This window comes from Brassica napus, chromosome A2 (genome assembly GCF_020379485.1).
Source record: "Brassica napus cultivar Da-Ae chromosome A2, Da-Ae, whole genome shotgun sequence".
In the NCBI taxonomy this organism is placed as follows: domain Eukaryota; kingdom Viridiplantae; phylum Streptophyta; class Magnoliopsida; order Brassicales; family Brassicaceae; genus Brassica; species Brassica napus.
The window spans coordinates 29,051,241-29,169,177 of record NC_063435.1 but is presented as its reverse complement, the minus strand read 5'-3'; the positions used below and the strand labels follow the sequence as shown (position 1 = coordinate 29,169,177).

General features: G+C 33.0%; 21 protein-coding genes, 2 long non-coding RNA genes, 3 other non-coding genes and 1 pseudogene across 45 annotated transcripts; 9 read left to right on the top strand and 18 right to left on the bottom strand.

Annotated features, from left to right (window-relative positions):
• Window positions 1-2,840: 2,840 nt before the first annotated feature.
• On the bottom strand, window positions 2,841-4,421 carry LOC106380171 (calmodulin-binding protein 25). Its single transcript, XM_013819979.3, has one exon. The coding sequence runs from the start codon at window positions 4,130-4,132 to the stop codon at window positions 3,155-3,157; it is 978 nt and encodes a 325-aa protein (XP_013675433.1). The 5' UTR covers window positions 4,133-4,421; the 3' UTR covers window positions 2,841-3,154.
• A 4,824-nt stretch (window positions 4,422-9,245) lies between these two features.
• On the top strand, window positions 9,246-10,865 carry LOC106380172 (succinate dehydrogenase [ubiquinone] iron-sulfur subunit 3, mitochondrial). The gene is made up of 5 exons (XM_013819980.3): window positions 9,246-9,513; window positions 9,654-9,769; window positions 9,867-10,105; window positions 10,316-10,525; window positions 10,642-10,865. The coding sequence occupies exons 1-5, from the start codon at window positions 9,345-9,347 to the stop codon at window positions 10,826-10,828; spliced, it is 921 nt and encodes a 306-aa protein (XP_013675434.2). The 5' UTR covers window positions 9,246-9,344; the 3' UTR covers window positions 10,829-10,865.
• Window positions 10,866-11,006: 141 nt separating this feature from the next.
• Window positions 11,007-12,242, bottom strand: LOC106380173 (PLAT domain-containing protein 3). Its single transcript, XM_013819981.3, has 2 exons — window positions 11,878-12,242; window positions 11,007-11,774 (listed from the first exon to the last, which is right to left on the bottom strand). The coding sequence occupies exons 1-2, from the start codon at window positions 11,944-11,946 to the stop codon at window positions 11,340-11,342; spliced, it is 504 nt and encodes a 167-aa protein (XP_013675435.2). The 5' UTR covers window positions 11,947-12,242; the 3' UTR covers window positions 11,007-11,339.
• Window positions 12,243-29,577: 17,335 nt separating this feature from the next.
• LOC106382885 (probable trehalose-phosphate phosphatase J) lies at window positions 29,578-32,569 on the top strand. Its single transcript, XM_013822970.3, has 11 exons — window positions 29,578-30,139; window positions 30,232-30,372; window positions 30,461-30,532; window positions 30,618-30,713; window positions 30,795-30,851; window positions 30,936-31,037; window positions 31,175-31,252; window positions 31,351-31,420; window positions 31,693-31,763; window positions 31,955-32,047; window positions 32,144-32,569. Exons 1-11 carry the CDS (start codon window positions 29,870-29,872, stop codon window positions 32,192-32,194), a joined length of 1,101 nt encoding a protein of 366 aa, XP_013678424.1. The 5' UTR covers window positions 29,578-29,869; the 3' UTR covers window positions 32,195-32,569.
• Window positions 32,570-33,538: 969 nt separating this feature from the next.
• Window positions 33,539-34,600, bottom strand: LOC106380175 (annotated as a pseudogene).
• Window positions 34,601-37,438: 2,838 nt separating this feature from the next.
• Window positions 37,439-40,293, bottom strand: LOC111213138 (type I inositol polyphosphate 5-phosphatase 5-like). The gene is made up of 9 exons (XM_022714807.2): window positions 40,024-40,293; window positions 39,861-39,938; window positions 39,577-39,640; window positions 39,393-39,497; window positions 38,741-39,305; window positions 38,465-38,658; window positions 38,276-38,384; window positions 38,034-38,182; window positions 37,439-37,959 (listed from the first exon to the last, which is right to left on the bottom strand). The coding sequence occupies exons 1-9, from the start codon at window positions 40,076-40,078 to the stop codon at window positions 37,743-37,745; spliced, it is 1,536 nt and encodes a 511-aa protein (XP_022570528.1). The 5' UTR covers window positions 40,079-40,293; the 3' UTR covers window positions 37,439-37,742.
• Window positions 40,294-43,927: 3,634 nt separating this feature from the next.
• On the bottom strand, window positions 43,928-44,812 carry LOC111203300. The gene is made up of 2 exons (XM_022696928.1): window positions 44,321-44,812; window positions 43,928-44,200 (listed from the first exon to the last, which is right to left on the bottom strand). The coding sequence occupies exons 1-2, from the start codon at window positions 44,810-44,812 to the stop codon at window positions 43,928-43,930; spliced, it is 765 nt and encodes a 254-aa protein (XP_022552649.1).
• Window positions 44,813-50,082: 5,270 nt separating this feature from the next.
• LOC125588870 lies at window positions 50,083-54,041 on the top strand. Its single transcript, XR_007325072.1, has 3 exons — window positions 50,083-50,203; window positions 50,328-50,471; window positions 53,710-54,041. It is a non-coding gene; the product is annotated as an uncharacterized LOC125588870 (long non-coding RNA).
• On the bottom strand, window positions 50,111-52,570 carry LOC111213141 (protein MADS AFFECTING FLOWERING 5-like). Its single transcript, XM_022714810.2, has 6 exons — window positions 52,514-52,570; window positions 51,757-51,818; window positions 51,557-51,656; window positions 51,375-51,416; window positions 51,095-51,145; window positions 50,111-50,469 (listed from the first exon to the last, which is right to left on the bottom strand). The coding sequence occupies exons 1-6, from the start codon at window positions 52,568-52,570 to the stop codon at window positions 50,368-50,370; spliced, it is 414 nt and encodes a 137-aa protein (XP_022570531.1). The 3' UTR covers window positions 50,111-50,367.
• A 3,240-nt stretch (window positions 54,042-57,281) lies between the features above and the next one.
• LOC106380177 (annexin D2-like) lies at window positions 57,282-59,143 on the bottom strand. Its single transcript, XM_022714809.2, has 5 exons — window positions 58,986-59,143; window positions 58,640-58,785; window positions 58,191-58,409; window positions 57,909-58,121; window positions 57,282-57,729 (listed from the first exon to the last, which is right to left on the bottom strand). Exons 1-5 carry the CDS (start codon window positions 59,059-59,061, stop codon window positions 57,433-57,435), a joined length of 951 nt encoding a protein of 316 aa, XP_022570530.1. The 5' UTR covers window positions 59,062-59,143; the 3' UTR covers window positions 57,282-57,432.
• Window positions 59,144-59,735: 592 nt separating this feature from the next.
• On the top strand, window positions 59,736-63,471 carry LOC125588865 (probable mitochondrial adenine nucleotide transporter BTL3). The gene has a single exon (XM_048760785.1). The coding sequence runs from the start codon at window positions 62,338-62,340 to the stop codon at window positions 62,788-62,790; it is 453 nt and encodes a 150-aa protein (XP_048616742.1). The 5' UTR covers window positions 59,736-62,337; the 3' UTR covers window positions 62,791-63,471.
• TRNAR-ACG lies at window positions 60,349-60,421 on the bottom strand. Its single transcript has one exon. It is a non-coding gene; the product is annotated as a tRNA-Arg (tRNA).
• LOC106382886 (cyclin-dependent kinase C-2) lies at window positions 63,228-66,119 on the bottom strand. Its single transcript, XM_013822971.3, has 11 exons — window positions 65,924-66,119; window positions 65,681-65,762; window positions 65,512-65,602; window positions 65,391-65,420; window positions 65,205-65,314; window positions 65,044-65,116; window positions 64,845-64,965; window positions 64,534-64,651; window positions 64,295-64,434; window positions 64,091-64,219; window positions 63,228-64,008 (listed from the first exon to the last, which is right to left on the bottom strand). Exons 1-11 carry the CDS (start codon window positions 66,034-66,036, stop codon window positions 63,459-63,461), a joined length of 1,557 nt encoding a protein of 518 aa, XP_013678425.2. The 5' UTR covers window positions 66,037-66,119; the 3' UTR covers window positions 63,228-63,458.
• An 825-nt stretch (window positions 66,120-66,944) lies between these two features.
• On the top strand, window positions 66,945-67,934 carry BNAA02G34470D. Its single transcript, XM_013822972.3, has 2 exons — window positions 66,945-67,513; window positions 67,640-67,934. The coding sequence occupies exons 1-2, from the start codon at window positions 67,196-67,198 to the stop codon at window positions 67,823-67,825; spliced, it is 504 nt and encodes a 167-aa protein (XP_013678426.1). The 5' UTR covers window positions 66,945-67,195; the 3' UTR covers window positions 67,826-67,934.
• Window positions 67,935-68,687: 753 nt separating this feature from the next.
• On the bottom strand, window positions 68,688-69,622 carry LOC106380178 (elicitor peptide 3). The gene has a single exon (XM_013819985.3). The coding sequence runs from the start codon at window positions 69,142-69,144 to the stop codon at window positions 68,857-68,859; it is 288 nt and encodes a 95-aa protein (XP_013675439.1). The 5' UTR covers window positions 69,145-69,622; the 3' UTR covers window positions 68,688-68,856.
• A 1,725-nt stretch (window positions 69,623-71,347) lies between these two features.
• On the bottom strand, window positions 71,348-72,318 carry LOC106380179 (elicitor peptide 1). The gene is made up of 2 exons (XM_013819986.3): window positions 72,056-72,318; window positions 71,348-71,646 (listed from the first exon to the last, which is right to left on the bottom strand). The coding sequence occupies exons 1-2, from the start codon at window positions 72,215-72,217 to the stop codon at window positions 71,467-71,469; spliced, it is 342 nt and encodes a 113-aa protein (XP_013675440.1). The 5' UTR covers window positions 72,218-72,318; the 3' UTR covers window positions 71,348-71,466.
• An 8,445-nt stretch (window positions 72,319-80,763) lies between these two features.
• Window positions 80,764-83,341, top strand: LOC106382889 (flotillin-like protein 3). Its single transcript, XM_013822973.3, has 3 exons — window positions 80,764-81,188; window positions 81,886-82,451; window positions 82,678-83,341. The coding sequence occupies exons 1-3, from the start codon at window positions 80,825-80,827 to the stop codon at window positions 83,155-83,157; spliced, it is 1,410 nt and encodes a 469-aa protein (XP_013678427.1). The 5' UTR covers window positions 80,764-80,824; the 3' UTR covers window positions 83,158-83,341.
• A 1,510-nt stretch (window positions 83,342-84,851) lies between these two features.
• LOC106382890 lies at window positions 84,852-87,282 on the bottom strand. Of its 18 annotated transcripts, none has more exons than XR_007325058.1 (8): window positions 87,126-87,140; window positions 86,916-87,044; window positions 86,644-86,703; window positions 86,443-86,532; window positions 85,909-86,318; window positions 85,592-85,813; window positions 85,300-85,496; window positions 84,852-85,201 (listed from the first exon to the last, which is right to left on the bottom strand). It is a non-coding gene; the product is annotated as an uncharacterized LOC106382890 (long non-coding RNA). The 18 variants fall into 18 exon arrangements; XR_007325048.1 differs by having other exon boundaries at window positions 86,443-86,525; XR_007325055.1 differs by having other exon boundaries at window positions 86,932-87,044.
• A 212-nt stretch (window positions 87,283-87,494) lies between these two features.
• On the bottom strand, window positions 87,495-87,690 carry LOC125589665. Its single transcript, XR_007325839.1, has one exon. It is a non-coding gene; the product is annotated as a U2 spliceosomal RNA (small nuclear RNA).
• A 507-nt stretch (window positions 87,691-88,197) lies between these two features.
• TRNAL-AAG lies at window positions 88,198-88,278 on the bottom strand. The gene has a single exon. It is a non-coding gene; the product is annotated as a tRNA-Leu (tRNA).
• A 192-nt stretch (window positions 88,279-88,470) lies between these two features.
• Window positions 88,471-90,692, bottom strand: BNAA02G34430D. Its single transcript, XM_013822974.3, has 3 exons — window positions 90,207-90,692; window positions 89,712-89,996; window positions 88,471-88,786 (listed from the first exon to the last, which is right to left on the bottom strand). The coding sequence occupies exons 1-3, from the start codon at window positions 90,222-90,224 to the stop codon at window positions 88,739-88,741; spliced, it is 351 nt and encodes a 116-aa protein (XP_013678428.1). The 5' UTR covers window positions 90,225-90,692; the 3' UTR covers window positions 88,471-88,738.
• A 1,062-nt stretch (window positions 90,693-91,754) lies between these two features.
• On the top strand, window positions 91,755-95,009 carry LOC106382893 (ABC transporter F family member 5). The gene is made up of 5 exons (XM_013822975.3): window positions 91,755-92,701; window positions 93,393-93,734; window positions 93,812-94,132; window positions 94,213-94,599; window positions 94,682-95,009. Exons 1-5 carry the CDS (start codon window positions 91,889-91,891, stop codon window positions 94,880-94,882), a joined length of 2,064 nt encoding a protein of 687 aa, XP_013678429.1. The 5' UTR covers window positions 91,755-91,888; the 3' UTR covers window positions 94,883-95,009.
• Window positions 95,010-100,959: 5,950 nt separating this feature from the next.
• Window positions 100,960-102,128, top strand: LOC106380180. The gene is made up of 2 exons (XM_022709535.2): window positions 100,960-101,255; window positions 101,347-102,128. The coding sequence occupies exons 1-2, from the start codon at window positions 101,017-101,019 to the stop codon at window positions 101,552-101,554; spliced, it is 447 nt and encodes a 148-aa protein (XP_022565256.1). The 5' UTR covers window positions 100,960-101,016; the 3' UTR covers window positions 101,555-102,128.
• Window positions 102,129-102,306: 178 nt separating this feature from the next.
• On the bottom strand, window positions 102,307-103,668 carry LOC125588848 (probable WRKY transcription factor 51). 3 transcript variants are annotated; one of them, XM_048760735.1, is made up of 3 exons: window positions 103,379-103,668; window positions 103,151-103,306; window positions 102,307-102,642 (listed from the first exon to the last, which is right to left on the bottom strand). In XM_048760735.1, the coding sequence occupies exons 1-3, from the start codon at window positions 103,603-103,605 to the stop codon at window positions 102,432-102,434; spliced, it is 594 nt and encodes a 197-aa protein (XP_048616692.1). In that variant the 5' UTR covers window positions 103,606-103,668; the 3' UTR covers window positions 102,307-102,431. The 3 variants fall into 3 exon arrangements, with proteins under 3 accessions (XP_048616692.1, XP_048616689.1, XP_048616683.1); XM_048760732.1 differs by having other exon boundaries at window positions 103,151-103,288; window positions 103,379-103,667; XM_048760726.1 differs by having other exon boundaries at window positions 103,151-103,309; window positions 103,379-103,666.
• A 2,566-nt stretch (window positions 103,669-106,234) lies between these two features.
• On the bottom strand, window positions 106,235-109,277 carry LOC106380155 (glucan endo-1,3-beta-glucosidase 8-like). The gene is made up of 4 exons (XM_013819964.3): window positions 108,319-109,277; window positions 107,770-108,226; window positions 107,292-107,494; window positions 106,235-106,805 (listed from the first exon to the last, which is right to left on the bottom strand). The coding sequence occupies exons 1-4, from the start codon at window positions 108,663-108,665 to the stop codon at window positions 106,355-106,357; spliced, it is 1,458 nt and encodes a 485-aa protein (XP_013675418.2). The 5' UTR covers window positions 108,666-109,277; the 3' UTR covers window positions 106,235-106,354.
• Window positions 109,278-112,579: 3,302 nt separating this feature from the next.
• On the top strand, window positions 112,580-113,379 carry LOC106382841 (protein GOLVEN 2). Its single transcript, XM_013822919.3, has 2 exons — window positions 112,580-112,741; window positions 112,910-113,379. Exons 1-2 carry the CDS (start codon window positions 112,666-112,668, stop codon window positions 113,068-113,070), a joined length of 237 nt encoding a protein of 78 aa, XP_013678373.2. The 5' UTR covers window positions 112,580-112,665; the 3' UTR covers window positions 113,071-113,379.
• A 1,501-nt stretch (window positions 113,380-114,880) lies between these two features.
• On the bottom strand, window positions 114,881-117,206 carry LOC125588846 (ethylene-responsive transcription factor ABR1-like). Its single transcript, XM_048760721.1, has 2 exons — window positions 116,621-117,206; window positions 114,881-115,844 (listed from the first exon to the last, which is right to left on the bottom strand). Exons 1-2 carry the CDS (start codon window positions 117,045-117,047, stop codon window positions 115,132-115,134), a joined length of 1,140 nt encoding a protein of 379 aa, XP_048616678.1. The 5' UTR covers window positions 117,048-117,206; the 3' UTR covers window positions 114,881-115,131.
• Between the last annotated feature and the right edge of the window lie 731 nt (window positions 117,207-117,937).

Here is a 117,937-nt window from a genome sequence, read left to right as displayed (position 1 = left end):
ATCCTCTTCGGTACGTCTGAGAGCCAAAGGTAATCTCAAAGCTTTTTAAAAACTTTGAAACTCATTGATGTTGTCCTATCAATTATATAATTTGTTATCTTTAAATATTTTTGTTAGAATTACCTCTTTTCTGACTCAAAGCTTAGAGAAGGAAACCGTAAATCATCTCTGCTGTTACAATGAAACCAATGATAATAATTCTCAGGTAATTTAAATCTCTCTTTTATATTTCATGGCTAATTTTTTTTATTGGGGTTGTGCGTGAAATATTTATTTTTTCTCAATTATATTTTTCTGATGTTTTAAGATTAGTGTTAAATGTGATCGTTTTCTAAACGTTCTAATGTATTCTTTGTTCATATGAACATAGTATAAATATCAATATGTAACATCGAATCTTTCATATTAACCATATACATGTAACATAAATATTATATAGTTGTAAATATAATATCAACTTAATATTAATGTTAATGTCCGCACATGCGTGCGGGCGGTCCACCTAGTATACTATAAGTTTATTAATAAAAAATTATTTACCAATGCTTTGAACAAGTCTAGTAATTAAAGATGGATACAGATCGAATATTCGATTTTTTTTAAGTATTTATCCGAATAATCAATATCCAATTCGATACACTTTGTAGCCATCCAAATATTTGGTGTTTGGATATCCGTAATTTTTTTAACTTTTAACTGGATATAGATTTAATCCATACAAATAAAATTATTATTTTTTAAATCCCAAATAATATAAATAGTCATATTTATTAAAACATATATTTACTTTTAAAATTTCTAATAGCTAATATAAAATATTTAATAAATAAAATATTGTAAAAATATTAAGATATTATACTATATAATATTATATATATATTTTTTTAAATATATGTATATATATATGTATATAACGGATTTCAAATATTTGTTTCTAAAAATATTAGTATATGTGATTTTCTTTATCTTGTATAGATATTGCATATTAGTATATATTTTGTTTCGCAAAATTACAAATATCAAGATTTTTCTGTTCAAATCTAAACAAATAATGAATCGAATAAAAATTTTACAAATATATAGTCCACCTCTAGAGTAGTAATCATCTGATATAGTTGACATCTCCCCTACTTTATGGATATGATGATTGTCCAATTTATACATGAATTCGACACTAACGGCCCCCTTAATTCGTAAACTGCAACCTAACCTCTTGATTTAAAACGTTATTATATGTTCCAAATATTACGTATAGTTGATTACTAGTGGGGATATCATATATGCCTGCGCATATAGAAATATGATAGTGTGATCGATCTAATGCATAAAAAGGTTTTTACCTTTTCAATTTTACGAAATAAGTAGAGAATAGTGGGGCGTAGCTACTGCTAAAAAGGCTTTGTCCCGTCATGCCTATGGAAAACGCATTATACACTTCTTTTTCATCTGAAGATTGCTTTAATTGAAAATGCATTATTCGCTACAACATTTTATGATTTTATATATATGTAGATATATATATGTAGATAATCAAGTTATCAACGTGGAAACATCATTGCAAAACAACAAAACTGCTATAATTGTTTGCCCCCTAAATCTTCTAAAATCCTTAGCCTAATCATTTGGATTTCCATTCTCCAGAAGAAGATATAAAGAAAGATATGGCTTTATTTTCACAAAAATCCATGTTTTATCAATCATTAGATTTCTATGTTATAATTTACAAAACTGATAGATATATCAGAAAGTTTTGTTTTTCCTCTTCTGAGTTGCTTACTTTATTAACATTTTCAAATAGCAATTTATATATATATATATATAGAAAACAGAGATATTTTGAATTAATGAGAATTGAGAACAAAACCATTGATTTACCTCAAGGTACTACAAAAGAATAGAAGATCTTCACTATATCATCAACCAGAGGGATTCTTGTAAGAAAATATAAAAAAACTAACCCTACTTCCCCCCAACGCCATCGTCTAGGCATGACATCCTTCTTTTCACTTTAAAAAGCGCAAATCGATCGATTGTGAGAGTGAATGGTTGTTATATGATCAAGATTAATTATCTTATATTAACTAAACTATTATTCACGATTAAACTCTTTCACCATTTCTTTGAGAAAATAAAGAACGAGCAGAAGCTGACATCATAACTAAATGAACAGTTTTTGATTAGTTTCTGTGTGATTAAAGCAACTTTGCTCACTAACTTTTTCCCCTTTTCTGTTTTGCTTACTAATTTTAAAATGCCCCATAGATGTAAGTGTAACCATCGAAGTTTGGTTTAATGACGACGACTATGATTAAAGAAATTACGGGCATGGTGACGTACTGAATGACGAGTACGATTACTGTCGAATTACAATGACACGACGAGTTAATGTGATTGTATATTTCCTCCAATATGGTTAATACATCTTTGTATTCGGATATGGAACTTTCAAGTTAATAAAAATTATAAATTTGTAAAAATATAGTTTCTTTGGGAAACTGTTACTATTATTGATTAATAGATGAAGGACGTGTTAATTTATGTGAGTTTAAAATAAAAATAAGAGGATAAATTTACGATAAGCGGCGGCTAAAGATTCCCTGGATCTCGCCACCAATCACTCTATCTATAGGTAAATAAACTAATAACCCTAGGTGAAATAAAATAACAACCAATGCAATGTTCTTTTGTTTAGGGTTCATACACAACCCTAGTATCAAGAGAGCTAACATTTTTATAGCATGATATTTGGGTCCCTCGTGACATAAACTGATAAACCTTTCTCTTTGTTGCATCCTTCCCTTAATTAAATAGAATTTTAAAGTATAGAAACCTCGAGCCGATGTTCAAAATCAAATATATTATATAGACCCACTTCTACATATAAACACACCCAATCCAGTACAGTTAATAAACGGAGCAAAACCGATATAACAATAACATTAATAAGAAAGAAATAACATTGTTCCAATATATACAAAGTCATTGTTAATTTAGACCACAGAAACTTTAGAACATAAGAGATTCCAAAATATTTCCATACACTAATTAATGTTCCATTCATCAAATATTTTCGCTGAGATTCTCTATTCCATTTTTTTATATATCTATATAATAATAAAAACGATCATAATGTAATAAAAAGGTTAGGTTGAATCTAATCAGAAGGAGAGATCCATGATAATTCCTTCATACCTTTATTTCTCACCGCTGCTAAATTATTCTCCGATCCAGAAGCAACGGGCGGTGTGTAACCATCGGATCTTTGCACCATGTATTGCTCTTCACCATTGATCGATCTTAGAGGATCATTATCGGTGTCAGAATTCTTGTCCAGTCCATGCATAGTGTTTAGGGTTGGCTGTGCCATCGACGAGGATGAAGAGGCAATAATGTTGTGAAGCCCCCCAAAGTTTGTTCCCACGTCCACGTGGTTATTGAAAAAAGGGTTTGCGATGGTTTGCATGTTCAGGTTAAGGAGATGACCCTGATGATAATATGTAGAAGGAGGAGTTAGGTAACGATGACTGGTTGATGGTGGTGGGGTAATCTTGTGAGGAAAGGGTTTCAAGGGTCGTGAGGATGATGAAGGAGAAGAAGGGCCGAATAGGTCAGATCTTGATCTTGGAAAAGGAGAGGATGATGATGATAATCCAGCGAAAGGATTTGAAGGACTACCAGTGAATTCTTGAACCATGGCTCTGAAGTTTGAAGTGTCGGTGGTCAAAATAGTGGTAGGTGCCCGTCTCGAGACTCGAGATCTCTTCTTAGGAATCCGTGTTGTCACCGCCAGACCGTTTTTCTTGTCGGTAGGTACAGAACTAATGGGACTACTTGTGTCTGTGTTTGAGACTATTCTCAGATCTTGTTGAAGTGGGTTTGTGAAGAAGACTGGTGGTGTAGAGCCATCAGTGGGCTTCATGGTCGTTGTTGACCAGAGTGGATTATCTGTTGACCAACCGGTGTTGAGATAGTTAGCTATGAGAGAGTCAAGCTGTGTTTGACCGGCGGTGGTTGCGTTGTTGTTGTTGAATAAAGCAGAGATTGATTGATCGGCGCGTGAGTCGTACTCTTCTTGTTCTCCTCCACCACCACCGCTTGAAGATTGCATGCTACTACTGTTGCCGGAATCCATGGCAGAGAGAGAGCTAGAGAAAGATAGATGATGGCTTAGCTAGAGAGAGGATGATGATGATGGTTTAGCGAGAGGAATGAGAAATAATGGAGAGGGTTATGATTATTATTTTGGTTGCGAAAAACTTCAAAAAAAGAGGAAGAGAGTGTGAACGGAATTGAAATGGATGGTTGTGTGTGAAAGAAAAACCAATTAAAAGTGGACAGTTTCTTCTCATTTTTTTACTCTTACTTTTAACGCTCTTTACCTTTTGTTCCCCTTTTTTCGTTACTTGAAACTTGAAACTAGGGCTAATACATGTTAGTGTATAAAAATATCAGAGAGTAAGGGTGCTCGAACTATGCGTTTGATCGTTTGCTAGAGTGATTCGGCTTATAATCAAAATATTCTTTTAAAAGATAGCACGTACTTACAACTATTCAAAAATTGATGATGTGAATGACTTAACAGTAATAAAATTTAAGAACATGGAGCTTTTTGTTTACATCAACAGGGATTTTGTTTAAGCATGAATATATAATTATATATACACATACGTATAATTCGTTTCATTATCATTACTTTTCAAGGAGTGCTTCTAATAAGTATTGTTGTTTTCATATGTGAATGGAATAAAAGAAATGGTAGACGGAATTTACCAACATTGACTATTAGCAGTAGTAGATATATATTATATATATGGTAAAAAATTTAAATGATTTTTAAAATATAGTTAACTGATAATAGAGTAAAAGCTCTTGATTTTAGGTAAAGAGTTGTTAGTCTATGAAAAAAGATAAGTTGTTAGTCTATATGAAAATGATACAAGCAATAACCATAGCTCCTTTATACACCTAAAATGATATTTTATTATAAGAAAATTTATCTATATTAAGAGAACTGTATTTAAAAACAGTAGAATTTCAGTGAGAGGCTAGTATGTACGTACATTCAATCGTGTGTTACTATATGTACAAAAATGCGTAATTACATGTGGAATAGTGACATTTGGTAATGATTAATAGAGACATGTACCAGAAGTTGTCAAACAGAGCACAGTCTTTGACCGGGACAATGATCTGTGAGACCAAATTAAATTTAGTAAATGGAACAAAATGTGTGTATCCCTTTCCTGATTTAATCGTATTTATTGTACTTTTCTTCAATCTATGTTTTTTTTTTTTTGACAATTCTTCGATCTATGTTTGATTTGATTTGATTTGTTTTATGGTCTGGACTAACAAGGTGAATCATAGACAAGAGGAAACCATTCGCTTATTGTCATCTAGCCATTGACAAGAACTTGCTATTTCGTCACTTTCTAATACCCAAATAAACCATATAACTTTTTTTAAACTAGTTAAAATTTGATAATTATAGTTTATGGAATATCAATGATATAATAGCATTCTATAATAATTTACCTATTTTTTTATGGTTGGTATTCTTTTCTTAATATAGTAGCATTTTTAGATTGATCGATAGTTTGGTCGGGTAGATAAATTCAGTTCAACCACGAACTACAACTACAGTCACAGTGCAGAAACAGTAAAACTTTTACTCTTTGGTTTCTGAAAATATATCTAAACTTTGTTGTATTCGTAAAAATCGATACTTTTCCATTAACTTGGAACTCAATTAAGTTATGCATATATTAATCAATTTTCTCAAGTATCACGAAAAGCTTCTAAGATCAAATCGAAATAATTTGTATAAATAGAGATTTTGTAAGCTTACAAAGTATTTTTGACCACAAAACTTATTAAAGTATTTACTTTTTAGATTATGCTTTTTCACGGATTTAATTATTTTAGGGATTAGAGGTGGCTGTGTAGTTGTTGAGGTCATTGTCGTTCTATTTCATAGCTGTTGTGTAGTTGCCTAGATTTGCTTCTCCGAAGATCAAATCTTGAAGTGAAATCCCGAGATCTGACATCTTCACGTACTCTTCACTTGTTTGATATATATATATATATATTTTTTAAACAATATTTTCTCTGCATTTTTTTTAATTTGTGCATACATATTAAAAAATATTAATTTTGTACATTTTATAATAAAAAAATAATTATCTATATATCTAATCACATTTAAACCAATATTTTAAAAATTATAAAATTAATAAATTGTGCATTTAAACTCTAAAACGACATTTATTTTAAAACAGAAAAATTTTACTCTACAACAACAACTAAAATAAAACGAAAGAAATGCTAATCTGTTAATTTTCCTAAATACGAATTTATGATAAACTATTATCCATGATTTCTTACTTATTTAAATTTCCATTGAATAATAAATAATAATATAGTATTATCAAAGAAAACAGATTATTTTGATTACAACGATTAGTAGTTTTATTCAGGTGCTTAACATTACTATTTACATTGTGACAAAAAAACATTACTATTTACTTGTTTATTTAGAAAAATAAAACATAATAATTTCATAAATAAACATAATAATTTCATAAATATATTTTAACTTTAATACATATGTTTACTATAATTTTTTACGAACTATTGTTTTATCATATATTTTTACCATAACGATTGACTATAATGAATTATATATTGACTATTGTTCAAGTATTTTCATAACGATTTCAGTATTGCATAATCAATCTTTATTAGATTTCAGAGACTTACATAAATTTTGATCTACAAATCTTATATTTTATAATTCATATTTTATAAAGCATCAATATTTATTTTTGAAATGATATTTAAATTTAAGCCAAAAAAACTTATTAATTTTAGATTACATTTCAATACGGCCATAAATTTTGCATGGAATTTAAAGCTTTCAAATCTTTTGCCTAACTATATATGGACTCATTGGTTGATTATAATTACATTAGTTATATTAGAGTTTGAATGATTTACATTGTTCAGAGTATATATATATATATATATATATATATATATATATATATATATATATATATATATATATATATATAAAACAAACAAGCAAAAAAACAAAACATTATTGGAAGTTTAAAAGAAAGGAGCCAGCCGAGCCAAGTCTCAAAAAAGAAAAGGAGCCTTTGCATTCCTTAAATGTTTAATTAATAAAAATTGAGTGGTTGATTTAATGATCTTCTATAAATTTAACCAGTCAAATCTTATAAGAAAAATATATATACGAAAATAAGTATAAAGTGATATATTTACAAAATATCGGTGAATGTAGGAACATTTTCATATAGATATCGTGATAAATCAGAAAAGGTATTATACTGATTAGACCCTCCCTTTATAAAATCACAATTTAAAAACCCTTAGCATAACCTTACCACTGTTGATATTGACCATTACACATATCTAAAACACCATGTTATTGCTTACTTTTAAGTTTTAACTAAATATTTAAAAAAAAAAATTGATGAACAAAACAAAGAAAAATTGTTTTCAGGGATATTACCCCATGATGTAAGGTGCTCAAATATGACAAGCCTATTGATTTCCGACAAAAAAAAACCATTGATTTACAAAAAATATTCCAAACATTAAATCTACAGGATGCTTAATTTTTGAATATATCCGATGAACAACAAAATAAAATTAAATTAAGAAAAACAAAAAGATCTTCATATAATTTCATTAAAATAAAGCAAACAATTACGATATATCTGATGCTCGTCTAAATAATTTTATTTTAACATTTCTTTTCTATTATCAAATCAATATCATAAAACATTATCACATCAAATTCACACATATATATATATATATATATATGTATTGTTCTACAAAAGGCAATGTTAATGATAAACACATGTAGAGAATCAAAACTCATAATTAACTGATCATAACACTTGGTTTGGTAGTTTATATTAATATTATCATTGTGCCATTATTCATATATTCAAACTATCATAATGCATATCTACATAAATATTTTCATTTCCCTTTTGAAGCGAATGTCTAAGCTGTTACCCACAGTTTAAGCAATAATTATATTTTCAAACAAAAAATATTCCCACCACTTGTAAGAATATTTTTTTTGTCTGTTAGGTTTTGTTGGTTTCCTCACTGGCTTGATTCTTTGACATCCCAATCACTCGCCGAGAATCCACACTTGATATCATAATGTCTAAATTTACAGAATAATAAGTACACTAAGATCATACAATAAACATTTTATTTCTTTTTCTGATATGATTTATTTTGTGCGATTTGTTACTGTTAACTTGTATGATTGTAGCAAAGCGACTAAACAATTCAATTATATTACTTCTTTTTATACATAGACAGGACAAGCCAAAAAGAACCAAGTCTCTCAGATAAAAAAATTTAAAACTTTTTAACCAATACTTTATCTGTCGTTTTCGATTTTTAATGCAAAATTTATTAATTTTATTCTGCAATTTATTTTTTATTGGTTAAAATATGGTTAGATATATATGTAATTGTGTTTTATATAAAAAATATATAAAATTAATTGTTTTACTAATCTGTATGCACAAACCCGAAATGACACAAAACGAAGCGGATTGAGTATAATATTTTGATCAAAATGTATAATCATCGCAAGTTTGCAACAAAGTTCGATTCTGAAAAAAACAGAAAACTTTACTCTCTTTTTTTGGGTCAAAATAGAAAACAGTACTCTGATTCATCCATTCGAAGTTAAATCATATCCTACTATTTTGCTATGTATATAAAATATAAAAGTACATAATCATACAATGACATTCAAACAAGCAGACATTAAACAAGAGTGCTTGGAGTTAAGAAGGGTGCGTGTGATTAATCAAAGGTAGTTATGCTTCAAGACAATGAGACATGCCACGTCGCATCTCTTCCTCTATCTCAGAAAAGTGGACCATTGACTTTTATTACGATACGTTTTGGGAATTACAAATTACAAGATCCAATAATAATCCAATGCAATTGACAAAATTCTTATCGTATGTCAAACAAATAAAGACCTATTTGTCAACGTCCCAAGAAACGGGTTTATCTTCTTTTTTTTGGGTGAATGTAACGGGTTTTATCGTAGAAAGCTTGGGCTTTATATGGGCCTTACAAGTAGATGATGTAATCAAAGATTCACTTCGAACACGTTGTCGCACACGTGCCCTGAGGTACATCCTCAACACTGTCTACGTCTACGTGTAAGTGAAATGAAGAAGGTCTCTTCTCCTCGCCATGCTAGTTTCACTCTCATTCCTTCCAAAAACTAATTAAAAACCCTTCAATAACATCTTTTGATCAAGCGAGCAGAGATGTTACGGTTGCTGCAGCGGAGAATCTGCAGCCAAGCGGCGGAGAAAGTACGTTTGAGCAGCAGTTTAAGTGGCAACGGAGATTTTCCCATCTTAAAAGGTCACAAAGCGGCTCAGGACTTGTCCAAAGATACTCTAAAGTCCCATGAAACAATCAAAGACAAAGAAGGTATGATGAATAAACCGAAACTTTGGTTTTTTTTTTTTTTGAACAATTTAAAAACCGATACTTTTGTAAAAGCAAATTTTAAGGTTTTTATAGACGCAATATTGTTTTATAGAATTATATATAAAATTAATTGATAACAGGCCAACACAAAGTGGCCAAGAAGGAGTTCAAGATTTACAGATGGAACCCTGATAAGCCAAATACTAAACCCTTTCTTCAATCATTTTTCGTTGATGTTTCCACTTGTGGCCCCATGGTAATTTACTACAGTTATTGGTTACTAATTAGTTCCATAGGATTACTTTGAATTTTGGAGGGCTTCGGTTCTTGGATAACGAGGTGTGTTTCGTTAGGTTTTGGACGTCTTACAGAAGATAAAAGCAGAGGAAGATCCGAGTTTGAGTTACCGAAGATCATGCAGAGAAGGGATATGTGGATCTTGCTCGATGAACATTGACGGTACTAATACTGTTGCATGTCTTAAACCTATAAACTCCGACACGTCTAAGCCAACCATAATCACTCCTTTACCACACATGTACGTCATCAAAGATCTAGTCATCGACCTCACTAATTTTTACCAGCAATACAAGTAAGTAAACCTCCCTTCTTTTTATATCTCTTATTGGTTTCTCGCTGCTTCCATATTCTGGCATGTGTTGGTAATATTGGTTATATATTTTGACCTAAATATTGGAAAATAAACCACAAAATGATAGAACTATCCGTGTATTTAAAATGAAACTCTATACACTTCTATCCTCTACGTGACACTTCATGCATGTTATTGTGTTGTGTTTAGATCAGTCGAGCCATGGTTAAAGACGAGGAAGCCGCCTAAAGACGGACGCGAACACCTTCAATCACCAAACGACCGTAAGAAACTAGACGGGTTGTACGAATGCATACTTTGTGCATGTTGTACCACGTCATGTCCTTCTTATTGGTGGAATCCTGAGGAGTTTCCAGGTCCTGCGACTTTACTACAGGCTTACCGCTGGATCAGTGACAGGTTAAATAAAATATTCAATACATTCTATTCAAACTAGAATAGAAAATCGAAGATTAACAGTCATAATTCATATCGATCTCTAACATAGATTTATGTTGTACTTTGGTTTAACGCAGCCGCGATGAGTTTAGAGAAGAGAGGTTACAAGCAATAACAGAGGATGAAAGGAAAGTGTATAGATGCAGAGCAATCAAAAATTGTACGGCCACTTGTCCTAAAGGACTTAACCCAGCTAGTGCCATCTTGAAGATGAAGGCTAAGCATTCGCTCCCAGATCCGGTCAAGAGAATTGAGAGAGCCTAGCCATACCATTACTCGGTCCTGTCCGGTTATTATGTAATAAAAAGCTTTTATATCTGGCTATACGTGTGTTTCTGGACTATTTTCTATTTATATAACTTTATCAGAACACGCTTTGTTTTGTTTTTTTTTTTTGAAAAATGAACACGCTTTGTTACATCGAAGGAAATATAATATATCTACGTGCTTTCCATAAAAAAACATATAAAATGGATTCAATCGGTGAAAAAGACGGACTAATTATTTTCGGACAAATAGTCTTTTGAATTCACCACTTGGAAGAGATGAACAAAATTAGAGTTTAAGACTGATCTACAATCAAGATATGGATGAACATCTTATAAGTTATAATCACTCAATATCAAGCATTGTATATAACATATTTGTTTTCATTCTTTTATTTTTTAAAAGCAGGAAATCTTAATCACACTCGAATTAAATATATGATCACGTCATGTTTCATTGACAACCCCACCAGAATAAATAAATAACACACTCACATCGTGGAAACGACTCATCGATTCTTGACAGAGTCCGAACATTGATTCCTAATGGCCGACAGCTCATATGGCGAAGTATCACGAGCCAACCATTGCTCCACCGTGAATTTCTCCTGAGAACAACTTCTCTTACGACTCTCACTCATCGTCACTTCAACGTAGTTACAATACCAACCGTGGTGATCGCCAGAGCCATCAGAAGTCAAATTCATCGCACAAACCGGACCTGATAAGCAAGAACCTAAGCCGGTGAAAATGTCGAGATTACCCCTCTCATAATAATCGTGGAATGGACCCATTAAACCTCCCCATGACACCAAATCGGATATAACAGCATTTTGCCCGTAACTGTCGTAGAGACGGAGGCTCATGACGGAGTCTGAACCGGCTTTCCAAACCGTACCGGTTCTTATGTAAACCGTGAACACGCACACGTCATCATTGTCCAACTATGTAAATAATATCATTAATCACTCTAATCATAAATGGTAACGTTTGACTTGTAAGTTGTAATATACGATTTGTGTGTTCATTTGCAAGGAAGTGACTTACGGAAAGAGCAATTGCTACGGCGGAGATGAGGAGGAGACAGATGAGGACGGTGGAGCTGCTGCGCAACATCGTCGTCTTGTAGAACTCTTATGTTTATTGGTTGGTAGAGAGCCAAATTGTATTAAATCGAGTGATGTTGAGCACTTAAATTTATTGTAATCGTTTACTTGTTCGCTTAAGAGGGATTGTTAATTTCTGATAATAATAAATTTTCTAGTAATAGTTTATGTGGATATTCCGGTGGTGTCGCTATAATCCGTTGGAAAAAATGAATTATTCTACAAAAAAATTTCCATTAGAACTTTCTTTTAATAGTTGTTGACTGCATGCATCTCATTCATTTCTTAAATCTGATATTTATTAGAATTTGGGTTTTGTTTTCATCTTAACAAAATAAATGAAATAAAAATGGTATGCTTCCTTTTTATTTGTCCACCATAATGTTGATATTTTTTTTTCAAAAAAAAAAGTAATAAACGTAGCATATGCCTTTTGTCAAAGTATATGCTCATTGTGATTTGAACTTACAATATGCTCTTGAGATATTAATTATTTATCAACCGAAAACATTTGTTTAGTTTCCAAATGAGTTTGTTATATAGAAACTCGGAGCATAAAAAATATATTGCTATTATATATCATATATATATTTATATTCCAGCTGAAACAAGTTGGGTGTGTGAACCCACCAAGTTAGACGGCCCAGATTAAATATTCGAATATTTTTAGTCTTTTTCTTTATTAAAAAACTTCAAAGAGGTGATTTGTGAACCGTTGAGCATTCTATCAAATCAGAATCTGATATCGTTTTAAAGACACCCACTTGTAATTCATACTTAATATGCCCTGACCTGAAACTAATGGTTGAATACTTCATAATTTTAATGTACTTACCGGTTCTAACTACTACTCTTTCAGTTTTTCGTACGTACGTATGTTTCTTTGTTAAAAGATTGTCAATTAAGCATGCACACCATTATATTTTTGTTCTGGTCAATGCCATGACATTACAAGTTACATTAGCTTTCGCTGTTTAGAAATGCTCACCATGATACAAAATTGTCACATAATATAGAATTACTTTTGATCGTATAGATGATCGTATTTACATTAATTTATCATGTACATACTACCATCTATCAGAGTTTAAAAGAATACTTATCTAGCCATATATAACGCGCATTCGTTTGTTCTGTTGTTTAAGTGTATGGATTTCATAACAAGAAGCGTCCCCAGACCAAGACAAGCAGAGAAGACTGGTGGATGTGTTAATTTTTATGGGTCGACCTATGTCTTAGCCAAGAAAGACATGTGTGTTTTGTTCTCGTTTTAACATTTGCATACGCGAGTTAAGGAAGATAAATATTACTCCATCTGTTTCATATTAAGTGTTGTTTTAGAGAATTTTGTTCATTACAAAATAAGTGTCGTTTTCGATTTTCAATGCAAAATTTATTAATTTTATGCAAAATTTATTTTTTTATTAGTTGAAATATGGTTAGGTGCATAAGTAATAGTATTTTTTTATAGGAAATATATAAAATTAATTTTTTCTTTAATCCGTGTGCAGAAATCTAAAACGACACTTATAATGAAACAGAGGGAGTAGATGTCTAAATCTTATTGCAAAATCACAGGACACATATTTATATTGAATGGAAACATAAAATGCATGACATAATAGTTATTATCTCTCTTATTAAAACATAATCATTTCCATGGACTTAACCTTTTTTGTAAATTTTTAAATTTAATACTTCTAGTATATAGTCAAACTCACCAAAATCATTAATATCTCAATTCCTTATAAAAACATAAAAACTTCATTAAGGATAATCATGAAAAACAACAATATACTACTAACTATGTTTCCAAACAACAAAATAATTAATCTTGTGTCCAAACAATAGAAAACATCATTTCTTATCTTTTTAATACATTTTATTACTCTTTTTAAAATTATTTAGTAAATCAAATAATTGATTAAAACACTCAAATAATTTATGAAAATTTGAAAATAAATATAACTATTTTATTTACAAAATATATTATTTAATATGATATCAACTAAATTAATGAATTATTTTATTTATATTTTCAAAAATAAAATTTTATTAATTAAAAATAATATTTAATTAAATATTGTATATAAATAAATATTTGATAAAATTAATTACATAAAAAAAGTTTTATAATTTAAATTTTATCTAAAATACATAGCATACAATTAATCAAATTAATTAATCAAATTAATTACAGAGATTTTATTAAAAGATCATAACGAATCGGGTTGAAATAATTATAAAAAATAAAAAATAAAAATATATAGTTATATATTTAATATAAATATATAATAGTATAACTATATAGTTTTCAAACACTAAAATAACAATGTTAAAATATTATTAATTTTATAAATTAAGTAATGTTAAATTTTTTTATCCGTACTCAAAAGCGCGGAGTATAGTCTAGTTTATATTAAACATTAATTTAACATTTGTACCAAAAAATTCTACTAAACCTAAATCTACAATCGAAGTTGATTACTATCATTAACTGTTATTACGCATTTAGATTTTGTGGGTAAATATCTCTTTTCCTGATTTTCTTGGAATATTCAGATCTTTTGAGAATTTTAAATCCAAACACTTTGGCAACCATGCGGATTTTTGGGCGTGGTAATGCTAGATTTTGTAGCTAATTTAAAATAATTTCCACCTATTTGTGATGTATAGGACATATCTTCTCTTCAGGTTCTTAAATGTATAGTTTATTCAATTTTTTTCCAAATTATTAACGCATCATCGATTATGGAATCTACTATGTTTACATGTTACTGCTGAGATAATCAAATTAATATGGTTCCTCAGAGACATGGAAGCTCAGACTTAGAGATTCTCCGTCATGATAATAAGTCCAAAAAAGCATATACTGTAACCTGTTGGGTGTAGAGATAAAATGTTGAAGAAAAAGTATAATTACAGCAAAATTTAGTAATTGATCATAAATTAATTATAAATAAGGATATGTGCGTTATTCTCGAACCCAATCGGATCAGCCGATAGGATTTATCAAAAAAAAAGTAAAGAAATATATTAATAGTTTTGTTGTAATGTGGGGATGTATCAATTTGATTAGTGCGTTGGATTGTTATCTCTTATCATCACAAATTATTATAAGTAACTGGTCGATAAATTATAATCTTCTCCTACCCATCGGGATAAGGATTAACTACGGCGACTCAAATAAGGAACCAATGTTATATATAATAGAGAATATATAATATATATAGTCTAGTAGTAATAAAATTTAAGTTTGTTTTCTTTTCATGGCCGCATGGTAAACTATATAAAGAAATTTAACTATAACATGAAACGAAATGTTTATTTGGCAAACATGACAAATTTCTGAGGTAAATTGATACTAATAATTTATCTCACCAAAATCTACAATCGAATAGGTGGTGGAAATATAATGATTGCAAACACAAAACTTGAACCATAAAAGAAAAGTAAAAAAAAGTCCTAGATGTGTTGGTCTAGTAGAATCGATTAATCATTTTCTTTTTGAATGCCTACCAGCTCTTTAGGTTTGGGTCTTATCTTACTATCCGTCTATTCCGTGTTACTTCCCGAATATATCTATATATCAAAACATGAATTTCCTATTTTGGAAGAGAAAAGAGATGGCTCATTTGAGACTAAAATTCAATACTTTTCCATGGATCTGTTGGTACATTTGAAAGGCGAGGAACGACAAACTGTTCAATGGGAAAGACGTATCCCCCCATTGACACCTTCCAACATGCGTCTCTTGAGGAAGAATGTTGGAAGAAGGCTAACGAAAATGAGGAAGCAAATGAGGATCATGACGATCTGTCCACTACAGAGATTGAGACAACGCCCCTTTGGATATCCTGAATCCCTACTTGTCAAATTAATGCATCATGGATCAATAATGGCAGTGTCAGTGGCTTAGGGTGAAGTCTTAAGGATTAAATAGGATTAGAATACTTCGGATTACGGGCGTGTAACAGGAACCTCTCAGCTTTGCACGCTGAGATAGAAGGGTTACTTTAGGCAGCCTCATGTATGAAAGACAAAGGGATCACTGCAGTACGGTTTGAGACAGACTGCATGGACTTAGTGGATATGATTACAAACCCGATGGATTGGCCAGCTTTCGCGACAGAGATCGAGGTGTTCCAGAGGTTACAGGAAGACTTCGAGGATGTGAGACTACTCATATTCCTCGAAGTCGAAATGGCCGGGCAGACGGATTAGCAAAAGATGCAAGGACCAGAAGTTTTATCTTCTCCCATATAGATCAGATCCGGACAGATGGAGATGCTCTTCGGAGTCGGTTTGTCTGCTCTCCACTTGATATAGCTTAAATGGATAGACGGCAAAAAAAAAAAAAAAGTAAAATCTGAATTTATCTTAAAATCGTAGATAATAGTAGCAAATTGATTCGGCCGATTTTTTTTATTTCATCTGATTACTTTTAGAAAATTTACTAAAAATAAGGGCCTATAGCAAATGATATGAACAAAGAAAAGCAAATCACATAATGACAAAAGAATCCAACTTTTAGAATATTATTTTTCTCTTTAAGAAGTGTATGTGTGGGCCTAAAATAAGTGGCAACTCATTTTCCATCTACATTTTTTTCATAACAATTTTTAATTATAACTCTAGGATAAATTAAAGGCACTACTAAACATTTGTAGATTATAAATTAATAGATATTACTGTTTATTTTGATGGATATGATGGTTTGTCTTCTAGTCCAGTATTCACTAATTACAAAATATCCATTACCCTTTTTCTATTTGAAATAATTAAAATTATATATCATGTTATGGGCCAAGAAGTAACTGAGTCATAAAGACGTAGGGAAGCCGTGGGGATGATAAAGTGGGCTCATATCCACGACCGAAAGTCGTTGAAAGCAACGATACCGTTAGGGTTTGACAGTTGTTTCCGTTTACCTGTCAATTTACTTTTCTTTTTCTTCCTTTTCTTTTATTTTCAACATAAGTATTCAGAATAATGTCTTTCAAAGAAACAAAAAATATATTCAGAATAAATCTGGACACATATATACACAATAAAGGTAAAAACAAAGTTCATCAATCAAAGTATAAAACAATGAAGAATATAATTCCTGGATTTTACCACCCAAAAATAATAGTAAGAATAATTCCCACATCCTTGTTCCACTTGATAGGACTGTTATGGTCCAAGAATATTTGTTATTTTGAATGTATGATGCTGAATTTTTGCTGATTTTTTTTCATTCATACGTTTGTTAGGATTCAATGTTCTTTTATTTTTAAAACAGGGAATCAATGTTCTTTTAAAGTTATTTCTGTACACATTTTTCACTCTTCGATAGTTTGAAGCGAATCATTCTATTAGATAGAATTGAGATTTGTAGACATCAATTGTTTTAATATAACTAGATATTGACCCGCGCGATCGCGCGGGTGTTTGATTTCAATTTGTTTTATAAACGTTGAAATCTTGTTTTATAAAAAGTTATATATTTATAAAAATTAACTATATCTAGTTTTAAAATAATCAAATAATTTAAAGTTAATATTTACAAACCAAAGTACCTTAAAAACAAATTACCAGAATTCTTTTTTTTTCTAAAATTTAAAAATTGTCTGAATTATTCAATTTTTTTCCATAAACTCGAAATGTTCTAAGATTTTATTTGAAAATGTAATTTCTGACTTTTAACCCGAATTAACCAAAGAAACATAATCAAACTGTAAATAATGAGATCCAAAATTATCTTAGATATTAGCCGGTTCCTAACTTTGTTACCCAAACCAAACCGAAAATAGAAAAAAAATCAAATTTTCTCAATAACGCTTATGTGTCTCTCTGATAAATGATCATAAATTTTTATAACTAAAGAACCGAAGAACAAAAGAATAGAAATAAAACCGAAACTGAAGGGTGGTAAATCGTTTACACTATTAAAGGGAACTGATTTGGTTGGTTTTAACTAATGGTTAGTGATTTTCTTAAATACAGTTCGGTTGTTAATGGAAAGGAATATTATTTAGTATAATAGATAGATGCTTCACGGTTAATGCTATGTTTTAAATGATATGTTTTAATTTAATGACATTCTATAAAGGTCCATTTTAAAATATCACACATGAAAGAAGTCATGACTTCTCTTTTAATATAGTAGATATATCAATTATGCAGTTAAAATGCTACTCTATTTTATTTCAAATTGAAGTAACTCTGCAATGTTATTGAGTTTCATCTTTTATTTATTTATTTATTTTTATTTTAGTTTAATTCCTATCACATTTAATAATGAAAATTCAAGACCGACTAAAAATGAAGTTATATACAAATTATTTTATTTTAAAAGTTATTTTATTCTGTTCTGAAGATTAAATAAAGTAAAATTCAAAAAAAAAAATTTGGATCAGATGGACTGTGGTTAAACATGTTCTAATACAGAAGCTAATGGAGAACTACTTTTCATTTGGCTCGGTTCCCATTAGATAAACCAGATAACATATCAAATTTTACATAGCATGAGCCTTTAATTTTCATTAATTTTCAATATATTTTTTGATGAAAATTCAAATTTATTCATTTTTTTTTGGAACTAACATTTACAAGAGAATTATATAATTACTTTTGACTACTTTTCCATGCTAAGTGTAAACAAAAAGAATTTAACTGAAAGCCCCATCTACAATTTTCAATGTTAAGCTCGATTCAGAATAAATAAGCTACGAAGATCTAAAACATGTACTCCCTCCGTTTTTTAATATAAGTCGTTTTAGAGAAACTTTTTTGTTCCAAATTATATGTCGTTTTCGGTTTTTTATGTAACATTTATTAGTAATTAATGTTGTCTGACCAATGATAATATATCTTCTATTTTTCTATTGGTTAAATTGTGGTTAGGTAAATAATTAATGATGTTTTTGTTTCGAAAATATAAGAAATTAATGATTTTCTTAATCTATGTGCATAGCTTCAAAACGACTTATAATAAAAAACGGAGGGAGTATTATTTAGAAACATAAAATGTATATATATAGTCACGAGTTCAACAATAACATATAGCTGAATCATTTGGCTAGATAAAATTTCACATGTTTTCTAATGTGTATATACATATTTATATTCTTCACCATGGTTTTAGCAATCCAATGAATTCAGAAACATTTATGATTATTAATAAAATTTCACAATTTCCTAGAATAACAAGTTTATATTTACTCGCAAAATAAAAGTTCACATTTACATGGGAAAAGAGGACCGAGACGTGTTGGCTCCATAATGCTTCGACAGAAAAAGAAAAGATAGGAAAGCGATGAGAAACAGCACACTAAACCAACGACGTATAATAAGTTTCTTTACATGTAATCACACACTCATTTCTCACTTCATTACAACTCTTTACAGCTCATTTCTTCAACTTTCTTTTCATTCTTCCCAAAAATCATATCAACTTTGACAAAATATGCCAAAAACCTCATGTCAATTGACACACGTTGAATGTGTCCCAACTCCCAACTGATATTGGCCCTCTATTATTTCCACTAATTCCAAGTTTCCCATTCAGCATTTTTATTTAGATATATTTCTAAAAGTTAATTTGTCCCTCATTTACAAGAAAACAAAAAGATAAATTTCTACTAATTGACTCGTAATAACATGTACCATAGTTATTACGTACGGTATTAACTACCCTGGTGATGGTAGAAGACAATTCCTTCATATGACTCATATTAAAATATCTTCACAGAAATAAGAACTTCCATATGACATTTATAAGTTAAGAATGTCAATTCAAATATGCCCATTACAGTTATAATCCATTTTGGTCTCTTGTATAAATGTTCTAGATGTGAACATTTGTTGATTCTTTCATAAGTTCGAAGATTAGATATTCCAGAAATTTTTAGTTATATAGATATGAAAATTATTAGGAAAATTGCTTGTTCTATATATTGGGATCAGTCGGGGAAAGACCCATCATGTCATGTGGACTTGGTGGGTGAACGTACAATGGATGCTGTCTGACATTTCCAATGGAGAATTTTTCTATATGATTCTCAAGATACATATATGTATATACATATATTATTATTTAATTATGAATTTCTTAAAACGAAAAACCTAACCGAAAATTTAAAATAAAATATTTTTGGCTGAGTTTATTGTAGTGTTAGAATATTTATACTTAAATAATAATTTTTATATGTACACGTATATGTATTCTGAGAATTCCCCATTGAGAGTTTTCTTAGTATTATGCTATTAGTTTTTACTTACTTGCTATGGTTTTTCCCTTGTATACTACTACGTAGGATGTCAATTCGGGGTGGCCCGGCTCAGTCTAAATCCTCAAAATCCATAAATATTTGAGTCCGGCCCAGAAATATTTTGGTCTTAAAATTCAAAGTTCAGCCCGGTCTTTATAGGGTTATAAGGCTTTTCGAACTTTTTTGGACTTTTGGAAAAATAATTCGTCATTGCCACTTCCATCGTTTTAATACATGTAATTTTTATTAAAAAAAACAGTTTCATTTTTCTGTTTTAAACAATAAAGTGAGTTTAATTTTTTTTCTTAGCAGATATTTTTACGTTTTCGTATGCTTTAAAAATATATTACAAACAAATCAAATTTAATAAAATTTAAATAATCAAATATAAATTAAACTATATATACGAGAATTTTTTTATGAAAAAAATGGTCAAATGTTTCATACTTTGTATTTTGAAATTAAAAAATAACATGCTGTACATGAAAAGAGAAGGTACATTTACAAAAATTAAAATGTGACACTTGTAATGATCAAACAAGAAAGTCCATTAACAACTAATATATTTCCTTTATTAGAGTTTGGATAAAAATATTAAAATAATATATCAATACTAATAATTGGTTTGATTGCAAAAACGATAATATTTAAGTTAAAATATAAAATTTTGGGTTTTCGGGCCGGTCTTAGCCCAAACGGGCTTAGGCTTTAAATATCCAAAGCCCAAATGGGCTTCGTCTGAAAGGTCCAAATTTTTATAAACTTATAAAATTAAGTCCAAGCCCGGTAATATTTAGGATTGGGCGGGTTCGGGCTGCGGGCTTCAACCCTAATTGACATGTCTACTACTACGGAAAAAATAAAATAAAAGAATCTACCCACCACTAAAGAGAATTAGGGGTGAGCATGATTTTGGAGGTATTAGTGATTCGATCCATTCGTCCTAATAATCAATTATCTGATATGATTTGATATGTAGCCACCCGAATATACGATATCGTAGATATCTGGAAAATTTTAGGTTTCTGACCGGATATCCGATTCGATACGTCAAAATAAATAAATAAAGTAAAAATAATATAAAATAATGATATTTTATTACAAAAAAATAAAAAAAGTTATTTACTTTTTCAAAATTATAATAACTAATTTAATAAATATAGTAAATAAAAACTGTAAAACTTATGTATAATATAATATATATATATATATAATTTATATAGATAATTCTTTAACTATATGAATATATATATATATATTCATATTATGGATCGGATCAGATATCCGTTTCTAAAAATATTAGTATTTGTGATTTACTTTGATTCTTACGGATATTACATATCAGTATTTGTTTTGCTTCGTAGAATTACGGATATCCAGATTTTTCAGTTCAAATCAAAACATATAACAAACTGAATCAAAATTCAAGTCTGTCCTATCTCCGATCCCGTCATATTCGATGACCTGTTTCAAGCTACCCCTCAGCCTCATCAACAGGATACAGTCAGCTCTCACAAGGTTTTGGTGGGACGCCAATCCCGATGAGCGCAAAATGTGTTGGGTTGCGTTTTCAGAACTGGCAAAGTCTAAGGGTGACGGTGGACTGGGACTGCAGGATATTGAGATTTTCAATGTGGCTCTGTTGGCAAAACAGAGTTGGAGAATCGCCACCAATTCAGACTGTCTACTAGCGCGTGTCCTATTGGGAAAATACTGCAGACACCAGCCCTTCTTTAAAGTACCGGCCTCGACGTCTATATCACATGGTTGGAGAAGTATTTTATGTGGACGAGACCTGTTACTAGAAAACACTGGTATAGCAATAGGTAGCGGAAGAGATACATCACTATGGAATGAGCCTTGGTTGTCATCAACCTCCCCCACCCGTCTAATGGGACCAGCGACATCACATTCAAAAGACTGGAAAGTCTCGGAGATCATAGATTCAACGACTGGAGATTGGAACAGAGCTTTGATTGAACAGACCATACCCGACTTCGCCCCGGACATTCTCAACATCAAACCAAGTAAGTTGGGAACGCGGGACGCGCTGGTCTGGCTTCCAACAAAGGATGGCGTGTTCACCACTAAATCTGGTTACTATTCAGGACTAGCTATGAGAACATCTAAGCAACCTCCCTTGTCTCAGCAACATCCCTGCAATTGGAACACTGATATTTGGAGAGGAAACTTCTCGCCAAAGCTAAGAGTGTTTCTTTGGAAAATAGTCAAGGGAGCTCTGCCACTGGGAGAGAATCTAGAAAAGAGAGGCCTTAGATCCAACACAAATTGCATCCACTGTGGACTGCGAGAGACAGCTACTCACCTCTTCCTACATTGCAGTTATGCAAAGAGTGTTTGGGAGTCAGTACCACTGATCAACCCGGAAGCAATTTTTTCGGCCCCACATTTCGAAAAAGCTCTGAAAGACTCTAAAAGCCTCATTAACCTTCCGCCTTCAGGAGTTGCGATACCTCTGTTTCCATGGATTTGCTGGACAATCTGGTTATCAAGAAATCAGCTAATATTTGAAAACAGAAAGTTCACAGCTAAGGAAGCTTGTTTGAAAGCAATCAAGCTAGCAAGAGAGTGGCAGGAAGCGCAGGTACAAGAGCTGGGGCCTTCCTCCGAAACATCTAACTCGCATGGGATCCCCCCACCTCCTACGCTACAGCATAAAGATGGACTCTGTGTGTACACTGATGCAGCATGGAAAGAAGGTTCAAATAAGGCGGGCCTGGGGTGGATATTCACAGATCCTACGGGTAATAATCAAATGTCGGGGAGTAAACTCGAGTTGTTTGTGTCATCTCCACTCATGGCAGAAGGATTGGCAATCAGGGAGGCTTTGTTTCAGGCCAGATCGAGGAACATCTCCACACTTATTGTAAGATCAGACGCTCAGACTTTAGTCAGAGCTATCAACGACAGGAAACCTCTTAAAGAGCTGTTTGGAATCATCTCTGATATTCTTAGCTTGTCTCTTGAGTTCTCTGTAATCTCTTTCGTTTTCATTCCCCGTTCGAACAACAATGCAGCTGATGCCCTTGCCAAAGGTGCCCTGCTTATGTCGTCACTAGTTGAGATGTAATCTCTCTTTTAAATTAATTGAAAGTCGTTCAAAAAAAAATAACAAACTGAATCAAAATTTACGGATATTTTGCCTGGTCCTAGTGAGAGTGCTCGTGTTTAAATAGGGACACGTATTGAAGTAAGACATGTGATGTCGGTTTCGAAGAACGACAGATCCAGACGACTAAGAGCATGATTATCCGGTGAACCCCTTTTTGGGTTTCTAATTTTTTTTTTGTTTTATCTGATTTAAAAAAGAAAAAAATAAAAATCGCACCAATCGCGGACCGTCACGTGTCGGTGAAACCCGTAAACAGTGCACAAAACCCATCTGAAGCGATCCTCAACTCACGTCTTCTGTCACCGTTTTTAAAATATTGGTGGAGCCCACACATACCTTTTTGCCTAAGAAACCGTTTTACATACTGCAATAATGCTGCTCTAACAAGCTTCTGACACGTTATGAACCTTTGAAGCTCGGTTCGGTCCATGGCCGGCGATCTAGCCTGACACTTCAATTGACTACCAGAAAACGTAAGTAACTATAATAATTGAGATATAAATCTACGTATTTTATTCGTTAAGAAAAGGTTGACAAATAAAAAAGATATGAAAGCCAGATGTCATCTTCTGAACATTGTATAAAATTAATACAGAAATACTATAAATTTATACTATAAATTAATACAGAAATTTACACAGGCTGAAATACTACTTTCGAACTATAAAAGTGATAAAAGAAACTGAAAATTAAAGAGTCAACGTACCGGTCAATTTTGTAAAGCTTTATGTAGTTCAACTGATGTTATAAAAAGGCCCAACTTTATTGTATGTTTTAGATAAATTATTTTTTTATCATAAAAACTCTTTTTTTTTTTGTACACTACTAATCATTTTTTGACCAATGTACACTACTAATCATTCCATTCAAACTTAAGTTCTCAAAGGGTTTAGTACAAGAGTTGTAGACAGGAGTGCATGCTTTAGTTCCTGACACGAGATATCCAGCTAAAAGATGCAGTCTCAAAGGCCAATGTAACAAAATTTAAATCTGCAACAATGCATTGAAAAATCTCCGTAGACCATGCATGTATCATGTTACTACTTTCTGTAGAAAAAAAACTTCTTCTAAGGAGGTAATTATTTGAAAATTTTACAATTTTGTTTTAACTCGAAGCAAGCAATTTTCTTGTTGATGAAAACATCACATCATTTTAAGTGAAGGACCATGTTTCACGTCAAGAGAAGACTCGTAAACTTCGTGGATGTGCATGCACGTGTAACTAATTCACAATCAAACTTTTTGAGACATTAGCTATACGATGAATCGTCGCAAAAAGATATAAATTAATAAATCAGAGGTTGTAATGAAAACACCCAACAAAATCTTAATACTTAAACTAATAAGAATCTAAGAAGGTGATCAAAGGCGTTGTTTCAGCCGGAAAACATGGGTTTGCTTACAGTTTATAACTTGAGACAATGTTGGGTGGGTAACAGTCAAAACCTTTAAAGTAAAGAATTATATTTGTAGCTTTTTCATGTTTTATATTTTAATTGCAAGGCCCTAAGATGGAAAAGAAAAGTAATTATGTAAAAACTAACGGTAGTCAGAGAACTAAAAGAATCTGAATCTCTCTAGGATCGCCCGTGAAACTTTATTTCTTAAACCATTACGTCTTCGCTTACGTATCATCATTGGATGACCTAATTATTTGATATGGGAAGTATTTAAAAACAATTAACTATTTCTTCCATTTTTCTAGTTTACACCATTTGAAACCTTGTAAGAAAATGAAGAAGCTTTCTATGAATGTCAAAGAAAAATCTAATTTCAAAATTACTTTTTAAAAAGGAAAACAACATTCTAATTGATTTATGTCATTGTATAAACACCTTATCATATTGGTTAAGGTTTAAAGATTTCTACACCGGAATATGGAGTTCGAATCCGAGATTATATAATTTTTTACAGATTATAATTAAGATATTAGCTTATCGCATATTTACCAAATTTTGCACCAAAAAATATATTTACCAAGTAGTTGATCATCATATGTAATAAAGTTAGAAATTATACGATGATGGAATATGTTATCCACTGTTAAAAAATTGATATATGTAATCAGAATATATATATATATATATATATAAGTATATCGATCACGTTCACATTTGACTTGGGAAAATTTTAGACATGCATAATTAACTAGATGTATACATGAAACTCGAAAGGCAATCGTGAGATAATACGAATAGAGAACAAAGCTTATCGATTTCCGACGTTAGTTTCCGACCGACGACGGTGGGCTCCTTAAGACACGTCGTCGGTCGGGATTCACTCTTAGCCCGGTCTAGTTTAGTGTAATGTTTTGTTTCTGGTCGTTTCCGGCACCGTTAGCTCCTCGGAGCTGCATGTCCGGCTTTTGTTTCAGTATCGCACCTTCCGTTTGGTAGATGACTGCTTTGACTCTGGGGCCGAGCCGTTCCTACTTCGGTGGTGGTCGCCGGCTATCGTATCATCAGGAGTACTCGAGTTGTCTAAAGGTTTTCGTTGTCGTGATGTGTGGTCGGAGGTTGGATGAGATCTCGAATCTATTCGATTGATTCTCTCCAAAGCTTAGGTGTTTATGCGTGACAGAGACTGAATCCTTATGCTTCCAATACAGTCGTTGGAGGTGGTTTCGGTGTTCATGGTTAAGTTCCCGGTTGATTCCGGTGGTCAAGTAATTATTGGTGAAGTTGAAGATAGCTCGTGTTCCGATGTGATTTCGGTAGAAGGTGACTACTGGTTCCAGAGGCGAGTCCAAATCGATGACTCTTTCCGGCGACATGTTCGGGTCGGTGGAGAATTGGGGAAGATGCTCCTGTGCTTGACGCGTGTCCCTCGTTATCTCCTTTTCCTTAATACACGTGATGTTAGCGTGTCTTCTGTAAAGGGGTTGCGTATGGGCTTTTAATGGGTTTGTGTCTGTTTATTTTTGTAAGTCCGTGTGAGCTTTTGTCTGGTGTGTTTTATGGGTCTGTTAGCAGGCTCCCTGTACTATGACCATGTTTAATATAATACCAGTTGGCAAAAAAAAAAGACTTGGGAAAATTTTAACATACGTCGAATCCCAAAACGGGGAAGCACATGGCAAAGCGAATATGATCCTAAAAAATCGAAATATTATTTTTTTATAAACTAATTTGGGTAAAAGAATAAAAATAAAATAACTGATTCGTTAAGGGTGTCCGGTGTCCAATTGTCCATCTAGTATTTTCCCGAGGGCGTGATTGTTCTTGTTCACGTAAAGAATATTATTTGGTCAACACTGTATAAGCAAATATCACGGAATCTCTGTACACATAAATATTCGTTCATTTTGACGGTAGTTTAATATGATACCAATTATATAACCTTACAAAAGAAGAGTTCAAATGCGAATAGCCTAACTGGAAGAGTTCAAATGCGAATAGATGAACAATAAGCTTTTTATTAAAAAGAGTTGGATGACTGACTAGCCATGTTGAAATTTATATCCGAGTTTTGGTAAGCTTTTCCTTTAAAAATTACTTTTTCTTTCCCTTCATTGGTTTTAAAGTTCGGCACTTCGCTAAAAGTTAATCCTGGACGTAAAGATGTTATATATAACACATAACAATATCAATCCTAACAATCTTAAAAAGGTTGGCTTGATTTTCTTTTAGAATGTACTATGATAGTATCCTATATTTTAGTTGGTCAAAATGTCAAACGTTCTGTTTCAGTCTCCAAGAATCTTATTCGTGGTAGTTGTCAACCAAGCAGGAAGTCTATTGGTTTCGTGCCATTGACCAGGTAACCACAAACGTGGTCAAATTAAGACTGAGTTTTCCTTGAACAACACAGATTCCTTGTAAGATTTTGATTCTTGACCCACCATCTAACCTCTCACAAAAAAACTTAAAACTCATTTTGATTATTTTCTTCTGAAAACTAGCTCTTTTTTATTTTAAATGTCCTTTTATACCTCACAGTATTTCTAGATTTTTTAAATATATAGTTTCTTTTTTTTTTTGAAAAAAGGCTTTAAATATATAGTTTCTTTCACTTCAATGTCACGGAGATGGTGAACTTTGATTAAACACATAAGACTGAATATATAAATCTTTTGACTGAGTGCCAAACTCTTTTGTTTTATATCCAATAACATGGATGTAACAAGAGCATATTCCCACGCGATCCACGGTTCCATTTGTTTACTTGCATATAGTAATATACAGAATCCGCAGGATTGACAAATTGTTATTCACACACGCATTGTTTGTTTCTTACAAATCATCCACATAAATACCGTAATATGCAATGCATGAAATTATATACACACGCATATATGTATATAAAACTATAATGTTAATTGTTACATAATGAAATAAAAGGAAAATCTTATATAAACTCTATAGTTCGTTTATTGTAAGAAATTATACCAGGGCGAGATTTTCATAAAATTAATTTTAATATAAATGCAGAAAATGAAAACTTAATTTGCTAATGTAGCACTATTAAATAGTATGATAGTTAATGAATTTATTAATACCAAAATTACGACCCACAGAAAGTATAATAAACAATAAGTATTCTTTATGTTTCATAAAAAGTATCATTTAACACCTTTTCTTGTTATACAAAAAATAATATTTTATAATTTAATGTAATTTATAGTTAACTGAAACTTAATATTAATTATAAATACATTGATCTTATAAATAATTTTATTTCTATCAAATATTATTGATTAAATATGTGTAACTAGTAAAAATATAAATGTATCTTACTCATTTTTTAAATCCGTGTGAAAAATTTTAAAATGATATTTTCGAAAGAGTACACTGTAACTGCAGCTGGTTTTATGGTTAGCTCAAAAAGGGTGCCTTTGGTTTTCAGAGACGAGGGGAGTATACGAGTTGCACTTATGTAATGTTTATATCGACAACATTATTACTAATTTGATAAAGATTTTTATATATTTCCTCCAAATTCAAATTCTTTAGTTTTGTATATTTCGTCCTCGAACATTTTTGTAAAAGAAATTACACACTTGGTTGCATGTCAAGAGTGAGAGTGACACATGTGTTTTCCACTAGAATGACACCATTTTCGTGACACTGTGATATCCTATAATATTGCCCAAAAAGCTTATCACTATAGATAATAGTAGTTGATAAGTACCGAAGCCTAGATGGATCACGAGATCAGAAACGGTCGACAAACATATATACACGTGCAAAAAACAAGAAGCGTTACAAGTCATACAATCAAAATTCAAAATGTTTTGATTACTTCAAATATGAACTAAAAATCCCTCGAAAGGTGACTCATATTTTATAGAAAACTTGTTTAGATTATTAAGTTTTGGTTTGATGCTCACTGAGTCATTGTTGATCGCTATGTACTTCAGACTTAGAATATCAAAATTAATGTTCGAAATTGAAATAGTGAAGTATGTCTAATCGGCGATCCGTCTATTGTGTATACATTTCTTTATAAACTTATGATATTTTTGAATTTTTCATTAACTATTCTACGTCAATTCATGAACAAAAAAATTAGGTCTAAAAGAAAGTTCGAGAGCTATTGGTTTATTGCAATGTATGGTGATTCATCTTATTAATAAAGTATAATTCATAAATAACTGTAATTTATTTTAGTTATCTTACGTGTGCATGGCGTGGCCCATGGCTGTACCCATCGTAAGGAGTCAGACTCATCCTCATATTAATTATACAGTACTGCATTTGATTGTTAATGAAACCGACGAAGTCGTCTAGCTTGGGTTACCGTCAAGAGCTGGACAACGTAATTTATTAATAACTCTACGATACATATTTTAACCTTTTAAAGATTTGAGTAGAGCGAATATACACATACAAAAACACACCTAAGTTTATTGCAAACTTGTTTAATTGATCGTGAAAGCTCTTGATTACTTAACTTAACTACCATATTATGATCGTCGACGTTAGCTTATTAAAACAAATATATACACGACGTTACACGAAAAAGACGAGAGATGAAAACGGTGGTTCCTTTCGGTCCGAGACACGTGGCAATATAGTGTGATACCTTTGCATCTAAGACACGTGGCATTATCATGGGACCAACTTTATTTTTATATACAAAGAGAAGAGTCACCACCACCTCCTTCAGCTGGGCCGGCTTGTAGGTCCCAACTCAGAACTTCGGTCCCATGGCTCCCACTTGTAAATTGTATTAACAGTCTCTCTCTCTCTCTACTCTCGCTCTAAATTTTGGTGCGCTTGAGCATCTATATAAGCCACCTCTTGGACTTGGCATTTCTCCCACACTATCTCTCACTCTTCGAACACTGCAAAGGCCAAATTACAGATTCGAATAACAGTGCAACTTCTTCTTCTCCTTCCTCTGTTCCCAACACCTGTCGTTTCTTTAACTTCTCTCTTGGCCACATTCCTTTTACTAAACCCATTTAAAGATCCATCTTTAATCACTGGTTTTTTCATAAGGGCACGATCTTATCAAGGGGATCAATCACTTTGACTTCACATCCTCTGTTCTCAAAATCCCCTTTTTTCTTACTTCTTCTCTGTTTTATAATTTTTTATAAGATGGTGAGCCAAAACGTCGTCGTATCAGACGCCAATACAGGAATCATAACCGTCTCCAACTCCTCCGTCTTTGCTCCTTCCGCTCAAAAACCACCGACTGTTCCTGGTCACATCTCAATTTCCAAGAAGAAACTACTCAAGAACCTAGAACTCAGTGGCGCTCAAAGTCAGAGACTCAACTCTTGGGTTGACTCCATGAGAGCTTCTTCTCCTACTCATCTCAAATCACTTTCTTCTCTTTCATCAGAAGATGAGCTCAATTCTTGGCTTGTAAGCTTCACTACACACTTTTTCAGAAAAACTCTTGTGTTCTTAGATGATTCTTGAATTTTTATTTTGCTGAACTTTATAATTTCGACCAGAAACGACATCCATCGGCTCTTGACATGTTTGAAAGAATCATCGAAGCTTCAAGAGGAAAACAGATCGTTATGTTTCTTGACTATGACGGTACTCTTTCTCCAATCGTCGCTGATCCAGACAGAGCTTTTATAACCAGCAAGGTTCTTATTAATTTATCCAGACATAGGTTTCATAAACATCTTCATTGTTTTTTCCTTTTATATCTAATCTTTGTTCTGTGTGTCACAGATGAGAAGAACAGTGAAAAAACTGGCCAAGTCCTTTCCAACTTCTATAGTTACTGGTAGATGCATAGACAAGGTACATTTCATTTACTATTTTTGAAAGATTAATATTAATCAACAAATTTTGAGTTAATTAGCTTATAAGCATAATGATTTTGTAGGTGTATAGCTTTGTGAAGCTAGCAGAACTGTATTATGCTGGTAGCCATGGAATGGATATTAAAGGTCCAACAAAAGGTTTCTCCAGATACAATAAGGTATACAGGATTAATAGTATATTATAAAATTACAATCACAGTTTTTCTTTTGTTTATTTTAAATTTTACTTTGTTGCTTAGGATAAACCATCTGTTCTTTATCAACCAGCTGGAGACTTTCTTCCCATGATCGATGAGGTAAATAAAAGTTTGTTTTTCTTTTTGTTCATCTTTAATTCTGTATGTATATGGTTGAGTATTGACTTTGAAATGTTTTTGTAGGTTTTTAAACAATTAGTGGAGAAAACCAAATCAACACCAGGAGCCAAAGTGGAGAACAACAAGTTCTGTCTTTCTGTACACTTCCGTTGCGTCGATGAGAAGGTACATATTTTACTAAGTAATTACAAAGTTTCCTGACTTGTGTATATATATATTTAAAAGGAAATTTCTACTGTAAGTTCTTCCAGTTTTATTTGAAAATATTAAATGCTTACAACTTTCTTTGGAAAAATATTCAGAAATGGAGCGACCTGGCTTTAAAAGTTCGGTCGGTGGTAAAGAACTATCCGACATTGAAACTGTCCCAAGGTCGGAAGGTATGTTGTGGCATCTTGTTTTTGGTGAATTTAAGTAATCTATAAGAAAATTGTAGTAAAACTTATGTAAGGGGAATTTATTTTTGGACTTCAAACAGGTTTTTGAAATCCGACCTATGATTAAATGGGACAAAGGCAAGGCTCTTGAGTTTTTGTTAGAGTCACTTGGTAAGATATTTCTCCTCTTTTAAGCCCTTTCTAATATATATATATTTCTCCTCTTTTATTTTGATTAATTTTACATTCAAAGCACATAAAAAAGTTCTTGAATTTTTTTATACTTTTGTGTTTGTTTGACGTATCTTATTGCAAAAAGGTATTTTATTTAGAAGAAAAAAACCATCAACAATAGTATCTTGAATGTTTATTATTTTAGAATAATACTTTTTTTTTGCTAAAAAGAATACTAAATTAGTTACTTAATACTCTGGCTGTTGCAGGATTTGAGAACTCTAACGATGTATTTCCGATATACATTGGTGACGATCGAACCGATGAAGATGCTTTTAAGGTATACAAATTAAATTAGTATTTTTAATATTTCTATTTCATAATTTTGAACTTACAAGTCATTTGGATATATTAAAACCTATTTTTACTATGTGAAACCTATCCATAAAATCCTATACTGTAGTCTGTACACAAATGATTTCACATTACTAATTGTGCATTATTTACGTTTTAACTTGTGACCTAATTTAGCTGCTTCAAGAGAGAGGACAAGGCTTCGGCATTCTTGTCTCCAAATTTCCCAAAGACACTAATGCATCGTATTCTTTGCAAGATCCACCCGAGGCAAGTACATATACATACATACAAACAAGTTACGCGTATATGTACACACCGTATATTTATACAAGTATAATGATATAATTGTGTGAATATGTACAGGTGATGGATTTCTTGCGACGGTTGGTGGAGTGGAAACAAATTCAACAATGATCATGAAGGGGGCAATGGAGTAATCATAGTAAAAATAATCATCAGCATATAGTATATATTTATAGATGATGTATATCCCTAACCTATAACGGAACATTTTACAAGATATACAAGGGAAAATTCTTAACGTGCCCTTATATATTGGTTGATCTTGTTCATCATAATTCTCCGTAAGAAAAATACGAACAAGAACTTTTGTCAATCAGGGATATATTTTTCTTTCTATTATAGCCTTCTAATTCTAAAGGCATTTTTTACCTTATAAACTAAGGGAAAGTATGGGAATGGGTATTTTGTAAAATCTACATTTTCTGTCCTATATCGCTGTTTTTATCTTCGTCAGTAATCTTGTAAAATGTTCTTTTTCCGGTATCATCTTGCAGAACGTATTATAGTTTATCTGTTCAAAAAAGAATGTTTCATTCTAAATGCTGGAACCATTCTTTAAAAATCATGCATCTAAATATTGACCAATACAAATTTGTAAACCGTAGATAAAAATTCTTAAGTAACATTCATTTTTAATTCCACTAGAAACATACTACTTCTTTTTGGACTAAAACACCAAATTTAAAATACACATAATATAGTTTTATTATCAAAATACGTTTTTAGTATTTAATTTAAAACATGATGAAATTTGCATATATGGTTGCAAAAATAAAATAAATTTTACGAAAACTTTAAAATACAATAAATGAAACAATTCTTTTCTTTTGAAACATCTTAAATAAGAACTAAGAAGGAAGGAGTTAACTAAATTTAATTTATTGCTTAATAGGATGTAGATTGTCGACTAGTGAGATTTAGACACACATCCTGTTAGATTCGGGTCCATTCCTTAATACATCCATGATGGGTCCATTCCTTTTTCCACGACATGAAAACATACAGAGTACTCTTGCTGACAATGATTCAGAAATGACTATTTCTCCAACTTCCAAATCTTCTTGTGAATTAAAGTACATTTTTAACCACAAAATAAGGTTAAAAGTACATTTTTTCCCTTTGTTGCTATGCTTGCACCGCATGAAAACAAACGTTGAGTAGGGACGTGTTCTCTTTATGTCCATATCATTGGCCGCTCAGGCTCCCACCATGCGCATATTTTTCTGTAAATTTCTTACACGTTTCAACATTGGAAATGTCGGTCCACGCTTCGAGATCTTTGATCAGTCTAATCTCAAGCATCAATGACCTCTTAACTTAAAAAGGATCATGAACATACCACATATGTGCATGTATATGCATGTGAAGAGGAATTCCCTAGACAAATTTAATTGTTATGATCGTTGTTGTAATTGCTTTAAGAAACAAGGAACAAACGAGCAATTAGTTAGGAATTTGGTTAATATTTTCATTATTATTGTCCATGATAGCAAATGTCCATACCATTACAAAGATATTGGGTTTTCCAATAAACATGGCCCATTAAAATTCAGACCATTATAAATGAAAACATAAACATAGTTAGGTTCAGTGTTCCTCTGCATCAAGAAGTTCTATTACAAAGCTCAAAACATATAAACTTCTAAAACAATTATAAGCGAATGAGTTTTAAAAGCTTAGACGGACTCAGAGAGTTTATCTATAGCCTCCCAGTCAATCTCCAGAGAAGGATACTTCTGCAAACCTATGCAAAAGCTCTCATTTTCCTTTATCCATTCGCTTGAGAAATTCAATAACGTTATATTCGACTCATGAGAAGAACCAGACTCGTATCCGAATATATCCGGAAATTCACGTTCTTGATCTGGTTTAGGACCGGTACGTATATTGAAAACCAAAGAACCCTTCCTCTGTTTTGGCCGGTTTCTTGAGCTCATGCATGGGAAGATCAGAGCTATTGAAGATGGATGCGATCTTAGCGTTGACAGTAGGAGACAAGGTCTCCTTGTATTCTTTGTTGTTTGGGAAATTGAGACGAGCGTTTTCTCCTCTTATATTACGAGCAGCTTGGTCGTAAGCTAATGCAGCTTCGTCCGCGGTTTCAAACGTACCGAGCCATAACCGGGTTCGGGTTTTAGGCAACCTTATCTCAGCAACCCATTTACCCCAATGCCGTTGTCTTACGCCTCGGTGTAGTTTAACCGGTCTAGTTACGTCGGTTTTCTTCATTAGGGTTGGTTTAGCGTTGAGAAGATGGAGGTTATGGGCACTACCGCCACGACGGCGAGTTTGGTTTTGTCTGAGATGCAACTCTCTTTGAATCTGGAGGATTTGAATGGGAGTGAGCTGGTTTAGCCCAATAGGACCGGTTTGGTTATTGAGAGTTAATTGTTCTTGTTTTGATGAAGATGGAGAAGAAGATGATGATGATGATGATGATGAAGTTACCTTCATGAACGATTCAAGAGCTTGCATGAACTCTTCTGTGTAGCCATTCATGTTCAAAGATACTTCCATTTGTGATTTATTACTAACAAAAAAAAGGAAGAAAATAAACACTTGGGAGAAAAGAGATGAGCTTCTAGAAAAAAGAAGAAGAAGCCCTATGATGAGAAATAAATTGGCTAAATAATATGAAAAAAGGCACAGGAACAAATAATTTTGTTTGCTGTTTCGCTTTGAAATATTCTTGTGTTTGATAGTTTGGCCATATCATTTGGCTTATATATGTGGTGAAGTCAATGACGTTGATGACGTCATGTGTATGTTGTATATAATGTTTCTTAACAACAAATGCGTATATCTAAGAAAATGAATGCATCCAAGTAAAATATTAGTATCAAATAAACGCGTTGACAATTGCCATGTCCACTCAGATTTCGTTATGTTCTCAAGTCAATACCCCCTTCTTTTAATTGAAAAATAAAAAGAATAAACTAATTCATACATGTCTATGGAATTTTACCATGTGTTAAATTCATTGCGTACCGAATCAGTGAAACAATGCATTTGAAGATTTCAATCCCAGAATGAAACTATTTCCCTATAGCCTTATGTGAGCATAGTTGACATATGTACTACTTGATTGAAGTTTTAATATAATCCAATGTCATAACAACAAAAAGGCATGCTTAAAATGTATAGTTCTTCTTCTTTTCAAGAACAAATATCAATAATGATCTGTATATAAACTTTGAAAATAACTGTAATCAACATTTTTGATATTTGATTTTGAGTGTTGTGCATTTGATTTTTTAATTGGGAAAATTAGCAAAGCAGGCTAAAAACCATAAGGAGGATTGGAGGAAGAAGAAGAAGGATTTTACCAAAAAAAAAAAAAACATAAGAAGGAACGAATTGGAGTTGGAACCAATCAGCATTGAGTGTGAAAACAAAGTGGCCCTGCATAGAAAACTCTGTTGGGTCCCATATAGACGTGTTCACACGTTGTCTCCACGTGGACTTGACTTGTAAATTACGCGAAGCACTTTTTTGTTCAAAGCACAATCTAGCGATGGACAAAAAAACTTGAGTTCCAATAACCGAACCAAATCGGATACAAAAAAATAGTATCAAACATGAAGCAAAACTGGTTAAATATCGAAGAAAATTCAAAATATTTACGAACTGAAATATTTTGGATATATGAATATATCCGAAGCAGATTTATATAGCAAAATATATTAATTATTTTTAAATTTAACAACTAAAAAAATATTTAAAATATATAAGATATTTTAAAATTGTTCAAATATTTTAAAATATATACAAACAGTCAAAAATAAATATCTTAAATAGCTAAATAACATTTAAAACACCAAAAACATTTAAAGTATCTATTGATTCTCCATCCAAATATTCAAGTCAAACTAATTTTTAATTATGTTAAGTTTAGATATTTTGGAATACAATATTTAAGTTTATATATTATATATATTTTTTTATATTTTAAGAAACTTAAAGTATATATAAATTTAACCTTTTAAAACATAATTTTAATGGTCTATATGAACTTGAACCAAACCCGAATAAATACCGAATGGAGCTAATATTTAGTCTCATTTTAGCAGAACAAAATTCTACAGATACTGCCTTCTAGATTTTTTTTATTATTATTTAGAAACCGACAAAGATTTCTTTAGTTCGGAGTTTAGACATTTGTATATATTACAACCTATAATAATCGAATTTTAATAATAAGATAAACATAGTATTAGAAAGAAATGAGGCTCAATGTCAAACAATAATAAGAAAGATATGGTCAATGTATTTTTTTTTTGAACGACTATATGGTCAATGTATATAAACATAACTTTAGATAGAATATTTGGATTCTTTATCAGCTTTTTGTTTGCTTCAGGAAAAGCCTGGAACTTTAGGTTGCTTCTTGTGAATCTTCTTTACTTTTATTTTCACGCTTTCAGAGGATAATTTTAATACTATCAAAGCAATCAATTTTTCTTAGTAGCCAACAACCACCACAGAAAGTAAAATGTTACTAGCATTTTTCTTGTTTTTTTTTATGAACAACCATTATATTATAGATAGTGCATAACTCGATCACATTTTAATTAAGCCATGGGAAAATTTAGAGATGTACATAGATTATATGTGATTGGGTTATACCTATGTCGATGTTGTATCATCACATAGGTTTTTGTTTGTTTGCTTAAAAGTATCATCACTTAGGTTTAACGAATACGCATATCTGAGTTCTACGGGCAAAATGAAAAAAATCATAAAATCAAAAGAACTAGATGAAATCGCTAATTAGTTGACTACATGCCATCTTTTTCATTTCTTTAAATAGTTGACTTTGCATGTCAGAGCAGAATATCCACTATTCTTAATGAATTCATTGCTAATCTATTAATAGACATGATTAGGTAGCTAATCAATATTTATCATGATTCTATCATAATTGAATGGACCTCTATAAATTATTAGCACTAGTGGACTCGCACCGATGGCATGCTACCTCTTATCTTTACTTAGAATTCCAACAATAGTTGAATGACACTTTCAGTCACCTAATTATTAAGGTTTATCAAGGGGCATTTGAAGTAAAAAAAAGATGAGAAACCATATGGAAACATGCTCAAGAGAGATGAGACATACACCACAGAGACAAATATGGTAACAAATCATAAAGAACAGACACAAATTGCTAGGAGAAAGAAATGAGAAACCATATGGAAACATGCTCAAGAGAGATGAGACATACACCACAGAGACAAATATGGTAACAAATCATAAAGAACAGACACAAATTGCTAGGAGGAGCAAGTTTTTTTTTTGGGGGGGGGGGGGGGGGGGGGGGGGGGGTGGTAAAATGTGAAGATTTGGAAAAAAATTTCATAGCATAGATGCAATATTCAGATGAATGATGATATAAGTTATAATACATACATGCCTTGCTTCAAATATAGAGAAGAGCGTTACATAGCCTTCCACAGTTTAAACCAGTAATTTACAAACAATACCTAAGTGTTGTTGTAACACTTATATGGGACATGGGTTGTGAAGACAGATATACTTATGTCTCAAGAATACATTGTATTAAAAGTAGAGTTAACATTGTTGTTTTTTTTTTTTTTGTTAATCCAAATCTATATACAATCTAGAAACAATACCTCTTTCAAAAAGAATTGTAACAATCTTAGTCGTAAAAACTATGCCTTTGTGGAATGCAATCTTCAATCAATCTTGCAGCCGCACTAGAATAACCTTTCCTTAATCTACCTTTGTTCATACTCTTTACATCAACTTCTACTGCAAAGATTGCACAAACGGGTCTGTGATCTGAAAACCTTGATTCTCCTCGAATATAAGAAAGTTGTTCTATTCTTTCTCCTCTCCAGAGAATCCGATCACACCTGAATACATTCCAAATAGAACTTTTAATCAAAACACACCACAAAAACGTGGTTCTTAAGTTCTGGATTAGTACCAAGCAGGAGTACGGCGTTTTCTCTTTGACTTAGTGGTCTCTCCGGCGTAAGCATCTGAGTTTTGAGAGTATTTATACGTTGGAGCAAAGAATATTTGACCTTCTTGAAATCCAGAGAAGACTCTTCCTGCTGCTCTTTCCATGTTGAGCTGAAATTATTAGAGATCACAGAAGTTGGTCAACGCAAAATAAAAGAACGAAAACTGAAGATCAAGTATTAAAGATCATTTATACTACAAAACCTGGTCTTTTTCAAGAAGAGTATGCCAATCATTTTCTTCTAGTAATACTTTTGTCTCTTCATAGGTTAAAGCAACTCTGTAATTCAAATCTCCAAGCCAAACCACTCGGCTGCAAACTCCAAAAATTCTTTTAGCGGTTTTTATTTGCTTATATAGCAAGAAGGTTTTATTATTTTCATGGAAACATACTCATGCTCAACTATTCTTTCGGGTGCGCGACAACTAGGGTTTTTGGTGATTTTGGGGAACTGAGTATGCTTCAGAATCTCAGCTACATCTGCGTTTCTTCTCATCTCATCCCCTTCTTTCTCACCAGAGGCCAAATGGCTACACACAAAGCAAAAGCTTGTTTGGTGCAATGACATGCTTATAGCAATACATCCCTGCAAAAGCACAAAGATTTAGATATTTTTTTGCTTGCATGTGTGTGTCATAATCTTGAATTAATAGAAAAAGTTGATGTACCTTGTTACCCAAGCGACCCATGATTCCTCTTCCAACAGAATCAAGCCTAAGATGAGATATATGTGGAATCAACTCTTTTCTAGCCCAAACAGACAAAAACAAACCAACCATTTGTTTACTAGCAATCAGTCGATAACTCATTTGTCCCGGCATCTTGGTAGTGGCAGGAACATCATCAAACAATAAATTCTCATGAACCCTAAAATTCTCAGGCTCCACATAGTTATTGTTATCTACAACATGATCACTATACTTTTTAGACAGCCTAGCTTCCCAACCAACCGAAGTACCAATAACCTGACAATTACAAGTCTTCAAAAGACTTGAATCGACTCGATAGTTTCGGCTCAAGACTTTAAGATTAGGTCTTTGAAAGAAACTTAGACTACTTGGTGTTCTTGACTCTTCACCACGACAATTACTACTAGAGGTTGTTGTTCTTGAAGCAGAGTCTTGTTTCGGTTTGTTTAAAGCTTGGCTTATTAGAGCTAACCATTTAGCTGCTGGCTCATTGTCTTCGACTACTAATACATTTCCTGCACTTAGAGGAACAATCTCTTGAAACCTGAGATGCAAACCATATAATGATAATTCATTTTTTAATAACTTTAAAAACCTATGAATCCAAAACTTATCAAATTTTAATTCATACCCACAGATATATATATCTGCTGTGCCTTCAACGAGTAAGAAATCTTCGAGGTTAAGATCGTTGTTTGGTGTTCTTCCTCCTACATTCCACGTAGCTACAAACACCCTGAGAGATAAAGAAAACGTGAATTTGAATCTGAAAAAAAAAACAGAAATATTACAAAGAGATTGATTCATTATCAAACCTGAGTTCACGAATCTCTGTTGTTGGTGCTATAGAACCCGATAGGTTCAAGCCTTCCATTCTCTCTGACGTATTATACAAGTAAAAATATCAAAATTTTCTTAGCAAACCCTAGATTTCATTTGGGATCAAGAAGACCCCAAATAGTAATACATATCAAGATAAAGAAGAAAAAAAACTTTGACAATGTACGTTTATTTTTCTTAAGTTTGGAAGCAATCATGCATATAAATATGTAAACTTTTCTAGGGTTGGTTTACCCAATAAATCAAAAAAATTCCTAACCAGAAGCAGTCTTCCAGATCATCGAAGAAGAGTTGTCAAGTATCGGTTTCTTTCGAGGAGCCATTCGTCGCTTCAAATCTATCAAACAAGATCCAAGAGCCATTTAATTATAAGACTAAATAAATATATTTTCTTGTGATGTACGTATTTAAAGAAGAAATACCATTGAAATATTCATTGTTGTTGCCTTGATCATCATGTTTTCCTCTGTTGTTCATATTATTTGATGCATCTTCTTCTTCTTTACCAGACCGTCTTGATCCAAAAACCTTGGGAAGAATTGACTATTCTCCACAAACAACGAAAACAAAAAACACTTATTTTTCAAGTTTATATAAAACGAAATTTAATGGGATTCACGTCGTGACATTTTCGAAGAGAATTATAAATTTATAATTAAACAACTCCAGTGACAATAATAATTGAAGCAGGAAGAGAGATATTAGGGAATAGAATATTCCCATTCTTGAGATTAGGATAACTTCCATTATATTGAGATAATTCCAATTCCGTTAAGGAATATCTTGTCTTTGGAGTTGTATATATACGATGTATTGTCAAACTTGTTCAATAAGAAAGTCTATTCAGAATATCGTTTCCTATCTTTACATGGTATCAGAGCCAGGTTCTAATAAGTTAAACCCCTAATTAATATTAACCCTATCCGACCGGGTATATAGGTCGTAATTGACTCGCTCGACCGAGTATAACTGTCTTAAAAAAAAAAAAAAAAGTTTCCGAGATTTCTGGCTGATAAGAGCCATCATCTCGAGGAGGGGTATTAAGGGATATGTATCCCACATTGGAAAATCAATGGGACATTAAGTAATATATAAAGGGTTAGGGCCAATCCACTAATTGCCAATTGGTTTTGAGTTGGAAGCCCATAATAAACCCGAATCTAACATGGCAGAATGGGCGTGTTGAGAGGAAACACCGACACATTTTGAATGTGTCTCGGGCATTGCTGTTTCAAAGCAAGCTACCAGTTAAGTTTTGGGGTGAAGCCGTCATGACAGCATCCCACTTGATTAACAGAACGCCTACTGAAGTTCTCAAAGGACGTTCTCCTTATGAAATATTGTATGGGATCAAACCGCAGTATGATCACCTTCGTGTCTTTGGAAGCTTGTGTTATACACATCGCCGGTCTCGTGACAAAGATAAGTTTGGGCCAAGAAGCAGGCGATGTATCTTCCTTGGTTATCCGTTTGGTCAGAAAGGTTGGAAGGTTTATGACTTGGATAAGAAGGAATTTCTTATCAGTCGGGATGTTGTTTTCTACGAGAATGAGTTCCCAATGGCCTCTGTTCAAGTTTCCCCACCTGCGCCTGATCCATCTTCGACGATCGTTTCTGATGAGGATTGGTTGCTACAAGCAGAAACGAATTTAGACGAAAGGGGGAGCAGTGATATACCCCCTGCGATCGAACAAGAAACAGAGATGTCTGATCCAGCTCATCTCCCCACCGCAACAGAACACGTTGAGGAACTTCAGGTTTCTTCACCTATAGTATCTGATACTCTTAATACAAGTCCAGAGTCTTCCACTCCAGAAGATCAGCTAGGACGTGGTCAGCGGGTTCGTGTGCCTCCAGCTAAGTTTCAAGATTATATTGCTTACAACACAGTCACCATAAAGAATACCCCTCTCGCTCCTCTTTCTGCTCAATCACTGTCCTCAGATTCGGTTCCTGGTAAGACACCGTATCCCCTGGTTGAATACCTTTCTGATGTTTCCTTCTCACCTGCGCATCAAGTGTTTCTCGCAGCAATAACTGCAGGTATAATACCGAAAAGCTATTCTGAGGCTGTAAAAGAGAAAGTATGGCGAGTTGCTGTTAAAGATGAGGTAGTTGCACTTGAAGACCAGGGCACATGGGATGTGACTTCGCTTCCACCAGGCAAGGTAGCTCTTGGTTGTCATTGGGTCTTTACGATCAAATATAACTCTGATGGGACCATTCGGCGTCACAAAGCACGTCTTGTCGTTCGAGGAAATCACCAAATAGAGGGGGAAGATTTCAATGAAACTTTTGCGCCAGTGGTTAAGATGACCACGGTTCGTGCGCTCCTTCGCATTGCGGCTGCTAAAAAGTGGGAGGTTCATCAGATGGACGTTCATAACGCCTTTCTTCATGGTGATCTCGAAGAAGAAGTTTATATGAGGTTTCCTCCAGGTTTTTCACATTCTGATCCTACAAAAGTGTGTAGGTTACGCAAGTCGTTATATGGGTTACGCCAAGCACCGCGTTGCTGGTTTGCGAAACTTTCTCAGGCTCTTACAAAGTTTGGTTTTGAGCAGTCCTATGAGGATGCCTCTTTGTTTATCTACATCAAAGGTGAAGTTGAGATAAGGGTTCTGATCTACGTTGATGATTTAGTCATTGCGAGCAATTGTTTGGAGCGGCTTGAGAAGTTTAAAACATACTTGGGTACTTGTTTTCATATGAAAGATTTGGGACGATTAAAATACTTCTTAGGCATTGAAGTTGCTAGATCAGATGAGGGTATTTTTTTATCTCAACGGAAGTATGTTCTTGACATCGTTGGTGAAACCGGTTTACTTGGATCAAAACCTGCAGGCACACCTATGGAACAAAACCATAAACTCGCATCTGATGATGGTCCTCTGTTCTCGGATCCCGGTCAGTATCGACGTCTGATAGGCCGACTAGTCTACCTCGCTATCTCTCGTCCAGAGTTGTCATACTCCATTCATCTCTTGTCTCAGTTCATGCAGACACCTCGCCAAGCTCACTGGGATGCTGCCTTGCGAGTCGTTCGTTATCTAAAGGGGTCACCTGGTCAGGGGATTCTTTTGCGTGCAGATACCAATCTAGAGTTGTCTATATACTGTGACGCAGATTGGCAATCATGTCCTCTCACTCGTCGCTCTCTCAGCTCGTTTGTAGTGATGATGGGAGGGTCTCCCATTGCTTGGAAAACAAAGAAACAAGATACTGTGTCTCACTCCTCAGCTGAAGCGGAATATAGGGCGATGGCATGTGCGGTTAAAGAAATGAAGTGGATCGTACCTCTTGTCAAAGATCTTGGAGTTATAGCTTCTACACCTGTCTCTTTTTATTGTGATAGCCAAGCGGCTATCCACATTGCTTCAAATCCGGTTTTTCATGAAAGAACAAAACATATTGAGAGGGATTGTCACTGTGTTCGTGATGCTGCTCGTGCTGGTCTAATCTCAATGCGTCATGTTCGTACAAAGGATCAACTGGCGGACATTCTTACAAAGGCCCTCGGTCGACCTCAGTTTGATTTTTTGCTGTCCAAGTTGGGAGTTCAAGATCTTCACTCTCCAACTTGAGGGGGAGTATTAGGGAATAGAATATTCCCATTCTTGAGATTAGGATAACTTCCATTATATTGAGATAATTCCAATTCCGTTAAGGAATATCTTGTCTTTGGAGTTGTATATATACGATGTATTGTCAAACTTGTTCAATAAGAAAGTCTATTCAGAATATCGTTTCCTATCTTTACAAGAGAGAAAGAACCTTCTTCTTGCTTCGGTGGCTGTTCCCAGAGTCCCTATCTTTACTGAACTCATTCATCAAAATCTTCGACACAAAAAAAAACTGAAAACAGAGGAAGTTAAAAAAAAAAAGTTTTAAACATTGGTGTTAATAGATCTTGGAAGAGAAAGACCCTTTTTAATGTTTATTTCTAGGGTTCGCGTTTTCCACGACTACTGAGCATTGGCATTAATAAAAATATTTATTGTTTATTTCAATAAGATGTGTTACAAAAAAATTTTTTTTTTTCAATTAGAATCAGCGGAAGAGTTAATGTTTTGTTAATGGAAGTTAAAAACAAATTTTCTAAATCAGTTTGAAAAGATCAGAGTTTGGGGCCAATTCACTCGGAGGTTCTAATAACAGGGGACTAGGGGAGATATGCATTTTGCTTACAGATGTACTAGGATTTTTAATAACATTTTTTGTAATAAAATGTAAAATTATATTCAAGCAAAAAACTGTGTTACATCTAGTGCTTCTGTTTATTTATATACTCAATCGTCTAAAGGATAAAAGAAATCTTCTAGTCCTCTATGTTAGATTTAGAGCTTGCCTTATTCCAAACCAGGTGCGTAAACTCCTTTCCAAATACGCATGACCCGTGGCTTTGACAGCAAGAAGATGAAGCCTTATCGTTTTGTCGATAAGCTTACTCAGAAGGACAACCGCTTTTGGCTCTTCTCCATATCTTCTAACGTTTCGCTTTCTCCAGATACTATGAACTGCAACTTGAAGAGAGTATCGGATAAGAAACATTTCTGTTGGAGGGTAACTCCTACCAGAAACCATTTCCCCAATAGAATCCTAGTCAGTGGTAAAATCATCTTTAAGAAGCCCTTTAACCAAAGATTCCCAGACTTCAGAAGAGTAGGGGCATTGAAAGAAGAGATGTTGACATGTCTTCTGAACTCTCCGACATAGAACACAGTATGTGTTCACAGAGACATTCCAAGCTTGCATTTTATCTCCCGTTTGTAGTCTATTTCTCATCGCAATCCATAACATGAAAGATAACTTTGGAGTAGACTGAGGGAACCATATTCCTTTACTCCAGGTACAGGTTTGATGCCCACTCCGCAGCTGTTGCCAAGTCTTCTTAGAAGAAAACTTACTCACGAACTTCCCTTCTCCCCACTTCCAAAGCTGAACGTCATTTGTATCTTCTAAACCTCCCGCACGCAGCTTATCGATCTCATCTTCTATATCATTGAGAATACTCTGTATGTGCCTCTGCCTTCGATGATTTGATATAAAATCTGCCATTGTAGCATCGTTTGCTATGCCCAGAGCTATGATGCCACGATCACCTACCACCTCCTTAAGACACCCAATCTGAGACCATGCTTCATACCAGAATGAAGTGTGCCTTCCATTCCTGACCTCAACTTGTATAAACTGCCTTGCGATACTCCTCATCTTCAATATTTTTTTTCACATTCAAGACCCCAAGTTTGTGTTGACTGAGATCGACCAAAAAGACCCCTTCTTTATCAGATAGCAATGGATCCATTTGACCCACAAGGAGGATCGCGATTACTATTCTCCAAATAAGCTTCAAGCAGTGAACCTTATTTATTTCCTTCAAAGACTTTATGCCCCATCCACCCTCATTCTTTGGAAGATATTTATCTTGCCAGCTAACCTTTGCTTTTGGGTTTTTTAGATACAGTCCTGACCATAAGAAAGCTGCACAGAGACGCTCAATCTCTTTTAAATAACTACTTGGTAATCTAAAAGCCGCTAGCCAGAAATTTGTGAGACTCATAATGACTGAATTGATAAGTTGAAGCCGACCAGCGTGAGAGAGGAATCAACCAGTCCATGAACTCACTCTTTTCCTGATCTTTTTCACTAGAGGCATGTAGTCATTTACAGTCATCCTCTTGGTGAGTAGAGGAAGACCTAAGTAGCGTACCGGCAGTTGACCTGAAGCAAAGGGGAAACATGAATGGATTTCTGATTCCTGATCTCCAGTTGTACCAGCCATGTAGAGGGTTGACTTTTCCAAGCTTATTTTAAGCCTTGACATCGCTACAAAGGCTTTAAAGATCCTGAGAATACCTTCAATAGAGCTTTTCATACCATCGGTGAAGACTAACAGATCATCCGGAAAGCATAGATGAGTCAAGAGGATATTTTGGCACCGAGGATGATAGCCTATCTCTTTCCTAACTGCAGCCTTGTCTAGCATGTGAGATAGCACGTTCATGCATATGACAAATAAGTAAGGCGAGAGTGCACATCCTTGCCTCAGCCCTCTTTTGCTTTGAAAAAACCCAGCCAACTCTCCATTGATCTGAACTGAGAAGGACGACGTGCACACACACAGCTCAATCCATTGGATGAATGGCTCCGACATGTCAAAGGCTCTCAAGGTGTTTAGGAGAAATGGCCAATGAACAGAATCAAAGGCTTTTGCGATGTCATTACATCAGGAAGTCATACTTTCCAAAACCACTTGTCAATAGAGATAATAGAATAACCCAAAGTTAACCATAAAACTTAAAATTCAATTCTATGAATCCAAATAGTGACATAGAGAATTAAGAGGAATAGTCAATTCCTACTCATTCTTTAAAAATTACACTATTTATGGAGAATTTTCGCTGCGTTTGATTCCTTTTCATTTCTTGAATTTTAAGAAACTATAGAAAAAAAAATTCCTTATCGAAATTGATATAGAACAAAAGGAATAAATATTCATTTTCATTCCTTTTATTTTGTTTTTATTTATTTATTTTATACTCATTCCTATTCCTGTTTTAATGGTTACCAGTTAAAAGCTTATATGTAAAAATAATAATTGATTGTTTAATTTAATAATGTTTAGTTTTATAGTTCTTATTAAGGAATGGTAAATATTACTATTAATTTTCTATCTCCAATGCAGATCTTTTTTATAAAAACATGATGGAAATATCGGATTTGATGAATCATATTTATATTAAAAGTTTTCTCCTCCAAAACATTTAATAGTCTTTCTTAAAAGAACAAATTAATTAATTTATACTATTAAAGCATGAGCCTATCTAATTTTTCCTCATTAACACCCTTTTATTTACTATCTATGCCACTGTTTTTCTACACAAATCGTTTTCACTAAGGGTACTCCCGTAAATTGTATTAAATCTGATTTTTACACTTTAAATGGGCTTTTATGGATTTTTTGTCTTATTAAAAAACCTACCCGATTTACACAATTCAATTGAGCTCATCTAGAAATTTTGTCATATTAATAAGCCGATGGTTCTATTTAATATTTTTATGACTTTTCACGTAGGTCCACTGTTCTAAACAAATGAGATGTGTCAACTCATGTCTTCAAAAAAAAATTGATTACTATACCTAAACCAGAATAATACCATAAAAATAGTTTGGGGTTTGCTTCCTAATACTCTACTTAAACCCTAAACTGGATTATATCATTTTCTAATTAACAATTTTCAAAAATAAAATCCAAGTATACTCAAATTTGTTACAAAACGTGAATATAAAAGAAATACAAATATCCAAGGATATATTCCAAATTTTGTTACGAACTGTTTTACAATTCAATCTCTTGCATATAAAATAATATTTTTAATTTGGATTCTGTTCTTTCAGTTATAATCTTTGTAACATTGGCAATAAATATTTTTCCATATGTTATTTGTTAAATTATTGTTAAAATAATGAGAACAAAAACGAGTTAGTTTTCATGGAAAAATATTTAGCTAATTTTTAAAAGCACAAAAACGAGTTAACTGAGGTACTAAATAACTTGGGAAAGAATTATGTTTTAATGTAGCATATCGTACAACTTGGCCATCATGGGTGCGTATATTATAAAAAATATTATCCTCTTCACATCTAAGATATCGTGTAGATAATTTACTCCAACAGAACAGCAAAATCTTGCTAACAATAATTGTAAAATCTTTTTTGCTTGATCACTACTCTAGGGATTTCCTTAACTGAAACCAAATATGTAAGATATTTTTGTGGCGACCTGCAGTGACCATCACGTTAACCGAATACTATATATACACCCCGAACACCCTCCAATTTTCTCACATCTTTTCATAGCAAAAAAAACCCTAAAATGTCTTCAACTATGCTAGTCACTTCTTTGAAAGATGTGAAACCTTTCAAGAGTGGTTGGAAAGTGCATGTGAAAGTGTTGCACACTTGGAAGCAGTACAACGCAGTGCACGGAGACAACCTTGAGATCGTGGTGTATATATAGTATTAGGTTAACTTTGTATAAGTTGATGAAGTGATATTATATGTCCGTTTTGTTGTCTTTCAAATATCGATAATCATCTCAAAATCATGGTTCTTCTCAAAGATGCCTTCGAATCTGACATGCAAAATAGTTAAGAAAACTTTTTTTTAGATCTTGATCGATGTTCCAGATGTGTAAAGAATCTTATATAATCTAAAAGAAAAAGTTAGAGGCATATCACCAAAATAGATCGGAAAATGTTGAAGCACTTGGTGAATTTTCTGTGTGCTGAATCGGTTTGACTTTGATCCAAATCAGATTACTCGGTTGTTCTTTGATTTGCTACAGAACATGTTCACCTCTTCAAGCAACCTTTATTCCGTCATTACCACCATGGAGCTTCAAATCGCCATCTCAATCGTCATTTCTCATCAGGTCGTGGAGACAAAAAAGAAATATTTCATTTGCTTTTTTTTTTTAACGTGGATCGTCAAAGACCACAAGTTTTGTGGGTATAAATCTTTTTCATTTGGGCTGAGTTTAATATTTGGTCTTATTCCACCTTTTCCGGTTGGGCCATTTGGACCCAATTAAATATTAATATTAATCAATATTTACACATAATTATTAATATATTTTTCTCAATATAATTTAAACTTTCATAAAAAATTAGAATATTTATAATGAAAGACAAAAAACTTTATTAAAAGAATATAATAATATTTTTCACAAGTTAAATTTGTTGGAAAATAACTGTTTGAAAAATTCAGTACATAAAAATGAAGATTTATTAAAGAACATGACGCTAATGTCAAATGATCTCACAACTGTAAATGCAAAAGAATTACATGATTATTTTCACGAAATTGTATTCAAAGCTTAGTACAATAGTTTATTAACAAATTAAAATTGTATATAAAATAACTTTATCGGAAAAAAATTCTCATCATACAAAAATATACTAATTAGATAAATATCACGTTCAATCCAAACTTTATAACATTAATCCAACTTTGTTAAACATAATAAATTAATAATGAAGAAAGATAATAATTTAAATTTTGATCCAGTAAATATTAAAGATATGAAAATATTATATTTCGAAATTATTTTTCAGTTTTAATAGATGTTTTTGTATATCTGACCAATATTAAATAGCGGCACAATATAGGGAAATCACGATTATAAAATAAAAACTAAACATTTTCATTTGTTTATATCCTGGAATAGCATTTCCATTAGATGTGAAGATGTAACCATTGTAAGGATGACCCGAAACCTCCGATGGGACGTCTTATATCTGAATCAGCAAAGGTTTTTTTGTCAACCAGGTTTATATTAAAGGCACATAATGATCAGTTACACTGAAAAGATTTTATAAGTTATCCAGCACGTGAAAATACGTGAGTTATCACAACATGTTTAGCTTTTGTATTTGAGATTGGATGCAAGAAGTTAACCAGCGTTTGGATGATATGGAACCTCAAAGGGTAGAGGGTCATAACTCATAAATGAACTTTTTAATTAGAATGACTGTCCTGAGATGATTTTGTTGTATTGTTATAGGGAAATGATCACTACATTCATCACACGATGAGACGATGACAAAAACTCTGGAGGAAATAAATAATAGGAGACCTGCTTGCAGATGATCCGGATGTTGCACTTGTTGGAGAGCAAAGGCCTTTACTTAATGCATTTTTCCTCAGTCCAAAGCCTGTGCTGAGCCTTATACGTATCCATGCTCATATGCAATCAAACACAGTAAATGTCGCCAATGCCATCGCGGCATCATTTGATCAGATTAGAAGAAATTGCGTTGACTATGAAATTGATATCAATCAATGAAATAGTATGCTGTTAAAGTTAAAATGTAAATTAGTAGGGTGATCTTGTATCATCATGTGTGGACAATATTCTTTATGGTCTGAAATCATTGGCGAATTTGACTTTTTCAACCCACACGAAAACTGCTAGTAATATTTAAGTTCGTTTGTGTTTCAAAAAAAAAAAAATATTTAAGTTCGTTTTAGTTCGGTTTAATTTATACTGGTTGGTTTGGTTTTCGGTTCCGTAAAGCCTAGAAAGTGTTAGCCGACTAAAGAAAAAAAAAACAGATGAGCCGAGGGGCCCAATCTGGACTCAACCATGACAGGTAAGACCAGTCTCTACGGACTTTCTTTAGCCAAAAATCAACTTTCTTTTAAATCGCACTTTTTATAATTCCTAAAAAACAGAATGATACGATAATATCACTTTTAGAAAAACTAGAAACAGTCAGTTTTGAAAAAAAAAAAAAAGTTAAATACAGTACTGAGAAGTGAGAATATGCTATAACTTTGCCACGAAGGTAAAGTAACAACTGACAAACCTTTTTAGCCATTATAACAACTGACGAACCTTTTTAGCCATTATAACAACTGACAAACCTTTTTGCCATTATAACTGACAAACCTTTTTAGACATCATAACAACTGATATATAAAAAAATATAGTTGGCCATAGAATTCTTCACGCTGAAGAAATCAAATCTTTTATAGTTTCGTTCTTACTTTCGGACAAGCACACAGATAACAAATGAAACTCTGACCCTCGCTTTGAAGGTAACAACACAGATCGTTACATTTCCCTTGGATAGCGTATCAGGGGGAAGATGATTTTAAGATATGTATAGCCTCCATGTTGATTTACAAATCTGAATATTTTACATTTTTATTTCTGAAACAGGATGGTGAAAAATCAGTCGTACGTTGATTGATGGTGGTTGTTACTTGAGAAGCGAGAGAGTCTCCGGTGTGTTGTTACCGAAACTTTTTGCCAGTGACATTGCTCTCTCATCTTCTGCTTCCAGAAACCTGCTCTTCTTCATCTGTAAGAAACTCGCTTACACTTCTTTTTCTGGAGATACTAAATATTATTACCTAACAAGAAATATCTAGATTTAAAAGCATGGTTTAAAGAAATTATGTAGTCATCAAAGTTCTTAGCTTTCATGCATCATCTGTAAGAAACTTACAGTTTTTTCCTAGTTATTAACAAGAAATCTTCATTATAAGAATGGTATTTCCTTAGAACAAAAAAAAACCATGGTATTTCTTTTTGTAAGTTTTCTAAATTTAATCTCTCTAGAAATTGTGTGGTATGATAGTAATAGAAATATATAGAATGGAACCTACTAGAAATAGAATAAAAAAGTAGGTACTACCCATCAAAGTCCTAACTTTATCTGTAAGAAACACTCTTACATATTTTTCGGCAGCTACTAAATATTAACAAAAAAAAAATCTAGTTTTTAAAACCTCGTAAAAGTTAAAAAAAATCGAACCATGTGTTCACTAAAAAAAATTCTAGCATCCACAAGCTCCCCTAGCTTTCATATATATGTATATATGAAGTATATGCAAGTCTGTACTCTGTAGGGGCATCTATCTGATGTCCATCTACATGTCTATTAAGTATTAACTATTAGCTTCTAGAAGCATAATAGATGGTACCTTTGTAAGCTGGCTAGCCAAAACCTTGTTCTCTTCCCTCAACAGCTTCTCCTGTTTAAACAACATCACAACTCCATCAGTTTTCTTAACATGTTCTGAAACACCAATATATCGTAAGATTTGTTAATGTTTAAGTGAAGCCAATAGTAAGTCAGGAACTAAGACAAGACCAATATACATATCTAGAGAGCTAAACTTGGTCTGTCTAGTGATCTGAATACTCTCGAGGATGGGAAAACTACAGTGGCCAGGACGGCGAACAAAAATCAAGACCGTTAACCTTTTCTTGAAGGGTCTTCAGAAACTCCATCATTAGCTCTGCCTGCAACATGAGATCAAGGATTATGTCAAACTGGAAACATGATCCAAAGCCAAGAAGTGTCCAAAGACTGTTCTTGGAATGAAAAGTAAACACAAGATTAACAATAATTGATCTGAATCACTTCTTAGCAGCACAAATACCTTCCTAGCTCTAGTTAAAGACAGAGCACTCTTGAATTGCTCTTCCAGGGAAATTAGGGACTCTATACTCATGTTATCATTTTTTGCTTCTTCAAGCTTGCTGCACATATATATAGATACTTATAAACCAACAAAAATAGAAGAGTTTTTTTATCAAACTATTTTTCCAGAAGGTGAAGGGGAAAAAGGATAGTGCTAACCATTGGACTATTTCCAGTAACTCCTCGTGTGAAAGATAATTCCGAGTTTTTTCTGCTAGATCCTGCCATAAAAAAGAAATGGAGGATTATTAGGATTAGGTGACCCATTAATATCTAATATTAGGATTAACTATAGATTAAGGTCTATGACCCATTAAGGTCTAATCCTAATAGAGCCAATTAATATCTAGTACTAGGATTATGTAGAGATTAAGACCCATTAATATTTACCTAATACTAATACGGAACGATAAAAAATATTGTGAATTTCTTGTGGTTCTTCAACAGTTAAGTTTGGTACACCACAAGTGGTTCACAACCGTCCCGTAGACCATGTAATGCAACACTAGCAGTATTGTATGGCTTGAATCTTTAGTATTAAATTATTTGTTACCTGTGTTGTTCTCCCTAAACAATGTTTAGGCACTACACAAAACATCTCAGTGGACTATTGTAGCTAGATACGATTCTATGTGCTCATCTCAATTACATGTGTCGTACATGACTTTGGGAGCAATGAATCTATGTATGGCTGACAAGATATAGGTCTAACCCTCGAGAATAAAGTTTGGTATACAACAAACTGAAAACCTTGCGGTAGGCTTTTTACTGCAATGTCAACAGAGAAGAACGAAGTCTATAATATGTTAAAGAACTACACAAAGTATTCACATATAGCAGTTTACCCTCTCGATATAAACTATCTTCTAAAGGCTCATCTCAACTACATATGCGTGTGTGGCTAAGAAATTCTTACCACCGTTTTAAGTTCGTCAGCATGTTGTGTTTTATAACGCGTGAGGATCTTAGCCATGCTGCAGTCAAATCAAGAAAGAGAAAGTATTAGATACTACTCATGCCAAACCATTTCAAAAATACAAAACAGATATAGCATCATTAGAGACAAGTTAATTAGATGAATCATCAAATATTCTACTAACACTTTATTCTACAGTTTCTGGTGATGAACCTTACTTACGGCTTCTATACAAAGTGTTAGGAACTTTGTATGACAGATTCATGTGCTATAACAGACTTCTTTTTTAACTTTCTGGTACATAATCTCGTCTTAAATTTTAATGTCAATGCATATATGTAAAAAATTATTTCTTAAAAAGTAAATGTATAACTCTATTTATTTATAACTTTGCAAAAAGCAAATATAATAACCACAATATCCATCTCAAAGTTCTGGTCTCTATTTATTTATTTATAACTTTGCAATATACAAATCTAATAACCACTAAGTCCATCTCAAAATTTTGGTTATATATAATCAACCTTTCAGCCACTGAATTCAGACTTATGGACATATATATGCACAATAACAAGTTATGTTAATCAAGTCTAGTTAATACCTCATACTTTCTTATCAAAGTTGAATGATAAACTTTTTGTTATTCTAAGAAACCTAACAGCAATCGCGGAAAGAATAACTGGATAGACATATTGAAAACTAAACTCCCCCTTAAAACGAAATCTCAATGAAATTCATGTTCGTAGGTCTATAAATACAATAATTTTTTTTTCCATGTAAGATTTTGATTGATACCTATATCTGTGTTTCAAAGGAAAAAAAAACCTACATCTTATCACAAACTCCACCCTACTTAATATGTGATGTCCATGATCTATTGCAAGAGTTCAATTCATAGAGTGAATTTGATGGACTTAATCTTCTAGCATCCTACGGCCCATAAAAAATATAATTTGAAACTATGCAATTAGTAAGGCGCATAAGAATCACAATCTCAGTTGACAAAAAAGAGAATCACAATCTCAAGTCAAGTCTTTTATCTATATAAGTTACTAGTTAGTAGAAGGATCCTATCTACAACTAGAGTTTTAACTATTGTTAAAATTGAAGCAAAAAAAATAAAAAGTTCCATTCTTAGTTCTTCAAATTCCGTGCATGTTAGCTGCCAGTGTAACATATATACTTTCATGATATAGATCAAGAATTTGTGGTATTGATATCAAGGCAACGTTAAGGAGCGTTATATACAGTGACAAGGATAATATTCCCATTCCTAAAAGATCACAGTTTGGTTCATTGTAATCACCTAGGAAATGTCATAAACGAAAAACACAAGGTAAAATGTATGTAACCAAATGATTGTAGAGGCTCAGTTCCTCTAGGCCATCAGGCCCAATGGCAAAGGAGAAGAGATGTAAAAAAAAAAAAAATCTAGTCAACAATGTACACATGTATCTTGTCAGTTGCTCTATGCACACAAATATCACAAGTAAAGAAGGAAAAAATCGATACCGTTGTGTTATAATTCAAAAGTATGTTTTTATATTTTTTCAAAAGTATGTTTTTATATTTTTTTCAAAATTTCTTTTTGAAATCGAAATTAAATTTGAAACTATTTTCAAATTTTTTTAAATAATTTTAAAGTATTTATTTATATATTTATTAGAATTCTAAATTTTATATTTCAAAAACCCTATCCTTTCCCTTAATTATAAACCTTAAATATAAATTAGTTAACCGTAAGAGTATAAGTGTTTTTTACTATTCACTAAAAATAAACATAAAAGTGATTAGTGTAAATATGAAAAAAAGGTAATATGAATATGGTATATGTGACGATTTCTCTTTGTGTTACATATTATATCAATTTCAAAGAATATCCGGTGGCTGAGTCGGCCCTAAATCCAAGCCAAGGAAGCGCTGCTTCGGGTTACTTAATAATAAGAACAATTTCAGCCACATAATTTCAAAAAATTTCTTTGATCTAGTGGTAAAACTTTAAGGCCACTAACTCTCTTTGTCCGCAACCTAGATTCATGTTTCAGAAAATGGCCAATTTTTTTTTTAAATTTGCTTCTAGTCTAACATTTCTTATCCGGTAGGACTCTCTGGATTTTTCATAGATATCAAGTCTCTATCTTTCTATTTTTCCTTTGTTCATTTTTTTTATCCGTAGAGATCTTTAATTATGTAGCTGATGCACTTGCAATGAACACTTTATTTCTTCCCTCATTTCTGCACTGAACTTTCTTCTGGTTTAATGAATTTCTTATTGTTTCCAAAAAAATACATTACTGTTCATTGTTGTTGTCAATTGTTTACGATTATTCGAAATTCATTACGTAATTGTTTCATTTTGTTTCCTTGTTTTTACTTCTTCTTTTTCCTCTAGGTAATCAAATATTCAAATGTGTAAGTTAGATCAATGTAACACATAAAATCTTCTTTTCTAATGGTAACTTGAGTATTTTTATAATATTTGAAAGTCAATAATGTTTGGTAGTGATTCATACAGTTTTGCCAAAAAAAAAAAAAAAAACTGAAAAAAAAACACTTGAAAGTTGTCACAAAACTCTGCCAGAAAGGTGGGGGAAATAATGGGCCAACTGAAAACCGGCCTACAAGCATGAGGTTACAATGTCTTTTTCCATGTAGCCTTTCGAGTAATTGTCCAAAGTCCATATCGATACCATAGTCCTGATTATGCTATATCATCAGTCATGCAAACAGATTTTATTTTTTTTTGGGGTTAGATCCTCATGCACATAGTTACCATTTACCACCTACAAGAATATATAACTGGTAATAATCATTAGAATTAAATAAAATGATGTATAGTATCAGTGAACTTTTGAATGTCCTTATGTAGTATAACACCTTTTCTGGTGTAGTATTATCAGTGATTCTATGACACATGCCATAACATCTAAATTAAAAAGAAAAATTGTGGGTCCAGTTAAAAGATTTTGGAGTTTGATTCTAGATATAAGATCTTGATTTAGAAGATCATACCTTGTTTCACTTATATATTATTGTACAGATCATCGTATTACATAACACAAGAGTTGAGTTTCATTGGATATATGAGGATATGCACACCAACCATGATCTGAATCTGATCCACCCATGTGTGTTATACAACACTATAATGAATATTTATTTGAAAGCTACCGATATATACTTAAAGGTCCAAGCATTAAACATATAGAAGAGGTTGATCAAAAAGAAAGAGAAGAGACTGGAGAATCTTTGCGTGTGTTGGAGTAGTAGAGATTGAGGAAGCTGTACTTGCTTTTCTACTTTTTTTGAAACACAAACTTTCATTAAACTCAAATGCAAGGACTACAAAGCCAAAAGAGAACTAAACATCCTCTTGTGGACAATTCATGAACTATAATAGCAATTAGAAACAAGCATAATAAATCTTCATATGAAGTTGACAGCGAATTCAATATCAAGTTTGAATGCGTCAATAAAGCTTCCACGGCAAAGTTGGATAGTTGAGAGATAGTCACAAGTGACGTTGAAAGACAGTCTTCACCAACAAGAAAAACCGAAGTAGTCTCGATTGCACCTTCAGGCCCCGTACGGACCGCTCCATAAAGTAACAAACCAGTGAGTAAACTGCAACTGAAGCTCGGAAAAGAATCTGAGAAATTTTCTCCATTCATAGAAGGGAGACATGGTAGTAAAGTGATCTCCACAACAGAAGAAGAGGTGAGAATAATGCGCCGACAAATTGGCCTTACTAGCTTTTGATGGCTCAGAGCTGGAGGTCGGAGTGGATTCCCACTCACATCAGACGTCATATTCATAAACATATGGCTCAAAACTGTATGCCGGAGTGAATTCCCACCTACATCGGACGCCAAATTTGCAAACCGCTGTGATAGAAGGTATGTTTGCAGTGGTTGGTGGTATGGATCTTCATGCAATCGTTTTAAACCAAGTTTACACAATCTGAAGGGTGGAGGAGGCCAAACATGGAGGATGGAGAGGATGGAGCGGGGAAGAGGAATGTCGCTGGAGGATGCTTGTCTTCTCAAACTTTTAAGGAACAGATCTGGTCGCCGGAGTGGAGTTCCACCTACATCGGTCGCCGGATTAACATAAATTGTTGAGAGAGGAGCAGGTGAATTGACGCTAGACCCGGCTCTGGTGAGCTTCAAACCATCAAACGAGACAACAAAAAATTCAAGAGTCCTCGGCTTGAGTATAGTTAAAACGAGAAGGTTGACGACGTCACACGAAGGAGCCACCAAATGATGAGAGACCAAGAGAACCAGAAGGTTCTTCGGATCTGCAAAATCGAGACATGTCTGGGGGCAGTTAGAGGGGAGTTCACTGGAGCTTGTCTCCGATAACCCGAGAGCAGCAGTGGCAAGAGAGTCCTCTCGATTCGTTGTTGGAGAGACGACCCACCAGATAGGGCGAGACGACGTGAGGACTGTGAAGAAGACGAGAAGCCGAGGCGCTTATCTCCAGCAAAAGATCCGTCGAGAGTCCCTTCCTACGCTGAGCATAACATTACGAACTCGTATCAAAAGAGGAACAAAGTGAACGATGGACAAAGAGATAACAGTAGAGAGAAGCAGCGTTGTCGAGGGTGACCAGCGCCGGCGAGAATACGCATCACCGGCGCCGGGAATCATGGATCTGCGAAGTGACTCCAAGCCCGTGCCTGGGAGTGTTTTTCAAAATTCAAAAAGACCTTTTTTACTTCCCACATTGGATGTTTACAAGACTATTTTAGCTGCACTTGCTTAGATTACGAAGATTTTGCTTTAGATTGCATTGATGAAACAAACTCAAATAACATTGATAGATAGTAACAGAAACCAGTTTCAGGGTACTTTTATTCAAAACAAACCAATTAAAGCATAAAAGAAGGGAGGAACACGGAAACTAAACCAGTTTCTTCAAACATCTCCATGTCCGAGAAGAGAAACAAGCATATCCTCATAATCACCAGAAGTGTCTTTAGCGACGGCATGGTGCAAAGGAATGCTGTTCCTTCGTTGATATTCCTCTTTGATACGTTCCATATCAACTTCAGTTCGTGTAGTCACAACTCGGGTTAGTGCCCACTCATCAGTCCCCATTTTGTTAATTGCTAGACGCAAAACCTTCTCAAAATGCTTCTCAGGGTATGTCAAACACGTGATCGCAGCTCTTAGTAGCTTCAGGTACTCATCATCTGAATCTTCCTTCAAGTGCTGCAAAACTCGACACATATAAGCGTTCCGAACTAGTATTTTTTATATCTTTTTGATGGAATTATTATCATAATTTTTTTATATTTATATTAAATATAAAATATTATATATTAATTATTAACTGGGTTTTTGCTAACTGAGCCTAGATACTTAATTTTATTAGTCCGTTTAAGTTTTACCTTGTTAATAGCGTTTCCGTACTCATTATTGTAGTGGTTAAGAGTTGCACCGAGCTGTGCTTTGCTTCTTGTTGTCAAGATTCTGATGAAGTCATCATCACTAAAGGCTTTCTCTGAGACCTTCTCGTGAAGTAACTTAGCTTCGGATCTTGCAAGCCTCATGTTCACCTCATCTCCTTCGTACCTAAAAGTACTAACAAGAGGAAGCAAGAGCTACAACAACGAACAAAACGTCATTAACTCGAAACAATCAAGCAGACCGTTCAATAGAATATAATATACCTTACGAAGGTCACCAGATGTGTGTTGCGCAACATCTTCCTCTAGAGATTTCTTGTAACGTGCTTGGTAAGCTTGTTTGACCTTGAAAAGATCAAGAGGACACCTAGTGCATGCGATTTCAACAAGAACCCAATTGTTCTTGGTGAACATTTTGGTAGATTCTTTAGCAAGGAAAGCATCTCTCTCCGCTGGATCAAGAGTCCACAACATGACAACTCGCTGTTAAAAAACAACCTAATTAGTATTACTCACTCTATCCGTTTCAAAAATAAATTAGGTAAAATCACATAAAATTACTTTTTATTTTTAAATATCATTAAAATTATAAATTAATAACTATTAAATCAATTATAAAAGAGAGGGTAATTATATATTGAAATATTAATAATCTTTTTAAATATCCTATATGTTCCCAATATATCTTAAAAGAGAGGGTAATTATATATAACCTCAAAGTCACTAGAAAGCTCTTTGTCTAAGGCCTTGAGGAGATCCTCATTGTAAGCAGCGGCATAAGCGCTGCGGATTAAGCTGCGTTGTGCTGAGGTCCTGTGAGCTAGGATTGATATGATCAGCTTCTCGTTGGTACCCCATCCTGTGTTTCATACCAAAACCAAAAACAACATTTGGAAAACAAAGTTATCATGAGTAGATGCATAGATACGATCCTGATCTTGCAATTTAAGAACAGTATAGATCAGTGTAAGAAGAGGATCATAGAGAAAATAGTACAAAAGATCTAAGTAAATCATCCATAGTCACCAAAGTAATCTATCGACAGAAAGATAGACAAACCTGCAAAAGCCTTGTGGAGTTGCTCGGCGTCTTCCTCGGGAAGAGGAACGTTGGTAGGGACTTTGAGAGACGCCATTGTTGGGTTCAGACTTGATCTCTCTCTCTCTCTCTCTTTTCGTTGTCTGTAGTTGTAATGGATGCAATGCAGAGGCACGTCTTCTGACTTAAATAATGTAAAGAGAGTTATTTATGAAATAAGAAAGTAATTTAAAAGCATTTAAGAATAGTTTAAATAATCCAGTATGCAGATAGTTTTCTAATAATAGCTTATTTTTTGCTTAAAGAAAAGAGGAATGCCTTATTTTATGACACTTATATCTGTATATTTTAAAAAATTAATAAATAGTAAGCAATTCAAATTTGGGTTTAATGAAAATGAATCAAGCTAAGTATAAACTGATCCGCAAGCAATCATAATTTCAGAAAGAAAGTTTCTCAGAAAAGGCTATAATTAAGATCAAATTTCAAAAGGAGTATAATACTAAGTTAAGTTTAAAAAATCTTGAAAAATTGTTTAAAATATTATAATTTGGTTACCAATTTTCAGAAATACATTCAATCAAAAATATTTAAACATTAAATTTATGGTTTAAATATTATTTTTTTTAGGATTTTATTTAGCTGTGGAGTTGAGTTTATAAACTTTTATATTTTTTATATAAATTATTGATTTAAACGGTTTTTAATTACAAACTTAAGATATTTATGAAAATAATTATACTTTAAAATAACTTTATAAAATAATATAAAATTTGTGGTAAAACTGAAATTTCCCCAAAATTCTTTCAAAAATAATCCAACTTCTAAGAGAACTAAACATCTGGATTCTAGTCGCATATAATATAACTTACTATATTATATACAAGTAACTAGTTTAAATAATTGAGCCAATACATTTTTAATCATTCTCTTAACTGTTAGTATTACTTAAATGGTATATATGGAAAGATATACCGTATACGATGTGGAAAGAGATGATGCTGAATTGCTGATGAATGATGATGATGAGTAACGCTTTACTTAATGGAGTTGATATGTATTAATAATTGATTTAATAAAAAAAACTGAAGGCCGATATATTAAAAAAATATTTCAAAAACGAGATTTTCATTTCTTAACTTTGCATGTAGTTCTGTTTGGCTGTAAAGCTGACGTCTGAAAGGGGAGCAGTTATTTCGTCTACTCAAATTAGATTAAACTAATTTATATTAAGAAGAGAAAAAGTTAAGATGCCATACAGGTATGTATATATGTAGTACAGCAAATTAGGTTTAGTTTATCTGCGAAAGTTTTTATTCCCAGATTAAAAACACGTATAGAAGCGTCGAAGACAGGGGAAAAAAAAGTAAATACAAAAACGAAGCGACTCCGCTGGGGATCAAACCCAGAATCTCTGGTTTCGTAGACCAGCGCCTTATCCATTGGGCCACGGAGTCTTGGTTGCTTTATAATTACCACTTAATATTACTAATCAAATATAGTCTGAATAATCAAGTCAAACAGAACAAGCTGCAGTGATACAAATACTCAAAACTAAAAGATTCGGATTCATCAAGCCACGTTCAAAATCTGAATTATGAAGCCTCCAGGATTTGTTTGAACATTTCCATCTTCTCCATTCACAAGCTAGCTGCTAACTGAATATCAAAATGAAAGTGATTTTTGGACCATCAAGAAGAATTTTTATTATTATAAAGGTTTTCAAATTAAAATATGAACTATTATAAGAATAAGACCGACGGTTTTATAGCTAGGAAAAGTTTACAAGAAACAAGCTTCCTAAAATATTGAATCCCAAACCAATGAAACAAAGGTAGAGACTAGATACTCTTTCAATGGTAATAAAGACAATAATTAGTGATAGGAGTCACGGCTTCGACAGCCATGCTTTCCTCTCTCTCAAACTGTCTTTCATTCCATATTCTCGTACTTGATAGGAGGTTTTGATTCACTTCCACCTTTTGTCAAGCTGAGCGAGCTCAATCTCAACTTCATCCACATCTCTGAATTTTTATTATTACATCCATAGTTTAATACATGAAACGAGTCTATGTAACGATCTGAATCCAAGTTTTATGTTCTTTACCAATCCTTAGCTCTTTGATTCCATGTCCTTTCTCAGTTCTCATGGTATTGTGAACTGTGCAAGGCGGATACTAACGGGCTGGAAGCTTAAGTTCGGCCCACAATATTAGACACATTAAACCATAGAAAACGAATGATGATGTGTCAACAATATTTTCATCGTCACCAGAAAAATGCACCACCTAATATTCTCTTCCCCTGAGAACAATGGTAGTAGTGAGCAGTGACATAGATGAAAGCTTAAAGCTTGACGCTTGAGAAGACTTTCTAATTGAAACTCAATAAAAATGTGTGGCCTTGATCGATGCCTTGCTGACACAATCAGATCAGAATCATCAGATCACGGAGGATTTTTTCTCGACGAATCTGTTCCTTCTTCGTCTGTCTCGTTCGTTCCCTGTAAGAACTGTACAGTCAGTTCGATGCGTTTTGTCGGAAAGTCGAGTTTTTCGAAACTTAGGAGACGAGATAGGACCATAGGACCTCTGTTTCTGTCAGTCAGTTTATCTATAAAGGAAGAAAAAAGTAAAGGGTATAATGGTCAAAACGGCTATAAGTCTCTTCAGTTGAAAGACTTTGTGTTGATCCAAGAAGCCGGGGAGAAGAAGATTAAGTGTTACGGAGAATGGATAAGGAGCTGCTCTCAACACCACCAAGCATCTATGGGCTGGAGCTTTTGCTGCCATTGTTTCAAGGTCTCTCTCTTTCTCTTCTTTACTTTGATACTCATGAGAGGTTTTATATTAGATTTGTATCATTATAGTTCAATAGTTAGTCTATAGGTGTAGACTTTCTAGTGTGTTATGGTTGCTTACTACTTAGTATCAATGTTCAAGAAATCACTAGCCCTGTAACTAATTCGCTTAGAGAACTACCGGGATTATAAGTAGACTAAAGAATATTAATAATTTTTAATATATTTTACATTTATGTTAGATATTTAGTTTTTAATTATAAAATTATTTTGCTTAATTATAAAAATTAGATGTACAAAAAAATATTTAGACAAATTTATGGACTTGTACTAATATTATTATTTGATTAAACAGATTTATATTAATTTAGATCGATTTAAATTAATTTTAATGGATTTAGAACTGTTTAAACCGATTTAAAATCGCATAAATCAGATTTTAAGAAAATTGTTTTGGATATAACTAGTTTTTAAAACATTGCTTAGTATTAATTTGGTTATTGAAGTTGGGGTGGCTCATTGGGTTATAGGCTTTTGGTTTGAGACAGAACTTGCATTGCACCACTTGAGCGGATGAAGCTAGAGTACATAGTCCGTGGAGAGCAACGAAACCTTCTTGGACTCATTCAGATGATCGCAACAACCGAAGGCGTTAGAGGATTCTGGAATGGAAACTTGGTTAACATTCTCCGGACCGCTCCTTTCAAGTCCATCAACTTCTACGCATATGACACATACAGAGGCCAGCTTCTGAAACTCTCCGGGAACGAAGTAACCACTAACTTCGAGAGGTTTATCGCCGGCGCAGCCGCCGGAGTAACAGCTTGCTTGCTTTGTCTACCGCTAGATACCGTAAGAACGGTTATGGTTGCACCTGGCGGAGAGGCGTTAGGCGGTGTGGTCGGCGCGTTCCGTCACATGGTTCAGACAGAAGGTTTCTTCTCGCTATACAAAGGTCTTGTGCCTTCGCTTGTGAGCATGGCTCCTGCAGGAGCTGTGTTCTACGGCATCTATGATATTCAGTAGACAGTAGTTACTTTGTATATGAGTTCATGAAAGTTGTCATGAAGGTAGAATCAGCACAATAGCTGGTCTTATGGCTTCAAGTTACTTCTGAGAAGAGTTCTTTGTTTTGAGGGATTTTACTCTGAATCTGAAGCTTTGTATCCACTTTTACTTGGGCATTTTGTTTGTGAAACAACTTGTTGCAAAATAAAAAAGTTCAAAAAATCTTATGATGTAACTAGATGTAACTTAGGCGCTTCATATTGTTTTTTATATATTCTACATTTACATCTGAAATTTTAATTTTGACTTTAATTATAAAATTATTTTGATCAATTATAAAAAATATATATATAAAAAATAAATTAGATAAATTTTGTGATTTACACTAATATTTTTATTTAATTTAGATCAATATACGGTCATGGTCTATATGCCCCGATTTTTAGAACATTGAATATAATAAAGATAAGGAAACTCCAATTTGGTTTCCTGTGTTCTGATTTATAAAAGCTTGGTCGTGTAAACAATATCTAAACATACATATTCACTACAATGTTTGGGAAAATGCCATAAAGACAGAGAAATACAACATCACAGATTCTTGTCTTCTCCAAGATAAGTCTTCATCACTAGAATCACAATTGCCTTTGAGACATCAAAGTCAAGACCACACCACATTAGAGTGTTTACGGTTGCCATCCATATTGTTGGTTTCTAGCACCACCCATAGGGTTCTGACCTCTTCCAGAGCCACCGTACTGACCACCACCACCTTGTGAGTAGTTAGGTGGTCCAGCACCATAGCCACCACTAGGTCCTCTAGGACCAGCGCCGCCATATGGTGCACCACCTCGACCTTGTGGAGGATACGATCCGCTGCTGTAACCTCCACGGCTCTGACTATTATTATAACCACCGGTTTGGTTTCCGCCAGGAGGGTACCTGTTTGGACCAGGTGCACCACCAACACGGGCCTTTTGATAGTAATTGTGGCCGCTAGGTCCGCCAGCAGGTAGTTGTGGTGGTGGTCCGTTGTTAATAGGGTGGTTTGGTCCACCAGGCCAATGTGGAGCGGCGTGAGACTGACCAACGCCGTGTTGCTGTGGTGGCAAACGAGAGTGTTGCTGCTGCTGAGGATGCTGGAGTTTCTGTTTCTTGGCTGCTTCCTCGTTGTGACGCATTTGTTGCCGCTTTTTCTTTGTCTGGAACTCGTGTGAGGACTCATATGTCGGTAGACTGTTTAAGGAACATGAACCATTGTCAAGTCATATGAGGTTATATTATCATAACCGATAACAAACTTGGAGAATTTGATTACCTCTTTGGATCACAGGGCAACGGGTCAGTCCAAAAGTACTCTGCGTCGAGAGCATCCTTTGCGGATATTCTCTGAGACGGGTCAAGCACCAGCATTTTCTCCAGTAGCTCAAGAGCATGGCGATCGAAGCTATAGCACAAGAGAAAAAAAGCCACAATGAGATCTCTCCTTGATCAAAGAGAAGTGTTGCAACTATATACTTACTGTCGGTAGACCTCTCTCACACGTCTCTTCAAAGGCCGAGACGATTTCATTTGGTTATACCAAGGCATCTTCGTAACCCCAGGCCAGTTGTTCTCATCAGGTGATCCACAGAGCTCATATATCTTATTCAATTGTTCACTCTGTACAAACAAAACATTTGAGTAAAATGCTTGTAAGTGGAACCAACATCAAAGTAGAGTCTACTAAAGCATACCAGAGATACTCTGAAAGATCCTTACCTCAGTTTTACCAGGCAAGATTGGTTTACCATTCAAAAGCTCAGCAAATATGCAACCAACCGACCACATGTCGATCGCTGGTCCATACTTTGTGGCACCAAGCAGCAACTCAGGAGGCCTGAGGCAATAACCAATACATGATGCATGAATAAGCAACACTCAGTGTTCTAAAAATCGATAATCGATAATTCTAAAAAATCGGTCTAGACGCCCGCCTAATTATCAATGCCTAACCACCGCCTAGCGATTTCTTGAACATTGCTCTCACTTATATATATATACAGCTTCAAAGTTTGTAGGGATACACATACCTATACCACAATGTAATGACACGGTTTGTGAGATTCCCACTATGATCATGAGAGTATGATCTTGCAAGCCCAAAATCAGCAAGCTTTAAATTTCCCTCATTATCAATAAGTAGATTAGATCCTGCACCAAAGATAAATGTGTTAAACTTAGCAACTTAAAGGTTGAGACAACCAAAATGTAATTTTTGGGATTAGTCACCTTTAATATCACGGTGAAGCACTTGATTCACATGACAATAGTGAAGGCCAGTGAGAAGTTGCTTCATGTAACACTTTTGAGTTTACATATGTCGAGAAATGTCAGAGAGAGTTGGAACAAAGTAAGGTTTTGCAAAGGCTAACAACAACCATGCAAAATACCTTGATCTGAGGAACAGTGAATCTGAGTCCAGGGCGATCAGCGAGTCCGGTCAAGTCATGGTCCATGTACTCAAAGACCATGTAGATTCCACCCTTGTATTTGTTATTATCTATAAACAGGAGCAAAAGAGTGTTAATAGATATCTATAAAGCTATAAAGATCTTGGATAAGTTTCAACTAATAACCTGGCTTCCCTTGATCATCCCTATCTCGACCTTGTAAAGACAAAAACAGTCTAATCAAACTAAAAGCCTCTTTCAGAATTTGAGAGACATGTATGTGTGTGTTCATTATTAATTTATTTACCTGGAGAAGTGACAATCTCTTTCAAGTGGATGACGTTTTCATGATGGAGCTTCTTCAGGATTTTAATCTCCCGGATAGCTGTTATAGGAAACTATCAAGCAAACAAGTGATTATATGAACTTATCTAAAATGCCTAGTTAGTGTCTAAATGTAGCTGCTTAGTGCTTACTCCTTCTCGTTCATTATCCATACGGATCTTCTTCAATGCCACGATTTCACCGGTTTTGATATCTTTCGCCATGTACACTTGCCTGCCCAAAAATTCAAAAACAAAACACAGAGACACAGATCTAAGCCTGAGATGTTCAGAGAACTCAATTCACACATAAAGGAACAATTTTTACGGATAAAAATTCGAAATTTGCAATCAGAATGTGACACCCACAAACCAAATCAGAAGAAGGAGAGTTACCCGTAGGTGCCTTCGCCGATCTGTTCGAGCTTCTCGAAGCAATCGACGCTGCGGGATCCCCGAATCGGAGTAGGCTCCTCCAGATTCAGCTGCCCACAAGCTGCAGCCGCCATATTCTCCGACGAATTGAATCGGATAACTTCTTAGCTCTCTCTCTCTCTCTCCTCGCCGGCTTTTTTATTACAAGGTTTTAGACCTTTCGGTGTTTGTCTTCGCGGATTAAATATCTGGTTCAAACCGGGTTTAGTATTAAAACGGTTTCAAACCGGGTTTATTTGTAAATGCATTGTTAACCAATAAAAGCATTACCCTGTTTCCTAGCAGGAGTTCTTACCTCATGAATTGACATTTTTTTTTACATTTTTCGCGTAAGAGACGACTTTTATATCTCTTATTTAATAGACGGTTTTTAGCTTTTCTTAATTAAAATCTAAGAAAAAATAAAAACTGTCTTTTAGCCGAATCTAAGAATCCAGTTAAGAAACTGGAGATAATCATAGTCTAAATGTCAGTGTGTCACACTAGTCACACATAACATTTTGGTTCGGTTCAGGCTTATTCATGGTGTAAATCATATTTTGGTTTGTGTAAACCAAAGATACTGAGGCAACAAAGTAGTGTAGTTAGCAAAATACTAAAGTAGTGTACATTATATTTCTATTTTGAGAAATTCTCTTGGATAACATTTTTAAGTTTTTGTCACAAAAATAGTATTCAATGAAAAAAATGACCAAAATAAATTTTATTAAATGACAAAAATGATCTTAAGATTAACTAATCTAAACTTAGGATTTATAGTTAAAAGGTAAGGTTTTGGAGATATGGTTTCAAATTTAAAAAAATAGAAAAATAAAAATTAAAAATTTCAAAATAAAAAAAAATTATTTTGGTCATTTTCTTTTTTGAAAGCTATTTTTGTGGCAAAAACTTTAAAAAAGATATTTGAGAGAATTGCCCTTATATTTTTACCAAAGAATTTCCTAATTTACTTTTTCAAAAAAAAAAAAGTTTCCTAATTTCTACATGTGGCTTCATAATACAGCCTATTGGGAGAACACACATTGGGTTAAAACAAAACCAACTTGGAAGATGTAAGAAAAAAACGACATGAGAATGCAAAGAGTTTTCCTTTTACTGGCCCATTTATGTATCTCGGCCCATAAAACAATATAGTGGACTTTTCCTTTTCCTGGCCCATATGTATTCTCTCAATTTCAAGAAGAAAATAAAAGCCAAGTGAAGAAAGAGATAAGAGAGAGTGGAGGAACTGCGATGTCTGCGACAACAACTCCATATCTCTCTCTTCCGAGTTTCAGACCAAGACTACAGAATCCAGCTAAAACCACCCACCAGTTATCTCCTCCACTCTCTTGGTCTGTTTCAAAGAGAAAGAAGATCCTGTCTTCTTCTGACAGACAATTATGGAGATTGTGTGCAGCAACACCAGAGGAGATAGTTTCTTCTGATACTTCTTCTTCTTCAGAAGCTATTGTGTCTGGTGGTGGTGGTGGTGGCCAAGATGGTGTTGCTTTGATCATACAAGTACTTCTCATTGCCGCTTTTCTTGCTCTCAGTGTTCTCACCATTGGTGTAAGTTTTTTTTATATCCACATATTACGAAAAATCTTATCCTAATCTATTTTAACAATGTTTGACTCAAAACCAAACCCGGTTTGCAAGTGCCTAAACCGGTGAGAGTAAGATTGTTTGTTACAGGTTGTTTACATAGGAGTGACTGAGTTTCTTGGGAAGAGGGAGAGAGACAAGTTTGAGAAAGAAGAGGCAGCAAAGAAGTCTAAGAAAAGTGGCAAGAAGAAAGCAGCAACCAGAGCCAGAGCTGGACCAAGGGGGTTCGGTCAGAAGATTGATGAAGATGATGACATTGATATTGATCTTGATTAATTCTTTTTTTTTTTTTGTTGAGAGAGGCAAGATTGATCTCTGTTTGTAAGACTGCGATTGTCATAGTTTTCTTGCTTGCTCCAGGTAAGATTCATACATTACCACAAAAGACTATTACCAAGACTAGCTGCAGCTATAGGTTCATAATCAAAACGATCGAAATATATCATTAATTAAATAAATAAATATGCAACACATAAGAGTAGCCATTGGATTAAGAAGGAATCAAACCTGAAGTTCTGATAATTGATCAAAACATATTCTTGAGGAAGAATATCCACTCTGGTAGAAAACTGCTGGCCAATTTTTAATAAATATAGGACCTAATCTCAATACGTTTTCCTTCAACCATTTAGCTAAAACCTTTTTCTCCTCAGTCATTCCCCCTAAAGTAAAAACAAAAAGTAAGCAAATGAGAATGTTTTTTTAACAAAACAAAATAATACTAATAGACAAGTAACACAACTAACAACCGTTGTATGAAAAATTCTGATTGCTTAACCATGTCCTGAAAATAAACGTTAGAACAAACCCCAGATCTCCAATGTTCTTTGTAGCGTTGAGTAAGTCTTGAACCTAATCCATCGACCACCAACAGAAACCTGTTTCACGTATCAGTATTCTAAAAATCGGTTTAGGCGGCAGTAAATTAGACTTAAAAAAAGAAACTATTTTTCTTGAACATTTTTAAAAATATATGTTTAGGCATTAAAAAATCGGTCTATGTGGCCGTTTAATCACTAATTACCCCATTAAAGCTGAAGGTTGCATTTGTTCAGTCACTCGATTATTAATAGGGTTAATCGATTTAAGCCCATGCATGCTGAAGCTGATTATCCTATGTTAATCGGTAAGCAAATAATAACACTAAACTTGATTTTATTATCAGATTGACATTCAAAACATATGACTATATAAATCATATTACAGCTTTGTTTGTATGCATTTGCATTTACTTATTCTGTATATGTGTGTGTGTTTGTATATTTAAAGTAAAGACTATAGTATACACGTATAGGTTTACATGGATCCTAGTTGATTTTGCCTCCTATTCCTGGGCTTGGCTTTGGCTTAGGCTTAGGCTTACTCTTCTGCAACCTCCGCTCTGTGGTTTCAACGGTCATATCATCTTCATCCTCCTTCATCTCGATATCGTCTTCTTCCTCACAGTGAGATGACACGGAAGAGCTAGAAGATGAGGATGAAGAACTTTCGAGACCAAGACACTTCAAGAGAAGAGTTGTTATTGAAGATTGATCAAATAACATAAATTGGATCCAATGAGAGTGGCCTTTTTCGCCATTTCTCAGATTCTCCATTGTTGATTTCTTGAAAAGAAAATTCTCTTGTTAATGTTCTTTGAGAGAGAGATATTGTGTGTAGTTTGGTTTGTGATGGAACTTTGTTAACGCAGTTGTTACTCCTTATAAAAGGATAGGTATCATCACTAGGTTGTTGGTCAACTCTTTTTGTTGACCGAGTCTGTTATAAACCGGGTTTGTTAGGTGAAGATCAACTTTGAACTAGTTGGTGATGGTATGTTAAAACTTAAAACGTAAAATGAAATAACAGTGTTGACATTGATCTAATGCGGTCAAAAAATAGCAACGTATAGTGTTAACTTACCAACACCAACTAGTTCAAAGTTGATCTTCACCGGTACGTCTGGTCTTAGTCAAAGTCAATACACGCACTTCTCTGGTTTTTGTTTGAACCAGAGATGTTGAATTAGTAGTACAGTTGAAACTTTTTGATTATTTCAAATAAAGGCAAAAGTTTTTTGTTTTTTGTTTTTTTGTTTTTTGTTTTTTGTTTTTTGTTTTTTGTGTGTGTTCGGGATAATACTACTCTACTAGAGGTTAATGGATGTTTGGGATGGACCTAGCACCTCAAAAATAATCTTAGACTAATCAAAATATAATCGGGAATTTATTTTAGGATATAAAGATGTGGGAAATAATTGGCTGACTGATAAAAGTGAAAATAAATTGTTGTTTAAAAAATCTGAGATATATTATTGAGAGGAAAGTAATATTTAATTAAATGATTATGAATCGTCCGTTTTATGTTTTATTTATAAAGATCAACAAGTTCAACAAAATAAACATTTTAATCATAAAGAGGTTTATAAAATCATAACCGATGACAAAAAAAAAAAATCATAACCACAACCAATGATATGAAATAAGGTTGCTCTTATCACATAATTATAATTAACTTAAGAAATAATTGGTTGGACAATATACTTTTTCTTCTTGCACACAAAGAAAATGGTTATGAGAACACCATTAATTAAATTTAAGGATCCTTTTTTTTTTTACTTGAGTTTAAGATTTTACTGATAAATATGTGATAGTTTGTTCGTTTCGAACTTGTATCATAAAATTAAAATAGTATCAAAATTCTTATTATTCCTTTGGCTTAATGCATTTATGGCCACTAGATTCACCATTGTGGTTCCTTAGACAAACTGGAAGTAATGATTATTGTAGGGTTTATCATAAAGAACTCCAATCTTATGTCTCATCATACCTTGTTTAATAGTTATGGACCTTCCAGTGACGCGAAACCTATCAACACGTATGGCTTAATGACTTGTGGGTTTTATGAAATACTCTTTTCTATTCGAAGTTGGTGTTGCATGCTCCGCGTGGTTGTGACACTAGGAATATTTAAATGTTGTTTAATAAATAATAAAAACCATATGTTTTTTTGGTCGAAGAAAACATATGTTACTCGGAGAGAGCATCCTACCTGGCTACATGTGACCTCTGTATTTAATATTCTCATGTTCACACATTGTGAATTTGTGTTATGGTCATCGTCATATTTATATAGTACATATTACTTATACTAAAATGTTGGATTAAGAAAACTCCTTCAACTTTAGAACAAGATTAGTAATACGTATAATGGTAGATTAATATTGAGTTTTGTAGGTTTTTTCAGTCACAAGATTAAACCAGTAGACAAGTAAGTGATACGCGGTCCTTCTCTTTGGTCGTTCCACTAAGTTTATCAGAAAAAAATACACTCCATCATTTTATAGTTTAAAATTAAAATGTCTTTATTCATTTTGTCGTTTTGCTTTAATAAAATGTAGTGTTGCAGATATGTATAAAACTAAAAACCATAAAGATAACGTAGTTGATTTACACGCATAGACTTATCGACCAATAATTAATGTGGGTTAGGACGAGCTGTTGACGCTTATTCTAATCCAGTAATTCGGTACGTCTAAAGTTTAACATTGATTAGGGACATATAGTTTGATGGTATTGGTTATGAAACTTATGGTTGGTCGGACATTTTTATTTTGCCGAACTCAATTATCATGCCAAATTTTAATTATAAAAACAAAATCACATCAACTACTATAATTTCATGTACAACACTTACATGCCAACGATGAAGAAACAATTAATTCTTCCATTTAAAAAAAAATGTATTAAGAGATTTCTTTCAGCTCGTACATTATTTGGGAATACAATGAAGTTTTATGTTGTTTTCAGATTGATGAACTAGCATAAGTACTTAATATCATTAAACACAAATACAAATAACAATGATGTTACGTTGTACTTCGTAAATAACACTGAGTGCACCGTAAATAGAACACATTAGAATGCAAATAAAATGAGCTAAAGATCGTATTTATGATGTTGGCCAGACCGGCCCGAGCTTTTCTGTTCCTTCTTCTTTGTCTTTGCTTTCAACTTTGTGCCTCTACTCGTCGCAATGGTTTTACTCCCCCTACTGGTTATAATGACGTTTTCTTCCATCACAACATCTTCCTCCTCCTCTTCTTCTTCCTGCTGTAACTGCAAATTTATTATTCAAAATGTTAGTTGGCTGAAAGTAACCTTCATAACACGATCAAATTTCTCATCCAACTTAACTTGATGTTTTAATAAAAATAGTTTTAACAGTATATCATAACTTTTATTTACTTTTAGAAAATATAAATAGCTGAATAAATAACTGAAAACAAAATAATAAAATACTTATAAGCGCCATTAAATTGTTAAATATACTTCCAAAACATTTGATCAAAACATCATTCTTAATTTTAAACAGAATTTTCTCAAAATGAAATTTTAAACAGAATTTTTTAGTTAACACTCATGCACGACCAATTTAGCATACACACAACACCAATAAAATAAGAATCCCATATTAATCCCTAATAATCACTTGAATAATCGATAAATATTGTTAAAGAAAGCTTACCGGCTGGGTTGAAGTCACCGGAGACGACTCCGTTTTCGTAGATGGGGATTCATGATGAAGAAGACCAAGGCACTTAAAGATAGCTTTAAGGGTTTGGTCGAGGAACTTAAATGGTATCCACCAATAAGTTTCTTCTTCACTTAGTCGCTCATATTTTTCCATTGAGATTAGATCTGAGCTAAAACTTTTACTAGTAGGAATAACTCTGTTGAGAGGAGTGACAACTATTTATTAAATGCGAGTGATTGAGCAGAGAGATCACAGAGACAACTTTGCGTTTTATAGTGGGTTAACTCGGTATTTGGTGTGGGTCTTTAAAATAGTATACATTTCATAAATCATGTCTTTGGGATATAATTAAGAAAGTAATTGAAAACCCCATATAAAATAGATTTATTTGTTATTAAGCATGTGGTTTTAGCCTTTAGGTGAGTTGATGACTCTACAGTCTACTAATAATTTAATATATCGGAATAAGCCTTGCAAACAAAAACGAGCCGAGTATGTTGTGTGTCTTGCATCTTGTGGTTGTTACTTGTGAGTTGCGGGCTATTATATAAAGCTGACAATTTGGAGACTGGCGAAGTTGTGTTGTGTCATGTGATGCTTGATCTAAGTATTCTCTGCTTGAAATATCCCCTATATATTAAAAGAGAAGCATTACAACATTTTTTGTAGCCATATGTCATCACCACAATCATTCTTAGAATCCTTAGAAAAATATGTTGGTCCATATAAATATATAATAAGCTTTTTATTAAACTAACCATAAAAAAATATTTTTGAATTTTTCTCAAAATCTATGTGTTTAACTCTTACGTAAATATTGAAGTTTTTGGTAAATGTTCTATATACTGAAGTCTATGATATTTACTGTTGTTTTAAAGTTTCTAACCTCATTCTACATTTATATTAATGTATATTAAACTCTCTTTCATGGTACATGTGCATCGTTTTATTTTTCTGTCAATTAATTTAATAAAGCTTCATATTAGTCACTAAATTGGTGGACTACTACTATAAAATCGCTATTTTCTAGAGAAACGGAAACAACAAAATTTCCAAACCTCTTTGACCTTCATCATATGTTAGTGAAAGATGAAACTATGCACTAATACAGTATTTTAATATTTTTGAACTTTTTTGAAAATTTATGTGTTAACCCATACGAAAAAATTAAATTTTTCGGTAAATGCTCTATTTACTGAAGCCTATGATCTTTAGTGTTGTTTTCAAATTTCTTAACACATTATACATTTGTATTAATGTATATTAAACTTTATTTCATTTTACATTGGTTTATTTTAATTTTTTGTCAATTAATTTAGTAAAACTTCATAATAATCTCTAAATTTGTAGATTAACCACTATAAAATCGCTATTTTCTAGAGACACGGAGATAACAAAAGTTCCAAACCTTTTTGAACTTCATCATTTGTTAGTGAATGATGCAACTATTCATTAAAACAATATTTTCATATTTTTAAAATTTTCTCAAAATCTATGTGTTAACAACCCCTACGAAAATATTGATTTTTTTGGTAAATGCTCTATATACTGAAGCCAATGATCTTTCGTGTTTTTGTAAAATTTCTAAACACATTCTACATTTGTATTAATGTATATTAAACTCTCTTTCATGGTACATGAAAATCGTTTTAATTTTTGTCTATTAATTTAGTACAACTTCATAATAGTTCTTAAATTGGTGGACTAACAAATATAAAATCGTTATTTTCTAGAGAAACGGAGACAACAAAGTTCTAAACCTCCTTGACCTTCATCATATGTTAGTGAACGATGCAACTATGCATTAAAACAGTATTTTCATATTTTTGAATTTTTTTCGAAATCTATGTGTTAACCCAACGAAAATATCGATTTGTTTCGGTAAATTGTCTATATATTGAAGCCTTTGATATTTAGTGTTGTTTTATAATTTCTAAACACATTCTACATTTGTATTAATGTATAATAAACTCTATTTCATGGTACATGGGCATTGTTGTAATGTTTTTGTCAATTAATTTAGTAAAACTTCATAATACTCCCTAAATTGGGGGACTAACCACTATAAAATCGCTATTTTATAGAGAAATGGAGACACCAAAAGTTTCAAACCTCTTTGACCTTCATCATATGTTAGTGAACAATGCAACAATGCATTAAAACAGCTTTTTCATATTCTTGATTTTTTTCTCAAAATTAATGTGTTAATCCCAACGAAAATATTGATTTTTCAGTAAATTGTCTATATACTGAAGCCTTTGATCTTTAGTGTTGTTTTATAATTTTATAATTTTATAAACACATTCTACATTGTATTAATGTATAATAAACTATATTTCATGGTACATGGGCATCGTTTTAATGTTTTTGTTAATTACTTTAGTAAAACTTCATAGTACTCTTTAAATTTGGGGGAATAACCACTATAAAATCGTTATTTTCTAGAGAATCGAAGACAACAAAAGTTCCAAACTTCTTTGACCTTCATAATATGTTAGTGAAAGATGCAAGTATGCATTAAAACAATATTTTCATATTTTTGAATTTCTCTCAAAATCTATGTGTTAACCCCGACGAAAATATTGATTTTTTTGGTAAATTGTCTATATACTGAAGTCTTAAGATCTTTAGTGTGGTTTTATAATTTCTAAACACATTCTCTATTTGTATTAATTTATATTAAACTTTATTTCATGGTATGTGGGCATCGTTTTAATTTTTTGTAAATTAATTTAGTAAAACTTCATAATATTCCCTAAATTGGTGGACTAACCACTATAAAATCCCTATTTTCTAGAGAAATGGAGATATCAAAAGTTTCAAACAGTATTTTCATATTTTTAAAATTTTCTCAAAATCTATGTGTTTAACCCCTACGAAAATATTGAATTTTTTGGTAAATGTTCTATATATTGAAGCCTATGATCTTTAGTGCTGTGGTAAAGTTTCTAAACAAATTCTACATTTTTATTAGTGTATATTAAACACTCTCTTTCATGGTACATGATCATCGTTTTAATTTTTTGTCAATTAATTTAGTAAAACTTCATAATACTCCCTAAATTGGTGGACTAACCACTATAAAATCGCTATTTTCTAGAGAAACAGAGACAACAAAGGTTTCAAACCTCTTTCACTTTCATGATATGTTAGTGAAGGATGCAACTATGCATTAAAATAGTATTTTCATATTTTTAAAAATTTTCTCAAAATCTATGTGTTAACCCCTACGAAAATATTGAGTTTTTCGGTAAATGTTCTATATACCGAAGCTTATGATCTTTAGTGTAGTTTTAAAATTTCTAAACACGTTCTAGTGTATATTAAACTCTATTTCATTGTATATGGGCATCGTTTTTATTTTTTTTATCAATTAATTTAGTAAAATTACATAATACTCCCTTAATTGGTGGACTAACCACTATAAAATCGCTATTTTCTAGAGAAACGGAGACAACAAAAGTTCCAAACCTCTTTGAACTTCATTATATGTTAGTGAATGATATAACTATGCATTAAAATAATATTTTTATTTTTTTATTTTTTCTCAAATCTATGTTATTAACCTCTACGAAAATATTGAAGTTTATGGTAAATGCTCTATATACTGAAGACAATGATATTTAGTGTTGTTTTAAAGTTTCTAAACACATTATACATTTGTGTTAATGTATATTAAACTCTTTTTCAAGGTACATGAGCATTGTTTTAATTTTTTTGTCAATTAATTTAGTAGAACTTCATAATACTCCTTAAATTGGTGGAATAACCACAATAAAATCGATATTTTCTAGAGAAACGGAGACAACAAAAATTCCAAACCTCTTTGACCTCATCATCTCTTAGTGAAAGATGCAACTACGCATTAATATAGTATTTTTAAATTTTTGAACTTTTTTGAAAATTTATGCGTTAACCCCTACGAAAAAATTGATTTTTTTGGTAAATGCTCTATATTCATGGTACATGGGCATCGTTTTAATTTTTGTCAATTAATTTAGTAAAACTTCATAATCCTCTATATACTAAAGCACAAGTCACTCAACCAATTATATTATGACATATGTCTATATCTTAATAAATAATTAAAAACCAAAATAATTTCTTAGCCAAAAATGCTTACGATCGTTATTTTTTACAAAAATCCTTAATGTTTTCAAATTAGAAAATTTTAAATCCCTATATTTTCTCAGAGCACTACCAGCACGTTCAAAGATGAATCATGTATAGAACTCCCAAAACCATGTCACGCTTTCAAACGGCTTCATCTTCTATATAATTAATTTGCAATATCTAATTTGCTTTCCCTCTCCTGATCCAGATTCAGTTTTCTCTTCTTCTCAACTTGATACTCTCTTTTTGCATGTTCCAACTGAGTTTCCTCTCATCAAAAATGAATAGAAGATCATAACATGTCAACAACTGAGGTAACAATATAACTATATAGGATTCGATTATATAACTACTATTTTCTACTCCCTCCGTTTTTTATATATGACGTTTTAGGATTGTGCACATAAATTAAGAAATATTTAATTTCTAAACAAAAATATTATTAATTGTTTACCTAACCACAATTTAACCAATAATAAAATAGAAACTATAATATCATTGGTCATCTAGCATTAATTATTAATAAATTTTACATAGAAAATTGAAAACGTCAAAAAATTTGGAACAAAAAAATTTCTCTAAAACGTCATATATAAAAAAACGGAGGGAGTATTATACAAAACTTTTTTTCTTTCTCAATGGCTTATTATTAAGAATTGAATGAACAGCTGGCTGCGTATATAAAAACATCGGAACTTGACTCGAATGAAAATATGAACGTGAGTGTTTGACACTTTTTCTTTCAGTTAACTATGGAAACTTTCAATGTTTTTAAGTTTTTCCAGCAATAAAATTTATTGACACTCAGGATCAATAGAATGCTACTCATACAATCTAATTTCATTTATTTATTTTTGAAATTTTACAATCTAATTTATTGATAAAAGTAATTTTTATATGTAGCCCTTTCAAAATCTTTGTCCCTGGAAAATAAGTGCAGATGTTAGTAACATTGATCAGCAGATGATCGAATATTATTTGATTCTATTCCAGTTATGTTTATCAGCCTTTGTAATATTATTTATTCCATTTAAGTTACTGATAAAATATTATTTGATCAGCGGATGATCGATCAAGTAAACATAAAAAATACTTTCTCATGTTTTGATGATCGAATTTTATGTATTCCATTCAGTGATTTGAACGGATTGGGATTGGGTTGATTATAAATTTATTTGAAACAAACCATTAGTTGTCTTATCTGCTCAATATAATTCCAAAAAGTAATGCTTATCTATAACTACTATAGTACATTCTCAAGCCTTAGATTATAGGATAGATTATATACGTAAATTCAATTGATTTTTTTTGTAAAATAATATATTTGATTTTCTTTTGTATATAGTCAACCCGCGCAATAGCGCGGACAAATATCTAGTACTTCCTAAATTGGTGGACTAATCACTATAAAATTATTATTCTCTAGAAAAATGCAGACAACAAAGGTTCCGAACCTCTTTCATCTTTATCATATGTTATAAAGATTGCATTATTTATTAAAAAAGTATTTTTTTATTTTTGAATTTTTTCTCAAAATCTATGTGTTAACTCCTATGAAAATATTGAATTTTTCGTTAAATGCTCTATACACTGAAGCCTATGATCTTTAGTGTTGTTTAAAACTTTCAAACACATTCTATATTTGTATTAATTTATATTAAACTCTCTTTTATAGTATATGAAAATTGTTTTAATTTTTTGTCAATTAATTTAGTAAAACTTCATAAGACTCCCTAAATTGGTGGACTAATCATTATAAAATCTCTATTTTCTAAAGAAACGAACACAACAAAAGTTCCAAACCTCTTTGACATTCATCATATTATAGTGAAAGATGCAACTATGCATTAAAATAATATTTTCATATTTTTGAATTTTTCTTAAAATCTATGTGTTAATCCCCCTACGAAAATATTATTTTTCGGTAAATTGTCTATATATTGAAGCCTATGATCTTTACTGTTGTTTTATAAATTCTAAACACATTCTACATTTGTATTAATTTATATTAAACTCTATTTCATGGTACATGGGCATCGCTTTAATTATTTTGTCAATTAATTTAGTAAAACTTCATAATACTCCCTAAATTGGTGGACTAACCACTATAAAATCGCTATTTTCTAGAGAAATGGAGACAACAAAAGTTCCAAACCTCTTTGAACTTCATCGTATGTTAGTGAAGGATACAACTATGTATTAAAACAGTACTAGATTTTGACCCGCGCTTAGAAAGCGCGGGTTTATTTTTGAAATTAAATACATTTTTCTTATATAAGAGATAATGTATAGGTTTGAGTACATTTACCCGAGTACACTGAACCGTACCAAACTGAGAAAAAACTCAAAATTAAGCTGAATTTCATAAATAATCGAGCATAGAAAAAATATAAACCAAAGTAAGGACCAAATGAATACTTAAAATTTTAAAATACAAATTATATACCTATTAAACATAACTAAACCATTAAAAGTTTATACTATTAATAGAATTATATGTGGTAATGATCACATTTGAATAATCTATCATATATTCATATGGATTTATTGTTAGAGCAATTATATAATAGATTATGAGAAAATAATAAATGGATTCATTTAAATTATGTAAAGTATTTATATAGTTAGAGAAATATAAGTTAAGACCAAATAAATAGTTAAGTCTAATGAAATGGTCCAACAACCTTGTTTAAGTAGATTTTTTAGGAGTGATTCCCTTTTAATAGTATAGATTTTCATTTTTTGAATTTTTCTCAAAATCTATGTGTTAACTAACCCTTACGAAAATATTAAATTTTTCGGTAAATTTTCTATATACTGAAGCCTATGATCTTTAGTGTTGTTTTAAAACTTCTAAACACATTCTACGTTTGTATTAATGTATATTAAACTCTCTTTCATGGTACATGAGCATCGTTTTAATTTTTTGTCAATTAATTTAGTAAAACTTCATAATACTTCCTAAATTGGTGGACTAAGCAATATAAAATCGTTATTCTCTAGAAAATGGAGACAACAAAAGTTCCAAACCTCTTTCATCTTCATCATATGTTATGAAGAATGCAACTATTCATTAAAACAATATTTTATATTTTTGATTTTTTCTCAAAATCTATGTGTTAACAACCCCTATGAAAATATTTATTTTTTCGGTAAATGTTCTATATACTGAAGGCTATGATCTTTAGTGTTGTTTTAAAACTTCTAAACACATTCTACATTTGTATTAATGTATATTAAACTTTCTTTCATGGTACATGAGAATCGTTTTATTTTTTGTCATTTAATTTAGTAAAACTTCATAATACTCCCTAAATTGGTTGACTAACCACTATAAAATTGCTATTTTCTAGAAAAACAGAGACAACAAAAGTTTTAAACCTCTTTTACTGTCATCATATGTTAGTGAATGATGCAATTATGCATTAAAACAGTATTTTCACTTTTTTGAATTTTTTTACAAAATCTATGTGTTAACCCCCTACGAAAATATTAAATTTTTCGAAAAATGCTCTTTATACTGAAGCCTATGATCTTTAGTGTTGTTTTTAAATTTCTAAACACATTCTACATTTGTATTGGTGTATATTGAACTCTATTTCATGGTACATGAGAAGCGTTTAAATTTTTTTGTCAATTAATTTAGTAAAACTTCATTATACTCTCTAATTGGTGGACTAACCACTATAAAATCGCTATTCTCTAGAAAAACGGAGACAACAAAGGTTCCAAACCTCTTTTACCTTCATCATATGTTAGTGTAGGATGCAACTATGCATTAAAATATTATTTTTATATTTTTGAATTTTTTTCAAATTCTATGTGTTAACCCTACGAAGATATTGAGTTTTTCAGTAAATGTTCTATATACTGAAGCCTATGATCTTTAGTGTTATTTTAAAATTTATAAATAAATTCTACGTTTGTATTAATGTTTAATAAATTCTCTTTCATGGTAAATGAACATCGTTTTAATTTTTTGTCAATTAATTTAGTAAAACTACATAATATTCCCTAAATTGGTGGATTAACCACTATAAAATCGATACTTTCTAGAGAAACGGAGACAACAAAAGTTTCAAAATTCTTTGACATTCATCATATGTTAGTGAAAGATGCAACTATGCTTTAAAACAATATTTTTATATTTTTGAATTTTTTTCAAAATCTATGTGTTATATACCTCCACTATAATATATCTTACATATTACTTAATTTTATACAGATAAATGAAAGATCAGCATTAAACCCCATTACAAATATATCATATAAAACATAGTTGCTAATTAATATCCAAAGTAAATGTATGTATATATTAACATGATTTTTTTGCCATCGTCAACTAAATAAAATTAAAGCAATTTCGAAGTAGTAGGTACCAATTGAAAATCGAATAATACTCTTTATATAAATATACCATTAATTTGGTATAGAAGAATTGATTTAGTAGACGTTGACAATTGTTTTTTGAAAAATCGTGCAGATCACCAAATCGAACAGGCAAGATTCTCATAAAGGCAGTTGAAAATTATATTTGTTAATTTTCCTCTGATTTTCCTAAATACGCGTTTTGAGGAGTTATATAAGTCAAAGCGTACATCTCAAGAAACAAAAAAAAAGACCCAACGTTCCAAAGAGAAGAAAAGAATGGGTTACAAAGTTGCTAGAGCATCGGAGTATCTTGCCATCACCGGTGGTGGTATCCAAGACATCAAGCTTGCCAAGAAGTCTTGGGTGTTTCCATGGCAATCCTGCACCGTCTTCGACGTTTCTCCGGTCAACTACACGTTCGAGGTCCAGGCCATGAGTTCCGAGAAGCTCCCTTTTGTCATCCCCGCCGTTTTCACCATCGGTCCTCGCGTCGATGACCCTCACGCTCTCTTGTTGTACGCCATGCTTATGTCTCAGCATGATAAGCACTCGAACCACGTCAACGAGCTTGTTCAGGGTGTTATTGAAGGAGAGACTCGTGTTCTTGTTGCCTCCATGACCATGGAAGAAGTCTTCAAAGGTAATATACTCCCTTTTTCAGAAATTTAAATGTTTATAAAAAAACTTTGTTTCAAAAACAGTTTTAAACTTTAAATAAAAAACTTTTTTCAAAAATACATGGTTCATGTTTCTAGAAGGTTTTTTTTTAGGGCAAATCTCCAAAATAGCACATTTCTAAGTTTATATCACAAAAATAGCACTCAAAAACTAAAATGACCAAAATAACATTTTATCTTTTGAAAAATTTAAATTTTTTTATTTTTCAAAATTTGAAATCTTATCCCCAAAACCCCACTTCTCAACTCTAAACCCTAAAACCTAAACTCTAAACCATAAACCCTAAATTCTAAACCCTAAACCCCACCTTTTGAGTGCTATTTTGTGACTTTTGACATTGAGTGCTAGTTTGGGAACAAAAACTTGATTTAGTGGTATTTTGGTTTTTTTCTCTTTTTTTTATTCTTTAATAATGATAAATTTGAAGTTTTAATTTACTTATTAAAACACTTTTGGTGAGCAATTATAGGAAATTAGTAATCACAAAACTATATTTATTATCAAAATTCAATATATTTTTAATATGCGTAAAAACATAAAATCATATATCTTAGAAATAGTGAGAGTAAATACTAGTGTTTGAGCTTGTTAGATTAGATACGTACTAGGTTTTTTTCCGGTAACACTTTTATCACAATCAAATTTTTGATTAATTGTAGGAACAAAGGAGTTCAAGAAGGAAGTATTTGAGAAGGTCCAACTTGAGCTAAACCAGTTTGGTCTTGTTATCTACAACGCCAATGTTAAGCAGCTCGTCGACGTGCCTGGACATGAGTACTTCTCTTACTTGGGTCAGAAGACACAGATGGAAGCAGCTAACCAAGCCAAGATCGATGTAGCAGAAGCAAAGATGAAAGGAGAAGTCGGTGCCAAAGAACGTACCGGACTCACCATCCAGAATGCAGCAAAGATTGACGCTGAGTCAAAGATCATCTCCACTCAGAGGCTAGGAGAAGGGACAAAGGAAGAGATCAAGGTGAAGAGTGAGGTCCAAGTGTTTCAGAATGAGAAGGCGGCTCTTGTTGCTCAGGCTGATGCAGCACTTGCGATTCAAAAGGCTGCTTTGACCAAAAGCTCTCGTGTGGCTGAGGTTGAAGCTGCCAAGGCAGTTGCTATGAGGGAAGCTGAGCTTCAAACTCAAGTTGAGAAAATGAATGCTTTGACTCGGACAGAGAAGCTCAAAGCTGAGTTCCTTAGCAAAGCCACTGTTGAATATGAGACTAAGGTAATGCATCGATTCAAAGTCTCAGATAACATAAACATTTTTAGGTTAATTTTAATTCTAAAAATCCACAATCTTAGAGGTCATGTGACATATGTATAATAAATCTCTAAAATTTAGAGTTTAAGGAGAATGTTTTATCCGGCTATGTCCAAAACCGACCCTAGACCTTTGCTTTAATTTTCTCTCCTCTCAGATCATGACATTTTTATTGTTGTTATTATGACAGGTGCAAGAAGCAAACTGGGAGCTATACGACAAGCAAAAGAAAGCAGAAGCTGTTTTGTACGAGAAGCAGAAGCAAGCCGAGGCGACTAAAGCTGCAGCTGATGCAGCCTTCTATGCTAAACAGAAAGAGGCAGAGGGACTTGTCTCCATGGCCAATGCTCAAGGGACTTATATCAAGACTCTTCTTGGTGCAGTTGACAACAACTACTCAGCAATGAGAGACTTCTTGATGATCAACAATGGGATTTATCAAGATATCGCCAAGACCAATGCTATGGCCATCAGGGACTTACAGCCTAAGATAAGCGTGTGGAACCAAGGTGGTGCTGGTGTTGATCAGGGGATGAGTAGTGGTGGTATGAAGGATATTGCTGGACTCTACAAGATGTTGCCACCTGTTCTTGATACGGTTTATGAGCAGACCGGAATGCAGCCACCGGCTTGGATTGGTACACTACGTGGTGCTGAGTCCAGACAGTAACTTCAGGTTCAACAACACAGCGGTTGAGAGTTTCAAGAGTGTTTTCTTTTTTCTTTATTTTATGCTTTTGGATGATATCTTTTATGGTTGTGAACTTGGAAGTCAAGTCAGCGTTTGTAGATAACCTCAATTTCATCTCACAATTGCAAGCCGTGACTGACAAATATGGTTTTTAATTGTTTCTTTTTCTGTTGCTCAAAAAAAAATGTGTTTCTTTTTCTTTGACTATCGAAAATTTGACTTTAATCAAAGTGCTTATTGTTGACAAAAAAAAATCAAAGTGCTTATTATTTTATTTATATGTAGTATCAATTATTGAAGTTGTATATATTGAATATTGGCTAGTGGATAAAACTGCGATGGTAGGTACAATAGAATATTCTTTACTAGGATGGGCCCGCCCTACGGGTGGGATATACTTTACTTCTAATTTAGATTATTATTTTTTTCTATGATTTTGTCGTTGGCGTTTTAGATTTGCATTTGTAAAAAATGTATATGTTAATGATTTTTGTCTTTTAGAAAATTTTATGTGAGGAGGAATTATACGTGATAAAATATGTTTTGATTGTTTACAATAGTTGTTTGTCCAAAAAAAAACAATAGTTGTTTCTATATTAATGAGAAGGTATTTTGTTGGAATTTCTAACATTTCAAGTTCTTCACCGTTCTCAGAGTTGTAGTTGGTTTTATACTTTCTTCCGCCTGGTGTCATCATCGTGACGGAGACTTGAGATCCTGAATTTCTATTATCTCTCCCATGAAAACATGTGCGTACAGTGAATAAATATAATAAGGAAGACATGACATTCCAATATTGTAATTTTTATGCTGGAGTTCGATTTATTATCTATACGAACATAAACCAGAAGAAAATATATCTTAATTCATTTTCTGACTCAAAAGACAAATTATTAAGAAAGAACAATAAAGATATCTAAAGAGGTAGAAAACTAAATTTGCCAAATTTGAATTTGAAGAATAGTAAAGAATGAACCTTGATGAGCAGGTCAAAAATGGCCAAAAGCTAAATCAAGAAACATTTGTTGTAAAACTTCATATAGAGAGTTTCATATACAACTTTAAAAATATTGTATTATTATTCTTTACAAAGATTCTGTGATATATATTACATAACTTTTTTCTATCTATATAAATTTTTCTAATATTTTATCCATTCAATTCTTATTTAGTTATTATAATTTTTCAAATGCAATTTTTTATAAAGAAATAATTTATTTTTCACTAAATTATAGATGTGTAAATTTTTTTTTATTTGTTCGTACAAATCGTATCAAATATCCAAAATGAAAACATATTTTATTAGATGGTGTCAAAGCAACTTGAATTGTAAAATTGTAATCTAGGCAAATTATGAATATTAAACTCATAAATATGGATGTCCTCGCATTGAATCTTATATAAGAGAGACGAAGTTAAAAGTGTGACCAATGTCATCTTTCTACTATAAACATTGTTAGAAATTTGTGTTTGTTATTTAAACAAAAAAATATAAGGTTTTAATGGCAGAATTACATTGGAATTCTTTTTTTTTATAATACCACTCAATTCAGAAACAACATGAGGCTTGAATTCGATTTCAAAATGGAATTTCAAGTCAATACTCTGAAAGTTTAAAAAAAATATCAAAAACCAACAAAGACAAAATTTAATGCATACATGGCAGCATATAATATTCCAAAATCAGCATTATTCAAATCACCATGGAGGACAAACCAAAAGTTTAAGCAATTGTTAGATACATGTTAGTGACTATAACATAACAACAATGGCGATGTACAGAGAACACAAACCTAAAGGTCTAATGCCAAAATAAACAAACAACAATAACAGTGAGTTTTAACACAATCCAAAAAATATCAACTCACAGTTTTGATATAACTCAAAAGAAACTTGGTAATAATCGTAATCCTCCTCAGAAGCTGCAAGTTTCTGCTTCTTCCACTTGTAAGCAGCTTCAAGAATCTTGAGATTTGTTGTCTGCGATTCTTCTGGATATAGGTAATCAATGTATTCTTCATACCTGCCAAAGATTCCAACAAAATGTTCACATTAAGCCTTCGATCATCAAAATCGAAAGATATCAAACTTGAAAAATGATATATGAATTGCAAAATGTACTCTGTAGACCCATCTTCTCTAGTGGTTGTTTTTTTTCTTCTTGGGATTCTTCGGGAGATTAGATTGTACCACACTCACATCCTCGAGATTACCAAAGTTGGTCTACATGTTAAGCCAGTCTTCCAATAGTGTAGCTCATTCTTCTTTCAACTCTGGTGCAGAGTCTTTGTAGTAGCTGTTGGCTCTCTCGAAAAGAGCTGAGCAGAAGAAAGAATATAGAGAGAAAAAAAGCAGTTAATATATATCTCAAGGTTATAATCAAAATTCATATAACATGTAGTTTTAAAACTACCTCAGGCACGTCTGATGCACTCTTTTTTTAGTTCAATAGCAACTATTTCTTCTTGGTCTTCCTCTTCCTTGTCTTCTTCTTGATCCGCAGCATAAGCTTCAAACTTTGCAAAACTAACCTACACCGCCACACCTTGTAATGCTTTGTGTGGTCCTATAGTCGCTCATATAAAGCTCACGTCCTCTCTGATTCTCCTTCTGATATCTCAAAACCTATATACGTCTGCCACAAAAATAAAATAAAATTTCAATGATCCAAGCAATTCAAAGTCTGAGAAATATTTTACTTTTTTGAATCTATTGGACTGAATATTTTACCTTCCATAGCAGTTAGGGCATGTCAAGTGCTGACTGAGAGATTGCAAGCTCAAAGATAGTTCTAGCTAGTTCAGTCTCAGCAAGAGACCTCTCTAGCTCAGCGTATTTGCTCCAAGCATACCGTATTTTGCTTTCCTCTGTAAACTTCCTGCAACAATCCACCACAAAGCACATGTGCAACTCTGTTGTCCTTCACTGTACTCCACTCCACAACAGTAGCAAAACTCATGCCCACACATACAAAGAACACAAAGAGATATCTCAACATTGATATAAGAAACCACAAAGCCAAACACTATATAGATATGAAACGTTCTATGGGTGTATGTCTTACCGGCAAGTCATGGTTGCAGCCTTGAGAAATTAAAATCATTACACGACATTGCTGACACCGTCTCCGCCTCTTCTACCTAGCCAAGCGATGCAATATGATATCAGCTTGATATATTTTATGAGCCTGAAGAATCTGAAACTCTTCACTGCTCATAGATTCACGTCAAGGAACATTACGGTCCACACACGCAAACCACTCACAGAATGGACACTTCACACAACATATATTCTCTGTCTGACTACAACAGCTATTCTCTGTCTGACCACGGTCCACACACGCAAACCTTAAAGCTTGGTCAAGATCATATAAAGGATCAAGCTTTAGAACAAACCCATTTTATTGAAACGAAAAGAAAACAAAGAAAGTCTAGAACAGTTGTAAAAAGACAGTCTAGAACACACCTGCTGCTTAGATAGCTTCTTCAAAATTTTCTCCTTAATATAAAGTAGTACACAATACTTCTTCGTTTGCAGAAACATATGACCATGGAAACACAAAGTGATTAAAGCATTCATCCTTTTATCTAATCACTCGTCAAATCACAAATCAAGCACCATTCAAAATGAAATAAAAGCAATGGTTCCAGGTTCTCTTGTTGCACTAAGAACAAAACAAAATTTTCATTGAAACATCAATTTTACAAATCTAAATGTGAGTTAGAAACAAAACTCACAGAGATAGAACCTAACCCAAGAAGCGCATAAATTACAATCAGGTCGTGATCTATGGAACTGAGACATGAAGGAAACAGGTATAAGATTGACGCCTTCGGTTAAGTTTTCGTGACGCTTTGGAGATTCATCTGCAATCGAAATCAAATTTAGTCAAAGGCAAGAAACAAAAAGGTGAAGCAGGTCGAATCAGATGTCAAATAAACCATCACCTAAGAGGGATAATTTGGAGACGCATCGGTGAAGCCAGAGACGCAACGGCAGATGAGCCATATGCATATGATTCGTCGTCCATCGAAGCCTCTTCTCCTCCTCTGCTTATGAATACAGCCGTTTCCACGTTCTTCGTCGCAGCCGTAGGGTTGGATGAGACCAAGATGTTAAATTTTAATGAAACGCTGCTGTTTTCCTGTTGGACACGTGTCAAAAAACCATGAACTGAATTATCTATGTGGACACTCTAGGAGAGAAGGAAACCCTTCTTTATAGCCAAACCCTTGGGAAACCATGGGCTAACTGTATTTAATGGTATTAAGCTTTGTTTACTAGAGTAATCACTTAAAAATTGGACTTGTTGATTGATGGGTTGAACCGGGCCCTTGCAATAGTGCAACATATGGGCGACTCACGAAAGCCCAAATAGCAGGCTATTTTAGAGAGCTTTCACCCTAAAAAAATAGAGTTAATATCGTGTGGGCCGATGACCCACATATCAGATATTAAACTGATAAGAACAGATACTACACTTGATCTTAGCCAAAAGGCCGAGAAAGGTATGAATTGGAAGTTAGACAAGGCCTCTTATTTATACTCATCAGGATATGACCACCTTCCTTCTAGCTAAGCGATATGGGACAAAAACATAACATAGTTGTTTACTTTGCAACCGCCTATAGGCTATTCCGGACCTTTTACTTATTTCGTTTCTGTTTGCATTGATTACAGATATAAGTAAAACCCAGAAGAAACTTTGAGCTTGGCTTTTAAAATCGAAGTTCAATGAGATCTATGTGCACTGAGGAGGGTCATAGGTGATGGGTTTTAGAATGCAAGCTCTGGGAATCTGATAAGCAATAACACTGTCTCATCCTGTGCGTTTCTTTCATCATGATGCGATGTTCAAAGCAAACGTGGTTCTAGTCTGTAAATCTTCACAACATGTAATCTATGTCTTCCACTTTGATTGATGACTTTAATCAGTAAGTAGCACGGGGAGAGGTTTAGACCCACGGCTTTACGTGGAATCAGTCACAATATCTGTTTTCATCAGAAAAAAAAAGATAGTGTTGACAGTGGGATTTGAACCCACGCCCTTTCGGACCAGAACCTTAATCTGGCGCCTTAGACCAACTCGGCCATATCAACTTTGGTGTTATCTTGAAGTCGAAAATAATGTAAAAACAAAAATGAATCTATATTAGTACTACAATACTACTCAACAGGAGTTTAGTATACATCTATTGAATCTATCCCTGGATCTTTCAGGTATCTGTTGAGTTTAAGACTTGACGAGGATGGTTGTGTTAAACTAAGTGCGACTGTTAAATGGCACACACATTCAGTAAACACGACTTATCTTTTTATATAAATGCATTGTAGTATGTATCACAATATTGAAAAGTTACCAATCTCTAAAGAAAGAAAGCTACATTAGTTATAGAATTGTAAGATAACAGTAAACAGCACATAAACTTGATTAACGCTGCTGCTTTCGCAGGAATGTATGTAAAAAGGTGTCACTCCCATTTCTCATTTCTTACTTCATTATTATAAATAAGTGAAACACATCTCCTCATTGTCTCTGACTCACTGTTACGAAATAGCGTCAAGCTTTAACGCAGCAGTTGAAGCAGCTGAAGATTCCTCTCCTCGTCTGTTCCAAAGTCACATATACATGATATGTACACGTAAGATTAAGAGTGTCGTATCCCCAAAAGGGAACTATACTCTATGTCAGTTCACATGGTAGGTACAAGAAATAAAAGCCACATCTTTCTCATAAAGGGTTATGCTTTACTTTGATTGAAAGAAACCATCCATCACAACAACTATATTACTTTGATTTAAATGAACTCTCACCTTATTATCATTCTGGATGAATAAAAAATATAATCCTTACCCATATTGTATTCCTTTGATGTGATTCTCCAACAATATAAACTCAATCATACCCAATACAACTCCATATCTAATAAAACCTCAAAATCTAATTTATGAAGTTTGGTGTGGTATTAATATAATGTGTAATAAATACCATCAAGCAACTGACTATACCAAACACTGAAGGACCACAGTTACCAAATTGCCAGAACTAGCCATTTCATAATCTAACCAACCAAAGAAGTCAAGGCCCACATCAAATGAATACACATAGCTAGAGTCTACAAACACAATCATCCATTTCATAGACAAAAACTCAGTCAGAACCTAACAAAAAATGTGAAGTTTTATAGAAAAAGGTAAAACCAGAACAAACAATGTGTGACTCAAAATCTAACCATACAAAGCTACAGAGTTAGATTTCCCAACCTAACCAAATTAAAACACCCTACCTACCGGTTTCATGACAATCAATATCATCCAGATCATATACATTAACATCAAGAAAACTGAATGTTAAAATTGAAAATTAAAGTAAGAGCACATGATCAACTAACAAGAACAAACAGTGCATAACCAAAATAAGTGCTACAAAGTTAGATTCCATAACCTAACAATGGGACAAAGCATTCAGAACACACAATCAGTCATTCAACTAAAGATAGTCATATAACTTAAAAAGAAGCAAGTGGTCTTACAGATGGAGGATGTCGCTGGTGGTGAGGGAACTCATTGTTGGTTATGTTGTTGTCACTGTGGACAGTTGTGAGCTTAGCCTTAGTTTTATCAACCGAAGTAGGTTGATTGTGAAATGGGTTAATGAAGTCTTGTTCATTGCCAAGACTGGCTCGAGAAGGATCTCTCTTGTGCTGTTTCCTCATCTCTCTGATCTTGGAGAAATCCATTGAGTAATCAGGAACTGGTCCTCCTTTCTGATCCCAGTCTCCAAACTGTGGTACTGATAGCCATGGCGAGTTCTTGTTCTGTCAACAAAAAATCTCCACATATTCAAGAACTTTGGTTTTGAGGTAAACAAAAGAAAACCTCCTAAGATCAATTGAGATTGCGATATTTAAGACACGCAAAACATGGTTTAACTCAACAAAGATTCATGATATCGATCTATCAGAGACTAGTTCAAAAACATAAGGGTTTAGACAAGAAAAGAGAAGATGGGTTTGAGAGATTTAAACCTCCTTTTGATCTTCCATATGATCAAAGCTGTAGAGAGAAGAGAGCCTTTCTTGTTATTTTAAAGAAGATGATATTTGGAGCAAGAAAGATGGTAAATAAAGAGAAATATATAAAGCTGATAAAGGAAGGTATGCAAAACTTTAATACAGCAAAATCACAGCGCGATTGAGTGGTAACGACTACAATGTTACACCAACATATCAAATATTTTCTTTCTGTACTTTCTTGTCGAAAAAGGTAAGCTTAAATTATCATAAGGCCATTCACTGGGACACGCACAAATTTACTTGGTCTATATTAGATTGGAAGGCTGGCAAAATAATTATCAAATCTAATCTGATATTTAAAAATATATATTAAGCAAATTAGTATCAAAACTCGATTTTTGGTGTTTCGTATTTTTTTTTCTCTTCCTAGAGAACTAGTGATTTACACATACTCCACTACTTGAAAAAAAAAATCTGATCACATGACAGAAAAGAAAAGCCACAAGTACAAAAATCAAACATTAGCCGACTATTTATCAATCTGTGTCCATTCAATAATACAAAAGTCTTGAACTAGTTTATAAATTAAGGACTTAGTTTGGTCAGATATAATCATGGAGGCGATTAACATAACTTAGTGTTTGATGTTGAATGTTGTCAGCTGATTGCATGATATATAAATATATAGATGTCGAATGTTTTTAATTGATCGCATCATATCCTTTATCTCAAAATAGTAAAATTATTCAAATTTTCTAACGTTCTGGAAATTATATAGTAATACTAATACCCTTTGAAGACAAGAAACATTGGTGGCTTAATGGCATCCACAGAGCAGCTTACGTTGTTTGGTGCTGTAGTTGGACAAGTGGCAGATCATGAGAAGTGTGAATTGTTCAAAGGAGTGATGTGAACCACAAAGAGGTAACTTCACCGGATTACGCAATACGCAGTGTTATCTTCAACCATCTTCTCTCACAACCACATACAATATTTTTCTTGTTATTTCTTTGTTGTTGTTGTGACTTTTGTATTATTGACATACTTTTGTTATCTTCTATTGAATTTATATCGATGATAATGATGTATATTTAAAATTTACTAAGAAATACTAATTTCATTCTAAAATAGAATTTAGAATAAAAAAGCTCAAACCCAACTCTATTTTATACTTTATAATAGAATAAAATATAAGTTTATTATATTTATTGAGTAATTCATTTTTTGTGTATTTATCACTCTCACCATAAAATAGAATACTATTGAAGTGTAATTTAAATCTGTTATACAGTTAATATTTTAGAGTAGAAAATAGAATTATTCTATTTAAAAAAAATAATGAGATAGTCTTAGGATGCTAAATCTTTTTAATTATAGGTTTTGCTATATATTTTCTATTAGTTTTTTTGACAACATTAATTTTATATTTATGATAATGATATGTATATTTGGAATATATAGAAAGAAAAAGGAACAAAAGAAATACGCAAACCAAAAACAAACCACACAAAATAAATCTAATTAAACGAATACAATAAAATAAAATATCTCTTGGCTCACACAGAACCATTTAGATAGAAGAAACCTCTTATCAAACCACACTCTCTCTCTCTCGCTCGCCCAGAGAGTTTCTTCCTCTGCTCCATCTCGATTCAGTAGAGCAAGATTCTCTCCCGAGATCCAAACTTTCAATCATGGGTTTATCCACGAACCTCCACACCATCAACCTCCGCTCCACTCTCTTCCCCGGCGGCCTCCGCCCATCTCCAAACTTCATCAAAGTCTCCTCCTTTCCAACCCCTAGGCGCGAAACCTCCGCCACAATCAGATCATCCCAACTCTCCACAATCGCCCCCGTAAAAGAGCAACAAAACGACGTCGAATCACTCTTCTCCACCCCAACGTCCCAACAAGACTCCGACCGCAAACGAAACAACGGAAAAAACTCCTCCTCCGGCGTCTCCTCCGGCGTCAAGCTCGAGAACATAAGCAAAACCTACAAAGGCCTAACCGTCCTCAAAGACGTCTCCTGGGAGGTGAAGCGCGGCGAGAAAGTAGGCTTGGTCGGCGTCAACGGCGCGGGCAAAACGACGCAGCTTCGAATCATAACGGGCCAAGAGGAGCCCGACTCGGGCCACGTGATCAAGGCCCGGCCCAATATGAAAGTGGCCTTTTTGAGCCAGGAGTTCGAGGTGTCTATGAGCAGGACGGTTAAGGAGGAGTTCATGAGCGCCTTCAAGGAGGAGATGGAGGTTGCTGATAAGCTCGAGAGAGTTCAGAAGGCTATCGAGGGTTCGGTTGATGATTTGGAGCTCATGGGGAGGTTGCTTGATGAGTTTGATTTGCTGCAGAGGAGGGCTCAGGCTGTGAGTTTGGATAGTGTTGATGCTAAGATTAGTAAGCTGATGCCGGAGCTGGGGTTTGCGGCGGAGGATGCTGATAGGCTTGTGGCTTCGTTTAGTGGTGGGTGGCAGATGAGGATGTCGCTTGGGAAGATTCTGCTTCAGGTATGAGCATACATAATAGTCACACAGTGGAAGAAGGTTTATGTTTACGAGCTTGGGTAGATTGTGTGTAGGCCTGGGGCATTTTGGGTATTCGTTCGGTTCTAGAGATATAGGATCCGTTCGAATTTTGGTTCAGTTATTTCGGTTTTCGGTTGTAACAAAGTTGGGAACCGGTTAATATCCAGAATTTAGTTTCTGGTTCCGGTTTTTCGGTTTAAAAATAAGAAATTTTGGATTTTAAGAAGTAAATTTCAGTTTCTTTCGGGTTTTCGGGAAAAAAATTTCGGAGTAAATATTTGATTGAATTCAGACTCCCAACTGGAAGCTAATGTGCATTTTGGGTATCGGTTCGGTCTATTTTGGTTTTGTATCCGTTCGGTGCATTTTGGGTATCGGTTCGGTCTATTTTGGTTTTGTTTTCTTCGGTATGGATATTTAGGAAACTTGGTTTCAGTTTGGTTATTTTGGTTTTTGGTTCGGATTGGGTGACAAAGTTGGAAACCAGCTAATATCCAAAATTTGGTTTCGGTTCCGGTTTTTCGGCTAATTCGGCTTTAAAATCAGAAATTCACATTATTCGGATTAATAAATATCAGATTTTAGATTAAATATTCATGTATGAAATGAATGATTATTGAATTCAAACTCTCAACTAGAAGCTAATGCATATTGTGTGTGTTTCAATGAGTAGGATCCTGATTTGCTGCTACTCGATGAACCTACAAACCATTTGGATCTCGACACCATCGAATGGCTTGAAGGCTATTTGCAAAAGCAAGAGGTTCCCATGGTCATCATCTCACACGACAGAGCCTTCCTCGATCAGCTCTGCACCAAAATCGTCGAAACCGAGATGGGTGTCTCCAGGACATTCGAAGGCAACTACTCGCAGTACGTCATCTCCAAAGCAGAGTGGATAGAAACTCAGAACGCAGCTTGGGAGAAGCAGCAGAAAGAGATCGAATCAACTAAGGACTTAATCGCTAGGCTCGGTGCTGGTGCAAACTCTGGCCGTGCTTCCACTGCAGAAAAGGTTAGCAAGCAAGCAAAGCTGATCATTGCCGTGATTAGCAAGTTTGTGCTTATGTTTCCCTCTTTTTTTGGTGATAGAAACTAGAGAAGCTGCAAGAGCAGGAGCTTATAGAGAAGCCTTTCCAGAGGAAGCAGATGAAGATCAGGTTTCCGGAGCGTGGGACTAGTGGGAGATCTGTAGTCACGGTTAAGAACGTTGATTTTGGTTTTGAGGATAAGATGCTGTTCAAGAAGGCGAATCTAGCGATAGAGAGAGGAGAGAAGATTGCTATCATTGGCCCCAACGGGTGTGGCAAAAGCACGTTGCTGAAGCTTATAATGGGTTTAGAGAAGCCAACCAAAGGTGAAGTTATACTTGGAGAGCACAATGTATTACCAAACTACTTTGAACAGAACCAGGTTTGTTTTCACTTAAACAAATAAAGATTAGGTTTGTTAGTTTCTTTCTTGACATGGTTTTGTTTTTTTTTTTTGGTTAGGCTGAGGTTCTTGATTTGGATAAGACAGTTCTTGAAACGGTTTGTGAAGCTGCGGAAGACTGGAGAAGTGATGATGTAAAAGGTCTTCTAGGACGGTGCAACTTCAAAGCAGACATGCTTGATCGGAAAGTCTCTCTTTTGAGCGGTGGCGAGAAAGCGCGTCTTGCTTTCTGCAAATTCATGGTGACGCCTTCGAATGTGCTTGTTTTGGATGAACCGACCAATCACTTGGACATTCCTTCTAAAGAGATGCTCGAGGAAGCGATAAACGAGTACCAAGGCACAGTTATTGCAGTCTCACACGACCGGTACTTCATCAAACAGATTGTTAACAGAGTGATAGAAGTTGAAGATGGTTGTTTGGAAGATTACGCCGGAGACTACAATGTAAGAAAGAGTCCCCCACATCTCTTACTTTTGTTTGAATGTTGTCTTATTGAATGTGTGGATATTCTCTCTGTTGGGGCAGTATTACTTGGAGAAGAACCTGGAAGCTAGAGCAAAGGCGGTGGAGAGAGAAGCGGAGCTAGAAGAGAAAGCACCGAAAGTGAAGGCGAAGTCAAAGATGTCAAAAGCAGAGAAAGAAGCGAGGAAGAAGCAGAAGATGCAGGCGTTTCAACAGGCGAAACAGAAGTCAAAGGCCAGCAAGAACTCCAAGAGATGGAACTGAAACACTGAAAGGAGTCTGAGAGAGATATATATTCTTATAAGAAACAGTCTTCTTTACATGTTTATTTTGTGGATTCAGTTTGTATAGTTAGTTATACTTTTTTTCAGTTTAAGGAACGATTAAGAAACTTAACTGTCTCAGATTTTGGATTAGAGGACTGATCACTACACATTATCCGGAAGGAAGAACTCTGCCAAACCGAAAAAGCTGAATTAGTCTTTTTATGTAATGTTTAAACTTATTAAACCGTCTTTTAATGTAATGTTTTAACTTTTAACTAATTAAAAGGCAGAGAGATACGCAGGAACCTTTCAAACCTAACAGTGTGTGTTTGTTCTGCTTCTCTTGATGCTAGAAACATGGCACCACTAGCAGGTGGTGTTGTTGTAGGAAGTAGTTCACAAAACAGCCGAGAAATTAAGTTACCAAACAAACCTCACATGATGAAATGTAATATTAGCGCCATACGTACGTTGATACTTTTCAAGCCCGATAAGCCTAATATTAATGGGCTTTATTCTATTTTCTGCATGTTTAAGACTTTTTATACATCATGTTTTTAATTCGTTACTTTTAAAATTGACTCATACACTTTTCTGAAATTCCCAAAAAAAATTCATTGTTTCGTTCATACTTCCAATAATTATTTAATTTCATACTACCCACTGTAGGTAGCTGCAATAAGAAATTCAATGGATACAATGAATTTAAATGTATAGTTAAACAAATTTACTATAAGTTTCTTTTGTGAAATCAAATATGAATGACAATGTCCTAATTGTTTTGTGAAGTAATATACACTAGGATAAGACCCGCGCCTTGCGCGGGGATTAAGTTATTATTTTTATTATATTTTGGAAAATGAAACAATAGTTTGGCTTCATTTGGATTAGGGGTGTTCAATCCGGATATCGGATTAGTTTCGGTTCGGTTCGGTTTTTTCGGTATTTCGGTTAGTAAAATATAATTACTATTCTAAATCCATATTTGTTTTGACTTTAGTCTTTCACATACTTTTGAAAGATTTCAGCTGGACGACTAAATTGATCAGCTAATCTTGTTGCTTTAAATCATTAGTATTTATATATATATATATATATATATATATATATATATATATATATATATATATTATTTAGTTTGAATATTTATTAAATAAAAATTCATATGTGCTATATTTTATGATCATTTGTAACTTATTATAACAAAAAAAATAATCTATTGATCACAAAATTTTCAGAGTGGGAATCTTCAAATTTCTAATAATATATAGACGTTTTGAAAAATTCAAAATATAACATATAAGAAAAAATATAAATATTTTTATTATATATTTAATGTAATTTTTAATATCTTTCAATAATATAAAATTTAAAAAAAAAGAACTAAGATACGAAAATTGTTATCAAATATTTATTATTCATAATAATTAATTTTCATATATACGTTAATCATATTAGGTAATTTCGTAGCTTCTAATTAAGGAAAGTGCAAAAAAAAATTTGGTAGATTATTTAACAATTCGATAGTTAGTTTAATAAAAAATATAATGTAAGTTAAGATGGACCAACCTATTTTTCTAAGAATAGTATATTTTATATAGTCCTTTATTAAATGAGAATTTATAATCATACAATTCTATGACCATTCATATCGTTTTATAACTGAATATTTAAATCATCGATAACAAAATTTTCAATGTGAAATCTTTAATAAGTTTATAATTTATAAATGTTTTTGAAAATTCATTGAAAGTTTTAATATTAAAATATTTATGTAATCTTATGGTATATAGTTTAATCTATATATATATGTTTTATTATTAAATGATATTTTTTACTCATATGGTTTTAAAATCATGTGTATCTTCTTATAATATTAAATAAAAGTTCATATTAATACAATTTTATGATCATTTATAACTTATTATGACAAAAAATAATCTATTGATCACAAAAATTTCAGAGTGAGGATCTTCAAATTTCTAATAATTTATAGACGTTTTGAAAAATTCAAAATATAACATATAAGAAAAAAATATAAATGTATTTATTATATATTTAATGATTTTTTAATATCTTTTAATAATATAAAATTTAAAAAATAACTAAGATACACAAAATTGTTATCAAATATTTATTATTCATAATAATTAATTTTCACATATATGTTAATCATATTAGATAATTTCGTAGCTTTTATTTAAGGAAAGTGCAAAACATTTTTTGGTACATTATTTATCAATTCGATAGTTAGTTTAATAAAAAGTGTAATATAAGTTAAGATAGATCAACCTATTTTTCTAAGAATAGTATATTTTATATAGTTATTTATTAAATAAGAATTTATAATCATACGGTTCTATGATCATTCATATCGTTTTATAAAAAAATATTTAAATCATCGATAACAAAATTTTCAATATGAAATCTTTAATAAGTTTATAATTTATAAATGTTCTTGAAAATTCATTGAAAGTTTTAATATTAAAATATTTATGTTATCTTATGGTATATAGTGTTTAATCTATTATATATTTATTTTATTATTAAATGATATTTTTTACTCATATGGTTTTAAAATCATGTGTATCTTCTTATAATAAAAATGTTAAACCATTGATCATTAATTTTTAACATAATAATTTTAATAGTTTTAGTCATTTATTGTCGTTTTTAAAAATTCAAAATATAACATATACGAAAAAATCTAAATTTTACTTTTATAGCTAATTTGATTGTTTTATTTATTTTAAAAATATAAAATCAAACAAAAAATGATGGAGGAGATATAAATTGTTATCAAATCTTTATTATTTAAATCATTAATTGTCATATATATATTAGTCATTTATGGTAATTCCGTAGGTTTTATTTAAGGAAAGAAAATATCATATCATATAGTTTGACCAACTTATGTATCTAACAACATATAAAAATCGAATGTGGACCTACTTATTTTTCAATTGAATGTAATTGACTACCTAATTGAGTGCCACCTATGCATTGGGGCCTCTTTTAATTAATACAAAATTGAGGTTACATCTTTTCAAATGTTCCTCAATTAATATATAAGGGATAAGCATATGTCTTCAAATTGTTTTAATTTTTAACACATGTACTACTCAAATGACGTATCAATTTCAAACTTATTTAACCATCACTCCTATTCCCACTACCAGCAAAGTGAAATGTTTATCTACATGGCTCATTCGTGTTTCATTCAACAACTTTTCGATTATGAACTCATCCCTTCTGCTAAAACAATATCCATTTGACTTAGCTTATTGGGCTAAGGTCATCTATTGAAAGATACATATTTTGTTCTAGCTTTTTTTTTTCACGATTTCCTCTTATTTTCTGCACAAAATTTGCATATGCTTTTCTTATGAATTATTTATTTTTCATTTACATATAACCCTTAAAGAAACCTCAAAATTAAACATTTTAATTATGTAAAATTAAATTAATATATATACCATATTACTTAAGATTTTATTTTTTCAAAACTTATTAACATATTACAAATTATAAAAATGCATGATCTCCAACGAAAATCATGTTATTGGTTCATACGCAATTTATTTCAATCATTGCTTGTCGGACCCAAATAGTTAATCGGACTTTAGCAACTAGACAATGATAAGTGTAAGAAGGTTTGAGACATGCAGACGAGAGCGATTAAAACTGCAACCATCTTCATGAATTTGGCAGCCGCTTGCCTTCTGATTGTCCTTGGCATAATCATTATGTCTATGTCGTTCAGAACACAGAACATGTTCATGTTGTGTTGGTGGGTTTCTAATAGTGGTTGCAGATTTGGGTCTCTCCTACTTCTATGTAGCTCCCGTCAGAAAGACATTCAAGATAGTAGGATTTGATCTCACAGGTACAGCTGCCACAGCAGCACACCCATCCGGTTTAGGACGGTGACTTTACCACCTAGACAATGACTTTAGCTCACAAAACTCGGTGTTGTGACATGGATGTCAGAGTGTGTAGTCAAAGCTATCCAATCTCTCTCCTTTTGCTCTCTTATGAGCTTTCTTAGCTATGAGTGTAACATTAGGTGTTCCAGGCATTTTAGCTGCACTTGGTTTAGCTTACAACACCATTCTTATTGAACTCACCAGAAGTTGGTATTGAAACCATTTTGCAACTAGAGAATCAGACAATCTTATAAACAAAATTTGATGAGGCCATGAGAGGGTGGTTTGTTAAAAGATAAACTATGGCGATAGAAATAGAGAAGTGAGGAACATGATTTGAATGTCTAACTTAACAATAATAACTCTTAAGTAAGTTAGCTCCACAAGCATCACTCTCTTATGTTAGTATGTGTCGTTCAGACATGATGATGATTCGTTTGTACTTAAGCATGTAAACGGAGAAACGTCAAACAGAAAAATAAACTCAATCTCCTTTGTTGTCCGGTGAAAACTGGGAATTAACAATAACATGATAGGACAACGATGGAGAGTTACACTCTCCATCCCCTCTCAACCACCGCCGCTTCTTCACCACTCTCTTATCTCTCTCCGCCGTTCATCTTCAAGATTATTATCACTTGCTCACCCTTCGATCTCTCTCTACACCTCATCCTCAACCGTCCGATCACTCTCCATCTCCTCTCCTCGAGTCACTCTAAGCGCCACCGCCCCGTCCTCGCCGGAGAAACAGAGCAATCCTCAAAAGAATAGAAAAACTATTCACTAGTTCTCTTTATGGCTGAGGACAAAAGATCTTTCTTCTTTGCTGACATACTACAAAGTTTGAACTCTTAGTTCGCAGTTTCTTCTGACTCAAGGAATCAACCCATGGTACATTATTTCAATTCTTTCTCATGAAAAAGATGTGCCGTAGAGAATAAGATCAACCAACAGACTTTCTTTCTCTCTTTTCCTCTAATAACAACAGAGAAGAGAGAAGAGAACCTAAACTCCCCAAACAAGAAAAACCACAAAATGCCCTTAATCCAAGAGCAAAGAAGAGGACATAGAAGAGGAAGGAAGGGCTGTTAAGTAAATTTCATGGAGAGTACAAGATAGAGAGGGCTGTCTAAGGACTGTATGCTTGTGTGGTAATGGTTTGGTTTGAAGATTTTAGAAGGGTCCATGTGGATCAGACACATCTTTAGGCCTAAACAAATAATTCCAAAATGAAGTAGACACATCTTTTCACCATCTAAGTAAGTTTATAAACCCTTTTATACACACTTCCAAAAAATATATATATAGGAATTGGTAATCTTCCATTTTTAATATAAATAACAAAAAAGAAGGAAAGAGCTTAATTAATCAATTTTTACAAATTTAGCAATTTGCCAAAATAGCTTGTTACACAACCCTACTTACCTTGTTACACAAGATCGTACATAAAACCTAGCTTCTTTCTCCCAAACCACCTTACAATTAATTACACCGCTTCTCACGGAGTTGCATGCAGCTGGCGTATCAATGTCTATGCAAGGCCCTATAGTCCCCACAGACAGTAACACAAGCATCTCTTACTTTTTGCAAGTATAATCTGAATCTCTATGTCTTATTGAATGTGTGGATTCTCTCTGGCAGTATTTACTTGGAGAAGAAATCACCAAAAGTGAAGGCGAAGTTAAAGATTGATGTCAAAAGCAGAGAAAGAAGGAGGAAGAAGCAGAAGATGCAGGCGTTTCAACAGGGTAAACAGAAGTCAAAGGCCAGCAAGAACTCCGAGAGTCGCAACATATTTTATTCTGGATTCAGTTTGTATAAATATACTTTTTTCAGATAAGGAACGATTAAGAAACTTAACTGCCTCAGAATTGGATTAGAGGTTGATCACTTGTAGGCAGATTCAATACTAGCTAGTAGTTAGCTGGGCACATTTATCCGGAACTGAGGAACCGAACAGAAAAAATCGAAACATAGCACCAAAAACTGACACGATTAGTTTTTTTAATGTAATAATGTTTAACTAATTAAAAGTCAGATTAGCTTCAAAAGTCAATGTAGGTGTTAACGCAAGAACCGTTCAAAACCAAAATGTGTTTGTTCTGCTTCTCTTGATGCTAGAAACATGGCACCAACTCTCTCTCTCTCTTTCTCTCTTCTATCATTTCCTTTTGACCCCTTTCTTGCTTTCTCTGAACATATAGACATGAAGGAATCAAGAAGAATCAGATTTTGTTTCTCATTCTTATTCTTCATCTTGATCATCTCTTGGGGGATTTCACCAGTATCTTCAGATGAGGGTGTCGCCAGGAAAGAAGAGAATCCGTCTTCGCTTTTAAAGATCATATGTGGGATTTTTGGCAAGAAGTTTCCACCAAGTTCTTGGGAATTGATTCAAAGCGCAATGCAGAAGATCCAGATGAAGCTTTACCCTCCAAATCTTGAGTAAACAAACAAACAAACAACCATTCATATACTATAGTATCTATAGTCATGGTTGATCTTAATGCTCATGTGTGTTGCTTTGTTGTGATAGTTTCAGAAGCAACAGCGACAAAAACAACAAGGACAGAGAAGGAGGAGAAGATAAAGGAGAGAAAGTGAAAGAGGCGGCGACAAGGAGCCTTGAAGTAAGCAAAGAAGCTATTGAAGAGTCTGCAAAACTAGCAGGTGGTGTTGTAGGAGAAGTAGTTCACAAAACAGCTGAGAAAGTCACCAAACAAAGCTCACATGATGAAATGTAATCACTGATAATGTTAGTAAACAATTCAGATTCAAATACCATTTGCCATTTCAAAAGGAACCAATCATAGCGTTAAATGTAGACAGGCTTTGGCGGAAGAAGAACTAAATGAAACGACTTCCTTTTCTGTTTAACTTGCTAAAATGTAGAAGATCACATCGGTTCGGTTTTATTTACCGGGTTATAACAAACCGGATCCTAATCAAACCGGTTAAACCAAATCCGTTATAGTCCGTAGTTATGTTATTGTTAACCGTAATCGTTGACCTCGCTGGCGCGTAAAAGTTGTTACCGCAGATAGGCTTTTCAACCGAGGTAAAATTTTGTCATCTGGTTTTATATTCCACACACGCGTTTAGTATATATGCTTAGTCTATGCTAATTACAGAAATAATATTGGTTTACTCTTTTTAAGCTAATAAATGTTTAAATCAATGAAAATATTAGCCGTAGACCTCAACTAATAAAGATTATTCACAAACTCTAATAGATTAATCTGAGTTTCAGTCCACACTTCCTTGTTATTTTCAAATATACATATACTACCCAAGTGAAAATCGAGTTAATGCAATCATGTGATTTTTTTCTTAAAACTTTCACTACCAGAAGAGATCACTTACGTACCACGGTTACATATAATTCATAGAATATATACTTGGTTTGATTTGTATCCGTGAATAACACCCACATGAGAAAACTCATTAAGGGCCTATTCCAAACCTATTTTAGCATTTATAAACACAACACTGCAAATTAAAAACAATATATACATTGATATTTTGATAACCACAAGATGTTTCATAACCATTCACATCATTAAAACATTCAGAACCAACCAATACACAGCGAAAATTTTAATGATTAGATATCTAATAATCTCAACATGGTGGAAATGTTTGGATAGATTGAAGAAGAGAGTGTTGCTTCCAATTATCATGATCAAAAACCATGTCACTGTAATAGACGTGTGATGGACTCTCATGGTTATGGACTCCTTCATAGGTTGTAATCACATAAGCTGCATTTTCACCATCTCTCTCTACCCTCTTCTTCACCATGCAACCTTCACTTGAGCATTTGTAGTAGTTCCTGTAGACATAATCACATTCATTTATTCACCGTCTATTAGTTTTGATTACTTTTACAAGTATCCACTATTAAACTATATAACCGAAGGGTCTTTAATTGATCTCCAAATTATGTATCCAAGATACAAATTGGAGATTTGTTTTGTTTCTCCTAAGATATATGAGTCAAGATAAGATCTTTATGATGAATGATTATGATTGCACATGGATTAGTCAATCCACCACTAACCAATCAGAAGGCTATGTATATATAAACAAGACATGTATACACAAGGATGCATATGGAATCTGTATTTTAATACAAGTGGTTTGGTAAATAATATAGGACCATTAGACAGTATTCAAATCACTATATGATCTAGCTAGTGGTTATCTATAAACCTTAGAAGAATTACAAGACGGTGACAGAAAATGCTCAAACAACGATATGATCATTTTAAAACAATTAATTAAGATAATATAAATCAACAACTAAATCAAATGGTATTTATTTCTAATTAAATGATTACCTCTTGTTAGTGTTGTTCTTGACAGATTTCTTCCCATACTTCCTCCACTTATAACCATCATCCATCACATCAATCTTTGATCTCGTTCTAATAGCAACTCGATGGCCCATCTCCTTCGTCTCTCCATCTTTACTTCCCCTATTTTTGCAATCGAGACTACTAAAAATAAACCATATATATTAATATATTTGGTTAAAAATCTAGCTTACAAATATAACTAAAACTCACGTTGATTCCTTTTTCCTCAACGTCGTAAATGCGCTGCCGGATCCCCCGCTTTCGCCGGTAACGATGGTTGTCGGAGATGAAGTTTCCTCCTGGATTAAACCATTGCTGCCTCCTTCACCAACACTGAACATCAAATTGGAAAAATCATAATTATCCATGACAGAATAAATAGAGTTTTCATCGGATAAGAACGTGAAATTAGGGCTAGGGCTTTGAGAGGGATTCATTCTTTTTTTTTAACAATAGAAACAATAAAGGAGAGAGAGAGTGCAGGTAAAGAAGGCTAGACAAAGATAGGAATGGTCTTTTATTTATAATTTAAGATTTTAACTTTGTAAAGAAATATAATTAAGAGATAAGATTTAATAACATTTACTACTTATGACAAGCAAGTGCAGGGTAGATACTACGAAGGTGCTTCAACATCACGTGTGAACGAAGAGGACTTTGACGATGATGTCATCGCAATGACGTATGCACAGACAGCATGGACGTGAAAAAGTGAGCTTCCACTTAAAGTAATGAGTTTTGGATAAATAGATCATTATCGTTTACGTTATAGTAGTGATTAGTGAGTGCTCAGTAACGTGAACATTTGGGTTTTGGTATTTAGATCGACGGCTGAGGATGTAAGTTGTATGTTTGCTTCTCTTGCGTCTGAAACCGACAGAACGTTTTGTAATTACAGTGCACACCAAGACAATAAGACTTGACTTATTGCATTCTGAAAATGTAATTATATACTACTTTATAGAGATACTGTGACAAACTTTATCGATATGTTTGGCCTAACTTACGATTTAAAGATATATAAACAAAAATATTTGCTATCAGGTCTAATATATTTATGCAAACGTAAACAAAGATATCTATATTTGACCCTTTGACTAATCCGATCCGATTATAACATGATACATAGTTCTATAAATCAGTCTAAAACAAATCAATGTGTTAATATAATATACTCCAGTTTTGATAGGAAGCCTATAACTGATGACGACATAGTTTCTTACTGTCGACAAAATATTATATAATTTCTTCTAATTATTCGTTTTGTCTCCAGAATATAGTATTATTACACACACTGACCCACATACATGTGAACACAATTTCGAATGTCTATTCCTAAGTCAACGATTCAAAGTGGTCTTTTAATCTTGTCTTCAAGGCGAAATTTCCTGGCGCCACTGTTAATTGCTTACCACAACAATAATTGCTCTTTATTGTGTTCAAAGGTAAAGAAAAATAATGAATTAACCGAGAATAATATATACAGATACATGTGGTGTGGCATTTTATAAATCTTGGTGGAGACTCAAAATATCTAAGGTTGATTTGGAGTCTTGCTTATGGTGGTTGAGGCTCTGGTGGGTGTTTCTTTAGCAACCAGCAGCTTGTGGTTTTGGATTTTAGGATTCGTCTAAATCGCCGATTTGGTTTTTTTTTCGGTCTTTACTCTGATGTTTCAGACTTGTGACTACACATGTTTGGTTTTGTAACGTGGGTTTGAATCTCTTATATATTATTTGAGAATCATTACAACATTTTTTTGTACCCACATGTCATTACTAGAATGATTCTTAGAATCTTTAGAGAAATAGGTTGGTCCATCTAAATATATAATAAACTTTTTATTAAACTAACCATAAATACATTATTATTTCCATAAATAAAATTACGAAATTACCTAATATGGCTATAGTATATATGACAATTAATGACTTTGAATAATAAGGATTTGATAAAAATAAGTGTATCTTTTATTATATTTGTTTAATTTTAAACTATTAAAATAAATTAAACAATCATAGTAACCATTTAATAAAAATTAAAAAAAATTCTTTGTATGTTATATTTAAAATTTTTAAAAACGAGTATAAATTACTAAAACCATTAAAAGTTTCAAATTTAAATTTTGTGATCTATGGTTTAAAAATTTTGTTATGACATGATACAAATTAATAAGAAATTAATATAAGTTGAAAGTCTCTTTTAATAAGTATTAAAAATAAAAAATATATAAAAATATATATGTACATATATATCATTTTAAATTAAATTATATGTCATATAAGAAAATAAATAAATATCTTAATTTTGAATTTGCTTTGAACAATTTTTAAATTTTGAAAAACTATTGACAAATTAATTTTAAAAAATGTTATAAATTACTTAAACTATTAATTCCACAATGAAAATTTTGTTATCAGTAATTTAAATTTTTTGCTATAACAGATACAAATGATAAAAAAACATGAGCAAAAAGCATCATTTAATAAATATTAATATTAAAATATACTATATATATATATATATATGTTACTATCATTTAAATTTAATTATATACCATATCAAATAGAAAAAAAATATTCTTTTGGATTAATAAAATTTATTTATATGTTCGCACCAACTTAATTATATAGATAATAATTACTGACTTTTTAATTATTTAATATATATTTATTATTTCATAATAGATTAGAAACATATAATATGTAAAATAATTTATATATATAACGTTCATTCCGCGCAAGGCGCGGATCTTAACCTAGTAATAATAATATTTCAGATGACAAAAAGAATCATGTGGTGTGGCTTTGTTATACGTAACGCATCAGAGTTGATGATAGGATGGAGAAACAGTTTTTTTTTAATCACCATAAAGTTTGTGGAATGATGATATGATTGAACACTTGAGTTTACATTGATATAATGAACATATGTATATATGTACAAATGAAATTGAAATTTAAACGAAAAATAACTATAAATGAGTATATGATTTTTTAAACTGATTATTTCATTCCACTTCCTATAAACGAGTATATGATCATTTGACTATATATATCGATTTATAAAACACATATATAGAAGTACTAATTCAAATGTTATCAGACGAACAACAAATAACAATTAACCGGTATGGAATTAATTCCCCAAAATTGCAACAAAAAAAAAATCAGTAAAGAGAACAAATTATATAGTTGCTATTAATCCCAGAAGAACAAGTCCAACGACAAAGAATCTTCCGAACACAAAGCTGATCCTGAAGTCGTCACTTCCACTTACGATCTGGATAGGGAACAAGCAACTTCCCACAGTCGCATTGTCCTTAGTAATCCTAGCAGTTCCTTTGAAATCACAAGCCCTAACGTCTTGACCCTGAATCTGATAATACATGTTAAATGCGTATGATATGTTTTGGATTCTGTCTAGCTTACTACATCTTGAATCACCCTTCATCGCAGTGCAGTCACCGTGGTAACATGCATACTCTAGGTCCGGAGCAACCTTATCTAGATTGATCGTGTCTTTGTTCACTATGCACCATTGTTTATCTAAGTATTTCACACCTTTCGCTGCCACGGGTACGATCTTGCGTCCTTTTCCAGTGAAATCTAGCATAAACTTAGGTGTTCCATCGTATCTGGTGGACAAATATTAGAAACAACTAGAAATGTCAATGACTGATGTTTTGTTTTACCCAATTATGCTTATATGTGCACATATAGTATGTAACGTAACCAAGGACAATAAAAGACGAACATTATGAGTCGTAATAAGTTAGTAGTTATTACGTGAAAATATTGGTATGATAATAATTTGAGGTGAATAATAAAACTCGAAAAGTCAAATAATAGAACAAAAAAAAGACATCAAAATACTAAAAAATCTTATCCAAAATGTATAAACGCTAAGAATTGGTTTTAATAACACATGCACAGTATTATACTATTAGTATCTGACAAATCCAGTTCAGGAGAGCAAAACTTTGAAACTTGATATAAATAGCTCTTACCACATCATATGAATGTCTATGTCATAAAACGTTAAAAACAATAAGAAGGTGACTTGTCGATCAAGAAATCTAGTTTTAGAGTGTTAGATATGAAGAGAGACGTTTTTATATTACCTAAATATTCCCCAATGTCTCTCGAATGGTCCAGGCATAATACTCTTCATGTCCTCGTCGAGGAAACCGAAGAGATAAACTTCTAATCTCTCAGGCCTCAATGGAGTCCCTTCCTCTTCAGCAAGTCTTTTCATAAGACCTGCATAGAATTTCTCTGCTAGCTTTGGCGTCGCATGTTTATGACCATCCGTTGGCCACCCAATCTGTAAAAGATAACCAAATTCAATAAACTATTTCAATATCTGTGATATTCATACATAATGAGTGTTCTAGGAATTGGTCTTTAAAATGACATAAAAAACTAAATGCCTAGCCGACAAATTGACTATGAACGAACCGATTTTTCTAAAATATATATATATTTTTTAAGTCGGTATAGTTGTCGTAAACGAAAATCTCGAATAAAGCGTCTAATCACTGTCTAACGATTTTTTTAAAATATTATACATAATAAACAATAACTTGCTTATCAAGTTACCTCCCCAATGATAATCTTCATATCTTTAATCCCGGCTTTCTTCAACGAGTAAACAAGCGTATCGTAATTCGCATCAAACACGTTATCGTAGTTCTTACCTTTATCAGGAATTGACTCGCCTTTACCGTCGAAAAAAGCAAATTCAACGGGAAAATGTTCGTTTAGGTAAAGACTAAGAAAAGGGTAAATGTTGACTGTGAAAGGTAAATCATTATCGTGGAAGAAGTTGACTATGTCGAGCATCGTTTTCTTTACATCGCTTCTAAAATCTCCTTCTGATGGCTTATCATTAGCTGATTGGTAAACTTCAGCGTTCTGTGGGATCGTGGCTTTCATTTTATCAGTATGTCCAGCTTCTTTTAACGCCTTGTGAATGTTCTTTAATGCTGGAAACGTTGTCTCCAAGAACGATCCGTTGTATGCTGACAAAAACGGCTCGTTCCCCACGGCCACGTACCTATAAATAGCGATCATATAATGGACTTTAGTCAATCCACTTATCGCCTAATTGAATATTTGAATATGATCATTAAAGTTTTGTAGGGTTACTTGATGTTGACGCCACCCTTACGCATGTAAGCCGTGACATTTTCTTTGACCCAATCTTTAGCATTTTCGTAATCTTCGGCAAGACTTTCAAGAAGGTTATTAGGGATTCCGACCATAACCTCCATGCCCGTACCGGCCAAAGTATTCATCGTCCATGAATGAGCGTCAAAAAGCTTTACTTTATTGATCTTGTTGTCTTTAAGCATCCTAACAACAATATCAGGATTCAGTGGATGCGATGCGATATTGCCCCAGTTCACACCGAAGCCTCTGACCAAGCTAGCCAGGGTCAAAGTGGTCATTATAACTGTTCCGACATTAACGAGCATCATTGCTCTTCCGGCCATATTGAGAAAGTGGTGATGAGTGAGATTAGGTATGTTTGATGTAGCTCGAAGATGGTTTTTTTTTATGTTTGATTGATTGTTGTCTTTTCTAACAGTCGGGGAATTTTTTTTTTCGTGTCTTTGGGTGGTCGTTTGTAATGTTGTAATAAGAGTGTTTTTAGGTTGCTAGTGAGGAATTTTAGCTTCACATAAGTTTCTATTTTTAGGAAGAACCACGAGTGAATATAGATGTCTTTTGCCGGACACTTGTAATCAGTTAATTATTTTGTTTTTGGTTAAGAGAATATGTCGCTGTATAAAATTGGTCGAACTTTATTAAAAAAAGAAAAAAAAATTGGTCGAATTTTCCTTTTTAAAGATTAAATCCTCTTGATGTCAAAAAAGAATTAAACCTCTCTTAAATTAGCATTATTTAACATGGATGTTGGTCGCAAAATATTTTTTTTATTACGGTGGTACATCGATATGTAAAATCGAATCTAGCATCATGTTTATCTATATCTACATATTTAAAACAAAAGGTTAGCTCTTTGTTTATTGTGAATCCTAGGAATGTTAAACCAAAATGTTAGTTCAATGAGTGAGCTAGCTAAAGAAGTCAGACAACGAGACATTTTATTTTTCAACATAAGTTAGACAGGTTCGGATGGGGGCGTGTCCAGAAGCATCGTTACTATCGAACATAACTTGACTTGATAGAGTGGGTTGTTGACAAAAAAAAAATATAATGCTAATTAAAATCTAAACTCATTATTAAACTTGCATCTCTTAGCATACGCCATGCAGAATCAGCTACTTGAAGGTTCTTTCCTTTGAATCAGTCTCCTATTTCTTGATTATGTTACATAATTGCTATTCGGATTTGATTATCCTCCCATGGATCTGCTCATGAGATTCCAATCATTTATTCTTCTAGCTTCTACAAGTCCAAAGATCTTGAATTTGATCTTAAAGTTACATGTATTTGCTTTTACAAAACCTTACCCATGCAAGAGTTTTATCAACAACACCAATTCGTTCTACCAAACCTATAATACTTTAACAGCTTATTTTCCTCCAAGTCACATATATAACACAACACTATATATGATTGTAACAAAGAGAAAGTTCTGAAACAACCAAATGGTCTCTCAAGTTTTGCTCGAAGAACCCTCGAGGAATTCAACTTGTGAGGCTGAGTCCGGTAACACAATCCAAGCTCTACAAGCCAGAGGTTACCTTACTGAAATCCTGTTTCATTTGGCAACAATTAAAAAAATCCCATTGTGAAGTCTCAGTTGTTCTAGTATTGTCTTATGTAATACACAAACAATTGCTTAATCTCTGATAGGCATTGGAGAAAAATGAAATTGGCCCGTAACATATATGGATAGGTAAAATCTTCGATAGTGATTTTGGTATGATTCATTTCATGTCTTGTCAAAGCTATCAAGACATAAATGTAGACTTGTTAACGGTGATGAAAGAGAGACAAAGACTGATTATACCAAATGGGACCAAACCTTCCATGTGCTCTCATGGTCCCTATCTCAGTTCAACATGTCTGTATAACACATTGCTTTGATGTCGATCTCCGTGAAACTACGTGTTTCTATGTAAAACCGATAAGTGTTTGAAAATCTTCGGAGATAGCTAAAACCAAAAATTAGAGAAACACACACTTCTTTCTTTGGTCATGACTTTCTTCTCTGTACTAACAAAACATTCATCAGTAGGTGTTGTCTAGAGATTGTCACTGGTTCTTGGTACATGACATTGTGGCTAGTTTCTGGACTTTTCAATAAAAGAAAAAAAAAGTTCCCGATCTTTTCAAACGTAAAAGTCTAATCTACCTAATCATATGAAACTGGCAATAATAAAAATTATAAAGTCTTGGAAATAATGTCACAGAGAATTTCTTAAAATTAGGTCCACAAATAATAATATCAGGTCATTTATCCATTTATTTCATGGGATAGAACTCAAAACGAGTCATAATATCAAATAAAGTTCAAACTTTTTAAGTCCATATATTGCATTGATCAAATCGGATCACTATACTATTATTATACTAGAATTGTCAATTTTTCTTCAACTAACTTTAGAAAAAAACGATGTATCATATTCATTCACGTGGAATTATATGTCAATAATTTTTTTAGAAAAAATAGAATGATATGTTTGAAAATAAATGGAAAATGAAAGTAGGCCAACTCTTGTCGGAAATTTTAGCTTTTGTAGTTGAAGAAAATAAATTGTAATAATGAATGGTTTACTGGGAAACACCTCAAACACATGACTCTACAAACTTTACGTCCTTTTTGCTATATTTATACACTCTATCTAACATGTCCCCGACCCCCACACTCCAATCCACATCCCTAATGTGGTCCAATTTATTTTAATTTTAACGAAATGATAGAATCAGGTAAATCTCACGTTATCAACGAGAATCCCATTCATGATCTGGCTAAACTAGTATTTATGCCTTGTATTGTCTATGAATTTCAAATCCTGTAAAACTGATGTATATTACATGCATTATAGATAAAACAAGATGGCCTTCATAAAATTTTATCATCAAATATAACATGCTAGATTTCTAGCTAACCCTCTTGATGTCAGATTACCAATATCTCTCTTCGTCCATGCGTTGACTACGTGAAACATATGTGTTTGTATGTATAAACAATATTGGACGTAAATTTCATTTGTTTTGAATGTTCTGATAAATCGTGTTCCTTTAAAGGACCACAATTTTTCAATATCTCCATTTGATCAAAGGACCACTCGGTCCTAGCTAGCATCTCCTCGAATTTTATCTCACTGTTATAATTTAGCACTAAAATATGGTTAAGACTTTTTTTTCTTTTTTGACCAAGAATATGGTTATAGACTTTGGATGGTTGTTTGGCAAGATCAGGCCTTGCTCGTTTTGAATTTGTAGACTGAACTCTTTCGGGTCTAAGTAATGCAAGTAGTTGTTTGACAAAAAGAAAAAAAAAGACTCTGGATGGTTTATTTTTTTTGTAAACTGCTTTCATTGCGGATGGTTTATATCAATTTACTAGGTGTTTTGCCCGAATATGCGGACTTAATCGATTTACAAATATTTATTAGTTTTTTTTTATTAATTCAAAAACCAGCATAATAATTTATCATTATGTTTTCAAAAAATTAAATCAAACATATTTATATATATATATATGACAAAAATCTAACTAAATACATATGTTTAATTAAAATTTATTAAGGATAACACTGACTTTAACTACTTAATTTATTATAATTGTTTTATATTTTATTTTTAAATCTTATAATTAAAAAATATGTTTTCAGATAACAACCCAATATATAAGAATTATCTTTTTTTTTTAATAAAAGTTAATATTATTAATAAAATTTATTTTTAATTATATAATTAATTATATATAAAATTCATTAAGGGTAATATAGATATTAACCGCTCTAACTTTCAACGTGAGAGCTCGATTCTAAAAATTTACTTCGCAAATAATAGTATAGATTACACGTACCTAGCTAGTATAATTATAACTAAACTGTTGATTTCCCTCTTACTCAATATAACCTCTTGCTATAATTTCTCCTAGTCTTGTTAATGAAAACAACATTGTAGAGAAAATTTAAAGAGAAAGAAAAAAGTTTAACAATCAACCGTAAAGTCACTTGAATAATTTGATAATTTAAATAATTTGACTGTTCAAACGTGTTAAAGCAAAAAATAGTTTAACAATCAACCGTGAAGTCATTTTAAATATATAATTATGTTTTTTTTTTAAAAAAGGTAAATATAAAATTATGTTAGTGGGAAGACACATAAATATCGACGTCATGTCCTTAGACCCATATGTCTCAATAACTTCCAAAACGTTCTTAAATTCTGATATAATATATGGGACCATAAGCTCATCACAGAATCTTTCATCTTGTATATATAAACACAAAAAGGTTCAATAAAAAACATATAGCCAGAGAGAAATAAACTAAGTCACTTCTAAAAATGGCTGTTAGGGTTTATTACAAGCAACTCCTCCTGGCATTTCTTCTCATCATCTTAATGTATTCTCCTGCTCAAGGTAAATTTATAGCGAATACGACACACAGATGCATATCAGGAGTTTATAATATTTATGAAGTAACTGCGATCAATATTTTATACACAAACTCGAATGAATTTTTTCTAATAATAATATGTATTACCAAAAAAATAGTATATAATATTGATTTTTTCTTTTGCTTTTTAGCACAAAACACGGGAGAAATCGTGAGGAATAGAAAGCTATTGGTTGTGGAGAAGGAGCCGGAGACTCAGAACTCAAGGCAAGACGGAGGAAATGATGGTTATGGATTGGTGGATATGGATTATAATAGTGCGAACAAGAAAAGACCGATACACAACCGCTAATTAATAAACACATGTGATGAATTTATCAATTTCTTGTGAGATATCCCAAGATTCTATGATATCCCGAGATTTATATAATATATTCAACAGAAATACTATCAAGTATCGGGAACTGAAATATTTTATGAATAAAAATTATAAAATATTAGTAATCGAGTTGGTATACATGTAATTTAGTATAATCGAGTTTATATAAACATAAAAATACAAACGATTCTGTATAATAATCATAGTTTGTGTGTGTGTTATATCATGGGTTTCGGTTTGTGAATGAATGTCAATGAATATACTTCTTTTATATTGAACTAATCAATGGATATACATATTTTGTGTATATACTATATATACTCTTAATATCTTATGTTAAGTTTAATGATACATTGTCTATATAATTATATGTGTTGATAATTGAATCGATCATCGTTTATAATACTATAAACTCAAATATTTATAATAATATACCAAACATATTATATTTTTTTGTTATATTTTTAATACAAACAACAAGAAACAAACAACATGAAAACATTAGCTCAACGGTAACTGATCATGCCCATTGTGTGAGAAGTCTTTGGTCTGACTGATTGTTTGGACAGAATTAATATTACATGATGTTGTGGTTTTAGGCATAGAGGATTACAGACTTTGATCCCGAATTTTATGGTATTCAAAAAGGATAATATAACAAACAACAAACAAAAAAAATACTAATATAAACAACTTTCTAATGAATAAGCCTTGTATGAAAATAATATCAGAGATCTAGAGAATACTCGTCCACCAATGCACATATAAACGTGTTAGAATTCACGAGACTCACTTTATATCCCAAATTCGATGATTCTAGTGATCATCAATACTTTTTTCACATGACAAACTGAGATGCAAAACGCAATAAATTCATGTGTTATGTATGAAATAGACATCATATCGAAAACGAACAAAGTAAATCAACAAACTCATGTGGAACCTAGTAGGCTATAACCAAAAATACATATTATCTCGGCCCATTAAATAAACATATTATCTCAGCCCGTTAAGTAAACGTAATATCGACCCATTAAATAAACGTATTATCTCGAAATCTTTTTCTTAGTTGATCCGTGTAATTTGATTGCGAACGAACTGGTACTATGGCAAAAACTGAGAAGATTGAATTCGTCCTTGAACAAGTAAGACCTTGTGTTATTTTCTCCAAATCCTTGGCTATGTGTTTTGTTTGTACTTTGCTGGTGCTAATTGTTAGTGATCTGAACTCCTCAAGGTCCGCTTGTGCTTGGATCGACCGTGCACAAATCCTATCTAGGAAGATGCTAGAGATCTATTGATTCTGAGTGTATTTAACGCAGGTACCACCAAAGATAAAAAGAAACTAAGGAAGATGAGAACATTGTAGAAGCGGTTCCAGCTGATATACCAACATTGTTGGAGCTAAAGCAGATTTTACTTTTATGCCCAACATTGAGGCATATAAGTTTGAACACCAATCTAAATGTAACCAGCTATATGTTTGAAAAAATTTCTTCATATTGGTTCATTATATTTCAGGAAGCAGAGAAGCATCTATCAGAGATGGTTGTGTGATATCAAAAATCGTCAGACCATCAGGAATAGTCTGATCGTTAAAGATAGCAACGAAATTCTAAAGTCATGGGCATCAAACTTGGAGAAGCTTTTAGATCTTGGTGAGAAGAGTTGTCACCAAATTCACAAAGAAACTATGATTCATAAAGCTGGCACTAAGAGCTTGAGAAACCGTTAGCCACACACCCTCATATTGGAAAGAATCTTTCAGGTTCTGTCCTAAAAATTCTTCATTTAACTTTTGTTGTATTTGTTTGGTTCAGATAACAGAGTTAAAAAAAACTCTTCTTACTTTTTACAACAAATTTATTATTATGCAAAAAAAAAAAGAAGATAAAATGTTGAAAAAAACAGGAAAAACATGCAAGGCAGAAAGAAGCAATACAAACCTAAACCTAAACCCTACAACAAGCAATGATCATTCTCTTTTCTATTTAGCTCTATATAGTTAAAAGAAAAGGAAATGAAGCAATTCCATTAGGAGGATGAACTATTATTGTAATTATGATTACTTGTCTTGTCTGGTGACCATTGTATGTCCTGGAGATAACCGGTTTCACTCGGTTGAACCGCTGCTGGAGAAAACAGAGGACGAGAATGAGAAGATGATGACGAAGTGGATTGCATCATTGAGTCTCCGGTGTAACCAAAACGCAACGGAAACGACATTTGATCGTACAAATCCATAGTTTGTTGATTATGTTGCTGAAACTGTTGTTGGTGGCGAGCCATCTCTGAGTAACTCAAGTTATACGGTTGAATCAACGGCTGAGAGTCAACGGCAGGTCTTAGGGGCAAAAGAGTACTGGTAGAAGTCGAGTTCCTGAACTGTGTTGGTGTCTGAACAGCAGTTGTTTGCTGTACAGATTGTGTTGTAGCGGGTCTAACGAGTTTGACGTTTTCAGGGAAGTTGAGTTTGGCTTTGTTGCCTCTGAACCGAAGAGCAGCTTCATCGTAAGCTCTTGCAGCTGATTCAGCGTTGTCGAACGTACCGAGCCAAACTCTAGCAGCTTTGAAAGGATCTCGAATTTCAGCCGCCCATTTTCCCCACGGTCTTTGTCTCACTCCTCTGTATCTTCTTCGAGGTTGTTGGTCCCCATTTAACGACGACGTTTCGGTGTTAGTAGTTGTTGTAGTTGTGTACTCATATGTTGGGCCTGAACCTGACATGTTGCTCGAAGCTTCTCTCACTGCAAACAAACAAACGTATAAAATAAGCAGTAGTATAAAATAAAATTGAATGTCTCGAATAATGTTATTATAAAAGAAAGTCCTTATAAGAGTTGATGATTATGAGAAAGTGATGAGGCCACAAAGAGCAATGAACAAGTAGTAAAAAGTAAAGCAAGTGGAAAACGACCCTTGAGGCAAATGGAGGGAGATAGATTCTTTTGGGGCCTTTGGCATATAATCATATCATCATTTTGTTAAATAAATACATTGACCTTTTTATTATAATTCTAAAGTATATATGTCTTAGGATAATCAAGTACACTTTCGTTATTTGTTAGTATTTTAAAATATGTTGTCAACGCTTTTCTTACTTATTTGCATGGATTAATAATTTGTTAATCTTATTCTTATCCAGATTTTTTAAAATTTAAAATATAAACTACAATATTAATTGCAGTTCTGTATTTTAAATTTTGTTTTATTTTCAGTTTATATTTTCAGTCATATATTCGTGAATTTTTTTCACGTTTTATTATTAGTCTCTTAATTCATTAATTATCAAATACAAAAAACTAATACGTTAATTAGAAATAAAACAGTAATTGTTTGTTATGTGTGAAATAACCTTATATAATCTATATAATATGAATAAGTTTACCATAATTTTTGAAAGAAAACAAACTAAAGATTTGAAAGAAATGATCTTATACGGATTTGTTTTAAAACATGCATAGTAGTTTGTATTAATATCGTAGCCGGATGACATGTTTTAAAATAAAACAGCAATAGTTACCTCTCGAACTAGAATTGCCTCCGGAGAAATATTGATCAACCGTCAAAGTATTAGCTGCCTTGACTGATTTACCTCCACCGCCACCTTCCTCAACCTCCCTCCTCCTCTTCTGCCCGGAGGACGAGGAGGAATTCGAAGTACCTTCTCCACCGCCAACGAATTGATGAGGAGGAACATTTCCAGAGACGACATGTGTCAAAGCAGAGACGATCGCAGACATCTCCATCTCTCTGCTAAAACTGGGCATAAGAGACGATGACGGAGGCGTAAGAGCGTTATCACGGTGATGGAGGTGGCTGTCTTCGGCCGGGAATAAGTAAAACCATTGATCCATGTCTGATAACGTCCGGTGATCATCTTCTCGAGTGGTCGGCTCGGCTTTTTTACCAACGTTATCTTCCTGGTTTGCCACTTTTAAGGTGCACATAAAAAAAATCTCTCGTTCTAATAAACCTCTTCTGAAACTTAAACCTTATAATCCCTGAATTTTTTTTTAAAAAAATGTTTTTCTTAGAGATAAAGAAAACTCTGTAGAGAGAGAGGAAAAACAGAGAGGTGAGAAAGAAAAACAGAGATTTTACAAGATGTTTTTAAGATAGAGGAGTTAAGCTGATAGATATACAAATATTTTTGCTGTGTACACTTTTTTTTATTCAGCGCCGCCAAATCAAAGAGTCGGTTTCTCTCTTTCTTGCCGTGTGAATGTGAAGGAAAACATGCACTTTTCTATATATAAAATAGACAAATAACTAAATATTATAAAGTTGAGCTATAATAACAGAAGAAAATTGGGTTTTGGTGATTCAGGTCAATATGAACAAATTTATACAAATTGAACACTGTATTAGTGTATGTATATTTCCTCCCTCTATTTCAAATTAATAAATTTTTCATACTTTCACGAATTAAAAATATGATTAAATTATATTATTTGATAATTAATGATTTTCAGTAACTTCAAATTGTTGATAATTTTGATAAATTTTGTTAATAGTTTACAATTTATCATTATTAATTAATAAAATACGCTTTTGAACTATTTTTCAAAACTATTTATGAATTTAAAATCATTTATTTTAGAAACAATAAAAAAGTAGTGGACGATGAAACTTCTGCAACTTGGGAGATATTTAATTTCGTCGACATGCAATTGAAGTGTTAAGTGTTGTTATCAAAACTTAAACGAGCCCAATAAACTTCAATTAACTAAGATATCTATTGGTAGGATTTAGCCTAGGGGGGTTATAGTGTCATTAACTAGACAAGTTGCAAAGTAAAACCAAAAGCTATAAACACTGTTTTTTTTGTCAACATAAA

Coding starts and splice junctions, on each gene's coding strand:
- LOC106380171 (XM_013819979.3), bottom strand. CDS start 4,132: ATGGATTCCGGCAACAGTAGTAGCATGCAATCTTCAAGCGGTGGTGGT.
- LOC106380172 (XM_013819980.3), top strand. CDS start 9,345: ATGTTACGGTTGCTGCAGCGGAGAATCTGCAGCCAAGCGGCGGAGAAA. Junction 10,106..10,315: donor AATTTTTACCAGCAATACAA/GTAAGTAAACCT, acceptor TGTTGTGTTTAG/ATCAGTCGAGCCATGGTTAA. Junction 10,526..10,641: donor TACCGCTGGATCAGTGACAG/GTTAAATAAAAT, acceptor GGTTTAACGCAG/CCGCGATGAGTTTAGAGAAG.
- LOC106380173 (XM_013819981.3), bottom strand. CDS start 11,946: ATGTTGCGCAGCAGCTCCACCGTCCTCATCTGTCTCCTCCTCATCTCC. Junction 11,775..11,877: donor CCGTAGCAATTGCTCTTTCC/GTAAGTCACTTC, acceptor TTATTTACATAG/TTGGACAATGATGACGTGTG.
- LOC106382885 (XM_013822970.3), top strand. CDS start 29,870: ATGGTGAGCCAAAACGTCGTCGTATCAGACGCCAATACAGGAATCATA. Junction 30,533..30,617: donor CTGGTAGATGCATAGACAAG/GTACATTTCATT, acceptor ATGATTTTGTAG/GTGTATAGCTTTGTGAAGCT. Junction 31,253..31,350: donor AACTGTCCCAAGGTCGGAAG/GTATGTTGTGGC, acceptor GACTTCAAACAG/GTTTTTGAAATCCGACCTAT.
- LOC111213138 (XM_022714807.2), bottom strand. CDS start 40,078: ATGAACAACAGAGGAAAACATGATGATCAAGGCAACAACAATGAATAT. Junction 39,306..39,392: donor GCAGATATATATATCTGTGG/GTATGAATTAAA, acceptor TTTGCATCTCAG/GTTTCAAGAGATTGTTCCTC. Junction 37,960..38,033: donor AAACGCCGTACTCCTGCTTG/GTACTAATCCAG, acceptor GAATGTATTCAG/GTGTGATCGGATTCTCTGGA.
- LOC111203300 (XM_022696928.1), bottom strand. CDS start 44,812: ATGAGGAGTATCGCAAGGCAGTTTATACAAGTTGAGGTCAGGAATGGA. Junction 44,201..44,320: donor TCTCTGTGAACACATACTGT/GTTCTATGTCGG, acceptor ACCACTGACTAG/GATTCTATTGGGGAAATGGT.
- LOC111213141 (XM_022714810.2), bottom strand. CDS start 52,570: ATGGCTAAGATCCTCACGCGTTATAAAACACAACATGCTGACGAACTT. Junction 51,417..51,556: donor CTTTAACTAGAGCTAGGAAG/GTATTTGTGCTG, acceptor CTCATGTTGCAG/GCAGAGCTAATGATGGAGTT. Junction 51,146..51,374: donor TGAAGACCCTTCAAGAAAAG/GTTAACGGTCTT, acceptor TTGTTTAAACAG/GAGAAGCTGTTGAGGGAAGA.
- LOC106380177 (XM_022714809.2), bottom strand. CDS start 59,061: ATGGCGTCTCTCAAAGTCCCTACCAACGTTCCTCTTCCCGAGGAAGAC. Junction 58,786..58,985: donor ACTCCACAAGGCTTTTGCAG/GTTTGTCTATCT, acceptor TATGAAACACAG/GATGGGGTACCAACGAGAAG. Junction 58,410..58,639: donor AGCTTTCTAGTGACTTTGAG/GTTATATATAAT, acceptor GTTTTTTAACAG/CGAGTTGTCATGTTGTGGAC.
- LOC125588865 (XM_048760785.1), top strand. CDS start 62,338: ATGAAGCTAGAGTACATAGTCCGTGGAGAGCAACGAAACCTTCTTGGA.
- LOC106382886 (XM_013822971.3), bottom strand. CDS start 66,036: ATGGCGGCTGCAGCTTGTGGGCAGCTGAATCTGGAGGAGCCTACTCCG. Junction 64,966..65,043: donor GCTTCACCGTGATATTAAAG/GTGACTAATCCC, acceptor TCTTTGGTGCAG/GATCTAATCTACTTATTGAT. Junction 64,009..64,090: donor TTGCCCTGTGATCCAAAGAG/GTAATCAAATTC, acceptor TTCCTTAAACAG/TCTACCGACATATGAGTCCT.
- BNAA02G34470D (XM_013822972.3), top strand. CDS start 67,196: ATGTCTGCGACAACAACTCCATATCTCTCTCTTCCGAGTTTCAGACCA. Junction 67,514..67,639: donor TCAGTGTTCTCACCATTGGT/GTAAGTTTTTTT, acceptor TGTTTGTTACAG/GTTGTTTACATAGGAGTGAC.
- LOC106380178 (XM_013819985.3), bottom strand. CDS start 69,144: ATGGAGAATCTGAGAAATGGCGAAAAAGGCCACTCTCATTGGATCCAA.
- LOC106380179 (XM_013819986.3), bottom strand. CDS start 72,217: ATGGAAAAATATGAGCGACTAAGTGAAGAAGAAACTTATTGGTGGATA. Junction 71,647..72,055: donor CGGTGACTTCAACCCAGCCG/GTAAGCTTTCTT, acceptor ATAAATTTGCAG/TTACAGCAGGAAGAAGAAGA.
- LOC106382889 (XM_013822973.3), top strand. CDS start 80,825: ATGGGTTACAAAGTTGCTAGAGCATCGGAGTATCTTGCCATCACCGGT. Junction 81,189..81,885: donor CATGGAAGAAGTCTTCAAAG/GTAATATACTCC, acceptor GATTAATTGTAG/GAACAAAGGAGTTCAAGAAG. Junction 82,452..82,677: donor CTGTTGAATATGAGACTAAG/GTAATGCATCGA, acceptor TTATTATGACAG/GTGCAAGAAGCAAACTGGGA.
- BNAA02G34430D (XM_013822974.3), bottom strand. Junction 88,787..89,711: donor ACCAGCGACATCCTCCATCT/GTAAGACCACTT, acceptor ACTTTGGAACAG/ACGAGGAGAGGAATCTTCAG.
- LOC106382893 (XM_013822975.3), top strand. CDS start 91,889: ATGGGTTTATCCACGAACCTCCACACCATCAACCTCCGCTCCACTCTC. Junction 94,133..94,212: donor ACTACTTTGAACAGAACCAG/GTTTGTTTTCAC, acceptor TTTTTTGGTTAG/GCTGAGGTTCTTGATTTGGA. Junction 94,600..94,681: donor ATTACGCCGGAGACTACAAT/GTAAGAAAGAGT, acceptor CTGTTGGGGCAG/TATTACTTGGAGAAGAACCT.
- LOC106380180 (XM_022709535.2), top strand. CDS start 101,017: ATGAAGGAATCAAGAAGAATCAGATTTTGTTTCTCATTCTTATTCTTC. Junction 101,256..101,346: donor CTTTACCCTCCAAATCTTGA/GTAAACAAACAA, acceptor TTGTTGTGATAG/TTTCAGAAGCAACAGCGACA.
- LOC125588848 (XM_048760726.1), bottom strand. CDS start 103,605: ATGAATCCCTCTCAAAGCCCTAGCCCTAATTTCACGTTCTTATCCGAT. Junction 103,310..103,378: donor TTGAGGAAAAAGGAATCAAC/GTGAGTTTTAGT, acceptor GTTTATTTTTAG/TAGTCTCGATTGCAAAAATA. Junction 102,643..103,150: donor AAGAACAACACTAACAAGAG/GTAATCATTTAA, acceptor TTATGTCTACAG/GAACTACTACAAATGCTCAA.
- LOC106380155 (XM_013819964.3), bottom strand. CDS start 108,665: ATGGCCGGAAGAGCAATGATGCTCGTTAATGTCGGAACAGTTATAATG. Junction 108,227..108,318: donor AAGGGTGGCGTCAACATCAA/GTAACCCTACAA, acceptor CGCTATTTATAG/GTACGTGGCCGTGGGGAACG. Junction 107,495..107,769: donor TGAAGATTATCATTGGGGAG/GTAACTTGATAA, acceptor TATCTTTTACAG/ATTGGGTGGCCAACGGATGG.
- LOC106382841 (XM_013822919.3), top strand. CDS start 112,666: ATGGCTGTTAGGGTTTATTACAAGCAACTCCTCCTGGCATTTCTTCTC. Junction 112,742..112,909: donor AATGTATTCTCCTGCTCAAG/GTAAATTTATAG, acceptor TTTGCTTTTTAG/CACAAAACACGGGAGAAATC.
- LOC125588846 (XM_048760721.1), bottom strand. CDS start 117,047: ATGTGCACCTTAAAAGTGGCAAACCAGGAAGATAACGTTGGTAAAAAA. Junction 115,845..116,620: donor AGGCAATTCTAGTTCGAGAG/GTAACTATTGCT, acceptor GTTTGTTTGCAG/TGAGAGAAGCTTCGAGCAAC.